The sequence below is a fragment of the Rhipicephalus microplus genome, chromosome 9 (genome assembly GCF_043290135.1).
Source record: "Rhipicephalus microplus isolate Deutch F79 chromosome 9, USDA_Rmic, whole genome shotgun sequence".
In the NCBI taxonomy this organism is placed as follows: domain Eukaryota; kingdom Metazoa; phylum Arthropoda; class Arachnida; order Ixodida; family Ixodidae; genus Rhipicephalus; species Rhipicephalus microplus.
Genome location: NC_134708.1, coordinates 98,375,073 through 98,513,322, shown reverse-complemented (window position 1 = coordinate 98,513,322; position 138,250 = coordinate 98,375,073). Strand labels below are relative to the sequence as shown.

The following is a 138,250-nucleotide window of genomic DNA, read 5'->3' as shown; positions in this document are numbered from 1 at the left end:
CACAGAACACCTACCAGTGCGCGCACCATACACGTACACACGCACCTAGGAGGATATATATAAAAAATTTTTTTATATATATCCTCCTAGACACGCACACACACATCACTGGATAGATGGATGGATGGATAGTTATGGCTGCACCCTTTAGATTGCGCGGTGGCTAGCGCCACCAAGTCGTAATACTTAATAAACCAAAAACTAGATTTATTTTTTTCTTTAAAAAGTGAGTTTGAGGATTCGTACTTTGCAGTGAAGAGTTTAATTTTCACTCATGCCTTGACTTTAGCCACCAATCAGATAACCTCCTTCTAGTTAAGTCTACCCGCCTGAAGTCTATTTTGCCCTCCCGGTCCCTAAACCCCAGTGCTTTGAAAAACTCTGCGCCATCATCCTGAACTCCGTGGTTTAATACATCCCTTAAACGCTTAAACAATAAGAAAAAGCGATTATTCCGGGCAGCTAAAAATTCTAACACGAATCAAGCCTGGCAAAAATATTACACCGCTGAAAACGATTACAAATCCTCAGCCGCCCACGCTAAACAAAGTTTTTTCTCTGTCACATTACCCTCCATACTACGCACTGATCCAAAGCGCTTCTGGAAAACGATTAATCCCAGTGCATCTAACTCTGTTTCCCTGTGTGATAGCTCTGAACTCCCTATTCCGGACCGTGAAGTACCAGATATATTAAACAGCGCATTTAGCGCTGCTTTTACACGTGAACCCTTGAATGACCTTCCTACTGTCCCTTCTTGTGATAACCCCCCCATGCCGAGTATTATGTTTGAACCACAAGGCATAGTGAAAGTAATTGACTTGCTTAAAAATTCATCATCTGTTGGTATTGATGGTATCAATGCTAAAGTGCTAAAAAACACCAAACGCATGAGCAGCCTGTTTCTCTCACTCATTCTTCAACAGTCTCTGAACACAGGATCGGTTCCCTGTGACTGGCGCATCGGCAAGGTCATACCAGTATTTAAAAAGGGGAATCGTTTGAGCCCCAATAATTACCGACCGATTTCAATTACCAGTGTCTGCTCTAAAATCATGGAACATGTATTGTATTCGCACATTGCCAAATTCTTGCATTCCGTTAATTTCTTCAATCCTAATCAGCATGGTTTCCGTAAAGATCATTCCTGTGACACTCAGCTTTCCATATTTCTTCATGACGTACATTCATGCCTAGACCGCAACATTCCAACTGATGCAATCTTTATTGATTTTGAAAAAGCATTTGATAAAGTCGCCCACAATCGCCTACTGCTAAAATTGTCTCGCCTTAATCTGGACCCATTTGTGTTGAACTGGATAAACGCATTTCCAAATGACCGCCAGCAATTTGTCCACGCCAATTCGCATACATCATCACTCACGCACGTGCTCTCCGGTGTTCCACAAGGAACCGTTCTGGGGCCACTTCTTTTTTTCATGTATATAAATGATCTCCCCACGAATCTTACATCGAACGTCCGTCTTTTCGCAGACGACTGCGCCATTTATCGCTCTATAAGTAGCACCTGTGACATATCCGCACTACAAGAAGACTTATTTCGCGTACAGGTTTGGTGCAATAACTGGCTGATGTCGTTAAATGTCCAAAATACTGTGCACGTTTCTTTCCACCGCCGCCACAATTTTGTGCAGCCTAAGTATACTATTAACAATATTGCTATTGATTCTGCCGACTCGGTTAAATACTTAGGTGTCCATATATCCCACGACTTAAACTGGTCTTGTCACATTAACCACATAACGAACTCAGCTAACCGTGCTCTTGGCTACCTGCGCCGTAATCTTGGCCTAACCCCTTCCTCAATAAAATTACTTGCATACGAAACTTTCGTGCGGCCCAAATTAGAATATGCAAGCGCTATCTTCGATCCTTACCAAACTTATTTGATCAACACCCTGGAATCTGTCCAAAATCGCGCGGCTCGATTTGTTTTGTCTGATTACTCTCATTATTCAAGTGTTTCAGCGTTAAAAGCAGACCTTAACCTTCCTTCGCTTCAATCTCGCCGCAAAATAGCTCGTCTGTGTCTTTACCACAAATTCTTCCACTCGCAACAACTCAGAAATCAGTACATCCGACTAGCCCACCGTATTTCCCGTACTAGCCATGCCAACGCAGTCTATCCGGAACGTGCCCATACTAATACATTCCAACAATCATTTTTCATACGCACATCCCGAGACTGGAATGACCTACCTGCTGAAGTTGCTACCATCATGGACCAATCTCGTTTCAAGCCCCGCCGCGGTGGTCTAGTGGCTAAGGTACTCGGCTGCTGACCCGCAGGTCGCGGGTTCAAATCCCGGCTGCGGCGGCTGCATTTCCGATGGAGGCGGAAATGTCGAGGCCCGTGTGCTCAGATTTGGGTGCACGTTAAAGAACCCCAGGTGGTCAAAATTTCCGGAGCCCTCCACTACGGCGTCTCTCATAATCATATGGTGGTTTTGGGACGTTAAACCCCACAAATCAATCAATCTCGTTTCAAGCACGCCATTGTAGTGCCCCCATAATTAATGTACCCATTCTGTTGCTGTCGCTACGATATTGTAACCCTCCTTTCTAGTATTGTGCCGCACCCCTTATATAGAAGTGCCGCCATAACTTCTGTACATAGTCTGTTGCCGTTACCATGTTGTTACCCTTCTTTCAAGTGCCGTGTTATGCCCACCCCTCATGTAATGTCCCTATGGGACCTTTGAGGAATAAATAAATAAATAAACTATAGGGTGAAGCCCTTTACAGAACATTATCAAGTGTCCGGCAGTTTCTTCTTTCTCTCCACACGCACTGCATACTATGTCTACCCCTTCGTATTTGGCCCGATATGTCTTGGTTCGCAGTACTCCCGTCCTGGCCTCAAACAGTAGAGAACTACCTGAGTATTATCATAGATCCTTTCCTTGGCAATTTCCTGAGCGCCGCCATAGTCCTCTTTGGGCTGCGCGAATTCGAGTGACCGCTCAAAAATGCCCTGACAACGCTGCGCCCTTTGCCTCTGTACTCCCGCGCGCAGCCCAACATGGCGGTTTTTTTTTTGTTTTTTCCCTGCTATGAAAAGGTGTATAGTACACTGTAACAATTGCGTGTACTATCCAGTAGTACCCATCATTCCCATGCTCGCTAAAGCGCCGCGCGTCAGCTCCCATAGGCACTAACGCCACAGTTTTCTGTAGTGTATACTAGGAAACTCTGTGCACACGCACTTCACGCGAGCACACATACACACGTCTTTAACTTCTCTGTTCAGAAGAAAAAAGAGTCTGGAAGTAAATCGCCAGTTTCGCCACCAAATAAAACGCGCCCCCGGCCAAGTCAAGCCAAGGCACGGAGAAAAGCCAAGGCTATCCAGTGGTGTCGGCGTCGTTAGAGTAGGTGTTCTGTGGTACTACCACATACCACAGAACACCTACCAGTTTGGTACTACCACAGCATTGAAGGACTCTGGTACTACTGTAGCGTCGTCGCTGCGCTAGAAGTAGGTGTTCTGTGGCTAGACCACAGAACACTTAGACTCTGTCGGGGTGTTCGTCCACCAGCCAGCACAGTCTGTCCCAGAGTTTTAGGCGTCGCTTGGCGCTCTCAGTGTGCTCGACTCGGAGGTCGACGGAATCGTCTGAAAGACCCAGATATTCCGCCAGGCTTAGCATGCGGTGCTTTCATGCTTCAAGTCGCGGGCAGTCAATTATGATATGTTAGATGGTTTCCTCCGTGGCACCGCGTAGGCGGCACGACGGGTCCGCGTCGAACAGTTCACAACGTCGCTGCCGCGTGGTCAGAGAGCCCGTCCTGGCTTGGAACAGAAGGGCGCTTTCCCGGTCGCCCCTGTAGAGTGGCTCACAGTCTGGAGCCAGCTTGTATTCGAGGTATAACTGCAGGCTTCGTTTCTTTTCCGCCGACGTGCGCCACCTCTCTGTGCTGGCTTCGGTGATAGTGCTTTTTGTTATTTGACGCCATTCTCGTTCTGATTTTACTTCTAGTTTCGTGTTATGGCCGAATTTATTTTCCAGGGAAGCCAGTCGTTTCATCCACTGTTTTATGCCGCTGTATCGAAGGTGCAGACCTTTTCAAAAACGCCTCACTGAGCGCCGCCATAGTCCTTTTTGGGCTGCGCAAATTGGCGTGACCCCTTAAAATTGCACTGACAAGGCTGCGCCCTTCGCCTTTGTAGTCTCGTGCGCAGCCCATCATGGCGGTGTTTTTTCCCTCCTGTGAAAAGGTGTATATGCGCTGGCTGTGATTTGTCTCTTGTAGGAACTTCAGCCGGCCCGCATACTGTATTTCTGACCTTGCTTTGCGTGCTTCGAAAGTTGATTAACTCCTCTGTTACTGCTGTGTTTGCTGTTGCAAAGCTGTCTCCCAGTAGCCAGTACCCCAGTTCACTTTGGTGGCGGTCCAAACATCTCACTGTTTGGATAGAGCACACCAGTGTGTCACCTGCGTAGGTTATTGCAGGAGGCACACCAAGGGTCTTTCAAAGCGTGCGTCCTGCCCTGTAGGGGTTGTAGGAATGCCGTGACAAGTGCCACACCCTACCTTTTAGGCGGTTGGATAGTTTTAGTAGCATTTCTTGGTGTTTGTTAAAGCAATTCTTTTTGGTCTGATATTGTTATGCCTAAGTATACGTATGTTGCTGTTTTCTTGATGGTGTTGCCTTGGGTGGTGAATGTTGTCTTTGTCATCAATGTTTATGCCCATCCATTGTGTTTTTGTCAGTGTTCAATCTAAGCCAATCATCGTGGGCTACTTGTCTCACAATGCCTCACAGAGGACGGCATATTATCTAGTGTTTGCTGTTTGCTTGATCAATGCCTCTGGAAAGGCATGATATGTTTTCCGCTAGATGGACATGTCCATTTTTTAGAGCTGTTTCAAAGCTCCTGTGTGTTTTTAGCGGCGATGGCTACACTATCACGGCCTTTTTTTTAACGTAGTTTGGTAGCCTCCCAAAAAAGCGCCCTTTTTTTTTCTTTGAATGCGCAACTTTTCAGTCTGATCGCGTGGGCATGAATGGATTGATATAGTAGTACCCTTTAGATCACACGGCGGCTAACGTCACCTAGCCGTAATAATTAGTGAACCAACAACTGGATTCTTTCTTTTTCCCTTTAAATAGTGAAGTTGAGGACTGGTACTTTGCACTGAAGGATTTAATTTTCAATTGGGCCTTGATTTCAGCCACCAATCAGATAACCTCTAATTATTCCTAGCCGCATAAAGTCTATTTTGCCTTCGTTGTCCCTGAACACCAGTGCTTTGAAAAACTCTGCGCCATCCTAAACTATAGGGTGAAGCCCTTCACAGAACATTATCAAGTGTTTCGCAGTTTCCTCCTCCTCTCCACGAGCACTGCATACAGTGTCTACTCCTTTGTATTCGACCCGATAAGTCTTGGTTCGCAATACTCCCGTCCTGGCCTCAAACAGTAGAAAACTACCCCGAATATTATCATAGATTCTTTCCTTGGCAATTTCCTGCTTAAAAGTTCGATAAATTTCTAGTGCGTTTCTTCTTAATCATGCCAATTCTTCACATATCGGTCTCTGTTTCCTTCATTTTCCTTCTTAACCGATAGTTCTTCTTGATTTGGCTCCCTGCACTTTTCTAGTTACTTACCCGTCAATTTTCCAGTTCACTTCCTCTATTTTGTATCGACATTCCTCATGTACAAGTAGCTGAAAACTTTTCTAGCCCAATGCTCCGCCCCCATTTCTATCAATCGATTCTCAAGTTTTATCTTGCTGCTAGCTTTCCTACCCTAAAAGGATGTTCATCCCATATCACCTTGTGCTCCCTGAATTGGTGTATTCCCGTGAGCTCCTAAAGCAAGCCTACCTATTCCACGTTTAATTTCTAATCTTGCTTGAACTTCTGATCTCATGCACAAGACCGCATTGCCGAACGTCAGCCCAGGAACCATGACCCCTTTCCATATTCCTCTCACAACATCATACCTATTGTGATTCCACGGTGCCCTATTTTTCATCACCGCTGCATTGCTGTTACCTTTAGTCGTTACGTATATTTCGTGTTCCCTTAGGTTCTTGATCTCATTGCTTATCCATACGCCCAGGTATTTGTATTTATCTGTTATCTCTAGCGTAACCTGTATCCTAAGCTCACTACCTTCATTATCATTTAAAATCATGACTGCTAATTCTTCCGTACTGAATCTAAAATCTAACCTATCTCCCTCATTACCGCAGATGTCCATAAATCCCTGCAAATCTTTCTTTTTGTCAGCCATTAGCACTATATCATCTGCGTACATCAATGCTGGTAGTGCCTGATCAATGAGTTTCTCTTGTTTGATGAAAGAGAGGTTGAAGCCAAGTCCAATTTCCTCTAATTTGGCCTCTAATCCTTGTAGGCACATCATGAATAACAAGGGTGACAGAGGACACCCCTGTCTAAGCCCCCATTTTACCTCTGTGGGCTTGGATACCTGTTTTTCCCACTTCATAACTACCTTGTTACTTTTATAGATATCCTTTAAAAGATTAGTGACTCCATCTTCCCCACCTAATGTGTCCAGTATTCCCCACAAGTCCTCTTGAACAACGCTATCGTACGCTCCCTTGATATCCAAAAATGCTAGCCTCAGGGGCCTGTGTTCCTTTTCTGCTATTTCAATGCACTGCGTCAGTGAGAACAGATTGTCTTCCAACCTCCTGTGTTTCCGAAACCAATTCTGGAGTTCCCGCGGCACCCCCTCATCCTCAATCCATGCCTGCAGTCTTTCCTTTATAATCTGCATCGCCAGCCTGTAGACCACTGATGTCACTGTTATAGGACGGTAGTTGTTTATGTCAGCTTTGTCACCCCTTCCTTTATAGATCTTGCTCATCCTGCTAAGTTTCCATCTCTCAGGCACTTCATCGATTATTGTTTTGCCCGCAGCCTCCCTCCAAGTCTGCTTAGACTTGGGTCCTAGTGCCTTTATCAGCCTAATTGGAATGCCATCTGGGCCTGTTGATGTATTACTAGGAACCCTCTTCTCAGCCCTTTCCTGCTCTCGTGAAAATGGAGCCACTGCCCCACTTGATCTATCTTTGTCTATTAAGGTGCATAGGGCACTTCTTTGTTGAAATTTTTGTCACCCTTGTTCTTATATATTCAATAACTTCATCCCCTTCTAGCCTAGCACCTTGAGCTGTAGTTATAAACCTCTGCTCTAGGCTTGTCTCATTTTTTAGAGAGTTTAGATGGTTGCAAAATTTTGCAGCTGCCTTTCTATCCCTTTTGTCTATTCACACGCGTGGGCAAGTAGTGGCCTCCAGCGGCGATCTCTGTAACTTGCTTTTATTTTTCGCTGACAACCATTGGCGCTGACGCCGTCGACGAGATTTCTGCGACACGGAGTCTCTAACGCTATCGCGTTAAATGTGCTGGAGGCAAAGCAAGGAGGGATGGCACGAGGAAAGAAAAATACAGCGAGTGCGCCTTGTGACCTTGAGCACTTTTTTCTCTTTTTTTTTTCGAATACACGGCTTTTCAGTTTGATCGAGCACATGTGCGTAGACATGTCGCAGCCCCCCGCAGCAGGTGCGCGCCGTGATATGATCAACCAACGGCTCATGTAATGGCTGTGACGAGTGTTATTTCAGCTCGTCTAATCAATTGTTGAGAGAAGAGAAAGGAACTTTCAGCTCACTTTGAGAATTTGTCGTGAATTTCAGGCCACTTGCTGCGGCATAATATTTGGCTCGTGCTTTCTTAGGATCTTCGACTACTGATTGGCAGCATTTTCTAACCATGCTCACAAAGTTTTGCAGAGCCCCTTTAAACACACTGCGATGCACAACACATTGCATCTTACATGCACCAAAGCACCGCAGTACCACTAAACAAGAGCTGCAGGTTCGCTCTATAGTCAGTTCTGGCCGTGTCTCACAGTTGATGTTTGGCAAAACGAAAGCCATCCCAACAAGCAGTTGTGCTGTCACAATCCTTTAACTAGCTGCTTTGGATATGCAATCGCTACGGGTCACAATCGTTAGTCTGCTGTATTTGAATCACGCTTTTGGCCAAACAAACCGAATGACCTGGCCGTCAGATCGCTATGTTAAAGGGCCTTACAGCGAATTCTTATAAGCGACCGACATTTATACTGCAGGTTCCAATCCTGCATATTTAGCTTAGGTACGTATAAAACCAATGTTGTGTTCCTACTAATTGGCATTAACTTGTACAAATAGTCTCATAACTAGGTTGCACATTGTAATTAAGTAATTTGGGTACACCGATATGTAACCTGTATTCCTTTATTAGCATTACTTCAGCTGGAGCCTATGCTCCTCTATAAGCATTACTTCGGTAGTAACAGCATAAACACACTTGTGTTGAAATAAGCAAAACTGAAATTATCCCTCATTCTAAGGTTAATGTCATTATAAGGATTCCACCTTCTAGTGCTGTCAAGAATGCAAGCTCTCGAGCATGTTGCAACTATTCTAAGGGCATCGTACTGCCGACTTCACATCATGATTTTTTTTCCATCCCACAGCTAAAACCCCAGCACATTGCTTCAACTGTTGCCTCACCTGCTTCAAAGTTTGAAGTTTATTTGGTCTTTTCTTTAGTACATGTATTTACACTTTTCGAGACCCAGCAAACTTCTTAAAGGGTCCTTAACGGCATTATAACAACAATAACAAAAAAACACTTAACAGCAATTGTCATTGGCAAGGCACTAAATACTAATTAATATAAGAACAACAAATAATAAAGTAACACATAATAGTTCTATAGCAGATGGTAATCATTATTAAACCATCAAAGCATAATTGATGCAGTAATTTGATGTAATGAGTACAAAAACATGCAAATATGTCATATGTTACGAGTGCAAATTCAAACATAAGTGAAAGTCAATACTATAAATCTCTGTAGTAGGACGGATTACTATGGATCGAATTTTTCAATTGTGCTAGGAGATAGGTGAGTGACGGGGCTGTTTTTAGAGTAGCAGTCAGGCTATTCCAAATGGCAGTTCCTCTGAATTCCAAAGTTTGATGACCATAATTAGTATTTACTTTTGGTAGTAGAAGTCGGGTGCGTGAAAAACACTCTGTAGCTCGAGGGGACGTGCAAAGGGACACCGACAATAAGTTGAAGCTACCGTGAAGTATTCTGTATATTAAAGATGACAAATTAACAAGATTCTTGTCAATATTACTGCGGTCCATTCCTGCGTTTTTTGTATAATTACTCCTCATGCAATGCACCCCACAAGGGATTCTTAGGGCAATAAGAATTGAATGAAATTATAACACTATGATGTTTACTCTCCAAAACTTAATTTACTGCCAATATTTCGATACCGATACACTCAAACCTTAGTATAAAAAACACAAACATAACCAATTATCAGTTATAACAAAGTAAACAAATAGTCTTGCAATACATACAGCATTAGATATATTCTTCATAACGAATGTTTTGATAAAACTAACTTATTTTCTCGTAAGGTGCAACTTTGTTATGAAGAGGTTTGAGTGCATTATCGAGAACGTAGTCAGCTCAATTGAAGGATCCAGACGAGGTGCAAGTAATGACTGCATGGAGTTGATGGATAGTGACAAATTTCGTACCAACATCATTCAGACATGCATATGGTAACTAAGAGTGTAAACTAGCAAGCGCTTCATTATTAATCTTTTAGGGGCGTAGGAGCTCTGAACTTTTACCCAAAAATTATGAATTGGATTGCATGGTTGTTCTACCTCTTACTGAGCTTGCATAATGCATGTGCAAACTCAAAATATTTCCGCACATGCACATTGGTATGGACTCGCTGTGTGTGAATAAAACGTGAACAGGCTTGTGTTTTGTTATAAACAAGCAGCGACATTTTGAAATTATCCATCACTGTAGTAGTGCTTAAAACAGTTGATTGAGAAAGGCTAGGCACAACTGTACTATGCAGCATTTACATGTTGCAGTAAACTTGCTCATGTAAAAGATGCTTAAAGAGTAGACTGGCCGGTTTGTACAAACGTAGAGTATGCGCTGTGAGTGACGCACTGACATGCAGTGTTAAACTTTCCACAAGCAAATGAGCATATAGATGGCTTGCACATGACATCATGGACGCAGCTCCTGAAAGAAACCGAAACTTCATGATGGTGGAGTCGGTTGGTTGGTGGATGGTGGAGTCCCCCCTGCGGCTTTGATGACAAACACGTTGCATCTATATCAGAATGATGCGACGTCTCTGTGCGTGAATAATGAAATAACCAGCATGTGATGTTTTGGTAACATTGATGTGACATCGGAATCATCGCGTCCCTACCTGCTGGTGCTCAAACACACCATTCAAGTGACACCAGCGCAAGCCATCCACAGCTGCACAATGGCCACAGCGCATACCTCTCTGCACAGAGCTTGCTATGAATGGTGTTGCCCCCTGCATTGTTGCAACACAAACGCTCTTTAAACACAAAGTGAAGCACGGGTTTAAAAGTTGTCTTTAAGGGGAGATGCGGGTCGAAGACACTTTTTTTTAAATATTCATTCGAGAGCAATGAAACTTGAGGTGCTTATAGAACTTTTTATGCTGATTTCGAATATATAATGAGTTGTCTTGCAAGTTGCATACTTTTAGTTTTGCAACATGACAAAGTGAAAAACTTAAGCCCTTTGCCCCCCCTCTTTTCATACCTAAACTTCATTAATTTTTTACAATTGATAGTTCATAATGTTTCAAATGAAGTGTGGAATGCAAACAACTAATTTGGAAGTCCATACAAAATATGTACTAGACGTGAAAAATTTTAACGTGGGAAGTTCATATTTCTCCTACCCTAGTAAAAGTTTACATAACTTTTTTTTTATTATATAAAAAGAATATTGAAACTTAAACAAGATAATTGCATTTCTCATACTTTGAAAAAAAATTTGGGAAAAATTTCATGCAGATCTGAGCACCAGAAGTACCCGAAAAAGGAGGGGCACATTGACAAAATTTGTGTTTTGAGAAAAAGAAGTTTTAAAGTCAAAATTGCATGTTTATTTATCAAAGATGTCATTGAATGCGACGAAATTTGTACACAAGAAAGAAAAATCCTCCTTGTAGTGGCCACTGCCATTAAAATCGGACTAGCTGCTCGTAGCCCATGCCTACAGAGCGCGCCGCCACAACAGCTTTCACGTTGACAGCGTAGCTATCGCGCGAGCTCCCGCTGTCGTATGTTATCCTCGCGGTCAGTCCGTCACCCGCCACGCTCACGCTGGCCTCCCCGCCTGAAGCTACTCGCCGCGAAGTATATGTCGCCGAAAGAATAATCTCGGGGCACTCACTGTTTGGGCAGTGGAGTTCGACGAACGACGCAAGTCCTTTCCGCTTGTCGGCCGGTTCCCAGACACGTAATCCCAAATGGCGACACGTCGGACACATTGCACCGCGCAAGCATGTTCAGTGCTGTCACATCAGCAATCAACGAAGACTCGTCGTCCTGTGATTTTTCTTCGTCTTCGAAGAGTCGATCTTTTTCTGGGAGGCACTCACATATTCGAATGCCGCGGCAAACTCGTCGGGCGCATCGGCGTCATTGCCACTACGTTTTGCGGCAGCAGACGATCTTTTCGTGGTTTGAGTGTTCGGCTTTGATTTACGCCGGCGTCCTCGAAATTTGTGCGCCGCGTGAAACTTCACAGGCCGGTGACCGCGCTTCCTACGGCTTTCTTCATTCATAACGAATAAGCACTCGAGAAAAGCGTTGTTTTCAGCTCTGCTGCTCGACGAGACACGGATCCTGCAAGTAGGCTTCACAGCACACACAGGCGCGCAGCGGCCAATGGCGGCACCCGATCCGTACCACGTGATTTAAAAGCCAGTCGCGGCGCTCGAAAAAGGCGGCAAAAGCGCGCTTCTCTTTATTATTTCTTGCGTTGCAGCAGCGCGGGAAACCGTCGCTATTTGAAGAGTGAGGCTCGGTTCTTCGCCTTATGCGGTCGACAATGGCGAGCAGCGGCGCATTATCAGCGGCAAGGCGCTCGAAGATGACACACTTTCGGCCTTTTGACAGCCACCTTGTGCTCTTCAGACGCAATTTTAAAGCATTTCCAGTTGATTCTCGACATAGATTTTTTTTTTCAGAATAGTAGAGGTACTAATCTTAACAAAACAGGTGAAAACAAAAAATCAATAATTTTTTAGAAAATTCTCGTTTTTCGACCCGCATCTCCCCTTAAGAGAACCATTAAATTAAGAACCCTGACACAACATTATTACATGAGTTGCCTGACGGTGCGTGAATGGTAGAGGAAATAAACAAAAAATAGTCTTGCACAACAAGTAGTGCTAACTTTAAATCAAGACAAACTAATAATTTTGATCATAGCACCCCAGTTTCATGGGCAGGTACATAACCAGAAGGGTTTTTTTTTTTTTTTAGGGTGGCGGCCCTGTTTTGATTTCAGGGGGGGGGGGGGGCAACCCCTTGAAGTGGTTATGTCTCACTTTCTAATCCATGGTGCAAAAAAAAAATCGGGAGGGGGGTACAGTGTGTCACTCTTTGGCTACGTCCCTGGCCATCGGTGCACTGCTAATCGCTATCAAGTGCGACAGGGATCCAATTTATCAAGAGCGATTGGCTCCTTTGCGTCAAGGTGCAATTCACGATGTAACACGCGATAGGTGCTCGGATACGCTGCATGGCCCACGGCCCTACTAACTATCACAGTTTCATTTTATCCGGATACATTTGATCACGCGTCGCTATCGTAAGCTGCTGCTGCCTAAATGGGTGACACCGGTGTAGGTCAACGCCGTGCTGCGATTCGCGATTGCTATCGCGAGTGTGTGAATATGAAAACAACCACGCATCTTACCATGTCATCGCTCTTGTCCAGGCTCACGGACGGCACGGCACCTGTATTTAGCCGATGACGAAGCCGTGTCTTCTTCGAATAATCAGACTGTAAAAAGTGCTTGGAGCAAACATACGATTTTTTCGGTAGTCTGAAGCCGACAGCGCTGTCCCATTGTCTTTTCCTGGAGAAGTTTACAGGAACTTTGTGAAACGAAACGCAGTCGTCGGACCACGCGCGACGTCGGCAGCTCTTGATGGCGCAAAAGCAATTCGGCATTTCGAATCACTTAGAGTCCTAACAGAAACTCAACTGAAGACCTGTTTGGTTAGCGCGCCCGCAATTTGACAAAGGCCAGCGAATCACGGAGCGGACAGACACCCCCCACAATGCACTGCGCCACGCGCCCTTACGAGCTACGTTACTTTAGTGCTGTCAAGTATGCAAGCTCTCAAGCACGTTGCAAATATTCTAAGAAATCGTACTGCAGACTTGACAACGGACTTACGGCCAACTTTATGGGTCTAGTAACGTTGCTTACGAGAACATCAGAAACTGCGCGCTCATTGGTTCGTACGTGATTTCGTCAGAAAACATGGCTGCGCGATCCACTGGACATACTTCACTAAAATGCGGTGGCGCTGTCGTCGGGCGTTTGGTCTAAAGGGTACAGCCATATCCATCCATGGTTTCGCATGGTAGGCAAAAGCAGCTGCGCCTACCAAGTGTATAGGTGTTCTGTGGCCTCCCGCAGTTGCTGCTGTTCTTTCGCTGGTGCGTGCGCTAATTGTGGTCGTGCAAAGAAAAAAAAATGGTGTACCGACAATCTTTCACAGTGATTTGCGCGAGAAGGCCCAAGAAACTTGGTCCAGGTCTTTTTTTTTTCTTTGCAGTTTTCTGTTGACGAAAACCATCGCAGATCAGCCACAGCGGTGAAACGCGAGCACTTCCCTTCGACGCCGCTTCATCGATTATGTTTTGGAGCGGCTTGAAAAAAACGACTATAGCTCTCTTAGGCGTTGGAATAAACCATGGAATTAAGCATTTTCATAAATAGGCCGTAGAGGCATATCGAGCACGTACGTTTACCTCAAAGCACGTTAATGTTCTGGATAGCATTGCCATATGCGAAGCATTTTTCACGGTTGCCTATGTTGATATAACTGCAAAAGTCTTCGACACATCAAAACGACATCGTCTTACTCCCGTGAACTAAAGTTTTCACTCGGTCATCGAGCCAACGATCGAGCACGCGTGTTTCTTCCTGCGTGGGTGTGGTTCATTAAAGTGGCAGCGAACGAAAGGATGACTTACTATATGCGGCTGCGATGACACAAGTGTATCAGGCAGGGCTGTTGTGGCTGTGGTGCGCTTCACGGCATTTTCAGGTCTCTGTGAAGTTACAGAAAAACATTACCCGGGAAACTTGCCGAGTTTGTTTATGGTCCGTACGCATTTCGCGGCGTCGGCTTCAGTGAACGAATGAAGCCGCGGACCTTACACGTACGTAACCGTATTGTCCACACCATGTTGTTCCAAGCATTATCGCAAGCGTATTGCGGATGAAAGTTTCGCAGAGGTCGCCCTAATCGTTTGCATGAATAACTTCTCCGGCACATTTGTTATATGCGAGCATTTACCGTAACGATTCGTCGCTACGTATTTTTCACCGCGCATTTGCATATTGTACCCTGTCCTTGCATTAGTACAAATTAAAATATTCATGTGTGACGTGGGCTGCTGCAACGACGATGTCATTTTGCAAATGAGCTACATTTCCACCGTTACCACATATATCTTGATGAGGTTCCCAAAGCTAGAGCTAGAAGTCCACATAGCTCATATATTCATTTTAGAACCCCTCTATAGCCACTGCAACTTCCTCTGTTGCGGCCGCCGCTTGTATACATGCGAGAGGCGTCCCGACGCGCTGTTGTCGAAAGCAGCTTGTGCATCTACTGCGTTCGTCAATGGAAGATGACGGTGTAAAAAGTTCATGTGCGGACTATATAACAATAATCGTAACTCGGCAAGCCTTTGTTGCGGCTCAAAGAGCCTGTGTCGGAGCCACTCGAGTGCCTACGTCGCGCACGTCACTCGATCGGCCACAAAATATAGGCTCAGCTTGCACTGGCATATCTTAGGCTACTCGCAGTGAATGCCACCGCTACTGATTACGATAGCGATGTGAAATGAGAAGCGGGAATATCCGTAGCAGCGCCTCGGTATACCTGCAAACGAATATCTTCACAGTGTTACTCTACAAACAAGCGAACCGATTCCGTTCACATAAGGAGCAAGAGGCCGCGCCATTACTAGAAGAGAAGAACGTAACAGCGTATTCTCTCTAGGCCAAATGCTCTTCGAAATCTTACGGTGTGCTCGGCATATAAAAAACCCGCCTTTAGCCGGCGTTTTTTTTCCCACTTCACCGCGATGCATACCTGTAGTGCGGTGAAGCGTTGACAGCACGAGCACTGTCATACCACAAAACGCGCGCAAGCAAGGGGTTTGCGAGTTGTGAATTTCTGAAGCGAGTTCAATACGAATACGATAGCGATATAACGAAATCGAATTCTTAAACGAACTAATACTCTTTTGATAGTTTTCAAATAGTAAAAACGAATTTAAAAATAATCCTAGAACTCCAAAACAGTTTACTTGAAACAAGTGTTCACGAACTGTCACCGAATAATACTACAATTATGAAAACTGTGATACGCTTGTATACAAAAGCCGCTACATTATTTAAGTTGAAACTCTGTTGTCAGCTTTTAAGTAAAGTTTCGGCATAAAATCTAAACATTTTTGAACCAAACGCTATGCACTCAGCTAAAGATTTATTGAAACAGGCAAAATTATCACAACATATACCTTGGCACGGAGAGCATGTAATAAACAAGTGTTGAAAGCTGTATCTGTTCGAACAATTTACGTGAACAAAAGACTTGCACGTGTTTTTATTTGTGACGCTGAATGCAGCCATAGTTCCTAACTGCAATGATGAAGGCAGTAAATGATTAATATGATGAAGCTCCACCACAGTAAAAGCAGTGAAACTGCAGTTTGCAGCAAAAGTGCTTTATCTAGTAGTGGTTATAGCAACAATAGTGCTGCCAATACTTGGGCTGCATTTATTGTAGTAATTCCGGGATTACAAGAAGAAAATAAGCTATCAGCTGGTCTCATGTTTTGCTGCTTCAGGGTTGTCCCATAGGGGCCAATTATTTTAAAATATTTGCTATTTTGTATATGTACTATTCAATTCGTCTTGCAAATTGAATAGAGTGCTATTAGATTCATTATTCAAATATTTGCACACCCCTAGTAATGTTGTGGCCACCAACGATCCACTATTTTTTTGTGTGTGAATGTGATCGGGCATTTGTAAACATCACGAGTGCTTTCTCTTTTCCCTCTTTTTTTCTGTACTGTATCACATCCCTCATTGAACACACCCTTACACAGTCCTCATGGTGCGTAAATGGAAAAAAGAAAACGTACCTGGCTACACGTGATGCCAATTCGTGACATGAAATGGGAGTGTGGTATAAAACGCTGCCCTGGAGAGTGTGCGTCATGCTTTGACGTAGAAAAATCGGTGTGCGGGGCCGATTTAGTATTTCAAAGTGCGCGGCAATCATTATGATGTTGATAGCGGCAAAACTATGAGCGCGCCTATGCGCGTGCTCGTGCGCGTTCCACGTGAAAAAGCTCCGGAGCCACGGGGACAGCTCGGCTGACCCCAGGGAGCAGAACGCAAGGAAAGGTTCGGGCCACGTCCCGGCTGCTCGTTCTGACCCTCCGTGTCCGGGCCTCGTCCCGGCGTTGAAGTCCTCAGGTGCGTCCTGGACTGGGCATCGCCCCACCTCGCCAGAGAGCAGAGAGCAAGGGCAGGTTCGGGCCACGCCCCGGCTGCTCGTTCCGACCCTCCGTATCCGGGCCTCGTCCCGGCGTTGAAGTCCTCGGCTGCGTCCTGGACTGGGCATCGCCCCACCTCGCCCTCACATTGGTCTGAAGCGGCGTTCGTCACGGCCAGCTGCTGTTCTGGTCTCGGAGCGAGACGCTGTCCCAGCTCTGTTCGCGGCAGTCGGCGGTACGCTGTTCTCGGTGGCAAGCCCAGGCGTTGACCACCGTACTGGGATGGCCCTGGCGGTTATCTTCTAGACCGAGCCCCGCCTCGGTAGGAACTCCGCAAGCACCAGGCATCGCGCCTCCTGACTACCAGAGAGCTCAAGGTGAAGAGCAACGTTCACGCCCCAAAAGTAGAATGTGAGTGAACGAACAAGAACAATAACTCTCTTCGCGTAGGACCGTTAGCGCGTGTATATCTGTGTGAGTTTATGTTGTGTGTATCCATTTGTCCGTCTTCGTGTGTATAAAAGTCTCTCGTTGTCCTCGAACGTCCTCTGTCCTCATCTGGCTAACCTGCGCCCGCAGTTGCCCACAAATTTTGGCGAGCCTTGCCAGGATATATCGGCCTTACCTTCTTGCCGAGAGCCAGATGGGCGGGACGAACCGATGGATTTAGAGAAATTGCACGCGATCGGAACGGACATGGGCCTTGCCAGGATCGGCACTCAACATCTTTCAGGCGAGAATTGGTCGCACACAGGATGCCTGTAAACGTGCAAAGACTGCTTTGTATTGGAGAGGAGGTCGGGTGGTCTTGCGCCGACTTAGAGCGAATGTTGCAAGAAGACTTTGATGAGGAACAAAAGAGAATTGATTTCGAACTACGGTACATGTGCAAAAATGACAATGAGCGTGTGCGTTTGCGACAGGAAGGAGAGAAGCTGTTGTCTGAGATCAGCACAGCTATTTTGGAAATCCGAGAGATTGCAAATAGGGTAGCGCTTAAGGAGGTTAATGAAGAGAACCAAGTCAATAATCTCAAGGATGAGATAGTTATCCATAATGTTGACACAAGTCTGTCAGACACACTCGAAAAAGTGTATGTCGGAGAACATGATGATGTAGCTCTGTGTACACGATCTGCAAGTGAATGTGTTAAGCATATACGTGATCGCATTGAAGGTGACAGAAGTATAGAGCAGCATGGCCTCTGCAGTGGTCAGCTGAAACCTCTCGGCCATACAAAGAGCACGTCATGCGCATCTGAGACTCTTGCTTCGGAGCCCAACGAAAAGCGAGTGACATTGAAAAACCCTAAAACAGAGCCAGAAGATGACCATAATTCGAGCAAGAGGGGCCGGAACTCCAAGAGTAGTAGTAGAGCTAGGAACGCTGTGAGCCCACAACATGGTACTTTGTACCGTGCGGAGGCACACCAACTTCAAGACAACCGAAAGATACGGCGTGCTTTAGACTGCGTACCTTGGCGCTCGGACCCAGATGTTTGGATTGAATACTCCTCCATCTATATGAACATCGAGAAGCCACCGCGGTACACAGAAGCACATAGGAAGGAAGAACTCTGGTTCTGCGCTAGTACGTGGAAGAAAAGGAGGAAGAGTACAAACCTGGTTGACCGATTCTGAACTGAACTGCGACACGACAATGGACTTCGAACTGCATGCGGAACCAATTCCCCACGCTGACATAATGTTTGCCCGACTTACTGGGCGTCGATGCTTCCAAGCTTGACTCGATGAATTCATCGTGCTGCCCGGCGCCTGTGTTCGCCGCAACGGCATGAGTGAGTGGTCGTTGGCCTAGGCATCGGGTCACGAGCGTGCGGTGCCGTGCATTCCGTGTGTGGACGCCCTTGGTACATCGTCAAAGACAAAACATTATAACGTTGAATGTGTTCAGTTTATGCGTATTGTGACAGTTGTCTACTCTATGAACATGTCGACCCTTCTTAATTTTATTTATTTATTTATTTATAGAATACTGCAGACAAAAAGTCCAAGCAGGGTGGGCATACATGAAACACACTAAATAACAGAGTGAAACAATGTTGCAAAGCGTTCTTACACAAGTCCTTTGCTATAAGACAGAGGGGTTATGGTTTAAAAAAAAAAAGTAACAGTTGAACAACAAGGTGCTAATACCATTCAAGAAAGTCATGGAAGATGGTGGTGGTGAAAAACATTTATTTACAAAAGAGAGGTGTAGGACCTCTGTAGAGGCCCCTACAGACTAGGTGGAGTCTCTATTCCGGGACCCCATTGGTTAAAGCCGCCGTCTTGGCTCTCTGGACCAAGGCCTGCTGGGCCTGAAGGTCTGAGCAGCCGAGCAGGGCCGCCTCCCAGTCCTCTCGCCTAGGGTTTGGGTTAGGAGTAATGGCTGCGTTAGCTTGGCAGGCCCACACCATGTGGTAGGTGTCTGCCACCTCCCCACAGTGCTGGCACTGTCCTGTGACCGTAGGGTCGAAATGTTTGACTATGGCAGGACATAGCAATGTATTCGTCTGGAGGCGAAGCAAAATGCGCTCCTCTGCTTTCTTCAACCCCCGTGCGGGGGGAGGGTAGCGGCGATGACTTTCCCGATAATAATAAAGAATTTCCTTATATCGGAGGAGAGGGTAACCCTCCTCATCGGTCTCCATCGGCATTGACGAAGGTAGCCCGGAAATGAGCGCTCGGGCAGCCGCATCTGCAGCCTCATTTCCCCGCAATCCCTGATGGCCCGGTGTCCATATAATGCGTTTCGGATGAGGGTCCGTGTCTCTTATGCAGTTGCGCAGTATTGTCTCGGCTAACGGTGATATGTACCCGGCTGTATAATTACGACACGCTCGGCGCGAATCCGTGATAATATACCGGGAATTACTGTGAGAGGCCGCAAGGGCAATGGCGACCTCCTCAGCCTGTGTTACAGAATACGCCCTAAAGGTTAGCCCATCCACCTGTGTGCCCTCGTGAATAGCAGCCGCCGTGTACCACCCCTTGGAGGTGGGGCCAGCAACGTCCACGTAGTACACACCTGGCTTCTGTCCAAATTGTCGTTCCAGCGCCCGAGCGCGTGCGTCACGTCGCGCTGTGTGTTCATCTCTGTCCATTTTAGTGGGTAGAGGTCGGACCAGAAGGGCTGTGCGCCACAGTTCTGGCACTTTGACCCGTTCCTGTTGTTCGAAATCATGTCTTATGTGCAGACGTGCAAGCAGGCGTTGGCCAGAGTTGGTTTGGGCTAGCCGTGTGTACTGGTTTAAAAGATGGGCTTCCTTCAGCTCTTGGTATGAATTAATCACACCCAATGCCTTGAGACGGCTGTTGGATGTAGAGATCGGAAGATCAAGAGCCCGCTTTATTGTCTTTTTAATGATTGCCTCGATTCGTTCTTCCTCATGTTTGCGGAGGGAGAGGTAAGGGACGGAGTACATGACCCTGCTGGTGACAAAAGCGTGCGCTAGCCGCAACGCATCTGTGCACCGAAGTCCCCCCCTCTTGTTGGAGACCCTGCGGATCATGCGACCCACCTGGTCTCCTATCTTCCTTAATTTCGTCAATGTTGTGTCAATCCGGAGCTGCTGGTGAATGTATAGGCCCAGGACCCTGATCTCCTCCGCTCGTCTGATTGGGCCCGCAGGAAGAGTGATGGAGATATCTGTGTTGTCTTTAGGCATGCCTCTAATGTGAAGGAATTCGGATTTGTTGGGTGCGCATTCGAGTCCGCAACGCGCCGCGTAGGTGTGTACAATTTCGGCAGCCTGTTGCAGACTGGTCTCAATGGCACCTAAGTTCCCTTGAGTTGCCCATACCGTAATGTCATCGGCATAGAGGGCATGATGAATGCCCTCTATGGCCGCCAGCTGACGTGGCAGGTGCATCATTGCGACGTTAAATAGAATGGGGGAGAGAACAGCCCCTTGCGGTGTCCCTCTGGTACCCATTTGATACGGCCCGAATTCGGAGTCTTCAATGCGGAGCAGGGCGGCTCTGTCCGATAAAAAGTCCTTGACGTAATTAAATGTGTTCTGACCACAGTTAGTGAGGCTTAGGTGTTCGAGTATGACGCTGTGTTTAACATTGTCAAAGGCCCCCTTCAGATCTAAGGCGAGGATGACCCTGTCGTTATGTTTCATCGCCACCGGTTGGATGACCTCTCGGTGTAGTTGCAGGAGTACATCCTGTGCCGATTTGTGAGGACGGAATCCGAACATGGTAGGGGCGAAAGCCCCTTTCTGTTCAAGATATTCCGAAAGTCTGTCCCGCACCATCGTCTCCATCAACTTGCCAACGCAAGACGTTAGAGAGATGGGGCGAAGGTTGTCTATGTTTACTGGCTTCCCCGGTTTGGGAATGAATGTGACCAGTGATGTCTTCCACTCTGAAGGGACCGATATCCGACCACTCCAGATGGCGTTGATGTATTCCAAGAGGTGTGCCAGCGCAGGATCGGCCAAATTTGCCAGCGTCTTGACCGTGATTTTATCCTTACCAGGGGCTGTTCCTCTACGCATTTTAGCCATTGCCGCCTTCATATCATGTAGAAGAAAAGGGGCATCTAGGGTCTCGTTTTCTTTTCCCGAATATATATACTCCGAACCTCTCGGATCGTGCACCTGGCAGAGATACCTGTCGCGAAGAGTTTCCGCGAGTTGCGTTGAAGTACCCTGAAATCCGTGAAGGGCTCTTCGCAGGTGTCGTTGTGTTTCTCCTCGCGTTTGCGTGGGGTCAATGAGGCTGCGAAACAGCCCCCATGTGCTTTTGCTTGACATCTGATGAGCGATATCATTACATTTGTCTGTCCAGTTTGCATCTGCTAAGTGCGTAGCGTATTCAGCTGCCTGTGTAGTTAGCTCCTGAATACGTTTTCGAAGGGGTCTATTATGCTTCTGACGTTTCCAGCGTCGCGTGAGGCTCCGACGGGCCTCCCACAAGTGCAGAAGGTGGTTGTCAACGGCTGGGTGTTCATCCGATGTTCGCACTACGGTTTCGTATTTCTTCTGAGTAAGCATGATGTGTGCAGCCCAGTCTGCGTAATTGCCGGAACGGAGGATAGGCGGTATAGTTTCCGTGCGCATTTTGTCCCAGTTAACTAGTCGCGCTTGTGTGTCCTTCCGTTTGAAAGGATGTGTGGAGAGTGTGACGTTTAGGAGGCAGTGGTCACTGCCCAGGGTCTCCTCTAGGTTAGTCCATGTAACGTGTCGTGTGTTCTTAACCAAAGTGAGGTCAGGACAGGTGTCCCTGGTCACCGAGTTGCCAAGGCGCGTGGGGGTGGCCGGGTCGGTGAGAAGGGTGAGGCTTAAGGTGGAGATAAGCTCCGCAAGCCGCCTTCCCCTGGCCTCCTCGCGTGTGTACCCCCAGAGTCGGCAAGGGGCATTGAAGTCCCCAAGAATTATCAGAGGTGCTCTGTCGGCACATTTCAGTGCACGGCAGAAGATCTCTGCATAGGTGACGTGGAGTGTTTTAGGCGGAGTGTAAATGTTCAGTATATAAACCGCGTGATTTATCCTACGGAGAGGCAGTATCTGCACCATTGTGTAGGAATGCTCCGATTTAAGCTCGAGATCAATCTCCTGCGCAGTGTAAGATTTATGCACCAGAACACAGGTGGATGGGTCCCTTTGAAACGTGTTATAGCCTGAAAGTTTAGCCTGCAAACCTGGCTCTTGAAGGGCCAGCACTGCGGGCATCACGTCCAAATTTTGAATATAGAGGTGTAAATGAGACCTTTTGCGCCGGTCTCGGAAACCTCTGCAATTCCACTGTATTATCGAGAGCGATTCTCCTTTTATCCGTGCTCTGGAAGGAGTACCTGCCATATTTATTGTATTTGTTGAGGTGGGCTAGTGAGCGGTTCAGCGACGAGAGCTGCACCGCCACTTTGCGCATTCTCTATGGAGTCGGTAGATTCCTGCTGTTTTTCGCCCTCCGCTGCACGGAGGATTTTACTGGGGCGCCCTACCTCACGGATAGGCCCTGCACGCCGTGCAGATCTCGGGTTACTGCTGAGCCATGTCTGAATGGATTGCGTTACTTGCTGCGTTACGGTGGCTATAATGAGCTGCGTCTGCATCTGGATAGCCGTCTGCACAGCTTGACTAATCATATTCGGGAGCTGGGCCATCTGTTCAGGGAAATGTACTAGCTGTTCTTCGATATTAGAGACCCGGGACTCCAGATTTTCAATCAAGGCCGAGTGAGACGTTACTGTATTGCCCGAGCACACAGAGGCCGAGTCACACTCGTCATCCATGTGCGGTAGAGGTTTCTCCGCCCTAGCTTTTTCAAGTGCCTGAATTTTGGATGCAAGCTGCGCATTTTGCTTCTTTAAGGACTCCAACTGATTACTCATCTCGAGCGTGAGAGGGTTTGAGGAAGGAGATGACTGTGAGGCGGCCACTGCCCAGCCACTCACCTGTTGGTTTGGAGCACTGCTGAGTGGAGGGAAAACCCCGGCCGGGAGTGTCGGGGCCTGTTTCCCTATTCCTGGCTTGACTTCTTGAGACACGTGCTTGTTTCCGGCTTTCTGTTGCGGTGGTTGCCGCTGTTGCTGGCCTTGCTTCCCCTTCTTCGAAGGTCGGGGCGACCGCTTGTGCCGTGTTGTGGCGGGTCCTGCCTTGTTCGTTGCCTCCGGACGTTGCAGCTTACGGAACTTTCCAGTGCAGTCCGCGGACCCTGTGAGGTGGGCCCCATCGCAGATTATGCAGGAAGGCTGACACTCGTGTTCTCTTAGGCCGTCTGTAGTGGCCCCAACTTGTTTGCCGCAGTATCCGCAGCGCCCGTCTTCGGGGTGAGGGCAGTTGTCCACCCGGTGGCCAACCGTACCACATCTGTAGCACGCCGGGATTGTTTTCTTATAGGTGTGTACTGGGACACATTCATAGTTGTACTGAATGTAACGGGGAAGTCTTCGGCCCACGAAAGTCACCACCGCTATATTTGAGGAGCCAAGTTTTCGGATGAAAGCGATGTCGCCCTCCCTCCAGCGAAGTTTCGGCTTGAGTGAAGCAGAGGTTTCGTCCTCGCGGACACGGATGACCCCTTTGCAACAGTCGCCATTGAGTTTGAGATGGCCACGGAAGGGATATGTCTGTTCCCCAACCTTGAGGTCGAATTCCTTGATAAGCTTGTCCACCACGGATGGGGTCTGAGTGCCACAGACAATGACGTTCTGTTCCCAGACGGGCCAGACGCTGAGGTCGTCGGCTGCCAGGTCACCAACGTAGCGAGCTACTGCAGAACCCACTTCTCCGTGCTTGAAAACCATCTTCAAATCGAGGGTTCCTCGAGGTTTCAGGACCACGATGAGGTCTTCCGAGCGTAAGCGTGGCGTCTGTTTCGGGCGCCACTGCTGTGCTGTCTTCTTACTTCCTTTTGGCGAAGCAGCGCGAGCACCGCCGGGAGTCACTGAGCGGGGAATCCCCGCCTGGGTCAGCGACGCTGTGCTGGCGTCTCCCTTGGTTGTCGGATTTGCCTGTGTCCTGCGTTGCCGTAGACGCATCAGGGCTTGCAAACACTCATCTTCGGTGGGTGGAACATCTTCATCTTCATCTCGTTTTGTGGCGTCGATTTCAGTCCATTGCATGGTTACCGGGTCATACCCGGTGATCTTAGTTGCCGCCATACCCGGGAATCCGAGACGCCAGCTGCGTCGAGCCTAGCCCTTGAAAGGGCCAGCTCAACCGCGGCGTTGCAGGACGCGGTCGGCGTGAAAGTCTCGAAAATTGGCCCACCTGTGGAGAATCGGTGTCCACAGACTCCTTGTGGTGTTAGGCGTCCAATGGCATCAGTTTCGTTGAGGTTCAGCTTAGAAACCGACGGTTCCAGCCGAAAAACGACGGAGCCGATGCGCTGCACGTCCGATCACTTCGCGCGCTTGCAGCGCCCCCCTCATGGAAGAAGAGTATATACAAAATGGTCAAGCGCGTTGAGGAAATGCTTCGGTTAGTTTATTCCAATCATCTATTGTTTGTGGGAAGAAGGAGTACCGGAAAGTATTAGTCCTTGCGAAGATTGGCGTTAGGGAATGAGGATAGTGGTGTCGAGTGGGTCTGCTTAACAAGGGGGATACGTATACTGCGGTGTCTAAGGGTAGCCTGTGGTTCACTATGTCTGAAAGAAATTGTAGCCGACTTTTTGTTCTTCGAATTTGTAATAGTTCTATACCATTTGCTGTTAGTAATGCAGTGGGGGAGTCGGTTGACATAAATTTACTATATATGAATCGTACTGCTTTTCTTTGAATTCTTTCTAGGTTTTGGACGTTAATTTTTGTGTGGGGATCCCAAACTATGGAGGCGTACTCAAGTATAGGCCTAATTAGGGAAAAGTAGGAGAGGAGTTTAACACTAGGCGGAGCAGTCTTGAGCTTGTGGCGGAGAAGGCATAATTTACGGAAAGCGGCAGAGCAGATGTTATTTATGTGCAAATTCCAGGATAAGGTACTTGTTAACGTTAAGCCTAAGTATTTATAGGAGGCTACTTTAAGTAAAGGTGCTTCAGCTAAATTGTATGTGTAGTTTAATGGGACTTTTTTGCGCGTTATGGGGAGATACACACATTTGTTTGCATTAAGAAGCATTCCCCATTGCCCAGCGTTTCGCTGTTCTTGAACTGGGGGGAAGATGTGGTATAAAACGCTGCCCTGGAGAGTGTGCGTCATGCTTTGACGTAGAAAAATCGGTGTGCGGGGCCGATTTAGTATTTCAAAGTGCGCGGGAATCATTATGATGGTGATAGCGGCAAAACTATGAGCGCGCCTATGCGCGTGCTCGTGCGCGTTCCACGTGAAAAAGCTCCGGAGCCACGGGGACAGCTCGGCTGACCCCAGAGAGCAGAACGCAAGGAAAGGTTCGGGCCACGTCCCGGCTGCTCGTTCTGACCCTCCGTGTCCGGGCCTCGTCCCGGCGTTGAAGTCCTCAGGTGCGTCCTGGACTGGGCATCGCCCCACCTCGCCAGAGAGCAGAGAGCAAGGGCAGGTTCGGGCCACGCCCCGGCTGCTCGTTCCGACCCTCCGTGTCCGGGCCTCGTCCCGGCGTTGAAGTCCTCGGCTGCGTCCTGGACTGGGCATCGCCCCACCTCGCCCTCACATTGGTCTGAAGCGGCGTTCGTCACGGCCAGCTGCTGTTCTGGTCTCGGAGCGAGACGCTGTCCCAGCTCTGTTCGCGGCAGTCGGCGGTACGCTGTTCTCAGTGGCAAGCCCAGGCGTTGACCACCGTACTGGGATGGCCCTGGCGGTTATCTTCTAGACCGAGCCCCGCCTCGGTAGGAACTCCGCAAGCACCAGGCATCGCGCCTCCTGACTACCAGAGAGCTCAAGGTGAAGAGCAACGTTCACGCCCCAAAAGTAGAATGTGAGTGAACGAACAAGAACAATAACTCTCTTCGCGTAGGACCGTTAGCGCGTGTATATCTGTGTGAGTTTATGTTGTGTGTATCCATTTGTCCGTCTTCGTGTGTATAAAAGTCTCTCGTTGTCCTCGAACGTCCTCTGTCCTCATCTGGCTAACCTGCGCCCGCAGTTGCCCACAGGGAGTAAAAACACAAGTGTACTTGGTGAAAATTGCTCTGAATCTTGTCGTACATTAGCAAGAAGGATTAGTTTATAGCACATATTTTGTACTATTAGCTTACATCAGTAAACTAAACATAAGCCTGTTCATAAGCACTTACTTGTATATTATTGCATTATTGGTGCAATAATTATAAAACACCAGGTCAGACAGTTCAATCGCTGTAGTACTGCTGAGATAGGAATGAAATTAGCACAGCAAAATTACAAAAAAGTACCTTTTAATAATCAGCACATGCCAGACAAAAACAGCAGTGAATGCCAATACATTGGGGCGTTTCTTGCCTAAATCACGAGTGGCAACTTGGCTAAATTATAACTGTTAATATCAATAAAATGTATTTTCTGAGATGCTTTGGAAGCATCCATTTTCCGACTCAAGGTGAGTCAAATGCTAACATAACCTGGGTGCTTTGTCAAAACAAAAAAGAAATGCAAAACCTCATGTTAATATTTAAATGTTGTGCTGAAACAAACAAAGAAGAAAATTCAATATATTAATTGTTTTTGCCAGAGAATTCCGGGTATGAGATGGATAAATAAGGCTGTCACAAGATGTATTAAAAATGAAAAAAATTACTTGCCATGGCAATATGCTTGAATGTGAAGTCCACATTATCGCTACTACAGTTATGTGAATTGCTATATATATTTATCCAGGCAATAATACATGCAGCACAACACACCATGTTCAAACGTCTTTTGGCGATAAAGATATCTTATTACTTGGGATAAATTTAGCATATAAATGACAAGCCTGACAACTAAATACATGCATATTACCACGTGTGTTTTAGTTAGATGAAGCCTGGTTTCGCTCACAAAGACTTTAAGCAAAACTCGGTACAGATGGTGCAGCAGTGTTTGAGAAGCTCCGCGATAACTTGGAGATCACACTGCTAAGTTTGTGGACAGGACGTGAATAGTCTAGTGCTTACGCAGCCACCGGCAATAACCCTGGAATTTTAAATGCGAAGCATTTCTTAGCGAACTTCGGCGACATTGAGCCTGCCTGCCTCTGCCTGCCCGCCCGCCTGTCTGTCTATCTATCGCGCCGCCAACGAACTTTAGCTCTCCTGGCCGTTTCGATAATGGTATCAATACCAAACTTGGTATGGCCTAACATGACTGTATGAAAAACATATTTGACTAGTCATAACATGAAAATCATGACATTTATGTCATGATTTACATTTCATGATCCTTTAGCTCTTGCGGTGGTTTCGTTCACATGGCATGTTGAAAAATTGGTATGGTATGGCATGATTGCATGGCAAACGCAAGCGACAGACCCCAAACATGAAAATAATGACATTCCTGTCATGTAACAACATGACTACATGTCACGCTCATGATGTGCTCGCGGCCATTTCGCTAGCGTGGCATATACCAAATTTGGTATTACAGTACGTCAATGAACGACGAAGGTATGATACTGGTGCAAACATGATAAACATCAGATGCGTGTCATGTAAGAACATGACTACATGCCACGCTCATGATGAGCTTGCGGCCGTTTCACTAGCTTCACTTATACCGAATTTGGTATTACGGGACATGAATGGATTACGAAGGTATGATACTGGTGCAAAAATGAGAAACATGAGATGCGTGTCATGTAACAGCATGACTACATGCCACGCTCATGATGCGCTCGCGGCGGTTTCGCTAGCTTTACATGTACCAGACTCGGTATTACGCGACGCCAATGAATGACGAAGGTATGTGACTGTTGCAAACATGATAATCATGAGATGCGTGTGAATGTGACTACATACGTTTCGACGTGTCGCGGTGCACGTGCTCGCCGGCATTCATTTCGTCGTGTCACTCTGGCGTTGCCACGCCAGGCGCCAGTCCTACCATATACTCGCAGGCGCGCGCTGCGTTGCTTTGACGCATGCGTGTTTTAGCGCGTCCGGCGACCATCCGTCGCGAAAAGAGGGAGACGCAGTGTTATCTGGGTAAAACATCAGCGCGAAATGCAGCATTGCGCACCGGTTGCCGTCGGGCCGTGCCGACGGACGCTGGTCGCGCCTGGTGTCAGACTATAGAGTGCTCGCGTTTTGCTAACGTAGCGTCACTGTGCCCAGCGTGCAGGTGCGGCAATGCTACATTGGAGTATATTGGGCTCTTCATGATGTGCTCGCGGTCGTTTTGCTAGCTCCGCATATACTAAATTTGGTGTTATGCGACATCAATGGATGATAAAATATTTTACTGGTACAAACATGATAATCCTGACACGCGTGTCACGTAGGATCATGACAACATACCAAGCTCATAGCGTGCTTGCAGCCATTTCGTTAGCTCCACATATACTAAATTTGATATCATGCGACGTGAATAGATGACGAAGGTAAACGACACATCCAATCATGATAATTGTGACACGGAAGTCATGTACGGCATCATTTACCTCCGTCTAGAAATGTTGTGCTGATTTTAAAGTGACATATCAACATTTCTAATTGGTGCTTCGCATATCATCGATTCCCACTTTACGTGAGATCTGCCAATTTTTCAATAGCACATGTATAAAAGCAGATGCGCTGTACTGCTTGTCAGAATATTGATGGCCGACGCAATGTTTACCGCTATCAGGGCAGACTATGTATTGCTTGTAAGTTGACTTTCCGTTCTTCAGGCAAAGGTTCGCAGAAATATAAACTTTGATAGCAATCCCCCTGACTACTGCAGTCTTCAACATCATGACAATATTAGTTTTTATGTCTCCCGATGAGATGTTTACATCTATAAATCCAGCAAGTAGAAATTCCTTCTATTAGAAATGTGCAGATGTACAACTGCAAAATTGTGAAATGTAATACTAACAGCTATCTTTTTTTTTGTTTTAATGTGAATCCATTAGGTGAAGCAGAGCAGTATACAAGTGCCACTGTATGGAGACTATGTGACAAAGCTCATTGATCCTTAAAGCAGCTTGCATTCCTAGCTGTCTAGCATGGTGTAAAAGTGAAGGTTTCGAAACAAATGCCAAAATGAAGCAATGACGTGCTGCTCGCAATAGCCTACTTGTGGCCCCCCATATTCTCCGATTAACAATGTGATGTAAAGAGCTCTTATAATTGCACGACAGAAGTTCTTGGACACCATTACTGTTAAAGTGCTAGAGCACAGCTAATGGTTTAAAAATTAACTCAAGTAAAACACAGTTTATTGTCTTCCATTCTAGTCATAATCCTTTTTCACCTACCCCAGCTAACACTAACAACGGCCACAGATATATTTGTACCACTATGTTCACATTCTTGGTAGTAGTCCTAGATGCTCATGTAAAGTACCATCACATTTCACTAATAATGGTATAATGGCATCACTTATAATGGTATCAGAACATTAATTGAAGCATGACCATTCTTGAACTTTGCTTAAACTATACTACACCTTTATTCACAGTCATATTATGTACTGCATCACATCATGGGCAAGCACCTATCTATCTCATATCCTCCCACTTCAACGTTTCCAAAAGCAAGCCATTCGCATTCTAACATTCAGTACTCCAAACACCAGCAAGTCCCCACTTTTTCAGCAACATAGTGTACTAACACTGTGTAATTTATTTAAATATAAACTGGTAATTATTGTATTCAAGTGGCTTAACGGTTCTCTAACAGCCAATGTCTTGCAGAAATTTCAATTGGTAAATGCTAATCCCACCAGGCTTAACAAGAATTTTTTACTATCACATACATGCACTAACTACAGCAAACACACTACCATACTTGCTGCCATACATTTTTCGAATGCAATACCACTATGCACTAAATAATTGTCATTCGACACTTTTAAAAAAGAACTTCCTTATCTCATTTCACAATCATTACTAATTCATGTTTTCCATATATATTCTCTTATATTTAAAGCTATTACTGAACGAGTTATTTTCACATTATTTACTCATGTGGATTTGAGTTGTCTGGTGTATCATTAAAGTTCCTTTTGTTCAAGGCTCTACTGCTACTTTTTTTCACAGCCATGTATAATTACTAAACATTGTTTTATTACCATGTCTGCTGGAATTTATATTACAAGTTTTTCCTGTCTTTATTCTTATCATAATGACTTGCCACTTTTTAGTTGCCATTTTGTTATACTTGCCAACATGTATATTTTTCACAGGAGGTCCCCTTTCAGCCTTGTGCTATGGGACCTCCTTCCGTATATACTAACCCCAATGTGTTTATATATTTTGCAACAAATGAACATTTTTTACTTATTGACCTATATCGCCATAACACAGCAGATAAATTGACAGGACAGGCCAAATGGCTTACCCTATGAAATTTCCATATTTTAAGATATGTTATCATTAGCAAAAAGCATTTCAATTCAAGAATCATGAACGTGCTAGAAATTAGAGTTATTGCACAGTAGAAAGTACACCCAGAACTCAACAAGTTGAGGTGCGTTCGACTTTGTTTTCATTTCTTATGACAGACAGTACTGCGGTGTAACTGTGCTTGCAGATGACTTAACAGGACAGATTTTGCTTGTTTTAGGATAAGTGAAAGCAAAAACATCCAGCACCACAAACTTTATTTGCATTTTTTTATTGAATGTAAATATGAAGTCTCAATGGGAGCAGGTCCGCTAAGGCAATTAATGGGTTCATTTCACATTTTCAAGTGTTAGCAAAGGTTATGTTGCACAACAGTTTCTTGTCAAGCAGAATGAAAAATTATGTGCACTAAATGCCGTCAGGAAAAGTTCACAAAGCCAGATGCCGTCCTTATTTGCAGTACTTGTCCACACTGAGCCGAGCAGCAGTACCCAGCAGCATTCCAGCTCTGGTCCCTGATCCGCATTGCTTTGGGGGCCAGCTTGAAGTGGGGAAGGAGAGAACAAAATGGTTTTAAATTCCGAGTTCCGCAACCTGCTGTCTAGCGACATTTTTACTTGTTTTCAGAACAGTTGCATTCAAAGAAGACTGAACTTTTAGGTGTGTCAACACCACAGAGAGAGTCACAGAGATAGCATAACATCGAGTACAATAACCAACCGCTGCAAAAGCAGCTAAATTATAGACTGAACTAAAGGAATGGAAGCATAGGGAGGTTTGTGTTGTTAAAAAAATGATGTGACGTGATCCTGTACTTAATCTACTAGACTGCTCTACCATTCAAGCTGAATACAAATGAATCACAATAACGAAAAGGAGCGATACACTAATAGTGAGATGAAAGACTGCCAAATAGTTGCTAACTTTCTGTGGTTAGTTACTGCAGCTGCATGTTTAATGAAGTGGAAGTGAATTGAACGACAATAAAGAAGCACTGGCCATTCTAAAGGCACCCAGAAGCTTCAACAAAAGACGGTGATGCAGTATACATATTGGGGATCCCACTTGCTAATGTGTAAAACAGTAAATTCTGTCAAGCTTAGAGAAGAAACTGAAGCTCTAAAACTGACACAAGCATGAGTGATCGTAGTGCCACTCACACTAATTTAAAAAATATTCAATCTTTACCATAACCACTGTCATTTGGGTGGTCATGATGGCATTCGGTGGATGTACATGAAGCTAACCAAGCAGTTCACATGATACGGCATAAAAGAAGACACAATATAAGTACAATCATATCACGAGAGCCAGATTAATAAAGTAAAGTTTAGTAAATGGTACAATCAAAACACTTTTCTGCACCGTAGGAAGTCATTCACATGAACTTCAAAGAATATTGTAAAAAAAATATCCAAAGGTGATGGCTTGTAAAAGGATGGTGGCAGCGAAAGCAGAAAAGGCGATACCAACAGTCTGATCTCCTTCTAAACTAAAAGATGTCTGACAATAAGTCAGTATTAGTGAGAGACAGTGAACCATATTTACAGAGTCATCAACCAAGTAAATGGGCAAACCAACAGTAAATTGCACTCAAGTTTACTGCTCCATGTCATTCAGCAGTTATTGGGCTAGTGAAGCCAGCTAATTAAGACATATTGTAATACTTAAGCATGTGTCAACACTTCCCAGAAGGATAGAAGAGCTGCCTTTGAATGACGTAGCTCATCGTGCACAGCCCTGAAAAGCATCTCTGGGGTGCACACCACTTATGTATTTTTACATATTGCAGCCTCAATGGGGCTATTGCAGGAGTGGGAAAAAAACAACAAGAACAAATCAACATTCATGAACAGACTTTTCACTGCTCCAGCAAAGCAACATATATACCAGCCAACGTGACTGTGAGTTGAAGTGATGATCAGCCTGACAGAGCGAGAACTAAAAAAGGTTAAAGCTAAGTACAGAAAGAGAGTGAAAAGGAACTTCGACAATAACAGAACACAGCTGTACCAAGAATTGAGGTTCGGGACTTGGTGATGAAAGAATTACAAAACTCAGCAGTGAGTCAAAGAGGGCCATTCTCGTTTGTCAAAATGGCAAGCCCCAAGGACATTTAAAGACTTCCCGGTACGTTGGCCTCAATGGCACCTTCGAATTGGCCTTGACAGCCAGCATTCTAAATGAGTACGACACCATTTTTCAAAGGCGAGTTTACTCTGCCATACGAATCTCGTGGATGCAAAAATGACTCTGAGCAAGTGAAAAGCAAATAATATCGTGATAAGATATATTACCTGTATCTTATAATAAATTCAGGTTTCCCATGGCACATCAAGCAATTCTAGGGACTTCATGCTGCAACCTATCTTGTTTTGATGATATCAGGTACCAAAATGGCCACTCAGCATCACAAAAATTATCAAAATGACTGCTTGTGGGTCGGCAATGGAGCCACAGTGCGTAGCAACCAAGCGAGTTTCATGATTTATCACACAAGCACATGACCAGAAGCTCACATTGTGTTACAATGTCAGGACACTGTCGAAATGAAAACAAGCTTTTAAAAAGAATAGTGTAATTACTTTTTCAGAGTGCACTCGCACTTTGCAGTACATTTTTTAGATCATTGAAGGCTGGGCCTTTCATTTGACGCAATAAAATGAAAATTTAGCTGTCATTACCCCCTTATCATCCCAGGAGGTTTGAAAACAAGTGCTGTGAAAGTGAAGCAAGCTTAATCAGTTGCCAAAGACAAATGATTTATTGCATAGGGGACTGGGAGGACGGAGGTATTAAAATAAAGAAGTTAGAAATGATGACAAGAACAGTTCTGTGTCTTTATATTATGTACAGTCTCTTTACATACCACATACTAGCAACTTGTACGATATGCCAAAGTTAGCATGCCACCAAGATCACCAAAATTTTAGTATGTTTTTAAACAAAGCATAACAAATATGTGTCAACAGCATAGCATTGTGCCATTTTGTTAGTTACACTTTTGAGTATAATTATGGCATAAATGTCAGCATAATCCGCATATATCAAACATTACCTGTCAACCTGAGGTGTAATGATGTTTTTTATTCTTTTACATGAAGCCAGAATTAGAAGTGTTGCAAAAGGCCCATGTAATTTCTCAGCAAGGGGCTGCAAATCGATTATAAACTGTTCATAAACTGATCATTCACAATCCAACAGCTAGTGTAGCATTCCCTGTCACGTGCACTCGGCACACTACCATAATTACTTTGCCTGACGCGAACATGCATTGCCTTTAAAAACGAATGCCGATGAGGGTGCATTTTTGAACACTACGCACAACTTAGCTGCAGCTGGTTATTCTCTTCATTCACAGGACATTTGTAAATTAATTGACGTGTAAAGAATGCAAGCTCAAAGCACTAACGATTCAGGATTGCTGTTTTGAGGCACACGGCAGTCTTTCCTACACTGACTGTAGTCATTTGCAAGTTGATGCTTACTCTGAGCACTCGATCGTAATGATTCACACATGCCTTCACCAAAATACCTAGCAGTTGTGCAGTGAAGCTTCAATAAACGCTTGCGTGTTTTTTATTAATTTATAGCTTTCGACGAACACTCGAAGCTATGAGTTTCAGTTTACTTTTATTTATTTTTTGTTGTTTAATTTATTCCACTCAAGTCTATGCGCACTAAAGCACTGTGCAACAGCAGCAATAGTCATGCTCTCACTGAGTAGCGTAGTAACCGAAGCTGCGCCTGCACCAGCATCATTAGCGAAGTTGACTGCACCAACGGTCCCGTAAAGAAGCATTTTATGGCTCTGTTCGGAACTACAAAGAAAAAAAAAAAAGAACTTACCGAGACCAGCATCTCGACGTCTTCTGGAAACGACTGTCCGCTTCTTAGTGTCTCCTGCAGTCGATGAAAACGGACTAACACTGCTGGCGCCAGTGAGGTGCAGCGTCGACAGAGGCATGCTCACGTCGTTTTTCGGCACACTGGAAGTTTTTCCGCGTGCCTGCAAATGATGGGAAGGCTTTTTTCACGATCAAGATTGCCTCAGCGAACACAGCCTAGCAGCATCGTCATGGGCGCAGCCATATTGGTTGACGACATTTTGCATGAACCAATGAGCACGCAGCTTCCGAGAGCCTCGTAAAGGCGCTTGGCACAGTGCATTGTGGGTAGGTCTATTTATAGAGTTTCCTAAAATTAGATATCATTATAGGTCTATCCGCTTGCCTTTGCAAACTCATGCCCTGCGCATGCCTAGAGATGCACATGCCCGAGCTGATTATTGATGATGATAAGTAGTTGTTTTGGATTGGCGCCCAGATGCTGCTCAGTGAGTTTCCATGGTGAGTTTACTGTGAGTTTTTTATCTCTCCTCATGCCCTTGCTATGCCACTCTTGTGAATATAGGTATAAAAAGAATTCGTGTAATAAACAGTTGTTAATCTGCACTCTGTTTTTGTGGTGTTTTTTGTAAGTAAGAAGCGCGATTACTCAAGAACTTCTAACCGGCGCGCGTTTCCAGTTTCGGCCGGGACGCGCCGCAGCAGTCGCCAGCGCGGACGGCGCCTTCGCGCACAAAAACTCTCCCGCGACAATGACCGCGCGTGTTTTGAACGAAATATTTTTTAAAAACTTCGTGTACGTGTGTTCTGTGTCGACTCCAGAGGACAAGAGGGGACCCAGGTTTACGAAGCTCGACGTTTTCTTCACTGTCCTGTCGGTCGTAACGTTTTTCTCGGACATCGCTACCGGTACGTTAAACACCGCACGCTCCGCCCAAGAGATCGTTGTGGAACTTCCGCGTAACTTTGATTTGAAACTTGCGTTAGCGACAGTCTTTACTGCCGCGGGAAACCATCTCGTTTCACATCTAAAACTGAAAAAAAATATAATCGTTTAATACGCGTGACACTGTCGTCGTATAGGAATTGTATAGAGTCGCTTGTAGCACGGTTTGCCGTTTATCAGCCTCGCAGTAAACACACACACAAAACATTCTTGTAAACACGCTGCTTGCTGTATTGTTTAACCAAATACGAACAAGTTGCTTATCTTGCATTACTTTATGAACACGTCGCCACAACTAGATGCTCAAGCGAGCTTGTATCGCAGCTGTGAAAGGCAAACAGCCAGCGCGACGTTTATAAACAAGACGAAACACTTTAGAAACACACACACATCAGCGCCGTGTGTGTGTGTTTTCTTAAAAGGTGAAGTTTTTTTTTGCGTTGGCAAAGATATCTCAAACACGAACCAACTCGCCCAAGCAGCAACTTTAGCAGCGCAGTACGCCTTTACTGCGCCTGTGCTGTTGAGCGCTGTTTATGGTTGCGGTTGCTCGCTGGGCCAGTCGCTGCACGTTTGCAATGAGGTTTTCAGCACGTAAAGACGCGATCAGATAGAAAAATCATAAACGCTCAAGGCAACGCAGCCCGCCATTGAGCGTTTATGTTTCTACGTGTTTGCGACCTTACCTGTTGAAACCCTCACCGTAAAGTGGTTTATGGCGTCAAGTGCAACCTCGAGCTATTTGTTTTCAATCCTCTCGTTTTCCGCGCTTCAGATGTGATCGTGGTCACACAGTACGCCATTTACCAGCTATGGGCGTACGCCGGCATGACCCTGTTCTTCGTGCTGATGCCATCGGTGGTGGTCAACGTGTGCAGCCTGAGGTGGCACATTCACGATAAGCGTGTCTCGAAGCTCGTTTGGATCGCCAGCGCGCTCCAGTTTGGCGTTCTGCACAGGTAAGTCGTGCAGTTCGGCGATCCTTGTTGAATCACTGCCGTGCGTGTACTGCTCTTTCTTCGTCGGAATGTCAAACACGAATCGCGTAACGTGTTATCGCTGTATGGGGTAGGTGCCCCCGCCGGTGCAGCGGCGCTCCCTGTAGATAAGAACTGATAAGATAAACCGTGTTTGTTCGTGAGTCACAATACACGAAACAGGGAGGTGCACAGACCAAGAGTTGGAGAGCGAAAAAAAGAAAGAAATTGCTCTTACAGTGTCAGTTCTTATAGTGTTTGGCAGTTTTCTATGCAGCACTTTACATTTAGTTATTTATTTGACACTACTGTTTACTTCTAGGGGAGTTGTAGCAGTGGATTACAATGGTGAATAAAACTTATGAAGCAAGAACAGTAGTAGCATAACATGTTTGCAAACCAAATAAAACAAGGAACATAAACACGATCCCCTTATGGAAAAGAAGGTGAAGGTCGTAAATACAAAAGCAGGCAACTTTAGATAATCAACTGGCAAGCAGTTATTCAGGTGATTTCAGTGGTGGATGCATCCAAGGCATTCCACTTTACAATTATTTGTGCAAAGGATACTTAGAAACATTGTTAGCTGGCTTATATGGAGTGAATGAAAGACTATGTCGTCTAGACCTGTTGAAAGATGTACATGTCTCTTAACTCTTCAAACATCAAGTATTGATGCAATTTCATCCTTCATTGAGGTGTGCTTCAGGTGAGCTTTTGCCACCAAAGCCAAGACAAAAACCTTGTCACAGCAATTAAAGTTGAATCTTATTCTTTTGCTTTGAACATTTTCTAACTTATTAATAATACTGCGAGTTAAGGGGCCTAAAACTATATTATCAATGTCAAGAATAGGTAGGACAAAGGTTTAATATGCTGAAAGCCATGTGTCACATGAGGAATGGCGAAGAGAACTCATGCACACGATGTCAATGAAACATACGAAATGCCTAAGCATGTTACAAATAGATTGCTCAGTATTGATGTCGTTATGGTGTTCCTGCTGGTAATGATTGAGCTAATTAGCGACAAAGGGCAGCTGTAGTTATCAAATAAAAAGTTGTACGTCAAGTTTGTCCCATAGGTTGATCGTGCCTCTTGTTACAAGCTAGACATAGTGCCAGCGTCAGTTTGTCACAGCTGTTGCCTCACTTCGAACACCTGGGAAATGAGCGAGATCGTTGCTGGGGAAAATACTAATGAATTATTTTTAGTGCATGACAGTGCCATACTCAACATTCCCCATGGACTGTAGTCAAATGCGTGTGACGGCACTAAGTAATGTTTAATGTGATGACATGAAAGTATGTTTGTACAGACGTTACCAGTTTTCTGTAACAAGAACACTGTGCTGCTACTGCACGTGTAACTGCAAATGTCCAGTTAATGGACGTGTAGGTCAGCGGCAGGTCAGATCACAAATATTGCAATGGTAACATTGTGTTATAGGTCTCTATTGAGCCCTGCCTCTCTTTATTTGGTGAGCATTAAAGAAAAAAGGGGGAAGAGAAGACGGACGGAATAAGTCGGTTAAATCCGCCTTTGTTGTCTTCACAAAGGGGAGTATCTTAGCATAAAGGAACCAACATGATATTGAGGCATCACAAAAGGGAAAATTTTTGCTTCCCTGTCTGTCTCGGTAGATCAGTGGCTATAGGGTGCGCGGCTGCCGACCCGAAGGCAGCGTGCTCGATCCCGGCCGGAGCAGTCACATTTTGATGGAGCCGAAATGGTAGAGGCTCGTGTGCTGTGTGATGTCAGAACGCCTGGTCGTAAAATTTCCGGAGCCCCTTTGCTACGCCGTCTCGTAATTGGATCGTGTTTTTGGGACGTAAAACCCCACGTGTTATATATATTTTTTTCTGGCATGTAATGTTAACATACTGCACGTACAGGAACCAGGAAACTCTTATAGGTGACTTATTGAAGTGTACTTTAAAGTTTTCGTCACCCAGCATCTACGAGACAACCCCACTGCTATGGACCTAATCATGGCAAGTCAACACGGTTAGGCAGATTTACGAACTCTGCATCCCAGACACAGCCAAAACTGCTGTTGGAGTTTCTAAATGCCTATTCACTCTTTGTTTTTCACGTACAAGGCGTTCACACAAGAATTCCAGAGGCTGCTGTCTCCATGTGTTTTAGACCTACATCATACTGCATTTACACGTCATTGCGATACCACCCCCTGATTTTAAAGCCGAAAGTGTTTTTTTTTAAGAAAAAGGTATTAAAAATATATTGAATGCATTGCGAGCAACCACAATTCACATTTTAGTGTTCTTGAAACCAGTACTTAATTACTATTAAGAGTAACAATGCGAAAATTTCTAAAATTTGTTTCAGTGCTCCTTTTCAACTAAAGATTATTACAGAATACATATAAACAGATTGATTTTGATGATTGGTGAGTATAGAATTCTTTCATTAGGCTGAATTTCACCACTACATCTAATTTAATTAATCTATAAGGAAGGAGGTGAGGTGGCCTTGAAATGTCATGCTTATCTATCCTACTTTTAGGCTTAAGGTCTAGTAGCCATCATGGTATTCCTTGGCCATCCTCTATATATGGCATGCTTAGGTGTGGGTGCATGATGTTCATTCAGTGAGTTTAACGTACATACAGCACGGAATGAAAGACAAGGAAGACATGTCTTGCTCCTAGCTTTGGGCTGGATGGTTTCCAGGTCTTTAGCTCACCGATCCGTGCACTGTTATAATGGGCCCATTCCCAGTCGCAGTAAGAAACATTAATAGCTTTTCTGTTGGCCCTGACAGACAGGTGATTCATCCAAATATTTCTCTTCTCAGAGTGGCTGACTAGGTTAGTAAGTGACAGACCACAACATCAGCTTAGCTTGTATTAGTACCTACCTTTCTCTACGTCTGTGTGATCTTTCCTTCTTATACCATCATCATCATCAGCCTGACTATGTCCACCGTAGGACAAAGGCCTCTCCCATGTTCCGCCAGTCCACTCGGTCCTGTGCTTGTTGCTGCCATTTTATACTCGCACACTTTTTGATCGCATCTGTCCACCTAATTTTCTGTCTTCTGTCTCCCCCTAATCCGCTTGCCTTCTCTGGGAATCTAGTTTGTTACCCTAATGACCAGCGGTTATCCTCTCTATGCGCTACATGCCCGGCCCATGTCCATTTTCTCTTCTTGATTTCAACATGATATCCTTAACCCCGGTTTGTCCCCTGATCTATTCTGCTCTCTTCTTATCTCTTAAGGTTAAACCCATCATTTTCCTTTCCATCGCTTGCTGCATCGTCCTCAATTTAAGCTGGACCCTCTTTGTAAGTCTCCAGGTGTCTGCTCCGTAGGTAAGTACCTTCATATATGTACCGCAGTACTACAAACTAAGTTCGTGGACGACCAACTCACCCAAGGTGCAACACTTCTGAGACCACAACAGTCCATATGTTGCGTCTGATGATAGCCTATTTTCTATTCTTTTCTCTCTCTCTCTCTATTTTTGGCACTTTGGACCGCACTGGATTTCCATGATGTTTTTAGTACCCCTAAAAACACAGTCGACTAGACACAGACACAGCTTTTCTCTTATGCCAATATTTCCCAAAACCAAATCTCACATGAACAGTTTTTTCTCACACACCATAACAGAATGGAACTCTCTACCTGTTCACATAATACAATCGAGGAACTTTAGAAAAGAATGAGAAAACCATTTCGCTTAGAATAGGGTATAAATATGAGCAGTGTTTAAACTTTTTTTGCAAATGAATCCCATGCTGTGTGCAGTGCCTTGGTATTGTCTTAACGCTCTTTTTTTTTAGATAGCACAGGTTTTATTCTTTTCATGCACAGTTTGTTTTTTTCTTCTTCTTGCATTTTTAGTCTTTTGTGAATGCTTTGTCACTGTATTATTGTATTTGACCCTCCTGCGTGGGCCAGCATATTGGCCTGCAGTATCGATAAATAAATAAATTAAAAGAATGGCGGTACTTTTGTGTGACTCACGCGCTGCCTTTCTATACGTTTGTTGTGTCTTGCAGGTTTTTGGTTTCGTTAAATTCAGAGTGAAGGGTGGACTGTAGACTTTTTTTGCACGTCTCGATACCAGGTACTGGCTGTGCTTGCGTGCTGGGCTGAGGGCTGAACGGACGCGAGATGTCGAGGACTTCCACGAGCTGTATCAGCACCAGAGCGATCTCTGCATGCTGCGCCTGTTCGACTCTTTCCTGGAGTCGGCACCCCAGCTTGTGCTGCAGCTCTACATCATGGTCAATCACGAAGACTGGAATCCCTGGACCGGTTCGTTTCTTTTTATTTAAGGGCGAAGCTCCTTAGGGTGTGGGTCTGTACATCCCATGGTGTTTGTTGTTATTGGTGTACGTAGCCACCGATGGCAGTACTTGTATGTGGAACTAGATGTCGGTAGTTGTAGTTGATGCTTGTATGTGATAAAATTTTAGCATAGTACAAGAACGTACCGTTCATACTCGGTGATTTCAACGTTGATATCGCAGACACAACCAATAATTGGCTTATCCAACATGTGGCTTCTGGATATGCACTCAGATGTATATCATATGGCCATATGAAACCAAACACGATCTGAGGAACATACATTGACCTAGTATTTGCAAATTTTACACTGCAACCTATACAGGAACTGGTCACCCTTCATTTCAGGCACCATATGCCATCATAATGAAGGGACATCGCAAGCCATTTGTCATCTCTAAGTACAAATAAAAGTTGATTTCTATATATACACACATAGTGTTTCTCATGATGTCTTTAGATCATGATCGACCGGGCGAATTACACACGGAAGATTTGCGGTTTTACTGATGATTTCCTCCGCAGTTTCGCCCACTCGTCATAATTCACCCCATGAATATGCTGTGATTTTCACACAATTTGCGTCTGAAGTGAACATATTTTTTAGAGACGAAGCTCCTTACGCTGTGCGTCGTATGTCCCGTGTCGTCATAATCATTGTAGTAGCCAGTTGAATTGCATTGCATGCCAATGAAAACGATGTCATAGCATATCCACGGAGTGAACTGATGATAATGAGTAGGGTGAAGCGTTCCTAAGTCCATCCATCCGTTTGTACGTTCGTCCACTTGTGCGTCCATCCGTTCGACCTTTTGTGCGTTCGTCCGTCCGTACGCTTTGCCCCACTCGTTGTTCACCTCGCTACAGTGGCTAGAATAGGAAAGTGTGATGAGCGGCAAGCGGCGCCTACGGAGCACACTGAAGCCTCTGCGGAGGAGCCGCATGGGGGCGTGCACAGTCGTTTATATGTTGTTTGCACGTGTCCGACAGTTTCGTAGAGCACGCTCGTCCGCTCTTATTTTTGTGCAGTGACCCTCTGACAGCAATGCTTCTGTATGCACTCCCATGGCTCGAAAACAAAGTCAATGCTTCGTCCCATGGTGCACCACAGACTACAAGTCAGCTAAAAAGAAGCATGCGTTGTTTGGTGTTCCAAAGGACGAAGCTCTGTTTGTGCAGTGGCGGAGAGCGATGCCGCGGGCTGACAAGCTGCTTCGAAAAAACTCGGCTGTGTGTGAGGTGCACACTTCGACTAGAGGTACGGCGCTTCGAGCACACTGTGAACGACGAAATTGCCTGCATTGAAAAGGAAAGGGATAGGTGTGCGCAGGATTCCTGTTCAGTGGAGGAGGGGGGGTGGCAAAGGTTCATTGCAGCGCTCCCCTCCCTATTAAATCAGTGTATGAAGCAGATTTCGCACCCACCTTTTAGGTGAATAAAAGAGTGCCCCGCCCCCTACTCAATGTATAGAGCAGATTTAGCGCCCCCCTTCCAGCTGGGTGACTAGGAGGGGCTCCCGCAACCTCTTCCCCCCTCGTGCGAATTCCTATGGGTCGGCCTTTCGGAGAAGCTCTTCCCATTTGTAGACGCCCTTTAAATCACTTTTTCAAAATGGTTCAGCTACAACAAGCTTCACAGTGACAGTTGGAAAAGCTAATTGTTTCCTGCTTGAAAAAAAAAATAAAAAATGTCACACTGGGCTGCGCAGAACATAGTCTCACCTCACCAATCGAGTGACCAAGTTTTTTCTGCTTCCCATTTGCGTTTTTAGACAAAAGCACTTCACAAGGAGCCAGCATCTTCCCGTGAAAAGAGAAAGTACCTGACGCCTAGGCACGTCACCTAGCCAAGGGAAACAATGTTCTGTGGTGCGCTTGTGAACTATAAAACTTCTTTCTTTGTGTGGATAAGCTGTACGACTAATTATTAAGAATGCAAATAGAAGATAGTGAGTCACTACTCAGAAATGCGTTGTTTGACTAGTGTGCACAAAATAAAATGTTTTCATCTAGGTACCGCTCGTGATTCTCGTCTATGAGTTTGAATATGCATTAGCCATAGGTGTGATTGTATAAAACTGTATGGCTTTAGCAGCAGTAGCTATAGCGAGCCATGCATGTTACGAATAATGGGGCTTTATTTACAGATTAGTGCATGAGGAAATGATGGTTCGCTGTGAAAGGTGTTACAAGCAATGACTCACAACTGAGTTCATCGTTCCTCTATTCTACCACTTCATATCGATAAAATGTGTCATGCCGTCACGCGCTCACTTTTCGCACCCTGTCGATATTTCAGTTCAGTCGCAAACCTGCGTAGGCATCCTGTAATTCCAGAAGCTAATTAACATATCAGCTTGGTCGCCATTTAAGGCCATGCACGAGGAGCAACAAAATATATTTTAAATGCTTCACATTGCCCACTCGCGTGGTTGATTCCCGTCTCTGCACAGCACATCGCCGTCTTGGGTAGCGTGCAAACGTGTACCAGCGCCACCTGGCGGTTTCCTCTCAAGGCGTTACGCGCTAGCTGGTGCGTTCATCACACTTCCATATTCTAGCCACTGTAACCTCGTGGATATGTTGTGATTTTTTTTTTTTGAATGCAGGATACAGCTGCAGCAGAAATAAATATATTAGCACAAGTGACTGATGAGTGCAGTAGTGAAATCGTGACACTTGGTGCTCTTGGCAGACCAAAACGAAAACAGAAGACGTGGTCAGTATTCGAAAGTAGGAGTCCCTGACAAGATACATGCTAGTCTACAACTTTGTTGCTAATCAAGTTTGTTTGCTTCTGTCGTCAGCCTTATGTTCTAACCTGACTGTGTGCCAGTTGTAGATTGAAACAACGAAAGTACACTGATACCTCATTATAAGAGAGTTCCATCTTACACGAAAATAAGTTTGTTATGTCTGAAAATTTGTTATGCAGCTTTATTCATAACACTATCAGTTGCAAGACTATATATCACTCACTTTGTTATAAGCGATATTTCGTTATATGCAGGTACGTTATGTCGAGCTTTAAGCGTAATATAAAAAAAACCTTTGCAATGGATTGCAGGTATCTCGGCGTTGCTCTCTCTGCTGTCCCTCGGCTGGGGCATCGCAGCCTATGGCAAAGCTATGCGACTGTATCGGTCCGAAAAACAGCAGCTCTCCTGGACTGGTCTGATTCTACAGACATTGTGGAGGTTCGGAACCATGACGTCGCGCGTGACCTCCATGGTTCTGCTCGCGTGCGTCTGCGGTGTGTGGACCCTACTTGTCGTTGGTGAGTGCCATTTAAATCAAGGCAGGAAAATAAGATATACACTCAAGCCTCAATATGACGGATTCGGATATAACGAATTATTGGTTATCATAAAGTGTGTGCCCAATGATTTTGCCATGGATACAGTGTTGCAAATAATCGTTTTCAATGAATATTAGGATATAACAAAGTATGTTGGGGGCAGATGTAACTTCGTTGTAACGAGGCTTGAGAGTGAGTGTTTTTTTCAATCATTAATCATTATATTTAAAGAAGTATCCAACTCCAAATATACGTGAACTGATAACTCATTCCACTATCCTACCACCAGATACAGGACTAAAATTCAATCACGTTTGAGCTTTCCCTTCAAGAGTAGATCGCAGTCCTGTAATCTGGCCTCGTGTGCACCTGAACTGCTAGCCTAATTAGATTCTTGGTAAATGCCTCAGTTGTGGCATAAGAAAAGAAATGACTTTGCAATGAGCCTGGGCCATTTCTAAGCATCATTGAATGCCTATTACAAGCACAGTTGTTAAGTGCCCACTACGCCATAATTTTTCTATTAATCTATCAGCAAATGACCCGTTATGTGTCCGTAGGGCGACACACAAACCTACGCAACTGTTCACTTTGTGGATGGTTCTTCTGCTACTGGTGCTGATTATGTCTGTGCGCTCTGTAATGGGTGGGCCTTCAAAACACCCGCTCATTGCCCAATTCACATGTTTTTGCCTGCTGTGATTCTACGCTTCTGCCATGCAGTTGATGGTGAAGGAGACACCTTCTGCTACACGACATTAATGTATGGTAGTGCTCGTGTCGAAAGCAGTTTCACCAAACCTGGTGGCTTTGTGGTGAAATGCCTTTTTTCCACACAGGTGGCACTTACTTCAGTCCTCACTCGCACCCAGAAATTTCTACTATTTATTTTATTTGCATCTTTCTTGATTTTTCGGTCACACACAAGATGAATATTTTTTTTTCACTCGCAACCGACGTTGACGCTGGAATTTTTGCAAAACGAGCTCTTTAAGGCTATTGAAATAAATGTTCTTCATTGGAGAGACATGCACATGCTAGCCAATATACACGCTAGCCACAAATAAGCTGTGGTTGGTCAAGTGGGAGCCTATGACTTCCTCTGCAAGCAGCTGTTCGCAACTGTTGTTCTTGATCTTCATGTTGCCCACGCATGGGCTTGCAACTCTATCGTGTTGGCGACCCTCTGAAGGCGTGCGCGCAATGCATGGTACATACCGGCACGATTCATATAAGAACGGGTCGGCACGGCAGCTGCGGTTCGCCAACAAACATGCAGTTGAGTCTTAGTCGACGAAGGGACGGAGTCGTGGCAATCGGTAGTTGATGGTGCTTCAAGCAGCGCATCAGCGATGATGTATGCCACACGATATTGGGAGGGACATGGAAGGGGGCGCTTGGGGAGAGGGAAAAAAAGCGGGTTTGAGAGAGAATACCATGCAGGGTAGTGCAGGAGAGAGTGAAAGGAGGGACTGTTGCAGTTTCGACAATCAAGCGCGTCTTTGCTATTATCGCACCGTTTAAAAAAATTCTCATGACTTCGTTTTCGTCGGTACACTCGTGCACAATTCCCCCACCGCAAGTGAATTCAGACCTCTGGGTGGCTTACGGACCCTCTAAACGAGAGCCTCGCAGGCCACATGAGGGCTGTGTATTTGATACCCCTGGTCTAGAATGCCCTTCGGCATAACAGAATGCCTTTTATGCTGGACTGCTTTTGCATTTTATGCTGGACTGCTTTTAAATTGCCATCAGCCATCTTCTTGGACATAGAAAAATGATGCAAATGAATTATTTTTTTATAATCCACTTTTTGTGCAGGCACTCACTGGATGCTCATGACAGCATGGCTGGTGTGGCAGAAGACAGACTTCTGTCCGTCGCGCTGGGAAGAGCTCGTGTACAACGCTGTTGTGGGCGCCATCTACACATTCTGCTTCTTCAACGTGCGTGACGGCCGTTCACGGAGCCGTGTCATTTTTTTCTATGCGCTCATAGGCCTGCAGAATGTTGCATTTCTCATTGTCTACTGTGTCACGAGGGGCGAAGGCGATGACCTGCATGTCATCACTTCGGCAGCTGTAGTGCTGGGAAGCTTTGGAATAGGTAAGTACATTTCCGGAATAGTGTTCTGAACAGTTAGAGAGGTAGTATTCAATAAACACTTGATGCCATAATCTCAGATTATCTGTTTTATATTCCATTCTATTTTGCCCCCGCCACTGGCTCAAATAATGTCGATAATTTACATTCCAAAACCGCGCTATGATTTTGAGAGACGTCATAGTGGAGGGCTCCGAAATATACACCACTTGAATTTCTTTCACATGCCCCTAAATCTATGCACATGCCCCCTATCGTTTTGCCTCCATTGAAATGCGACCATGGCAACCAAGATTGAGGTTAAATAATTTTATAATGAGCCAATGATTAACAATAAAAAGAATACAAAATAACGACAATTATCAAATGTAGACACAGGGGTATGCTGGGGCCCACAACACTGCAGGGTTAGATGATCGAGGAGGAGGAAATAACTTTATTAAAGAAAAAAACGGCAAGATGTGGAAGAATTGTCACCTTTCCCTAGGTGGCAGCCATGAGTCCTTGCACTCTGGCAGCATCCTCGGCTTGCCGAATCACGTCAAGTTGCACTTCTGGGCCTGCGCTTAGCAGTGCGGTCTCCCACTGCTCTCCATTGCTGTATTTTTTATATTGTCCTGTCACTGAGGGGCAAGCCCACAGTATATGATTGAGATCCGCCCTTTTATTGCAGAACTTTTACACAAATCTGTGTATATGTCTGGGTAGATGTAGTGAGAAGTTACCGGGTTCGGGAAAGTGTTGGTTTGTAAGAGGCGCCATGCCGTTGCCTGCTGCTTGTTGAGCGAGGTATTTGCCGGAGGGGGAATCGGATCTTTCCTATCCTGTAGCGTTTTGTGATCTCTTCATAACTAATCATGTGGTTCCTCTCCGTCTCCGGACTTCGCGCTGTGCCTGTTTGGCCGGCCAGTTCTCGAGCCAGGCCATGCGCGATTTTGTTCCCTGGGAGGGAGGAGTGAGCAGGTGCGCATATAATATGAACTACCCGCTCGTTGCAAAAGTTAGCCAGAATTCTTAACGCTTCCCGTGAGATCCCTTTCTTGGCATAATTTTTAAAAGCAGTTTTGGAATCGCTGATCATGACTTCGGCTTTTGTGGAAGCTAGTGCTAGTGCTATAGGCGCCTCCTCCGCCATTTCTGCCCTATCTGTATGTACACTGCCGCTGACGTTGGAATCCCTTTGAATATTCGTAGCTCCGATTACCATGTTTCGGCCATTCTCGTATTCTGCTGCATCTACATAGACCACGTCCCGGGCGTTGCTGAACTTTTTATGTAGGTTTTTCGCCCATTCTACTCTTCTAGCGTGGTGATGCTCCGGATGCATGTTTCTAGGTAATGGAGGCACCACGATATGCCCCCTTGCCTTCCGGGGAATGTCTTTTTTTACCATATGTTGCACGTTGCACGTGACGCCAATTGTGTTCCAAATATGCCTGCCCATAGAACTCTGGGTTTAATTGATCATACTGTGCCATTGTGTGGGCCTCTATTAGCTTTGCGAGCATGTTATGTAGCCCTAGAGCCAAGAACTTGTCGTTCGACATATTTAACAGTAGACCTATTGCTTGTTTAAATGCTTTCCTAATGATGCTATCTATTTTTCTCTGTTCAGCTGCGTGTAGTTTAATATATGGGGCAACATACACGATGCAGCTGACTACAAAAGCCTGGACTGAATGAACTAAGTTGTGCTCCTTCATACCATAGTTTTTGTTGGTTATTCGTTTGATAAGCCTGCTTGTTTGGTGGACGCTGTTCTCTAACAGCCTAATAGTTTCTCCGTTGTGCCCATTCTCAGATATACGGAGGCCGAGAACTTGTAGGTTTGCTACCACGGGTATTTTACTTCCCCCTGCAAAAATCGTGATGTCTGGCCTTTCCTGTATGCTTTTGCGTCCAATACATGTGGGCCTATAAATTAGCAGTTCTGACTTTTCGGGAGAACATTTCAGCCCCTTACCTTCTACATATCTCTCTACAGTGTCAACAGCCTTTTGTAATATGTTTTCAATGTTGCCGTCACATTCACCCATAGGGTGGTGTCGTCTGCGTATATGCTATGTCTGAGGCCTTCAATCTGGTCAAGTTTTGCGGGTAGGCCAATCATCGCCACATTAAATACCAGGGGAGACAGCACCAAACCCTGTGGTGTCCCCCCTCTGCCTAATTCAATCTTTTCAGACCTTGCCTCTTCGACCGCAATTCTTGCAGTACGGTTGGATAGGAAGTCTCTCACATATGCGTAGGTGCACTGTCCTGTCCCCAGTCACTGAAGATTCTCTAATATGGCTCTGTGTGTGATAGTATCGAAGGCCTTAGTGAGATCAAGGCCAAGGATAGCCTTAGAGTCTAAAGATCTGGTCCCCACGTCGATTACTTGATACTTAATCTGTAGCATGATGTCCTGCGTTGATAATTTAGGTCTGAAACCGATCATGGTATGTGTGAAGAGTCTGTTCTCCTCCATGTAGTTAGTGAGACGTGCAAGGATGACGTGCTCCATGAATTTGCCTATACATGAAGTCAGTGAAATTGGTCTAAGGTTATCTAACTGTGATTTCTAATTGTATTTTCCAGCGCTTTTGGATGCTAGTCCTTGCCTCCCACAGATGCAACAGTTTGCTGTCCATCTCCGCCATGGCCGCTTCTTCGGGAACAGCTTTACTGGCTTTCTTGACACTCTGTTGGAGCTTCTCTACCCATTTTTCTATATCTACTATGGTATCATCCGAATTCTCCTCTCGAATCTCGCGGAAATAGTCCCATTCTACAAGTGCCAGTTTTCTGCCTTTCTTTTTTTGAGGGCCTGCATGCATCGTTGTAACTAGTACAATATAATGATTGCTGCCAAAATTCTGCTGCGTGTTTACCCATCGCGAGTCTGCTACGTTCTTCATAAAAGTTAGGTCCGGCGTGTCATTACTAACACTGTTGCCTATTCTTGTGGGCTCCTCAGGATTCGTTATCAGCGTAAGGCCCTGCAGCTGAGCGTCTGCCTATAAGTTGCGTCCCTTTATATTCTCGTCAGTGTATCCTGAAGCCATGTGCAGTGCGTTAATGTAGCCGACTATGACGAGAGCCTGTCTCTCCGCTATGCTCAAGGCTTTGCAGGAAAGTGGACCAAACTTGGGCTTCTGTCGGGGTGGGCTATAAATGTTAAGCACGAGTAGGCTTCCCTCTTTCTTACGGGAGGGTATTATTTCTGTAAGGACGTAGTCTATGCTGTGCATTCCGGTATCATGCTCTACAGCCGTGGGGTCTCTATGTACCAGAGTTGTGACAGTCGCCTTCTCACCAGAAGTACTATACGACTTGTACCCCGATAACTTTGCCGTCCCCCCGGTCTTGCAGGGCAATGACATCTGGCGGCTCCCTGTTTATCAGGAATTGCTGCAGGTTCCCTCGTTTTTTATGGTACCCGCGACAATTCCACTGCCAAATAATGTACTGGTTACGTGGCGCTATGATTACTTATGGGATCCTCTCCGGTGACCTTGCTGGTTTCTACTGTGGGTGTTCTGGTATACGGTTGTGCTTTAACTGGACCCGCACCAGATGACCTAACGTCCTTCGGCGTGCTCTCTCTCGCTAATACGCTGTGCTCCAGTCCATCAGATTGTTGCTTTATTTCGACGTACATGCATGTAATTTGGTTTTGTAGTGCATCAAACATTTATTTAAACAATCCCTTAAACTCGCTAATCGAAAAGTTACCAGCTTTTTCTGCTTCTTCCTGCGCCCTCCTTTTGAGTGGCGGTGACTTCTCGCTCATTTGCGAGGGAACAGATGTTAGGGCTCGATTAAGCGTTGGTGTTTTACTAACAAAGGTGGTGTTAGGTGTCGTATCCGCGTTCCTCACCCCCTGAAGCTTCGCATTTTCTTCTTGCAGTTGCTTAATCTCTTCTTTAAGCATTAAGTTCTCTCTAGTTATCTGTCCTAACATTTTTTAAATCTGCATCATTTCCTTTTCTAAGGCGGACCCTATAACAGTACTAGGAAAGGCAGTGCCGGAGACCACACTTGCAAAGCTCACCTGCGTGCTGCCGCTCCCTCGAGTGGCGCTTGAGTGGGGCCTTGGCCTTGATCTCGTTTTGGAGCAGGATTTGGACTGTTTTCGGCACTTTGCCCCAGTAAGCTCTGAGGATGCGGAGTGGTCTGGTACGAGGCCGTTCTCACTGCTTTGCCTGTTAGTGTCCTTGTTCGACTGCTGGCTGGTTGTTGTGTTGGGGTCGTTGTGATGGCATACGCCGACTTCCTTGTACTGGTAGCAGGCTTTAGCGCATGATGCCTGTGCTTCTTGCTCATCTCGCCTTGTCCATTCCCAGCGACGTCTCCTAACCAAGTACAGTATCTCGTATCTTGCCTTACATCTCTTGTCTCCAGTGGGGTGATCTTTGCCACATAACTTGCATTCCATTTCACAACTGTGATCTTGCTCTGTATTCTCGCTTCCGCATCCCCTACACACCTTGTCGTTGGGGTAGGGACACACATCTGCTCTATGTCAAAGTCTCCCACAACCGTAGCAGACATCATTGTCTGTGTTTCCCTTTCTTTTCGCATTGGGGTTCCTGGGTTACGTGGAGTGACCAAGTTGCTAAGTATGTCTTCTGGGATCTCTTCCTTGGACACCCCTCGTATCAGTCCCCTTGACGTGTTCTTCGGGGCTGTCCTGTACGCACAGGTCTCGAATTCCTGCTGATCTATTCGTAATTAGGTAATGGGGCTCCATACTGTCGGGCTCGATCCTCGAATGGTGTACTGATGATGAGTATGTTTTGTGTGTTGTTGATGCCCTTACTGTCTTCCACAGCTGCCTCCCGGCCGACCCCCGCAGCGTTGCGCAGGCAGTAATATATGTGATCCATCCTGTATTCTGAAACCTTAAGCCCACCACGCGGATGCGCAATGACCTTATAATCTTCCCTCGGCAGATTGGGCACTCTACTCGCCTTTGATGATTTGTCGAGCTTTCCGCTCATTCTTCCATTTGTTTTCTGGCGCCTTTTCTACAAAGAGCGTCTCTTGCTGCGTATTTCCCGCCGAGCCGCGCTCTCGGTCGACCTCCGTCTTGGCGCTTTTTCGCACTTCGCACCAGCCTGACCGTTTTTTAAACTCTTCCAGTGATAAGTCTTCTCCATCCACAGTTACGACCTGCATTTCGGCATCAATCGGGCCTTCGAAGAGGAATAGGGGGCCCCGAACAGCTCGGACGGCGCGTTCGGCCGAGCTCTTCACACCGCCGCGGAGGTGGAGACACTAGCGTCCAGTTCGCATTCGCTGAGCTTAGCTGCCGCGTTGATGTGGCAACCCAGAAAACATGATTGTTGCACCAAAAAGATGCAGCCCACCTGTGAAAACGTGGCGTCCAGAAGATCTCCAAAACATCCGTCGTCCACTGGTGTGAAAAATGGCGCTAGGAACTTCGATACTGTGGCGATAATCATAGAAAAACTGCGGAGCCAGTACGACGTGCGTCCGCACTCCGTGGCCCCCAAGCGGCAATCTTCAGATGATCGAGGAAACATTTTTTAAAGTGCATTAAAAATTCGGTGGCTGCTTGGTAGCCATTTAGAAATCCAAGAGCTGGATCATGGTTGTCTGGTACATGCTCGATATGCGTGTAATGGCTAGAAAAACGCAGTTCATTGCAGTACTTTGTGACGTGCTGCTGAGGTATGGATGGCTACGCTGTGTTCCTCGCATGATATGTTACTTCGATCGTTGATGGTCACAACTCAGCGACAAAATATGATCAGTGCCTCTGTCAACATTTAGCACAGGAACAACCGAGATTAGAGGGACATTGAAAAGAAACAATGACTTCATTTAGATTGATAAACTGCAGTCTGAGAACTCAAATGCCATAAGTTTTACTGTCACCAGTTCATTATCAGTGGAGAAATTCTAGGTTGAAGCTTCAGTTTTGAACTTGATGCCAAAATCATTGTGCGTGATGGAACCAATTTCAGAATGTATTTTTCGTAATTTCACTACGTTGGCTCGATGAAATTCACCAAGATCTCATATGCTGTGTCCATGGCCCCCGCAGATACTGATGTACTTTATTTTTATCAAGTAGCAGCTATGTAGGACCCTGTAGAGATGCTTTTAAAATTTACTACGTCATGATGTTCGGTGCGGGAATCTCGCGATGGCGTCTCCACCAACTGCGTTTTCGTTGGGCGCATTTTCTTGCTTACCAAGTATCATGTCATTGTAAGAGTGGCGTTTTCGGGGTTGTGAAATAGTACTTTACTAATATGCAAAAAGGTTGCTTAGCTCTTTAGCGTCTTCTAAAAAAGGAAAAGATAAAACACAGTGCAGTTTTTTTGTTTTTGCTTTTTTGTCTGTATTTCTGTGCAGCTCGTAAAAAAAAAATGTTTCATTAACTGAACCAGCAAACGTACCTCCTGAAGCACCTAGAGAAACAGTTGTTAGTTCTTATTTGACTTTGGCCTCCATGCTTTTTCAGAGTGCATTTTTGTAAAATGTCTATGGGCTCGTAATAATGCTTTTCTGATATTTCATTGTTGACAGGCATGTACTGCATGGCACTGTACTACCGCTTCTTCCATCCCAGTGGGCCCATCTATCTTTGCAGTGACAAAACTGCTCATGAACAGAATGTGGAAATGCAGGTGAGGCCTAGTGACTGTGCATAAACAGTACAGCGGAACCCCTATCACGAGACTTTCAGGGATTTATCCAAAACCGTCATATGATCCGGGCATCGTATAATGGAAAAAACTATGATTATAGGCAGTGACACTCAGCCTTGCCAAGAACACGGGTACAGGCTGCCCGAATAAGCCCACAGCACGACAATGTGCCTCTGCAAGGAAGGTAGATTGTTATTCTTGCCAGTGGCAGCTAATGTAAGCGTTGCATAAGTTGGAGGAGGTGCGAGCGAAACAGTCCGAAAAATTGCTTGCGCAAGAAAACTAAACCGAAACCGCGTTGCCAACAGCCTCCCGTCAGAAGAGTCAGGCACAGTGTCATCGCCATCTCACAAAGGGGACAGACCATGAGTTTGCATAGAATGCCTTTTGTGCAACTGAGCTGTGCGTTTTGTAATATGTTGGCTTGTGAAGTGTAGCTTTAGGTCCTGCTGTTATTACGAACGTTGATTTTGAGTGAAAGTAGTCTTGCACGATGAAAACAGCTGCGTCGTGCTCTTACACATGCATAAGCCTTTGACTGCAAAGAGACAAAGGCTGGAGATCAGCTGTATGTCGATCAGAAAAAGTTTCCACGGACCAAAAACGTGAAATATCAACTTTTCAGTCAGCTCAAGCTGCTGTGTGTGGATAGAGCTTGACTAGTTAATGACTCCAGATATGTGCGCACGAAATCAAGGCGTAAGTAGAAACGCACGAACTTCGGCAAGGTTCTGTCTGGCAACTGTGATGTGCAACGCCAAACAGAACCTTGCCTGAGATTCTCGGAGAATAAATTTTCCATTCTGAGAAGACGTCCTCTCTCACTCTCCACTTTTCTAATCGTCAAATCAGGAAACTGAAGCTCATATTTCATGAATAATTAGTCATGAATAATGAAACGTTTGATCCGAGAAAAAATTTTTTTTTGACGGAATCTGGAAGTAGTCGTAAGATGCAACGTCGACGTAAAACTGCGTCGTGTAACTGAAATTTTTAATGCATTATTTCTATGGGAATTTCGCCCTGACCAAACCGATTCATCGTAAAATGCAGGTCGTCGCAAAGCAGGGGGATGTATAATCGAAGTTCAACTGTATTGTTGTATGATGGTGATGATGAAAACTTTATTTGAGTCCAGAGAAGCCGCAGGGGAGACACCACGCATGTCTGAACAACATACTTTCTTTCAGTTAGGCCCTCATTTTCTCTGCATTGTCTTTAGGTGTTGGACAAGGGAAGGCGAATCACTGTACGAAGCTAAGGAATGCTAAGCCATGAAAACATTCATTGGAAATCTGCGTTGCCATGAAACACCCCTTCATGGTTGAATGAACATAGCCCTGCATTGATTCATAATTTTTGACGTTTGCAAGCTTCTTATACCGGTTTATATGCTCTAAGTATAGTAAATGTTAAAGCATAGCATATTTTACAGTTTATCATTTGCATTTTACCAAAAGTCAAATCCTGCTAGTATTTAATGTTGTTTCCACTTTCTTTGAACCAAAGAAAAGGCATTCTCACAGGCCTTGTTTTAATTTAACACACACACATGCATGCACGCACACACACACACACACACACACACACACACACACACACACACACACACACACACACACAAACACATATATTGTATACGAGGGACTATTGGTCAGCTGCCAGCTCGTAATAAGTTCACATGCTACGTGATGCCAAACAGGCTCATAAAGAGTGTGCCACACTCCCCGCCATGGCTACAGGTGGCGCTGACTGACACTCCCACGTTTAAATTCACGTATAAACCCAATAAAGTGGTTGGGGGGATAGCCGCCGTGGCAGCTCAGTGGTAGAGCATCGAATGCGTTATTCGAAGGTCGCAGGTTCGGTTCCTGCCCACGGCAAGTTATCTTTTCACCCACTTTTCTTTCTTCACATTTACATTACAATTTGGTCTAATAACTTCCCTATACTTTCCTTGCCATTGCTGTCTGTTAGACCTCATTAATAATGTGTCAGAACACGTAAAAAACTAGCCCTTAAGTATACACTTCTTTCCCTTATATAGATATATGTGTGTGTGTGTTAAATTGTTATATATTATATGTGTGTGTGTGTGTGTATTGTGCAGGCTAGGTAGGCTTTACACCGAGTGCTTTACACATCACCCCTCAACACCCAGTTCGCGCGAAAAACGAAATTGAAACTGTAGAAAAACACCCTGTAGCAGTTTGCTAGCTGACGCAATCCAGTCCGAAACCTCCACTTACCATCATTCCTGTGGTGGTTTATCGATCGCAGTGCCAAATTTCCCTGAAGCTTTATAGTATGAAACTCTGTGTTGCTTTGATAGCTTTGCAAGAGTGTGGAGACCATTACTTTATTAAACTGTTATAATGTCCTTTTTATTTTGCAGTGTGGTTCATATAACTCGAGGAAAGCTAGATTAAGAAGCAAGGCAAGGAGATCATAGGAGACCAACGTTGTTTTGTTATTCATCTACCTTGCGATTACTGGCAACTTTTCAGTTGGCATTGATTACATCATTAGCAAAAGTGAATGAGCAAAATTTCTTGCATAATCATCAAAACTCAGTAGTTAAATTGCACATCACGTTTGAAAAGATGCTCAATGCTTGCTACGTCAATCTTATTTAGCTGTCTTTTGTTTCAAAAGTTGGGCCCACTTTTTTTTCCTCTGCAACAGTATTCTTCATGAAAGGCATTCTAGGTAAACTAATTCTACTCAGTGGCTTGCTTGATAATTGTGAGAAAGTGTCAGTGAGGCAGTTCAGCTGCTGGCTGCTGTCGTAAGCAAACAAGCACTTGATACTTCGGATTCCACCACTCGCCTCACCTTGGAGCAGTGATAAATGCTTTGAGACTCCTTTTTAGAGTGCTACTGTCGCAAAAGAGATGCAGGCATTGTTATATTCTGCAGTTTCGGTTTCAGTGTTTAGGTTGGCAACACTGTGTCCTTGTGCTTGTATATAATTGTGGAACGTCTAATAAAACGGAGTATGCATGCAGCCGCTACCCGGGGCGTGTCGGTCACATTACTCCTTTACTACAATGGCGACAAGTGTTTGAAATTCGTCTGATACCCCCTCCAGATGGCTTTCGCTGGCATCGCCTCACAGAATACGTTTCTTCCGACACCGGGTTGCCCCGTGCAGCCATGGTCCCGATGGCATGACATGTTCAAGGTTTACCTGCTGGCTTCCAGTGCTTCAGAATTCTTCATAGAGCGACGCAAGGCTATTCTACTACATTCCTTGGAACCCAAAGGCCAACGTATTTTTAATACCCTGTCTGTTTTGCAGGCGCCCAAAAAGACGGAGGAGAAAGAAGGGACCGGAGCTACGCCCAACGTGTACGACTTCGCGGTAGCGGCACTGGCTAAGCGCTTCGATACCACCTGCAACCTGGTTGTCAAGCGCCACCGATTCCACGGTCTAATTCAGTCCCCATGCGAGTCTATTCAAGAATACATGACCGCGCTAACAGAGCTTGCCGCGATGTGCTTATTTACATCTTAAGAAGAGTCATTACATGACCAGTTTGTTGCCGGTGTGTCCTCGAATTGTATTCAGGAACGTTTTCTGTTAGAAGGTTCTTCGCCTTCGTTCAGTGAGGCAGTTGCTCTTGCGAGTCAAATCGAGCAGGCTGCAGTCGAAATGAAGGAATTTTTCATTTCTGTGCAACCAGTATCGGCGCAATCGTGCTCAAAAGGCGGTTTATCGTCGCAGTCATCGAAGTCACGGCCACGTGCTCGCACTTTCAGTCAACGCGATAAGGCACCTACGTTTGGGAACCACCCCCCGTTTCAGCAGCGCTGTCCATCGAATTCGCCGCAACATGTGAATTCTTCGCATTGCGGTTCTAAGCAGCATCGTACTTCTTGGAAATGCTGCCCAGCTAAAGAAAAAAGATGCTTCTTTTGTGACCGTATTGGTCTTTGCGAAAATGTTTGCAACCAGAAGCGGTCGCAGGCACCTGTCCACGAAGTTTCAGTAGATAGCCCGTTGCAGGATGAAACTGTTGAGGTCCTTGTGGTTCAACAGCCGTTTACATCTGAAATTCACATTAACATTCAAGTCGGGCAGGTCACTATGAAGCTTACTAGCGTTGAGATGCGGCACTCGGCAGAGCTGCGCAAGTGAACAATTCGCATCCCAAACAACAACTGACTTTTATTATCACCCTTCGTCTCAAAAATAACTTTCTCGTGCGAGCGCATGCGCTCTTTGCCCCGCACACAGAAGCGCCGCTTTGAGTCGCCACAGGACTCCCCCCTAGTGAGTGTGCCACAACCGCTGCACTCGGACGACCCACTGCGGTTCAAAAGTTCATGTGCACCTTGGGTCTCGTACACCGTCCACTCCGTGTGAACCGTTTGAGGACTTGTTGGGGCTGTGCTACGTGGTCTGCCGGGGGTGCATGCGAAGATGGAGCTCGAGGTGGTGCAGGTGCTTTGCTGTCGGAGTCCACGTGTGCTGGTTTTACACGGTCTAGAGACACCACGTCGTGACGACCACCTCTGCCGATCGTAATGTGCTTGCCTGCCTGTCGCAGCACCTTGAAAGGCCCGTCGTATGGGGCCGGAGTGGACGCTGTACGGCGTCATGCCCCACAAACACGTCAGGGTAGGAGGAGAGTTCCCGGTCCATGTAGACTGGCCGGGCTGCGGGCGGACGCGGAGGAGCAGTGCGTAGCTTGCTCATGATGTCTCACAGTCGCACGGCGTAGTCCGCGTTTGCATACACGTTCTCGTCCTTATGGTGGCGAAAAACTCTCCTGGGAGGCGAAGCATTGTTCCGTACACCAGTTCAGCAGAGCAGCATCCAATATCTGCTTTCAGAGCCGTTGTAACGCCCAACAGAACAAACAACAGTGCCTCTACCCAACTGTGACTCGCAGTAGCCAACTGTGACTCGCAGTAGCCGTCAAGCTCGTCTTCAGATGACGATGGAACCTTTCCACTATACCGCTGCTTATCGGATGGGAGGCAGTTGATCTGATGCGGGAAGTACCCAAGAGCTGGGTGACGCTTGCGAATAGGGCGGACTCAAACTGTGTTCCGCGATCCGTAGTCACAGTTGCCGGCACTCTGAAGCGGGCCACCCAGTGGAAAATAAATGCGCGGGCGACGGTATCAGCAGTCATGTCTGGAACGGACACGACCTCCGGCCATCGGGTAAAGCGATCAATGCAGGTTAGCAAGTAGTTTTGCCCCTGACACAACGGCAGTGGCCCCACAATGTCAACATTCACATTGGAAAAATCGACAGTCCTGTAGAGGGAAGAATCCCAAGGGGGTCACAGGATGACGCTGAACTTTGGAGCGCTGGCATGCGAGGCACTCTCGTGTCCAGTGTCGGACATCCCGGTTTATTCCTGGCCACACGAACCTCGCTGTGCATAGCTGTTGCGTGGCTCAAATCCTGGGGTGCGCCAGGCTGTGCAGCAAGTAAAAAATGCTGCGATGGAGGTTTGAGGGGACGAACGGTCGAGCGCTGCCTGTAGACATGTTGCAGCATACAGATTCTGTGGGTTCTGCCAACCATTGCAGCTTCAAGGTGCTGGTTGAAGACGTCAGTAGGCGCTTCAATTCTCCATCACAGCGTTGAGCCGTCGTAAGTGTGGTGAAGTCCATGCCGTTCGGCAGGCTGATGGCATTTACTGGACGGTGCGAAAGAGCGTTGGCAGCAGCATTATCCGTGCCACTAACATGGTGTATATTTGTCGTGAATTCTGCGATGTACGACATTTGGCGGAGCTCCAGTGCCATGTGCACACACGAATCGGAGTTCGCGTGCAATGCGTAGGTGAGTGGCTTGTGATCCGTGAGCACAAAAAGCTCTTGTCCTTCCACATAATGTCGGAAATGCCGGATAGCCGCGTATATGGCCAGGAGTTCCCTACCAAAGGTGCTGTACCTTCGTTCGGACGGGCTCAGTTTTCTGGAGAAGGAAATTGGTCACTACACTCTGCTCACCCTCTGCTGCAACACGTCTCCAATCGCTGCATCGGAGGCGTCCGCCATGATGCATTGAGGAACACCCGGCTGCGGGTACGTGAGCATGGTAGCATTTGCGAGAGCTTCCTTCGTCATCTGGACTGCTTGTGTGGATTGGTCGTTCCACTGAATGGCAGTTGCCTTAGATCCAGATGTCGCAAGTAGGCTGGGGAGAGGGTGAAGGATGTTGCGCATCACGGGATAAACCTTCGGTAGAAATTCACGAGTCCTAGAAACTCTTCAAGCTGGCGGAGGTTTTTCGGCTGTGGAAACTGCTGTACTGCTTCCACCTTGTCCTTCTGGGGCTGTACTCTGGCACTTGAAATGCTGTGGCCCAAAAATGATAGTGTCGGTAACCCAAGCGTGCACTTTGCCGTATTCATAACGATGCCGTTCTCTGACAGTCGCTGAAGTACGCAGCACAGATGCCGCTCGTGCTCTTCAAGAGTGCTGCTAGCATTCAGAAAATCATTGAGGTATACCTTGCAAAAGTTGAGGCCACGGACAACACCATCCATAAACCGTTGAAAAGTTTGGCCAGCGTTGCGTAAGCCGAAAGGCATGCGTAGGAACTCAAACATTCCTAACGGCGTTGTTATTGTGGTCTTGGGAATATCCTCCGGTGCTACGGGTTTCTGATGATATGCTGGCACTACATCTATATTAGAGGAAATGGTAGCACAATGCAAGAAGGAGGTCATGTCATGAATGTGCGGGATTGGGTAACGGTCTGGCAAGCAAAGCCGGGCTGATAGGAGGGTGCCAACACGGCGTGCCTTGTACCGCTCCCCGAGAAACAAGATCTTGAAGCCGTTTGTTGCAGACGTCGACCAACAGACTGAAGAATTGGAGAAAGTCTGCACCTAGTATGGCGAACTTGACATCAGAGGCTATGAACACTCAGCTAAATGTTCTGCCGAAACCGAAGTTCAGCGACTGTGAACGATGGCCATATGTTGTTATCACCGTGTTATTGACAGCTTGCAAGGGTGATGCAGTGGGTTTCTTTCTTTCAGCTTGTGACGCCGGTATAATGCTCACCTCGGCGCCTGTGTCAACTAAGAAACATATTCCGTTGTTGCGGTCGGTAATAAAGAATACCGAGGGACGACTTGGCGGTAGCGTAGTAGCACTGGCCGCCCTCAGTGTCTGCCGTGGCTGTTTCCCGAGTGCACGCACGGTGGGACACATTTACGTGCACTACTTCCGAATCTCCGATAATACCAACAGATATGCTCGTGCTGCTTTTGCGATAGCCGCGTGTTAGGCTCGGTTATCGTTTGCGCCCTCCTGCTTGTGTTCAAAGCTGATACTGTTTCGGCAAGTCCAGAAATCTTCTCACGCATCTCTTGAAGTTTGTTTCGAGGCTGTTGCGCTTGCGTGGCAGCCATAGGTGTGGGCGGGGTCATTGCTACCAGTTTGTCAGCAAGTTCTGCAGCTGCAGTGAAATGCTTGGTCTCTGAGGCCGCAACGACCATGCGGACGCCTGAAGGCAACTTTTGCAAAAAAAGTTCTCGGAGCAATGCTCCATCTGTCGTGGTTGATGTCTCGCCGAGCAACTGTTGCATGTGCCGCAAAAGCTGGCTAGGCGTACGGTCGCTGAGTTCCGTGCCGCAAAGCAATTGCTGCAGTTGTGGTTTGGAGGGCATAACTCGGCAAAGAAGGGTTTCTTTTAGCGTTGCATATGCGTTTTCAACAGGTGGTGCGAGCAACAGGTCCCTGATTTCACTGGCTATGGCAGGTGGCAGACTGCTGACTACGTAGTGGTATTTCATAAGGTCTGTGGTGATTAGTCTGGCTGCGAACTGAGATTCCACTTGTATGAATAAAAGTGCGGGGTCCACAGTCCAAAAAGGGGGCAGCTTACTGTCGACTGAGGAGACTGTCGGAGGGGCGTCGGTCGTGGATGTTGAATCCATATTGCGGCTGGTTCGACACTCCAATCGCTGTGTCTGTATTCCGGGTCACCAATGTAGAGACGCGGTGCTCGGCAGAGCTGCACAAGTGAACAACTCGTGTCCCAAACAACAACTGACTATTATTATCACCCTTCGTTTCGAAGATAACTTTCTCGTGCGGGCTCATGCGCTCTCTGCCCCGCACAGAGAAGCGCCGCTTTGCGTCGTCACAGTAGATTCTGGCTCTTCCGTTTTCATTCGTTCAGGCAAGGTGTTTTACCAACATTTCTTTGGTGTGCCGCTTTTTCCCGTTCCGCGTGTGACGCTTCTGGATTATTCCAAAAGGCCAATTTCGGTTCGAGGCTGCTTATTTTCTGAGGTCTTTTTCGAAAATCGCAGCGCACCACTTTTGTTTTATGTCATCGAACAGGGTACTTGTCTCGTTGGCCTGGATGGTATTAAGGCTTTGAAGCTGCGCATTGAAAGGTCTGAGCTGCAGTGTTTTCAAACCAGCATGGTACCCAACGCTGAAGTATCTCGGACATGTTCGATAGATTCATCCATACAGCTGCCATCAGCACTTCAGCAAAGGTTTTGCTCTCTGTTCACAAATGAGTTCGGTCTGTCAAGAGGTTTTGTTCACAAGATTAAGACTCATGCGGGAGTTCAGCCAGTAGCATCAAAACTTCGCCAGCTTCCTTTAATGTTACGACCTTGCATGTCTTCCAAACTGCAGCGCTCGGAAAGTTTGGACATCATAGAACGTACGTATTGATGCGTCAGAATGGGTGTCCCCTATTGTAATCATTTGTAAGAAAGATGGAAGTATTTGGCTCTGGTGTAGATTTATGTGAGCCTAACAAGAGCCATCGTTCCGGACAGCTTTCCGCTGCCTCACATCGATGAGTTGCTTCATGCCCTGGTGGGTGCCCCGCACTTTCGAAACTTGACTTAGCGTATGCCTACCACCACGTTCTTCTGGATTATGAGAGTAGGGACTTGACAGCTTTTTTTACACATGAAGAGTTCTACCGCTTACACATGAAGAGTTCTACAATTGTGCGGGTGTCCTCTTTTGCATCGACGATGTCATTATTTTTGGCACATCGGCTGAGAAGCACCTAAAGAACTTGGAGGCAGTTTTACAGCATATCAAAAATGCAGGTCTGAAGCTCAACAGTAAATGCGTGTTTGGAGTTCAGAAGCTCGAATTCTTAAGCCACAAGGTATTTCACCTTGTGGCCTAAGCCACAAGGTGAAATGCCTTGTGGCTTAAATTTCACCTTGTGGTTTAAAGTTTCACCTTGTGGCTTAAAAAAATTTCACCTTGTGGCTTAAATTTCACCTTGTGGCTTAAAATTTCACCTTGTGGCCTAAAGACCTTGCGGTATTTCGCCACTTCCAGGGAAAGTGGACGCAATTGTGAAAAACCTAGTTCTAACAAATGTCGATGAACTTCGTTCCTTTCTTGGGTTGGTGGAATACTACGCCAAGTTTGTGCCACACTTGGCTGAGATGGTAGAACCAATGAGGGCTCTTTTTGGGAAAGGAGAAACCTTCACCTGGTCTGTTGAGGTGGCAACAGTTCCTGCGCGGTAAAGGCAGTATTATCATCAGATCTTGTCTTGCACATGTTTGATCCTGCGCTTCCAGTTACCATCTCAACTGATGCAACCGAATGTGGTCCAGGAGCAGTCCTCCAGCAGTACGCCAGTGATAATCTTTGTACTGTTGCTTTTACATCACGTACATTATCTCCGGCTGAAAGAAAGTGTGCAGTTGGTGAGAAGGAAGCACTTGAATGCATTTGGGCATGCGAGCATTGGCATACATACCTGTGGGGACGGATCTTCAATCTCCAAACAGACCATCAAGCACTCGTTTCACTTTTGTCTTCACAAGGCTCAGGCCGATGCCCACTTAGAATTGCACGTTGGTGCGCAAGGCTACTACGGTACAATTTCACGATGGAGTACCAGAAACGCTCGTCCAACAGAGTAGCTGATGCTCTGTCATGGTTACCTGTTCATATGGCAGATAGCTGAATTTTGAGGAAAAGATTGATTTCATGGTTAAACCAACTTGCATGACAAAAGAGCAGTTTGAACAAGCAGTTTTGGCTGATTCCACTCTTCAAAAGGTGAAGCTGTTTGTAAATGGGTCTTGGCCATCACACAGAGACTTGCTGCGAGATCTGCAATCATACTTCAGAGCTCGAGAGGAATTGTCAGTAGTGGGTGAATTGCTGATGCATACAAAGAGGAGGCTTGTAGTTCCTCCTTCATCTCTCGTGGCTCAACTTGTGGCAACAGCACACGAAATGCACCAGGGTATTGCACGCACCAAGGCCTGACTTAGGGAACAATTTTGGTGGTCTCGTATGGAGGACATTCACGTGAAAGAAGCAGTCAACAATTGCAGCATCTGTCAAGCAGCAGATAAATCGGCAAAGACGTCACCTGCTCCGCTGCAACCTGTTGAGTTACCGGAGAGACCATGGCAGAAACTTGCAGTTGATATTGTTGGTCCCCTGGAGAGGGCGCCTCCAGGTTGCAGATTTGTCCTGACACTAGCGGACTACTTCTCGAAATGGCCAGAAGTACAGTTTTCAAGCAAAATTTCTACAAGCACCCTGACCGAATTTCTGCTCAATGTATTTGCACGGGAAAGATATTCTGAAGAGATAGTTTGTGATAATGGGCCCCAGTTCACATCAAAGGAATTTGTCAACTTCTTACAAGAATGAGTGATCCGTCTGTTGCATTCATCTGTTTATTACCCGCAGGCAAACGGATAGATCGAGCTGTTCAACCGCACGTTCAAGGCTTACCTTCAATTGGCCCGTCTAGAACAACGTCCGCTGCGAACGGCTGTACGGGATTATATTGCTGCATACAGGTGTACGCCACATGCCACAACAGGAGTGGCCCCTGCGGTGCCTTGTGCAGACTACGATTTCGGGTCGCCAACGAGATCAGCTGCCGGACAGACTTCTGCTTCAGAAAGTGTCTCACAACTGCCCGTCAACTCTGCAGAAGAACCTGTGGCGTTGTGCCCAACTGGTCGTCACATTCAGCCGCACCGCAAGAGATGGCCCCTGAACCGATATGGTTACTAACTGTGAATGGATAAATAGTTCGAAGTTGGTGTACCTGTATACCTAATGTATTCAATATTTGTGCATGTATATAGATAATTTGGTGTGTATATATTGAGTGTATCTGGTGTGTATATATTAGTGTGTGTACATTGGTGTGTATATATATTGGTGTGTATGTGGTTGCTATGAACCTATACTAATATATACTAACGTACTAACGCCTTCACAAAACCTAAAATAAATGTGGGAGGGAAAGTGTTGTATCCTGCTGTTTCGGTTTCAGTGTTTAGGTTGGCAACACTGTGTCCTTGTGCTTGTATATATTTGTGAAACGTCTAATAAAACGGAGTATGAATGCAGCCGCTACCCGGAGCGTGTCGTTCACATTACTCCAGGCATGTGATCGCTTTTGTGTTTTGCGTGGCAGCTTTTAAATGCAGCAAAAATAACTAGAAATGATGCAGCAAACTTTAAACAGCCAGGCACAACTTGTTTATGTGATGTATGATCTGCCATGCAAACTTTAGCCATTAAGAAAGTATTTCCTGTTACACCACTGTTGCCAGCAAAATTTAAATTGATGTTCAGAGGTGTTACAGACGTTTATTGATGGATTCTGCTGCTGTGTGCACCAAAATAGCTTGTACAGCAATTCTAAGCTGCTTGACTTTTGTACTTTCCTTCAGGAACGCAGCGTCACCTCTGGGGATGTGTCTACGCCACCGACAAAACCAGCACCATCGTCAGCCGCAGTCAGCACATCACACTCGTTTCGAACCCTCAAATATGCAAGCTACGCACATCATATGGCATCTACACCCCGCCAGGAAGATCTGGACAGGGCATCCTCTTTGAGTGGCGACAGCACCATTTCGCCTTGCAGCGAGGACACGCCGAAAAGCGCAGGGATCTTTGCTGAAACGACAGCTCAAGAGATGCAGATAGGCAGAATGGAGGATAGAAACATGTACTGCGTCAAGACTAGTCTGTCGGGTGATGTGGCAAGCCCACCCCAATCTCGTCGAGTGCAGTTTGACCTGAAGGACTGTTCGCTCAATGAGAGCCATCGGTGTCATTCGGAGGACTGCAGCTTTGCTGACGTGGGATCGGACGCGGACAAGGTTGTAGTCCTCGGCTCCATGAAAGATCGTCTTGCCAGCCACCACCACGTCGTCAACTACAACTTTCGCCCTTTCGTAGGTGAAGGCGCTCGCGGGCATCTGTTCAAGAGACACTGTTCTTGTCTGGTGCTGTTCGAATGCCCTCCGGACCTCGGCTTTGAGTCGTTCCTTTCGTCAACATACAGCAAAGGCTCGTCGAAGAAAGCGCTACTCAACGTGATGTCGACCCCAAACGTGAGACTGCAGCAAGTGAACGACGAGAGTGGCGGCAATTCAGCAGAATCTTGGTCGATGCAGAACTTTCTTGCGGCAGATCGGTGTGTCGGAGGTCACTTGGAGAGTGTGGGCAGTGATCTTGCCAGCGGGTCAACAGTGTTTCTCGTCTGAACTGCTCAGTCTTGAATGAAAGCTCTAGTAGCAGTATTGTGTGACGCAGGTTTTGCATCAAGACTTATACGGTCATTGCTTGGTGCTGCCATTCATCCAAGCAACATCACCACCTACATTTGGGCACTTCTCGTGCACTGCAGAAGGGTATCAAGGGACCAACACTCAAATGCCAGAAACACTTCTGCACAAGGTGGGACCGCAAGCATCAGCACATGGTGCAAGTATCTTCTACAGCCATATCGAGATTTCAGTTACGCGATTATTCGCTGGCTGAGTGCTTGTGTAGATGTAGGCGTATGTGTAACATCTCATCCCAAAATAAGAGCGACAAACTTTAAACATGCATTCTAACAGCATGCTTTTCTCAGTACTCATTTTTTGTAAGTGCAGCATTGATGATAAATATGTTAAGCTTCATCCGTAGGCACTAGACATGCAAGCTGTAAAAAGTGGCACCAAGTTCACGCAGAAAGTCATGTTGACATATTTATATCTCATTGGTACAGAGGTTAACGCATGTCAATAACAGTGGAACGGCCCATTCCAGCACTGATACCGTGCCTTGATTGATTGATATGTGGGGTTTAACGTCCCAAAACCGCCATATGATTATGAAAGACGTCGTAGTGGAGGGCTCCAATAATTTAGACCACCTGGGGTTCTTTAACATGCACCGAAATCTGAGCACATGGGCTTACAACATTTCCACCTCCATCGGAAATGCAGCCGCCGCAGCCGGGATTCGATGCCCCTACCTGCGGGTCAGCAGCCGAGTACCTTAGCCACTAGACTACCGCGGCGGGGCGCTACCGTGCCATGTATGCAAATAATAGGTAATTTGAGATAACCCACACTTGAGCATGCATCCTGAGCAGCCATACAGGCTAAAATTTGGGCTCTTTGTAATCAGGTGTAATTTGCCAATATAGTCAGTGCAGCCTACAGCACGCAGTTGCAGTGTTCTAGACATGTGTGGTGACCTGTGTACTTGTGTTTAAATATCTGCAATCATAAGTCTGCTCTCTGCAGTAGCTATGCAATGGTGGTACAATGAAATTTGAGCTGATGGCAAGGAAAAACAAAAATATAAGATAGGAACAGATTTGTAGCTTGCGAAGGTTGACGACTGGGCATGTGGATTGTATGACTGTAGATTGTGTAGCGCGTGAAATCAACCGGACCGTCGATTTCGTGCGCTGTCGATCCCATCGGTTTCATGCGCTATACAGTCAACAGATTCGTGCGGGATTTCTATTTCTTTCATTAAGTGAATGAAGAGTCATCAGAAAAACCTACTCATTTTGTATGCAATGAGCTCCAGTGATAACGCATTGTTGGTGCATCATTGAAAGTGTAGCAGGCACTTCATCACAGTGGTTAGAGTTTAGTAACGGTGATTTCTAGAACACTTCAAGTTTGGTACTTACTTGTAAGCACATTTTATGTAACATCTCCGAGTTGTAGCTTTTATGCAATGTGCACTATAGCCTTTGTGATCCATAACATTCATTAAGAGGATTCGAAATTGTAAAGAATACAATTTAAGCTTGATTGATAAAGTAATTTACCGTCTCTCCTAATGGGAGCAAAGCATTAGTGAGTATTAAGCAAGATGATGTAGAAATAAAGTGTTGGTTTTTGGTTTTAATTTTAGCTCTCCATAATCCTGCCAAATTTCTATCAGTGGTTGATAGACTAAAAATATTACAGTAAATTCAGGAGTGAACCATTCAATATTTTAACTTTGGGAACTTGTTCCAAAGGACAACTGCGACATTTTAAGATACGTCGAAATTCATAATGCTGTACAGAATATCAGTATCATGGTTCAGGCGCAGAGCATGAAAGTTAAACTTTTCTATTCAATTATATAATGAAAAAGTTACACATAATAATACTAAACAAATCTTGACTGCTGCTTGTAAAAACATTTAATCAAACTGACCTATCCCTGGTATGTTTTCTGGTGTCGCCAAACTACCGTTGGACCCCTTTATAAGAGGCATGCTCCAGGCGAGGTACCCTGCTCCAAGCAGGGTACCTCGTCTGCATTTTCTTAAGAACACATATTTTACTGTGGGCACAGTGGTGTCTCCTATACTCATCTGTATCTTATATCAGTGCCTCTTATAAATGGGTTTGACTTATTAACAAAGTAGTATGTATGCAATCTGCATGTCAAAGACTGTTAAGTTCCATGTTTCATTTTGCTAATGCAACTGCTGCCAACATTGGCTACCAGCTAGAGCGCAAAGCTCTGTTTGCTCAGCATAGGCTGAACTTTTTCTTTGCAATCTGTATTTTAAAATATGAGACTACCATTATTGAATTTGTAAGTGAACCCATGACATAATTGCTTAAAACACGCATGCTAACTACAAAATACAATATGCATTTAAAGAAACAAAAGTTGCTCGCGAAAACATATGGTGGAAACTCCCGTCAGGCAGCTTAATGGTCGTTTACCTTTTAAACCTCCAGACTCTGGTATCACACATGGTCAGTGACTGCACTTTCATAAAACCGCACCGTGATCATTCCTGAACTGATGAACATTAGTGCCATGAATAGGAAGTATTATGATGAAAACTCGTTGCCTGAATGACTTTCTAGTTGTTTCCAACCACTTTTGCAATTCGGATGTCATTTGTAGCTAGCGAAAAGACATCACAGGAAATGGCAAGTCGCTGGTTCTATTCTGGCCGTGGCAGACGTGTCTCAATGGAAATGAAATGCTAGAGGCCAGTGTGCAATGTCAGTGCACGTTAGAGAACGTCAGATGGTGAAACATTTCTGAGGCCCCCCTACAGTGCTACTCGTAATCGTAGAAATTTTGGCATGTATGGCCCCAAATATTAAGAGAAGCTTCTATGGGTTACAGACTTCAGGGACGGCAGCATAAGTTGTGAAAAACCTAGTGCCCGCGAGCGTACGAAAATGGCTTACGCAAAGAGGCTTCCGAAGATACTCTGGTCATATTCGTATTTCTACGTGCAGGTTTCCAGTATATCGTGCTCTCCCGCCCCTAGTTGGCCATCAGGTGTTAGTGATCTGAAAATATGATCTTTTATCGAGGTTGCCTGCCTTTTCACCAGAGCTGTGCAAATGTAAATATTTTTGGTGCGAAATGGATTCGAATATTGAACTGCAAGTGCAAATCAAATAAAATATTTTCAGAATATTTTTTCAATACTTCGAAGCGATACTGCAAAAATAAAGTTAGAAGAGAATCCTAAGCACATCTTTATGAGACAGCAACATGAATAAGCTTCTGTTGGTCGAGCGGCTGAGGTATTCGGCTGCTGACCCGCGCGTCGTGGGACAAAATGCCGGCTGCGGCAGCTGCATTTTCGGTGGTAGCAAAAGTGCTGTAGGCCCGCGTGCTCAAATTTAAGTGCATGTTAAAGAACCTCAAGTGGTCGAAATTTTCGGAGCCCTCCACTACAGTGCCTCTCGTAATCATACCATGATTTTTGGACGTTGAACCCCACGTATCAATCAATCCATCTTTTGGCCAGGTAGATAAAGTGCTGGCTGGGTGGTGTTTAATAGTTTTCTTATCAAAAATGGGGCAATGCATACGCCCCATTGGATTCGCGTACATTACCCAGTGCAATAGAAGTGTTGCCGCGGACACTTTACATGTGAAATGCAAAAAAGCTATTCCGCCCACAACTTCTCCTCTTTCAATTTCTGTGGAAGGCCAACTGGTCTTGTGCACAACAGTGTGTTCCCTTCGAGTCTGGAGCTCCAAATCTGCTTTGTAGACGTCAATATATACATGTACATCGGAAATTTCAGACGCTAAGTACATTTGGCGTCTGACTTTTCAGATTTCCTGCCCGAATTTTATTCTCAAAAGAGCATTAATTGAACCCCTACCCCTGCAACATCTACCATCTCTATGTTGAAACCAGCGCTTTCTTTTTGAGTCAACGCATTTGCAGTTGTAGCAGTCTGTGGTAACAGAATCTGACAGGCGGCTTTGCCACAATACGAGAGAGTAATGGGGTGAAGCAGAATAAAAAAAAATTTGCAGGCATCACAGTCAGTTGGACGTTGACTGTATCTGTCTTTGGAAAGTTCAAATTCTTAGAATAGTAAAATTTCAGTGCAAATTGAATTGAATAGCACTATTAAAAAAATACTCAAAATTTAGAATATTTGTGCACCCCTACTTTTCATTTTGCCTTTTCTTGTTGCATTTCATAGTTTAACGGCTGACTGTCATTGTTGCCTGTAGCAGCGGAAGTGTTGCACTGCTAAGCATGTGGGCAAAGGTCCAATTCCTGGCATGGACGAAGGAAAGGGCTAGATGGGAGTATTGTGCATCGCAATACTCCCATCTCACGCATGCTAAACTTCATTTTTCTTGTCCCCCTTTGCCTGATAGAGAAAGGGCATCTAATTTTTATATCAAAAAGGCAATCTCAACAAGGGTTGAAGTAGGACTGCATACTCTGAAAAATTTTTAAACTGAGAGCTCACTTAAGCATACTGAACACCTTCTCACTTTCATGTAAGCGCAGAAGTTCGCCAAGCCTTCCCCTGTTGTGTGCATTGATATAGCTACGATGCCACATTCCAGATCTAATTGTTCACTCGAAGTGTTAAGGAGTGCTGACAAGACACACTAAACTGTTGCTTTTATTTTGCAAGCTTTCGACAGCGGCGTTCAGTTTTAACACATAAAGACAAAAACTGCTATGCCAAAGCACATAATTTTGGCAGAGACTGCTACACCACGCGGTGCACAAGCAAATTTTACACGGAACACAGATTACGCTATGCACGCGTTAGTTCACGGCTTCATGATCCTTTTGAATTCAGCCAATCACCAAGTGACTTTCTGTACGCTTCCCCATAAGTTGCGCTGGCCGCACTTGCTGTTAGTGTTTCAGTATGCAAGCTTTGTTCTGCTCCATAATCGCAAGCCTCGAACATCAGGTTCAGGGCAAGAGTTAGGAAAGAAAATTAGTGCTACGTTAAGCAACACAGAAACATGAGCATTGGCAGGATTTTCTACATACCCCTGTACATGCACACAAATGACTGTTCAGTGCTTTCATACAAAGTGATCTAATAGTGTGCTGCCTGCGACACAAATTTTTCATCATCATCGATGTTATCTTTTCATGGCATTGGCATGGCATCCTTGGATAAAAATTTCAACACCTGTTGTGCCCATCTTCGTAAAATTTTAACGTACACTCAAACTTTGACTTTTGCATTTCATGACCTTCGTGTTTGAACTGTCCCCCTTTTTTTTCATTTCCTTATTATGGAATGCTTTCTACGCAGCTATTTATATATTTATATATTTTATTATTTACGGTAGTGTCAGCTGCCAGTTTTTCTGGCTCTGTTGCAGCAACATTTTATAGCAAGCATCTATATATAGTTGTACACATGCGTAACTTAGACATAGTTTAGCAGTGCATTTATCAGCAGGCTTGAAGCTTTTTTAAGCATGAATAATACTGTGTTGCCTGCAGTGACAGTTGTCTCCTTGCTGCGTTTCATTGTACAAACTTCTGCATTACAGTTTTGTATGTACTTTGATGTGTGATAGGTGTAAAAATTCTGACAATAAACGACCTATTACAACCACTATGCAGAATCTTCAGACAAGTGTCGTCTCTTTTGTGCCAGGAGCAAATCACCGTATTGTAAGGTCACACAGCTTATGGGCAGTGAAAAATACATTTAACATATTACAGTGTGTGCTCGTTGCGACTCGGGAGCCGACCAAAATATAGACATAAGTTTAGTTATTTTTCTTCCTTGTCTGTATACAATAACCATAGGTGGGCAAAACCTGTGGAGCTCACTCAGACTCACTAGAGTATTATATTTTGGGCTTCGGACTCAGACTCGCTTAATTTTCCTGGGATAAACTCACTCGTACTCACAGTCGCGAAAATTTCCTTCAACCGGACTCACTCAGACTTGCGGCTTCCGGGATTGAGTCGACAGATGAGCTAGTTTACAGACTTATGCAATGAACCCAAGGTGTCATAATATGCATACACTGTAAAATTCTGAGCAAGTGCACCCCCTATACTGAAAGGTCCGAAAAGATTTGGAGGGGGGAGGGGGGCTTCGCTCGGTCGCTGATCAAAATTCCAAATGGTGGCCAAAGAGCTGCTTAGAATAAAGAATGCACACTTGTGCTTCTCACGAAATGCTTGATTGAATATTCATTCAATAAATGATTGCGTTCACTCTCGACGGACTAATAAACCCAGTGAAAGTGGCCAGACGGGAACGGGGGGGGGGGGGGGCACTGTCGTGTTCTTTGGCTCGTATTTCAAGTCACCCCAAAAAGTGAAGAGTGCTTGCTCGGGTTTTTATAATGTACAGGCTTTGTCAGTGTGAGACTGTGTGAGGCTTTGACAGTGTGAGTGTAATAAAATTAAATTTTTGATTCATGCAATGCATATAATTTAAATTCTTCAGAATGTGCTCGTTGGTTGATGCACCGCTGTCGACGATATTTCTCCAGGAAAGGCTTCTCGAGAGTGGGCTGCTGCGACCTCTTTTTAGAGATTGTAACAGCCACCATCGAAATAGATCTTGTCTGAGCTGTGCGAACAGGAAGTCCATCAGGCTTGCATTGGTACAGTGTCAGGGCAGCACCAGACAGACGAGAGTCCCGGCTGTCAAATAGTCTCTGAAAGAGGTCATGGGAGCACGATTTCGGGGAGCCCGTGAAACGTGGGAATCGCGTTGACATTGGTGTATCGGCGCCGAAGGATTCTTTCAAATAATTTTGATATGTACCGACTGGATTAATAAACATTTTACCAGACCTATTCCCATTACTTCATGGATGAATTCTGTATGTACTATATACACCTGCCACCAAAAGTTCACGAAATGTTGACTCCTCTAAAAATATTAATTTATGCTGTGTTAATGCATGGCATTTATAACATATTGCGTAACTGTACAAGTCACAGGCACTACTGTAGACTAGAATGTTTATTTAGAGGCTATGTTCTTGAACAAAGTGGAAATGTTGCTTTCTCAGAAGTTTTATGTTTCGCAAGCTTTTGTTTACGTACGTGTGCGTTATCTGAAAATATAAGGCATTGTCAGCAAGTTCACGCTTGTTACGTTGTTAAACACTCCGGGTAAATTTAGGTTTGTTGCAGAGTGTGGTATCTTTTGCAGTTTCTGAAGCTGACACTTTTTTATGAATGACCGATAAGAACAGCTGAACCTTGAGAACATAAATGTAATGCATTTAACTGCCGGTTGTCTATTGTAGATACCAAAATGCGCTAAGCGTATGTTTGTAAAGCTCGTTACATGTCCGACAAAAAGAAGTATCTTCGTACAAGATGAAACTATTTTAACGGGAGTCCACATGAACATCACCGAAGGGGTCCTGTAACACTTTTCAACATGATGGGAAAATGCCAAGTGGTAGTCGAGGCACCCAAAAACATGCAAAGCAAATATCATTGAATCGCACGCAGCAACAAATTTACAATTAAGCTTCTAAGACGGCTCCAAATCGCTCTCTCGGCAAATTTCATGACAAACTGGCCTGATTGTGCCACTTGCAAGGACCTATGGCTTTTGGTCGATTCGAGTATTTGGTACTTCACTGTTACTGCAGCCTCCACAGGCTGCTGCCGAGTGTCCAGGCTGTGCTATATAGCGCTACATTACAGAATTGCACTACTGTGCTTATGATGCCACTAAAGGAGAGCTGACGTGTTCAAAGAAAAAAAAAAATGTATGGCAGCTCCATTACTGGTAAACCTGAGGAAATGCGTTGCACGGGCACCCACCTATTCCCGTCCCCACACTCTGCGAAACACCCTCTCTTGCACTCTGCTGGGGTCGGCCCCTTGTTTACAAAACATTTTATCAATTGTATGTAAATTAAAACAAATTACTTCACGCTGTATATATTAATTGCAATATCATTCTGGACCTCGTTAGCCCTTTTATGCTTTATATTGAGCACTTTACTGTGAGCGTGATAAAGCCACACGAGATCGACGAATGACAAGCCAGACCACTAAAGTGCTTGATGCTCAAGCCCAAGATGCGTACCGACTAGGCTTGTGCGAATAATCAAACACTTTGAATACAGATATTAATGCATTTAACTTGGCTTTGATTCCAACGTACATCATAGGAAATTTCAAAGTATTCAAAATGAACGAACAGTTAAATGATATCCGCATGTAACCGCTGTATAAGTGGCTTCACTGCAATGAAGAAGTGCTATACCGTGAATACACGTATGTAGAAAAAATACACCGCCGCGAAGCCCTACTTTGCATCGATTCTTATTTTAAATTTAAAAGCTTGTTATGCTTGCTTATATGCTCTAATAAAAGGCAACATATTTTGCAGGTTATCACATGCACTCTACCGAAAGTCATATCTTGCCACTATTCAACGTTTTTTCCTGTTCCTTTGGCCCAAAAATAAAATTAACATTTGCACACACCTTGTTTCAAGTAAAAATTTATGTATATAGCACAGATTGGTTAGGTTATGAAAATTATGCTGATTTTTCTTTATAATGTGCGATACGAAAAATCGGGGGACCTTTTAAACTCTTAAAGCTTTGCCTTTAAGAGTTGAATGCGATAGCGTAATCCAGTCCCTAGTGTGCCCTTCAACCACTCAGTGCATACTTATTAATATGTTTTGTTACACTCACACAAACATGTGCGTGCACAAGCGCATCATAAATATAATAATGGTACAGGTTTTCGATCTATTTAACAGCAACTTTATAACAACTTCATAAAAATATTTTACAGTGATATAGTCACATGGTCCTCTATTATGAACTACGCTTAGGTGTGACACTTGTATTCGTAAATGGTCACATTCAGTCGTGCGTCTTGCGTTAGTTATCTGGCAATTATTCGACTTGTTCTTCTGGAGACCTCTTCCGACCAATCACAACAAGCATCGCCTTACGGTCAGTGAAATGGCAACTGCAGTACTTATTTGATGGTGTTGCAAGAATGAAAAGCTAAATCTATCCAAGTGTTGTGGTTTGTTGAAATGGCATTTCCTTGAAGGAGCACAAAGAGTCTCACAATGCCTCACATATGGCAGCACATTATCTAGCGTTTGCTGTTTGCATGATCAATGCCTGTGGAAAGGCATGATATGTTTTCCTCTAGATGGACACAGTTGTTCATTTTTAGAGCTGTTTGAAAGTTCTTGTGTGTATTTAGCGGCGATGGCTGCGCTATCCTGGCCTTTTTCGAAGTAGTTTGATGGCCTCCCAAATGCGCCTACAAATCGCCGAACGGGCTTGTTTTCATCGCGACACCTGTAGAAAAATATGCGTTAAGGAGACTCCTTCCACTACATGGCATTTATGTAGTGTTTTTTCCCGAAGCAGCTGCAAGTTTACATCGTGGCTTTATGAAAGGACACCTGCTTGCAAAACGAATGGCGCGGTTTCGATCCTCAATGGGACTGAAAACTTTATTCTTTTATTTGCTTCTTTTTCGATTTTTCGCTCACAGATGATTTTTTTCTTACAACCAACAGTGCTGACGCCAATGGCGGAATCTTGGCGTCACGAGCTCTCTAACGCTATCGTGTTAAAACTAACATACTATCTATATTTGATTAGAAATTATTCGAACCAAATCAATGTTCTCTTCGAGCCTAAAATTTACGATTCAACAAGTCTAGTGCTGACGTAGCTCCTCGTCCGTTTATCACACCTAGTGTAGCTTTTGGCACACTCATTGGGACAAAAAAAAAAAAAGAGGTAAAACTATTCATGAGAAAAAAAAAATCTAGCAGTGGCATGGCTAGGCTATGCCAGGATATGTGTAGCATGAGCTAAAGGGGCGCTGCTAAACTCCATTACAAGCATGGCACTAATTACCGACGTCAAGTCTTTCATGTGCCACAACACACGTTGCACACATCTCAAATAGACTGATTAGAAAGTCCGTCTCGAAGGTCCGCGTCGCACTGGCGCTTTCGCCAAGTTTCACCGCATAGTCCGTCAATCGGCCCCTTGGCGACGCCACTTAGCTAGACATTTCTCCCTTTGCTCTGGTGTCTCCGCAGCACGTTAGGCTTTCTTCTGTTCGTTTTTCCTATGCCCAACTGCTAAATGCCAGGCAAGTACTTCATGATTGACGAGGTGAGCTTCTCAACTCTTCTGCACAGCAACTTTGCTCTCCTTCTACATGGCTATACCAAAATATCAAATGGCCCGCTCTATGTGTGTACCAGCGGGACAGGCATGACGAAAGAGAGCAGCGTGCGCAAGGTGCACGAGCCACAGGGTACGACCGTAATGCGGCTATGATGTCACTTCTCTGGAATGCACAGATCATTGAGGCGCGTGCAGTCACTTCTCCACAAGGCTTTCGCTTGTGCACGGGAAACCACTTTTGCTCGGCCAGCGTAGCTAACGCTACAAAACCCATGCAACTCTTCTTGTTTTCAAAAAATTTAAAAAGAAAAGATTCAAAAAATTTCTGCAGCTGTACATGCACTATGCTATATGTACACTCCAAAAGTGAGATCATTTGATTACTTGGAAACGTGTTGCATAGTCACTAAAGGAAGTCAAACTGCAAAAAGTTTTTCGGAAGTTCAACTTTATTTAAACACTTGCAAAGATTTTTTTATTTACTCCCTTCCACCCCAGTTTCTGGAGGTATGAGCAAAAAAAAAAAAGCACACATCATGCCTCGTACCCGTCAACCTCAACTCTCCCACCCCACCCCAGTCGCTCTCCTTTTGGTGATAAAAGACGAAGAAAAAGATATGCCACGCCACTAGCAAACAATACTGGCTGGCAGACAGTCGGTGAAGATATGGTACAATTTTTTTCTTTCTTCGACGCTCCCATCCGCTCTCCTTGCACTCTTCACGTCAACTTTGCATTAAATAACCGAGCCTCCTGGGTAGACGCGCGTGTGTGTACATTTCCGGGCGTTTGCATCTCGTCTTCCGAGTCTCTGCTTGAACGCTCTGCACTCTCAGTCATTCCCACTTTTCCCAGTCATCGTCAGCCTGCCAAAAACAAACAGAACAGCAGAAGAAATCCTTTCTTCACGTGGCATCGGCGACACTGCACAATTTCAGAGACTCGGCCACATTAGCACAATGAAGACTCCTTATAAATGTACTCGGCCATCCTGCATGTAAGGCAACAGCGGCATTGGGAACTGAATTATAAAGGTATTGCAGGTCTTTCGGCAAGCTCTACTTGGTTAAGTGCCTGAAGAGTTCTCGGTAACATCCTTGAAACTCTTAGAGTCTGGATCTCTATTGGCTAACGAAAGCCATTCGAACTGTAGTTGGAAATGCTTACACAGTTGAACCCTTTTATGAGAGACACTGATGTAAGAGACCAATGGGTATTACCACTAAACTGTTAACTGAAAGAGCAGGGTGACAGTGATGATAGAGCTCCCAGTGCCTGCAAGAGAGTTTGGCACCTTCAGCACAGCAAAGGTTAGATTTTGAGATAAGAAGGTGAAATTTGGAAGCAGCAGTGGGAGCTGTGTCATGGCAAAATTTATGAGAGGATGGCATTAAAACGGAATCCAACGAGTATGGAAACAGCACATCCCTATCATTTTTTTTTTAATAATGGCTGCTGCGTGTGACTCCGAAATTGAGTTTTCAATACCTAGCATGCTCCAACATCTGGTACTGCTAACAACAGGTGATAAATTTAATGACACCTTAACAGGAACCTAGCTAGCGAGTTCCAATATGAAATGCTGTTTTCTATCTTATAAGTAAGTGAACAGGTCTTTTTTTGTTTAGACGCACTCCTCCTTTGACATTTGCGCTGGACCTCTCAGCTACTAAGGTACTCCCACAGATGTCAAAACAGATTTCAGCATAACGGTCTACAGGCCGACACCACAATTTGGTGCCTTCGTAACAAAACATGTCAGTACTAGCATGGCTGTGAAGTAAAAGATGCACATAAACATCAATGGGAACTAGAAATTTGTACATTTTGCTTGCGAGAATGTGGCGCTCAATGATATCGTTCATATTGTATCGCAAGCTCTCCAATGCCACTCTGAAAGAAACGCCCACAACGAGAAACCACGCCACAGCTGATGGCACATAAGGAATCCTATAATGATGCGGCAGATACGCAGAGCACTAACTTAGGTATCGCATGCAACATGGGAGTGGACGAGTTGTGGTGGTTGCTATTTGATAAGCAAGAAGCAAGACTGTTGCAGTGTAAGCCTTGCATGCAGCTCGAGCTCGGCTGTTTGGTGGCAGCTTCGGTAACAGTTCGTTCATACTGTCGCCAGGTCAGCAGGTGTGGCAAGCGTGAGCCAGTTCACAGAAAAAGAAAGGAATGAATTGTTTAGAATTCAGCACTTAGTTATGGTAAGTTCTTTTGCCATCCTCGCCTAATGTTTTTTTTTTTTTTTTTGACACAGCATTTCGTATCATTTCATAATACTTTCTGTAGCTCCTGACAAACTGGCAGAGGTACTGGGTCCGACACACAGCTTTTGTTTCCGAACTGTATGGCACATGATGCAATGTTCGTGACGTCTATCGACTTCCCGGGGGTGCAGCAGATGGAGGGTTCGGAAGAATGCTACACAGCCTAAGTCCTGGCACGTTACATGAAGCCAGGGATCAATTGACTCCACCTTGCAGAAAATAAATATGTGCTCTGAGAAATGAAATCTGTATCACATCTGCATATTTTCTGAAGTTTCGCGACAAAAGCTGGAAAGCCAAGTATTGGTATTCTCAGAATATGGGACACTGCTGCGTCACGATACACAATGCACCGTGCAGTGCTTGACTTTTAAATGTGCCTAGCCCGTCATTCATTTTACCTCAGAGGCAGAGTGGGATGCCGGTTTCGCAATGGAAGCGGCGGGGGCAGCGTCCGTGTCCGCCAACTCAAGCTCAAACTCCTCCCAGTCGCTAAGGTCTGGACGGAGAGGGGTGGTTGGGTATGGGGGGATTGACAGTTGGAAGAAGAGGTGACGGGGGCAATGAAGAGAACAAAAACAGAGCAACATGACAATTATGATGAGATCAAGAGTTGGGTGTTGAGATGGTTATGTAAACAGAGCACGTCACAGAAAGGCAAGCCTGCTCACGGTTCTCGCAAGGAAAAGGGCACCCATCCAAGATGCAACAGACACAAGGTCGCAAGGGAAACGCCTCCATCAATCTAGACTGGTACACTGCCTTTTTGGAATGCTTGAGATCTTTTATGAGAGATGACAGAATAGCAGATGTAGCTTGCAACCACGGCCCCCTCAAGACAACTAAAGCTTATCTCTTTTCTAAAGTACTGCTTTCACAGAGGCTGCAACCCTGCCATGACCAATATAGTACCACGAACACCATGCACGTATTGGACTATGGTACCTGAACCCAGAAATTCCCTTTAAAACACCAGAATCGTTATGGCAACGACGTACTATATTGCGAGAAAGCAGCACCAATATTGCGATGTCAGATTGTAATACGATTTCATTTGCAGTCCTATTCTATATTGAAACAAAAGTAAACAAGAGTTGTTTCGTCTTGGTTGCTGGGGTTTATCTCATTTAAAGAAATACTCATTTTTCTTCCTCTATGTCGATAACTAGATCATGACAGAAATGCAACAATTCAATATGTCAGCACAGCTGCCTCAAGAACTAGTATCCCTCAAGACGTGGTGGCAACTATGAATCCGAGCGAGAATCACGGATAAGGCTCAAAACTTTATGTGAATTCAGCCTGCAGCCTTTCTCAGTTTTGACATGCCGTAGCTACAACTTCAAGAATGCTCAAGTCGGTATTGAGCTCCGACACCTATCATCTTGAAAGCCAGTGGTCTAGACTTCAAAACATCTACATGCAAAGCACCAAGGAAAGTCGCAAGAATTTTGGTCTAATAGTTGTCACGAGTGATAGCAATGGTGAGTTACATGCCTTAAGTATAGCGGGGCTCACACTATTTACATTAAAGTTTTCCAGATTACTGTTAAAACTTTATTCTTTGTGAAACTAGTGAATCGCCTACGAAATACCGAACTGGTCTCTACAAAGGAACGGGCTTTATTTTTGCTTTTAGTGTTCTTGTAATCAGTTTGGTACATTGTTCTTGGAGCTCAAAAGAGGTAACGCACCTGTTACTCCAAAATTGTATCTACCAGTCAAGTTTGAAAAGGGCATTCTCCTGCAGTGGCTTTGGCAACTGATTAGGGTTGGGAGGATCACTACAACTAATGGAGCAGAAAACAGGCAACAATTAGCCCTACAACAGGTACAGATTCAGAGAAGTGAAACTCCAGGGAATCAATATCGCATGACTGGAGAGGCAAGTTGCTAGGAAGTTGCAAGCATAGACGTGCACACAGGGGGCCCGCCCCCACCCCTAGTTACTCAAGAGGGGGGGTGGAACGAAGTCAGCCCCAAACATAGGCATAATGGGGGGGGGGGGGGGAGGGGTGATGAACCTTTGATGAATTCAGCAAAACATATGGACAAATGGCATGATATGTATGATGGAATCAGCAATAAAATCGACATAACATTAGCGTCAAACTAAACGTGAACAGCTAAAAGGATTTACAATGGCATTGTGAATAGCATCAGCATGGACAGGCACGGATATGTGCAGATGTGCGCACCTGTCCGTGTTGATGACGGGAAGGCACGCGTTATATCATAGTGAATGTCTGCTGCTGTTTGAGTTTCATTTGAAGCCAACACTAATACAAGTATCTACTAAGACTTTTGACTGAAAAGATGCGCAGCCGGCATTATCAACAAGGTGAAATGATACTAATAATGATGATAATTACAAAATTTAGAGAAAATGCACGAAAAAGCACTCAAGGTACGGAAAGTATTTGGCACAAAAGGAGGAGCTGAAGTGGGAAATAAGGAGTGAAGTGCTTAAGCAATGACCAACCTCGTATGTAGCCAAGGAGTAGTTTACAGAGGAAGCAATCAATGAAAGATTCACACGATGCAGCGAGAGATGACAATTGAACAGTTATTTAGTCTAAACTCAAACACAAAACAGGCAGCAGTGACGTGCTGTAGACAAAGCACACATGCCACAAGCAACTCACGAGGAACAGTTAAACAGAAGACGTAACAACAACATTGGGCTGTGGTCATAATCCCATAAGGCAGTGCTGAAGTTGTAAGAATTTGCAAAGTGTGTCAAGTAATGAAAAGGTACTAACAAAGCAAATCAAGCCGTTCAGTGACAACGCGATGACCTGACGAATAACGCCCGATAAGAGAGAAGTTATAATGAACACAGTCGCAAAAAACAGTAAATCTAAAAGGTGTCTTTAAAAAGAAAAAAAGAAAGATGATAGAACATTTACATAATTAATCTGTCGAGTTTGTATGAAAAGTCATAACTTGTGTGCACTGTTATAGAGAGGAGTGTGCCCGCTACAATGAAAACATTAATTGTGGCAAAGGACTGGACACTGCCTTAGCACGAGTTTGATGGTTTTCTTTTCCGATCGATAATTGTCTGAACACTAGCTAGAGATCTCAGAAAATTCACAAAAAGAGTAAATTTTGCAGGAAAAAAAAAAACCTTTCCCTCCTGCGCCTCCCCTTAGTTTACCCACAGAGCCACTGGTCCAAGACAAACTCGATTCCTCTTGCAATCAGATTCAGGTAGAAACGGTGTCCTCTTGGCCAACAACACCTACACTTATATCAAAGCATGTTGTGAGACCATTATACCAATGATTACTCTTCGGGGCAAGCCCCAAAAGCTTCAAAGATCTTTTTCGGAGTGTAGTCGAACTATCAGTACGCCTGGTTCCCTTCAGCAATGTTCATTAGAAACTCTAAGGGCGCAGAAATACCCCCCTGCCTTTCCTTGCATGTTCCTCTCTCTCTATCGATAGATGCAGAACAGGTAGTGTTAAAAGGTAACGTGGAGACGGAAGGATTTCAGCGATAGATAGAACCGAGGTAGAAGCTGTGCGATTTGGTATATGCAAACACCACCACCGGGGGAGAGTAGCATGCAGAGATCTCCTTGAAGGAACAGAGTGCCAAAGAGACAGAAAAAACCCGGGTGTGCAGGCACGGCCGCTGCAACTCGTACACGCACCGCTCAGCTGCTTATTGTAGCAACTTGATCAGTAGGCTAACATTAAGGGTCATATTTTTTTTCTATAATTACATCATCGAATACAAGTCAATACAGTAACCAATCATTTATTAAATGTAACTGAAGGCACAGTTAGGCCCAAAAGTGACGATCACAAAGGCACCACCACCGCCACGTGGTGGTGCCTCAAGGGGCATTCAGAGCAATAATGCGCATAGAAAATGCGCTATATCCTGCCCAAAAATGCCGACTTCTCAAGTGCTTTCATTGAGAAATGTACGTGGACGTGAGGCAGGGTTGGGGGGAGACGAGGAGGAAGGAGAGGTTAGAAATAAAGAAGATGGCTGACACCCCAGCCTAGTACTGTGTATTATTACAAATTGGCGCAGCCACGTATACTTTCTGTGCGGACATTCAAGATGTGGGTGGACTTCACCATTGGAGCAAATCAACGCGGTGGCATCCGGATCTTGACCGCAATGCTTCAAGATGAAGAGGAACTAGCTCTTCCGGAAGCAGTGAGCACTGACGCATTTGTTTCCTATATAAGCACTAAAATGAAGATAGCCCCAGACCATTTACTTGCTAAAAGAACGGTGAGGATCAACATGAAACTTCAGGATTATGAGAATTTCGTGCTGACTCCAGTAAGAAACGACGCGAAGCCTGCTACCGCTGCTTCGCCTGACAGTTCCATCGAGCTGATCAACAAGTTTCTTGAACTGCACCAAGAACAGAATAGGCAGCAAAATGATTTAATGCGCTTGCTTGTAAACACGACGGAAAGATTAAGCAGACCGAGTCGCGAACCAGTGAAGCCAGACATGTTTGACGGAGAGTCTAGTAGCCCCGAGTCCTGGTTCACGTTTTACGAGTATGCATGCAATGAAAACTACTGGTACAGCGACGAAGATAAAGTGAAAAACATGCGACTATTCCTATCGGGCATAGCAAAGAGTTGGTACAAATGGCGTCTCAACGCTCACAGCAACAAACCATGGACAGAGTGGAAAGCAAGCTTTCTGAGCTCCTTCAGCGAGAACAAGGTGTTGCTATGGGACAAAGCAATCACGTTCAAATACAGGTCTGGATCTGCACTCAGCTATTTTTATGAGAAAAGGCGCTTGCTACAGCTGGCGGACTCATCTTTGCCTGAGACGTCTGTGGTTCCGCTTATCATTCATGGTTTAAGTCCGGACCTCCAGAAGCAAATACAAATGCGAGGACCCAAGACGGTCGAAGAACTTCTGCAGGGAATGCGAAACCTCTACCTCCAGGACCTAGGAACCCAACGTCCACTCATGACACCTGCTGTAAGGAATACTGAGGCCACACGAGCTGAGGAACGACGCCCGCTTGCAAGCTGGAGACCTACTGCAACACCCGTATCCTTTGTCAACGCAACATTGTTGTTGGAGGGAACTGAAGAACTTAAGTTCCATAACGGAAAGTTCACAGTCCCAGAAACAATGGTGCCTCGAATTTTGGAGCTCTATCACGACTCCCCGCACTCAGGTGCACATGACGGCTTTTGGAGGACATATCAGAAGATTCGTCAGCGTTTCCAGTGGAAACACATGAAAGAGGACGTTCAAAGGTACGCTCAGTCTTGTCATCAATGTCAAGTTAACAAAGCCAAGTACCTTCAGAGAACAGACGAGATGGTTTTGCCTCAACATTCCAACGTACCATTTGAAGTCATTCATCTGGATTTCGCAGAGCTCAAGAAGAAGGCTGCTGGAGTAAGAAGAACGCAGTCTTTCCTAGTGGCAATAGACCAGTGCACAAGAATAGTGGCTGCACGGCCGGGAAGGGAAGACGCAAATAGTGTGATCGCTCTTTTGAGTCGGGAGATGTTCAAGAATACGAAGATAGTGATATCAGACAACGGGCCAGCGTTTCTCGGTCAGCGTTTGCAAGATTGGGCGAAGGAACGAGGAGTTGTATTGCGACGCTGCGCTCCGTACCATCCTGCAGGAAATGGCATGGCTGAAAGAATCATTCGGGATTTGAAGCAGTTCATCTCAATGTATCCCGGTTTTCAGGGTGGATGGAAGTGCTGCTTGGAGGCAGCTGTCGCTCATCACAATCGGTCGCACACTGCGAGCATCGGCTGTAGTCCATATTTTGCAGCTTTCGGAAAGGTACCAGTGCTTCCTGCTGATCAAGAACTTTGCATTGCAGACCGCCTGCAATTGTGCGAAAAACGAAAACCTTCGGAAGCCTACCAGCGATACCGGGAAAGTATGAAGAGGAACTTTGACTGTCGCCACAACACGTGGATACCTCAGATACAACTGAACGATCTGGTGCTTGTCAGAAAAGGCCTTCCCGGCACAAAGCAGGTGTACATGGGACCTTATCGCGTGGTGCAGATTGCAGTGCAACATGGAATTCTCAAAAGGGTCGGTTACACCAACAATGATGGTGTGCTGGAGTTTGCGACCATTGGAAACGTTTTCAAGTATCACCCCAGGAGGGATGAGTCTTCAAAGAGGGGGAGTGTACGTGGACGTGAGGCAGGGTTGGGGGGAGACGAGGAGGAAGGAGAGGTTAGAAATAAAGAAGATGGCTGACACCCCAGCCTAGTACTGTGTACTATTACAAGAAATAAAGCTGAAAATTTCTCAAATGCCAACTACAGAGCAACCGAAAATGCTGTTGCGTGCTATTTGACAGGTGACAATATTATGTGCTCCATTATACCATTACACTTGTTTTGCAGGTGCCAAGGATATGTTCAGGTATACAGTCGAACCCAGCTAAATGAAACTGATAGAGCACGGAAACAATTTCAATGAAGCGAAAATTTTGTTGTAGTGAAATCGAAAAATATATAGCTGATCTGAGCTAGCAAAACAAAGGAACGTTTATTCTCAAAATTCAAAAAATGTCTGCTGCTTCCTATTGTTTCCCAGCAACGTCGCGATGTGATTATCACCAATTCATAGCAACGCTACGGTGAAAAGCACACTGAAACAATGCCTAGAATTGCCTTCGTTAGCGAACCAAACAGTTGCATTAACACGTTAACACCGGCAGCTGTCCGCCGTCAAAAGTATGCGATAACGCCAAAATGGAGGCAGGGTATCGTGGAGCGGCGACTTTTGCATTATTCTATGCCATTCTTATTATCCATCACACGTGGTTAGCTGATTTTGTTGATAATGCGGACAAACCGACGCTGTGATTAGTTAACGCACTGGCAAAGTGTGAACATAATGATAAGCATAGGAATTGAAAAAAGGCATCGTTCTGCAGTTGCACCCAGCAGCTGCGTGGCGGAAACCATAAATTGAGCGACTGAGCTTCAGCTTCGTATCGCCTGTGGCTCAAAGCAAGCCAGTGGCAAAAGCAGGGCAGTCTCATTGTCGTCGCTATCGAGCAATGGCGGCGTCCATGCTTGCTGAACAGCAAAGGTGTAGCGGCAATTTTCGGTGGTGCCAACGCGTGTTTTAGACTTCGTTGACACATTTTCAGGCTTTGAAAATGCATCGAAATGTTAAAGATTGGATTTACTGCATAAAAATAAGTGTCTGAGCCTGGAATTAATTGCATCGTAAAATTTCGTTGAAGCGGGATGACTGAAGAAAAAGTGTTTGTTGTGGCGACAATATTTGTGCATTGACTTCTATGAGCTGCTGACAAGGAATCATGACTTTTTCGTTGTAGCGGGAATTTCGTTGAAGCGGCATTCGTTGTAGCGGAGTTCGACTGTATGGGCATATCGTACGACACGCTATCCATGCACATTTTAATGTAAAGACGCAACTGACGCTAGTTAGATAACTGGTGGTGTGGGAGTACTTAAATACAATCATATCCCACTGCAACGAAATTGACAGCACGCTTGACAATTTTGGTTTCTGGAAGTTTTACATAACACTGTCTGTTTTCTTAATACACTATGGACTCTGAAACCACTAGAAAACCTGCATACTAAACACAAAAAGGCAACTTTTTTTCTTTACTGCTCACAAAGGTTCAGATCACCACAGCCATATCTTTAGATAGCTCTGAAGTTATATTAACTGCATTGGGAATCTATTGGGAATCTCAGCGCCTGTACATCAGCAAAAGAGAATCAGTGTATTTGCATGTATTTAACATGCAACCTTTTGGCACTTATAGAGACCATGACATTATTAAAGAAACAACAAATGCACACTTTCTCACTATGCTTAAGTAGAGTGCATCAGCCATGTGCGAGTCAGGCCTAGAGCACTGCGCGAGTACGTGTGTGTCACGTGTGAAATAAGACACCTAAATGATTTTCTTACACATAACCTACCACTGCATATACCAACGACCCCACACACAAGGCACAGAAAGGTATATATAAAAACATGAAACCTCATGTATTGTTGCAAAGCTGCCTCCCTTGTGTTTCCATAAAACAGTGCAGTGAAGCAAACTTAACACCATAATTCACCTATAATTCTACATCTCAACTTAGCCACGAATTTTCTCTATATTTTATGCGTGTCACACGTTAGAAAATATGGTACGTATTAGTATAGGCGCAAAGGCCCTCCTTACCTTTCCCACTCGATGACTCTGAACCAGGACCAGGAGCCCTTGCACTCGCATCGGTTGGTGCAGCGGATGTTGCATCTCGTTTTGTAGCTTCTGCTGTTGTTGGAACCCTCTGGGCAACTTGTTTTTCGGCACCAACTGCCGACTCACTGGCGTCCGCTACTGCACCCGTCTCTTGCTCAGATGCGTCATCCGCCTCAGTCGTTGCCTCGACTTGCAACGAAAGCCTGGCTGCCAGCACCTCAGCAGCCGAAATGGGATGAGGGTCCAGCACGCCGGCTTCGAGCGCTTGCTGAAGGGCAAATAAAGACACTGACAACCAATTTTACGGTGCCCGTTTTCTTTGCAGCAACGAAAAGCATACCGGTCGGAGTATCATGGTAACGTGAACAATGCCGTGAAACATGTGGTCACCTATGTGAAAGATGCAATCACTTCTGCGAACTTACTGGTCTGCGCAAACACACACTGAAGGGTCTATGATGCACTTCAGCTAGTGTGCATCAAAGCATAATACAGAACACCTCGCAATAACAAAGTCGCACAAGGCACGACAATGGCTCCATTGTATTCAGCAATTCGTTGTAAACTTATATTTGCAGCACTGCAAGAATGGGAACGCGGTTGCTAATTACTTCACTATATAATCGCCAATGTATTCTTCGGGATTTGAAAATTCGGACTTGTTCGATATGTCGGACTTCACAAATTCACCGTTAAGGTTCCCATTGCACTAATGCATTTTCGCGACTGATTTTTCGCACGAATTTATGTTCCTATGTTCAATTTTCCAGACTAAATCGTTTGTTTTGAGCTGTGCCGCTCAATTCTGAAAGTCGCCATGTCGGATTTTTTGCTGGCTTGGTCGAGTTTCACTTGCGGTGGTTAGTTGTGTGGCCTCCTAGAATGGAAGCGCGCACAATCTTCCAGTTTTTGAGGCCATGTTTGATCTTCCTTGGCTAGCAAAACTTTTTTTCAATCAGCCTTATCATCATCCTTAATATGCCGGTAGGTTGTTTTTATTTTCTGGGCATTTGATTTTATGGTCATTGCGGATGCGGCCATGTTAGCGGTGTGCCAAGTGTATTTGAGCCGTCGTGCGCATCACATGCTCACTGCTGTTCGGGATTGCTCAGTATCACTCTGTGGTCACGGCGCTTGGCTTCCGACATGGAACACGCAAGTTCAACAAAGGCCGTGATGGTAGCATTTTGATGGTGGCGAAATGCTGGAGGCTCACGTACTGTGCGGTGTTGGTGCAGGTAAAAGAAGCTCAGCCCAGACCCTGTTGTTAAATCCCACTGAACAGGTGAGATGTTGCACACATCTTTTTGCGACCGGCATCAAGTTGCTTTGCTCGGTTCCACGGGGCCACCAACTCTGCCGCCCGCAACGGTCGGCAGTAGCAATTGCCAACGCTCTTGCCAACAATGTTACCGTAGCCCAAACAGAACCAAAATTACCCGTCCCCTAAAACAGCAAGAAGCATGGCATTATTGGGGATTTTTTTTTTGGCTTTTCTAATCCAAATAAACTTCATTTTGATGACGTGACCATTTTTTTTAATTGTTCGATTTTTCAAAATATTTCGCAGTACCCGCCAGGTCCGAAAAATTGGTTGGCGACTGCAACTGTAAATTCGTTACATCCGTATTCTTTATGTCGAGCTACGACTACACGATTTCAAACATCTGGTCCAAGTCAAACATGGCCACTTGGTGTGGCTTGTGTTTCCATGCCTTTTTAGCAACAAAGTAGCTACTGCATCTAACTGCAGTGTGGATAGCACGGTTTTTCCAATGTCTGCCGCCGAACTTCATTGCCTATAAAGGCAAACATATTTGACAAGCGATCGGTCAAGGTTGGGGAATAAAATTACACGAATGAAAAGACTCTAGAGTCATGTCTACTCTTTATTTAATAGTACAGTCGAATCCCACTACAAGGAAATTGATGGGGGCGGACGAAAAATTTTGTTGATGCAGAAATTCGTTGTTGCGATATGGTAAAATACCTACGCGACACTCGACTCGCTTACTCAAAAACAAGCTTTAATTCCAAAGCTTGGTCAACTTTGCCTGTTTTCGCTTCTTGCCAAGCGACGGCACTACACGAATTTCGCACGCCCCCAACAGAGCCATTGCTTCGTCATCGTCCTGTGCCCCGATGCAACGCCTGATGATGTCGAATGTATCGAGCATCAACGAAGTCGATGGTATCATGGAATCGCATTGCGTGGTTATCTTATCTTCGTCTGACAAAGCACTCTCTTCCTGAACCCACTTTATGATATCTTCCTCAGTGATTTCCTCGCACACCACCAAGTCCGAGTCGGCTTGGAGGAACTCGTTAAGATCCACATCGGCAGGCACATCACTTTCTTGCAGGTCTGCCCATGCGACTGCGATTTCTTCGACAGGCAATTCGTCCTCATCGCAAGCTTCAATCGCAGAACCCTAAGTCTCGGCCCTTTCCACAGTGAACCCAGCATGGCGAAAGCGGTTCGCAATTATAGCGCTCCCCGTCTTGCATCACGAAGCAGCAATCGTTCGTCTCGCACTCAAGCCGAGTGTTCAAAATCAGCCTCTGAATTAGACGCTTGAGGTAATAGCTCTTCACACTTTGGATGACTCTTTGGTCAGGCGGGTGAACAATGGACGTGCAGTTCGGGGGCAGGAACTCAAGATGCACATTTTTGAGCTCCACGTCCTCAATGGCATGCGGGGAACAATTGTCTAAAAGCAGACACACCTTTCAGCTTTGCCTGCACATGTCCCGGTTGAATTCTCTGGCCCAGTCGCCGAAATTTTCACGGGTCATCCACGCCTGGCTGTTGGCCACGTACCTCACTGGAAGGCGCCGATTTCCCTTGAAACAGCGTAGTTTCGTGCTTTTCCCAATAACCAAAAGAGGCAGCTTATCTGAGCCATCCATATAGGCGCACAGAAGCACGGTTATCCTTTTTTTTGCTGTGCTTACCTCCGTGACAGCGTTGCCCATTGAAATCCAAAGTCTTGTTAGGAAGCATCTCGTAAAAGAGGCCTGTGTCGTCGACATTTTATATATTCGACGGTGCGTAGTCCGTCAGGATGCTGCCAAGGCTGATCGACATTCACGCGGCTGCACCATCTGTATCCGCCGAAACAGCTTCACCGCACAAAACTTTGCCGATAATATAGTGGCAGGCTTTGAAACGGTTCAGCCTACCTGCACTGGCTTTAATATCGTTGATGCCGAGCACGCAGGCAAAATTCAGCGCTTTCTGTCACACAATATTGCCGCTAAGGGCAATTTTCTTGGCTTGCGTCTCAATAAACTAGGTGTAGACAGCCTTGTCTAAGGCTTCACGCGTTCACTGTGTCAACTTCTTGAAGAAAGAGCTTTGATTATGGCGTCCTTGCTCTCAAATATAGTTGAAACACAGCTCGCCACAATCCCCAACTCTTTAACAATTCGAAACTTCTTTCTCCCAGCGTCAGGCTCGGCGATAACGCAAGCCTTGTCTTCGAGCGACAAGAACTTGTGTGCTTCTTTGCCTGCCGAGACATGGCTGATTCGCGACAACAAACCTTTGCGAAACAATGACCGAAAGACCTGCGACACGATGCAACACGTTTCCTTTTATTTTCCTATGTTGCGTCCCCATCACTGATCATCATATACCGTGGCATGTTGTTTTATTTACATTGCACAAGTCTACTTCGCGTGCGGTACGTTTGCTCCGAGCAGCTTCTCATGTGCTTTTATTTTTATGTTATTGAGGAGAGACATGGCGTTGGTATCACGAAAAATGCCCCAAAAATTGATTTTTTGAAAATCAAATTTTCTGTTTCTGGAACCCTTTTTCTATCTGTCTATCTGATTCCAAAACATCTACACTGTAAACCGCGCAGAAGTGCTTGGGAAAATTCATTTCACCATCATAGGTAGCGAAACTTTTTTTTCTGGAAATCACGAGAAAACAGCAATTTTCAAAAAATTATGGCTTCGCGATGGCGGGCCAGGAGCCGGCTTGGGCTCAACGGAAAAAGCATTTCTTTGTGTTTAAATTCCACCCTCAGCTGGCTCCTCCCTTTAAAACAAGTGCACAAAAAGCTAATGTTTGAAGGTCGTTTCGAGGCCCCTGATTGGCTGTGGTTGCCATGTTGCTATAGCTCGCCTCGCCATTGGCCCGATGCCGGCTCCGGGAGATCGTCGTCTGCCGCTTGTGCGTCGCGAGGACATGGCTCTCGAAAATTGCTACTTCGCGACATGTTCACGGCTCGACGATCACTTATGATATAATTACAATTCAGTTAGGAGCCGCAAGCGGATACGTGATCAGGCTACTACGAGCGAGCGCAGCGCGTCATCGGAGTCGTCTTTAGCCCTAACTCCGCTGATAGCGAGACTGCAGACAGGAACGACACGCTTGCGCATTTGTGGCAACGTACTTCTTCGCAAGCAATGAAGCACATCACTCGCTAGCTCCTCAGAACTGCGCATGGGCATTTTATTCATTGGCAGCGGACCACACAGCTAACTCGTCACCCCCTCCCTCCCCTCACTGTCATGGATTGCTCGGAACAGTGGCTAGCAGTTTCGCGCATCATGACTCGAAAATGCGATACCAAGCGATACCAAGCGCGATTTTTTGTCATCGTAGCTACACATTTCACACACACACCGTCACCAAACGCCGCCGCCAAGTGCATCACGCGTTTGCTGCACTGTCCACGTGGCCCACGCACTTCACAATCGTATGGAGTGCTCTCAATAAGCTTTTGTGATGCGATTTAGACGTGCCTGGAGCTGTGCTTGGTATCGCCACGAGCGTCTATGAATGTTCTGATACAATGAAAGCCTTGAAGATTAGCGTTTCCGCAACCGGCCGTATAATGATGCGTTTCAAGGCTAGAGTGGCAAAAAATGTTAAATGAGGCAGTGGCACGAATATTTATATGGCCGTCTCCTGCCCATAACTGTTATTTGAAAAGAAGGCATAGGCTGTCATGGTGTGAGCCATTTTTTTTAATGCAATAAACCTCTCTGTATATAAAAAGAATGTTTAGTGATTATTTGTAATCAAGTACTTAATTACGTTAATAAAAAACACACTGGGCGGATAACATGCCTGAGAAGTCGAACATCACAAGACAAACCTGAGATCACAATTCTTAGGTGTTTTAGAGACGTCAAGAAAAGTTGAAACTTTAAATGCAGTTTTTTAAATACTGTCTTTTTGATATGACGCTGAGCCCCTCCATGAGGTTCAATAAAGAAATAATTTTTCTCTCATAAAGTATGTGTGGTATCGCCTCAAAATTTTTATGTAAGCACTGTGTGGTCATTCTTAGAGTCTGTGCCAATTTTCATCTACATCCAATGAGAAACAAGAAAGTTCATCGAAAAAATCCAGTTGAAAACTTCGACAGGTTTTTTCTCGCAAGTGTTTTTGGACATTGTGTACTGCTCGTGAAAAGTGTAGCACGGGAATGACTGGACGGATTTTGATGCAGTTTTTTTTTTTCTGAATCCCAAAACATTTCTTGAGGGTCTGACAATCTTATAATTCTTGTTTATGGTTCAGTGTTTTTTTTCTGGAAGATGACTTGTACATGACACTGCTTCTCACAACGTGTAGGGAGCCATGATGATCTCTATAAAACATAAGAGAAGTGATGAAAGAAATTCTGAGATTGTCATACCCAATAGTCTTCTTTTGAGTACAGATCAACACCATCTGCAGCTTCCTGGCATGTTTTGTTACAGCGCTAGGCTTTCCACGAGCAGACCGCACAAGTCAAACCACGTAGCATGATGAAACTTGAAAACTACTCAAGGTATCATGATGAAACTGCATATTTTGCTACCCAAGACACTTATGAGAATGCATGCCGAATTTCATTGCTCCAGGTCAACAAGCAAAAAGGTTTTTTTTCAATGCCACCTCCCCCCTTAAGGTCCGTGGTTTGGTAAGGCATTAAAAACACTTTCAAGATTTTTAAATAAGCTCTACTTCGAAAAATTTCGCCCGTGCTTGTTCCACAAAAACTTTGTTGAAGTGTAATCGCTGCCGTGAAGAAGTTCATACTGGAGGGAATTTCAAAGCATTATACCATATGGGACTTCGACGGGGATTCTAAAAATCTTCGTTGTGGCAAAAATTTCATTGAAGCGGACTTCGTCATGGCAGGATTCGACTGTAAAAACTGGACTTACGTTTCGAGACCCATTCTGTCCCTGTTTCAGAAAACAACTGTTCGGCCGGCTTTGAAGCTAGCATTTTTTTTTTTTAGTGGTGGTCTCCCTCTCCACCATTGTTTTCTCTATTAGTTCCGGAGACCGTGTGCATACAATGCCCAGCAAGGTTGACCAGTTATTGTTTCTAGGTGTTATAAATCAATCAATCATTTTATTTCTTACACTTACTTTAACAGCAACGCTGTTCATCCTTGAGGCTTTTATGTTCGGGGCAGTCATCATAGACTGTAGTGGGATTAACCCACTTTCTGTGGGTAAATCCCATGACGGATGTGTGCCGCTCCTGCCCCTACACCCACAACTTATTGCTACACCCATTACTGCTCCTCAAACTTCTTCAACCCTACTGCAAGCCACTACCTTCTCTATTTCCTAATTTAATCAAAAGAAAAGCAACGAACATCTGACCACACGTGCAACCTAGCCAATTACCTTCAAGGAACAGCTGGGTAACGTCCTTTCGATGTCCTGATCTTGCCCTCCCTCTTCCGGGGTCAATGTGCCCAGCACGTCGCATCCGGCGTCTCCGGCGGGGGAAGAGACTGCCTTTGCGGGCTGGGGTGAGTTGGAGCCACTCTGCTCAGCCGATGGAGCGTTGGGCGTATTGGGGGGCACCACCAAGGGCCGAGAGCCCAGAAACCGGCAGCCGGGCCCCACTAAGGTTTCCATCAGGTGGTCAGAATCCACTGGACAACACGATGCAAAGTGAGCTCAGGAAATGCAAATTTGTGCACAGAGAAAAAGACAAGAAGAAACAACAAAACATGGGCGACGGAAAAGCCCACCTAAATATGAAGCCTATCATATCTCTAAGTGCTGCGAATGGGACACGAGCATGGTACGGCTTGCTTCGATTGATTTGAGAGTCAATAAAACAAGACAGTGACATCAGTCAACGATTACCGAATTTACTCGCGCAATGAATGCACTCTCACAATAAACACACCCTAAAACTTCAGTCGTCAAAATTTGCTTTTTTTATCCTGCGTAATAAACGCACCCCCGATATTCATCCACTGCAGTTCAAGTAACCGACACCTGGCATGTCCCTTCTCATTGGATCTCTTCCGTTCTTCATTATAATGCCGACGCCCCTCAGCCACCTCGGCACGCTCCCTCCCACCATCTTCCCTCCCCCTCTTTTCTAATTGTGCGCGGCAAGCCCCCAAAATTTGTAATTATCTGTGCACCACAGCAGTGTTCACCAACAGCGCAAGTGTAGACATCGCAGCTGACAAGCACACAGCGAGCGAAGGTCCCGAAACTGCCCGCGCCAACCCACCGCCGCTTTCTGCAAATACGAAACTTCAAGGCCCAACCACATACATGCGATTTTCGAGCGACGACGGTAGGATTTCCTGTCGCCGCGCCTGTCACGAAAGGCCATTCGTCGCCATCGCGTTGCAGGGTTCTGGAAAACCCGAAAAAGATAGCTTGTTGGCCAGAAAAAAAAAAAAAAAGTGAAAATTTTTGCAACAAGGTAGCACCCCCAATATTCGCTTCCCTTGCAACTTGTTCTTCATTCTTTTTAACTGCGTGTACTCAAGGAATGAGAGATATAAGCTACCTTTTCTACAGTAACTTCTGATGTGGACAGCGAGGCGGTAGCCGTATTTTGTCACTGACCTTGTTATAGACGGTTTGTTTTGATGCTTCGGTGGTAGCTTGCAGCAATTTTGGTTACTTGTTGCAATGTCTGTGGTGGCCTCGCAGTCATTGTGCGAGGTTGCCACGAAGTTCGCAAAGTACGTTGTAGCGTTGCAGCTCACGCTTATGGGCGCCCCTCGAAATTACAACAGATACCATTGTTGTGGCTAAACAATTACAAGAAAAGAAAGCTGCGAAATGCTTTTATGAAGTGCATGGGTGGTGCAGGGGCAGTTTGCAGAAGATAGCACCTTCCACAACTGAAGATGAGAGATGTGCAACACAAAAGCCGTTTCCAAACAGTGTAAAATATGTCAATTACAAAAGGCTAAGCGAGTTAACTTTTCCTTTTTTTTTTTTTGCATTACACTTTTTTGCTCATACCAAAAAAATTTTCACAAGATTTGCCGGGCATAGTAAATGCACCCTCAACTTTGTTCTGATTTGCACAGAAAAAAAAAAAAGTACGTTCAAAGTACGTTCATTATGCGAGTAAAAACGGTACTTGGAAAAGTGGTTTGGGACCCAGTTAAAGACAACACTGACCACCACTGATGGAGAGGCGCTCACTGGATTCCTGGACGCTGTTGAGAAGCTCTTCTTCGGCCTGCCACAGCTGGAAAGCACGGAAGAAGTAGCGCTGCCAGAACTCCTCGTGCGGCACCGCCCCCGGCACCAGCTCATCGTATAGCCGCTGCACTTCACTATAGTTGAGCAGAATATCCGCTATTTCATCCTGAAAGGGAGAGAGGAAAGCGTGGTACAATCGGGGACAAAAGCCTGCAGAACATGAACAATGCAAGAGCAGGTCTCTCATTGAAACAACATGCGAAAATTATCTGTAACAAGCCTTGAAAGCTGAGCGAGTTGGTAAGGATAGCAAACTGCCCAAAGAGAGCAGGTACTAAATCCCACTTTCTGTAAATCCGGTGCAGGCCGAAGAATAATACAGGCTTTGCAAATCAGGATAAAGGCAGAAGGGTGTGTCACTGAACCTTCCACAAGTCTGTCAGATAAGGAGTGTGCATACTGTAGCTGCGGTCCACATGATACTGTTGACTTATGTGGCCTTACACATGCGACTGTTTTTTGTATGTTTTTCATTTATTGTGTGTGTGTGTGCATTTTTATATCACGCTGATAAACTGTGACTGCGACACATTGCCTTTTGCTTTGAACGCTTTGAACGACTCAGTTGCGAGTGTGCACTCGTCTGTCTCATTTGGTTCTTTCCTTGCGTCTTGTCTGGTGCGCAGTTTGCTCAAAGATGGGTGAACTCCCACATGCACTCAGCTTTTGTTTAGTTTTTGAATGTTCGCTGTCACACGAGTGGCCAGAGGCTAGCTGTCCAATATGGAAGCTGTCCGATAGTTGGCTTCCAGCCAAGTGTCAGAACTAACACATCAATTGACAGCCAAATGGAGACCACAAGCACAAGCTTCCCGGCATGCCACAATCATGTTACCATTATTACGATGATTTTGGAGAAGTTTTTGAGACAAACTTAGTAACCTCATTCATGCTTTCTACAGTAAATGGCCAGTAAAGAATCCTCGTTACTAGCTCACTTATTTTCTCATTTTGTATCGAAATGGCCACCAACCCTTTCTGTGACAACTGTGGTAGTGAAGAGACCATTACAGCATATCTTCTGCAACTTTCCTCGTTACAATGTGCAGAGAAAATCACTTGAAGCAGCGCTACCTTGGGTAGATTGCAGACCAATGAGGGTGGACACCATTCTGGAATGTCATCCAGAGAGGTCATGGCGAGCGCAGTCCTCAGCTTCTTCAAGGCAAGGGACTTGAACTGGCGGTTATAGACTAATAAAATTAGGATTACTGTGATGTGCGACTTTGAGTGCACGTGCTCTTCTATCTCCATTTCTCTCCATCTTTCGATCTCCCCCACCCATTTCGCCTGTGAAGGGTAGCATATCAGTCACTCTAGACTGGTTAAGGGGGGACGCGCCCTTTGAAAACCGAAAAATCGCGAAAAAGTCGATTTTTTGAAAACCACATACTCGGGCAGTATGACTCATAAACTGCCTCTACTGTAAATATCAATGTCTAATTCATCGCGAAAGTACGTCAAATAAATTTTATAACATGCCGCGGCAGCCGGCAAGCGGCGAGCGAGCGCCAAAAATACCCCAACTTCGCGCGCTCGCCATTTCCCAACCGCTCGGCCGATCGCCGCCATCTTGATGTTGTTTTGCTCGTGAATTCTTGCGCTTTTTTTTTTCGCCACCCGCGGCAGTGGCGGTGGCGCTCCGAGGCGGGAGTCGCTCACGATTGGGGGGCTCGCGGAAGCTTTCGAATGTCCCGCTGCCTGGATGCGAAGCCGCGATTGGACAAAGCGCGCGCCTCTCGAGGGAATGGGGGAACTCGCGGCTCCTATTGGCTGCTGCGCGCAATGACGTAGCTGCTTCTCCGGCATGCGCCGGCTCGTCGTCTGCACCGGCGCTTGCAATGCCGGCGTTCTTTGTGTGCCCCGTTTGCCATCATTCGGATCGGTCGTCACACGTGCTCCTCTATCTTTCACCGTCTTCATGAGACGATCTTCTACCGTCTTTACAAGACGATCACTACCGTCCTCACGAGACGGTCTTCCGCCGTGTTCACGGGACGCGGATTGTTGCGCTGACGGTCACGATGGGCATTTCGAAGTTCAAGACTCTGCACGCGTTCGGTTCAAGAAAGCGTCAGCTGAAGCTCGTACGCATGGCGAAGCTCACCTGCACGCCCACGCGCGGCGACAGTTGCACCGATGCTTCCGCTTCATCTTTTCAAGACGATTGCGTCGACGCTTCTAGCGACGAGACTTCTACACCATCGGCACAAGGATCCATCGTGACGAGTGAGGCTGGTGTTTCGTGCTCAAGTGCGCCTGGTGTGTCGCGCTCGCCAACCGCATTGATTCCGGCCCCGAACAGTGAGACCGCGTCGTCGACTGTGCACTTCTAAACACGTTTTCGGACGTGCGAGGAGTTGGCGACGGCGGAGAGAGAACGTGCTGCTGTGCAACGAAAGCTTGGCGCTATGCCAGCGACCGAGAGGAAGTTTCAAGCGATGATGCCTGAACCCGAAGCTGCCACCGCTACGACCGAAGGCGAGAGATATTTCCTCGTGCAAGGGGATGCCCTTAGCGACATGCTGTCCAAGACCCCGTGCCCGCGCTGCCTCGCGACCGGGATGAAAGTTCAAGGAGGCACCCAGCTTGGACTTGCCACGAAGCTTGAGCTGGTATGTCCACATTGTGGAATAGTTTCAAGTTCGTGGAGCTCTGCTCGTCAGAACGAGTCAAGGGCCTTCGACGTGAATATAAGAGCCATTACGGCCATGAAACAAATAGGGAAGGGACAGACAGCCCTCAACGACTTTTGGCCAACTATGAATGTTTCCCACCGTGGCCTGCACCACAGAACTTTCCAGAGGCACCTGAAGCAATTCAGAGAACCACAGCAACAGACCCTGGATAAATTCTATGAAGAATCGGCTTCTGCTGTGAAAAAGGTGTACAAGGAGATGGACCCATTTTTCTGCAAGGACATTACAGTGAACTATGATGGCACGTGGCACAAGCGCGGACATACATCTCACATTGGAGTTGGTGCAATCATCGAGTATCACACAGGCCTCATCTTGGATGCTGTAGTTTTATCGAATCTGTGTCTCGGCTGCCAGGTAGGACCGAAGCCTGAAGACGAGGGCTATGCAAGCTGGTTGAAGCACCATGTGTGCCAAAAAACACTGATGCCAAGTCTGGGAGGATGGAGGTTGAAGCAGCTGTAACTCTGTTCTCACGTTCACTGTCCAAGCATAACCTCCGGTATACAACCATTGTATCGATGGGGACAGTGCCACATTCTCTGCCCTTCAACAAGACAATGTTTATGGGCTAGTCCCTATTGTGAAAGAAGAATGCTTGAACCATGTCCGGAAGAGGATGGGCACAGCCCTACGTAATCTTGTGCAGAAAAGCGAACAGGCTCTGGGAGGGAAGGGCAGATTGACAAAAGCCCTTATTGATAAACTCACAGACTATTATGGCTGGGCACTGCGGAACAATTCAAACAATGTGGCTGCAATGCAGCGTGCAGTGATGGCGTCATATTATCACGTCACCTCAACTGACGAGGATCCTCACCATGACTTGTGCCCGGAAGGTGCAGACTCGTGGTGCCGTCATAATGCCTGCAAGGGGAATGGCGTGCCACCTCCAAAGCACAAATACAATCTTCCGGGCTACGTTGCAGAAGCGCTGCTGCCAGTCTACCAGCGCCTTTCGCAGGCTTCTCTACTGCAACGCTGCCTGGGAGCAAAGACGCAAAATGCATCGGAGTCATTCCATTCTGTCCTATGGTCCTTGATGCCCAAGGAGCAACATGCATCATTGATTGCTGTCGAGACAGCACTGCATGACGCAGTTTTGCGGTATAATGCCGGCTGCTACAGGGCCACCCAAGAGTTGTCGTCATCAGTGGGACTCACACCTGGCCACCTAACCATTCAACGAGCTGCGGAGAAAGACTCTCTGCGTCTGAGAAAGGCTCAGAAACGGATGAATGAGAAGCAGGAAAAGCGGCAAAGAAAAAGAGAGCCTAAGGACACATCTAGCTACTCTGCAGGGTCATTCTAGACCATAATAAATGTTTGAAACTTTCGAAGTCAATTTTCTCAGAATGACTTTTTTGGCCAGTGAGGCTGCTTAGTCAGGTGATCTCTCTGGAACTGCTGGTCTGATTTCTATCAGGTTTTTTTTATTATGCACCTTAATAAATTGCCCAGGGCAAGACAAGCCCGCTTTTTCAATTTATTGTGTCTGTAATTTGTAATAATTAACTAAAACTTCATTGATGAGAGCCAAATTGTGAACACTAAATTCAGTGCTCTGCTAACATTTTTTGGCAAGGAAATTTAAAAAAAGGGCTCTGTCTTGCCCTAAAGCACCTACCCAGGAATCATCATAGTGAATTTCACAGTGCTAGCACATTTTTCAAATTCTCCAGACCCTGACTAAGGGACCCATGTGGACTACCCGGATAAATGGCTGTAACTTGGGAACCAGTGAACATAACTGCATGAAACTTTGTGGTTATTCAAATGGCTTTGCTATTAGTGTACCCTGAAAATTTCATTAAGATATCTCAACAAACAAAAAAGTTGCCCTTCGTAGGTAGCCTCCCCCCTTAACATCGCTGCCTTTCCTTTCCCTCCCGTTCTCTGAGTATATTTAGAAGCGAAAAGTATTTAAGGCAAGTAATTGTTCTTGAAGTCTGTACTTATTAGCAAACAGACATTGCAAACGTGGGACAATCACTTATTCCTTAACTACTTTTGAACTCTGAGTGCTACATCTCAAAGTGCAGAGGTATAGCTCATATTCCTTCTTACAAAGAACTATCGATTTTGGCCGCAGCGTTGAAAATATTACACAATATCAGAGCTTGAAACGTTGAAGCTCAGTTTTGTATTTTAGTGCCAGCTTGCAGCACACAATGCATAGGCACTTTGCTGGCACTTTTTCCAGTTGGTGATGTCTTCATCATAATGATGCCTGCACTTGCTACATCATATGATGATCAGATGAGATCTCCTAAGATTTAACTATGAATGCATGCAACTTTCTTTCCGAAACCACGAGACTTTAGACTTGTGCAAATATTCAAATGCATCAGTTATTCGAATGAATATTACTGCATTCAAATTCCCTTCAATTCGAATTTAAATTTCGAAGCATTCAAAATGAACGAGTAAGTGTACAATAATACACTTCTAAGCTCAACCCCCCCCCCTTCCCCGTAAAAGTGGTTTCACTGCAGTAGTGGGGTGCTAAGCAGTGAAAATACCTATGCAATGCCTTGAAGAAGAATGGCGATTTGGGCTAGTTGGTTTGAATTCATGATAATAAGGGTTGCAGCGCAAGCACGAATGTGCTAGAAGAAACAGACGAAAGTCGAGGTATGGAAGGCAAAGAGGACAACATGAGCGCTGCTGCGCGAACTTCTTCCGGACATGTCCCTTGCCGAATATTCCACGACGCTGCACGTGAAACAGACTTTCATCTGTTTCTTCTAGCACATTCGTGCTCGCGCTGCAACTATTCAATGCCCATTAGCCTTCATGTAACTTTTTGTAAAGGTGGTTTAACTACTGTGAAGGGGTGCTAAAGGCTGGAAACGCCTATTTAAGAGAAATCTGCACTGCCGCGAAGCCCTACTTCCAAGGTTACATGAACCTATTACCATCACATTGATCATTCCATTTTCTTTTCTAAGTTGAAATGCTTGTTACACCGGCTTATATGTTTTAAGTATAGTAAATTTTAGAACTTTGCATATTTCACACATCATCACGTTCAAGTCAAATGCTGTTCAAAGTTGTTTCCACTTCTTTTGAACAAAAAAAAAAATATATATATATATAGCATTTGCACAGGCCTTGTTTGAATTAATATATATATTATATATATATTGACGCGTGTGTACTGGTGGACCAAAACGACGATAAGGGGATTTGGCGGACACCAGGTAGTGGAGCTCTGGCTGATCAAACATAAAGAAGGTGATCTTGCTGTTCGGCTGTTGAGAGTCGCTGTGTCAACGTTTATCTCCCTTTGGTTCGCGCTGTGCCGCGACACTGGTGGAAGTGCTGGACCGCAACCCTACCTAATGCTCCATACTCCCACTGGCAGCCGTTCATCTACCTCCGACGCATTGTCACCCATTGCAACTCCCGTGCACCGGTTCAGTCGGCGGCTCATAGGCCTCGCTCCTGAGTTCACTCCTTCCATGGAACCTCGCAGGCGCCGATTACCTCTCCAAATGGCCAACGCCAGTCCGCAACCGGCGCCCCAAGGCCCCCCCGCCGACACAGCCTTCACAGGTAACCATCTTTCAACCACTGGTTCTCGATCACTTTAGTGGCGGCGCCCATGAAGATGTTGATGACTGGCTTGAGCGCTATGAGCGTGTTGCCAAGATTAATCTATGGCCTGAACAAGAAAAGCTCTCACGCGTCTATTTCTACCTTGACGGCGGTGCAAAAATTTGATATGAGAACAGAGAAGCCAGTCTGTTAACTTGGGGCGACTTTCGACAACAGCTTGTCGACACGTTCGCCAATGTCAATCGACGCGACCGTGCGCAGCAGCTGCTGGAGCTACGGGTTCAAAAACCCAATGAAAGCGTTACTATGTTTGCTGAAGATATGACTCGTCTTTTTCGTCGAGCTCACCCGAACATGAGCGAAGATAGAAAGTTGAGCTACCTCATGAGCAGCGCGAAGGAGCAACTTTTCGCCGGGCTACTGCGCCACCCTCCAAGTACCGAAGTTGACTTTATCAAGGAGGTTACGGCTATTGAGCGAGCCCTCCATCAACGATGCAGGCAGTATCATCGAATGTCTAGCAGCGCCCCAATCAATGCAGCCGCCATACCTGAGAATCAAAGCTCCCTGCGAGACCTCATTAGGGAGATAGTTCACGAAGAACTGCAAAAGTTCACGACTCCGGTTGCTCAAACCCCCGTTGCGTCCATCGCTGACGTGGTACGCGACGAAATCTGCCACGCATTTTCTACCGCTGGTCCTGATGACGAGCACCGTCCCATGAGCTACGCCAACGCTCCGCGACATTCACCATCTGGTACATCGCCGCCATACCACGCAGTGCCGACAGTTCCTTGGTCAGCCCCGCAAGAGCAGACCCTAAGCCGACCGCAAAACCAACCGACGTACCACCAGCTGTCCACAGCAGCACCATGGGCATCGTCGCAAGAAGGGAGGCTCAGACGTCCACCGCTCCGAAGAACAGACGCATGGCGCACAATTGATCGACGTCCATTATGCTTTAACTGCGGAGGTGCAGGTCATATTGCCCGTCATTGCTGGTACTGCAGTGATTCGTTCCGCCCTCTTCGAACATGGTCTGACGATCGACATGCGAGCAAAGAATACATACCACGCCGTGAGGGCGCCTCTTTCCATGGAGCCCGTTCTCACTTTTATGACTACCGTACTTCTGACGAGGAGGCAATACCTACCCGCCAGCCAGGTTTGGGACGTCAATCCCGCTCTCCTTCTTCCGCTCATTCACCTTCGTCACACCCACGTACCTTCGCGGACCTTAACGCAAGAAGGTCACCCAGCCCGCGCCGGGGAAACTGAGGGCGGCGACCTCCGGTGGTAAGGTTGCAGGCCATGAAGATGACGATGAAAAGCCCCCATTACACGACGCTGTAAATCCGACAAGACGTGACAGCGACGACACTGTGACCGCCAACCTAAATGTTTTCTTGACTGCCAGAAAGTAACAGCCTTAGTCGACACCGGTGCCGACTTTTCTATTATCAGTCAGGACCTCGCCATCCGCCTCAAGAAAGTAAAGACGCCGTGGACAGGCCCTCAAATAAGGACGGCAGGTGGTCAGTTATTGATTCCCTCTAGAAGATGCACAGCGAGAATTGACATAGGAGGTTCTTCCTTCGTTTCGTCGTTCTCGCCGCATGCTGCAAGGATCTAATTAATGGTATGGACTTCTTACGAGAGTACAGCACCGTCATCAATATCCCAGACAGTTTGATTACGTTCCGCAACAGTTCGGGTGCACCTGATTGTACACAGGCGCGACCAAACCAATGGCGTCTAACTGATGACGATGTGGTTCTCCCTCTTCGATCATGCATGCTTGTTTCTGTGGCAGCCGCTGTCCAGTTTGACGGCGAAGGAGTAGCAGACCGAATAAGCTCGCTCCTCCACACACACGGCATTTCCGTCGCAAGAGGTATCGTCAGTGTCGCCGCTGGACGCACGAACTTGCTTTTGACAAACTTTAGTGAAGAGCGCCGGCTCCTTCCAAAAGGCATGGCCGTCGCTTACTTCGACGATATCACAGACGCAGAAGGCTGCTTGGCAGTAGTCGACGAGGCGCCAAAACTTGAATCAACACCAGTTCTCGACGTTAGCACTATTTTGCCTAAAAACGAGCGAAAGAGGCTGCTTGAGCTACTGGCCGAATTCAAAGACTGCTTTTCGACAACATCAAGAGTTGGCCGCAAGCCTCTAACCAAGCATCGGATAATTACCGAGGACATTGCGAGAACAATTCACCAAAACCCCTATCGCGTGGCTCCAAAGGAACGCGAAGTGATAGAAGAGGAAGTCGACAAAATGCTAGAAGATGACGTCATTCAGCCCTCAAAAAGCCCCTGGGCGTCACCTGTAGTCCTCGTTAAAAAAAAAAAAAGACGGCAGCCTGCACTTCTGTGTAGATTATCGAAAACTCAGTCAGGTGAAAAAGAGAGATGTGTATCCACTTCCTCGTATAGATGACTCTTTCGACAGACTTTGACATGCTCGTTACTTTTCATCGATAGACTTAAGGAGTGGGTATTGGCAAATCGAAGTAGACCCAAGAGACCTCGAGAAGACTGCTTTTGTGACACCAGATGGCTTATATGAATTTAAAGCCTTGCCCTTCGGTTTATGCTCAGCGCCTGCTACCTTTCAAAGACTCATGGATACCGTACTTTCTGGGTTGAAGTAGAAAACCTGCTTGGTCTACCTTGATGATGTCGTAGTTTTCGCCGCAACATTTGACCAGCACCTTAAAAGACTTGAGGCAGTTGTACAAGCCATACGGTCCGCGGGCTTGACGTTAAAGCCTGAAAAGTGCCACTTTTGCTATGAAGAGCTGCAATTTCTTGGCCACGTTGTCAGTCACGCAGGCGTTCGTTCTGATCCTGAAAAGATCGCAGCTGTTGCACAGTTCGCGGTGCCGACTGATAAAAAGGCTGTCTGACGATTCCTCGGACTACGTGCATATTATAGGCGATTCATCGCAGACTTCGCGCGCATCGCATCACCGTTAACCAGCCTCACGAGAGAAGATGTTGCCTTCCAATGGAGCAACGAAGAGCTTTTAAGAACCTCCGCCAGCGACTACAGACGCCTCCAGTGCTTGCCCACTTTGATCAGAAAGCCCCAACGATGCTACACACTGATTCCAGCAATGTTTGTTTGGGAGCTGTGCTTGTGCAGCTGCAAGAGGGCACAGAAAGAGTAATCGTCTATGGAAGCCGAACACTAACACGCGGCGAGACTAATTACTCCACAACTGAGAAGGAATGCCTCGCCGTGGTATGGGCGGTCACAAAATTTCGCCCGTATTTATACGGCCGCCCTTTCAAAGTCGTCAGCGACCACCATTCACTGTGTTGGTCGACAACTCAAAGATCCTACCAGGAAATTAGCACGTTGGAGTCTCAGGCTGCAGGAGTACGACATGACGGTCGTACACAATTCAGGGAACCGCCACATGGACGTCGACTGTTTATCCCGCTCACCCATTAAATTGGCAACTTTATCCGATGAGGACGAAACAGCATTTCTCGGTGTGCTTGACTCGACCGCTATTGCGCAGCAACAACATGACGACCCTGAGTTACTTGCCCTAATTAATTACCTGGACGGAAGATCTGAGAAGGCACCAACTGTTTTCGTAAGAGCGCTGTCATCATTTTGCTTACGGGCGAAGTACTATACAAAAGAAACTTCTCTTCGGCAGGATCTGCGTACTTGCTAGTCATCCCACCAGCCCTTCGCTCCGAAGTACTCAAAGCATGCCACAATGAGGTGACTTCAGGCCACTTAGGTTACACGAGAACGTTGGCCAGAGTACGGCAACGCTCCTTCTGGCCAAGACTGACCATCGCCGTAAAACACCATGTTCGTACTTGCCTCGACTGCCAGCAACGGAAGTCACTGCCGACTAAATCAGCTGGCCTCCTGCAGCCTGTGCAGGTCCCAAAAGACCATTCGACCAGATTGGCATGGATATTTTGGGCCCACTTCCTACTTCTACTGCTGGGAACCGCTGGGTTATCGTCACGACTGATTACCTTACCCGTTATGCGGAAACAAAGGCTATCAAGAGAGGTACAGCAGCGGAGGTGGCACAATTTTTCATCGAGAACGTTGTCCTGCAGTATGGTGCATCAAGCGTCGTAATCACAGACAGAGGAACCACATTTACGGCAGCTCTTTTGGATCAAGTCCTCATGCTGAGTGGAACAACCCATCGTAAGACCAGTGCCTACCACACGCAAATGAACGGGCTTACAGAGCGTCTGAACAAAACAATTGAAGACATGCTTTCAATGTACGTAAACGTCGAACACAAAAATTGGGCCGAAATCTTGCCATATATCGCGTTTGCATACAACACGGCCAAGCAAGAAACAACCCGGATGACCCCGTTCAGCCTAATTCACGGAAGAGAAGTACGAACCATGTTAGATGCGATGCTAGCGCACGAATGCGACGACATCGAACCGGACGCCAAGATGTTTACAGAACGAGCGGAAGAAGCAAGGCAACTAGCACGCTTGCGAATCCAGCAACAACAAGAGTAAGACGCCAGCCACTTCAATTCTCGCCGCAGAACAGTCGTTTACTAGATCGGCGACAGAATATGGGTTTGGACGCCCATACGGAAAGGAGGACTCTCTGAAAAGCTCCTAAGGAGATACTTTGGGCCATACCTAGTACTGCGACGACTGAGTGATGTTACTTACGAGGTCATCCCCGACAGTTCATGTAGTACGAGGCTTCGCCAGCACCGTCCTGAACTAGTTCACGTTGTGCGCATGAAGCCTTATGAAAGGTAGTGACTGCGCAAGACACTTCTTAAAAAAAAAAAAGAAACTGCACTACTGGTTTAGCATCGGGGCGATGCTCATAAGAGGGGGGCAAATGACGCGTGTGTACTGGTGGACCAAAACGACGATAAGGGGATTTAACAGACACCAGGTAGTGGAGCTCTGGCTGATCGAAGGTAAGGAAGGTGATCTTGCTGTTCGGCTGCTGAGAGTCGCTGTGTCAATGTTTATCTGGCTTTGGTTCGCGCTGTACCACGACAATATATATATATATATATATATATATATATATATATATATATATATATATATATATCTTTCCACCTTACTTTCCTTAGGTTTGTTATCACCCCTGTTACACTGCGCTCAGTGCGAACTACGCCTACAATGTTCTAGAAGCTCCTAGGCTTTAGTAGATTATTTTGTTAAGATTATACCCACTTCGGGAACGTCACAGAATATTCGAGAACCTACCTCACCGCTAGCGATAATGCTAGAATATTCGATGGAGGGTATAAATGCTGACACACTTCGCCCCTTGTCACTTGATCGACGGCCGATGCTCCGTTTGCCGCTATCAGTGCAAGACTGCTACTGTAATCCAACTTACTGTTTACTGGGCACAGGTTCGCCCAAATAAACAGTTTATTATTCGACTCGCAGTGTGCTCCATTCGTCCAGGTCACGACCTCATGAGAATATATTGTGCAGGTTAACTGCATCATGAAAAGTGTGCCAATCTTTCTGTATACTATGAAATATACAGTATTCGAACCTGATTTGAAATTCTTTGACCAAATTCACTACGTGCTTCGAATTCGCTTCAACCCTAAAATTCACTATTTGCAGAGGCCTACGGGTATCCTCTGTTGGGTAACGCACTGGAAACCCGTGCTTACCTTGTGGTCTTCCATGTTGAAGGTCTCCAGCCAGCTCTCGTAGACCTCTGGCGGGGAGTCTGGCTCATGGCAGTAGGTGTTGCGGTCAACCAGAATTGAGCGCAGGCAGGCCTGGAATAACAGCCGACCGGTGAACACCATCAATGAAATCTTCCCACTACACTCAAGCTTCATTATAACAGTCACACATGCCATGGAAATGCTTCATTATATCCAAAACTTTGTTATAAACGTATATTTGTTACGCTGTATTTATGACAAAGCTATTCTTCACTTACTTCATTGTAACCGATATTTTGTCATATCGAGGTGTCAGTGTACTTATCTTGCCACAAAGGCGAGCTTGATGTGAAACACTTTGACCTGCTTTGTACAAAATTGTTTACGCAGCCTGTTTTTGCTATCTGTGTTGACTAAAGGCTATGAAAAAACAAAATTTGAAGTTTGGATGATCTGAACCTTCCGCGTAATAAACAAGTCTTCACTTAGCTTGCAGAGTATTGCTGCATGCAATCTTTGTACTTAAGTCACCAACATGCCTGACATGTTGTAAGGCGTGCAACTTCTATGGCCCAAGTCGAAAATATATTTTCTTTGAAATGAATATAATACAAAATGTAATTGCGCAGTATCTTTAGCCAAAGGTTTTGTACCATTTACGTAAATATAGGGCAAAACTGACTTAAGAATACAGTCACTGACCGACTTTTCGAACGTGGCGGGGACCGAAAAGAAAAGTCCGAGAAATCTAACAGTCCGAAAAATTTGTTTTTGTCAAAAATATGAACTTTATTGCATCAGGCAGACTTAAAAAAAGTCCATGATTCTGCCTTGCCTCATACTACGCTTGGAAGTAATTTGGTTCGCCCGTATTTGCGCAAAGGTCACATCGTCACCGTAAATGCTCGACAATGTCACCGCGGTGGCGATCTCCGCCACCGACAGCTGCGAGCGATCATCGTTATCATTAGAGGCCGGATTTTTTGGCACTAAAAAAAGTGTGTTTTAGGCACCAAAGACAGGCAGGTAAAACACCATTTTAGACCCTCAAAATCATACTTATACGCAAAATAAATTTCTACAAAAATTCAAATATCCCAAAACAACGACGTCGGTGACTTGTATCTACGGCAAGAAGCAAGAAAGATATTTAGGATAGAATAAAGGTACCAAGGATTTAACATAGGCATGCATTTCCCGTGCGATTTGCAGTATGTGGTCTTTTGTTTTATTGTCTATCATTGTGGGTCAAGTGTCCACCATTCAATTAACACTCTCATGGGTCTCATTCGTTTCGTTGTGGCTGGGAAAGGCAGTGCAGGAGGGAGCAAATAACGAGACCACTGATACCCTAGAAGAGAGGGATGCTAGGTCTAATCGCGTAGGGCCGATTTTTTCCCTTTCGGTGAACACCTTAAAGGGCCCCTCACTTGGTTTGGGCATTTCGAGCTGACATGCGTAATGGTGCACTGGGTGCTCCCGATCATTCCTGTTAAGATTTGCAAGATTACATCTTGCGGAAAAACGCTCTAATTTCTAATGAATGCCACTTGCCCTTCTCGCGGGCGTGCACCCCAAGATCTAGGGAGTGACGTACAGCAAGGAATGGTCCTGTTTTTTCGTCGCTCCTTTACGTTGACATTGGTGAGCTGATGTCGCATTCTGTATGCTTTTCATCAGAACTTCGTTAAATGAATGCTAGCTGTATCTATAAAAAGAGACGAAAAATGTACCGTCTTCTGATTATATCCTGCATTTTAAACGGTACCTCATTAGGAGCGTTTCATGTGACATTACTTGGCATGTGCAGTTTGTGTGTTCTGTTGTGTAGGATGCCTGAGAAGTACTATGGTTTGGGCTAGCTGCTTCATATCATTTTGAAAGGGAAGCGCAAAAACAAACGGAAAAGAAAGACAGCGCTCTTTGTCTCTGTCTTTCTTTTCCCTGTGTCTTCGCGCTGCCATTTGAAAATCAGTATAATGAATGAATGCTGAGAAAAATAATGAAATATGCAAACGGAATCTCAGCTTCTTATTATTTTTATTTTTGTTTTGAATAGCCTCAAGATGCTATCAACTAATTGGCCCTCGTTTACCATCTGCCTCAGTGGACCAGTCGCTATAGGGTGCTCCGCTGCTGACCCGAATGCAGCGGGTTCGATTGTGGCCGCGGCGGTCACATCTAGATGGACGTGAGAAAGTATATGCCCGTGTACTGTAGAATGTCAGCGCACTAACGTTAAAGAACACCGGTTGGTCAACATTTGCGGAGACCTCCACTACGGCATCCCTCATATTCATAATGTGGTATTTTTTAACGTTAAACCACACATACTACCACTGCTGCTACTACTACTACTACTACTACTACTACTACTACTACTACTACTACTACTACTACTACTACTACTAGTACCCATTTCGCTCGCGTTCGTCTTCTCGTCATTCCTGCATCGTGCCTTCGCCAACCCTGACAACGCTTAGCTTGTGTTTGGTGCGTCGTCTCTGACCGCAGTTTCAGCGGAGCGACGGGGTGTACCGCAATAACAATACATGATCCTTGCCAGCGTCTACAAAAGTATGCGCACCGAGTGATCCATTCCTCAGAAATGAGTAATACACGAATGTGCACGGTGCGTATGCCTCATGTGATTTTCCAGCGCCGATACCGAAGAAAACAGGGAAGGAATGAGGCTCACGATGACTACATGGGGCTAGAGGCAAAGAATTCAAGCTTGCCCCTTCGCATCATGCTGTGGTGGCTCGTAGCGAACCAATTTGTAAAATCACCATGGTACAATGCTTTTCATTGAGCACACAAGAACTTCTAATGTCTAACTACAACTTATTGTGTCACCTAAAGAGAGACGCTTAAAAAGTAAATTACAAACAAAACGAAATCCGCCTGTACATCACATTTTTACTTGAAAGCGCTGCAGCAGATGGGTTAAAATGTCAGAGAAAACACGCCTTCATTGACACAACACACTTTGTTCTCTTTAAAAGCCATTCCATTCTGTCATGAATCAAATAAAAAATGAATTATTAGAAAAGATATATCTGATACGATATTCTAAAATGTTAATTACCATTGCACGAAGAGGACTGTTTGGGTACATTCATTTTCGAATGTGAGTTTAGCATGAAATGCTTGACACAGGAGCTTTAAATGCAGTTTAATTCAGTGCGATTATAGTAATTCCTATCCTGGTTAAATTTTATATTGTTACAGCTGTCATTTTTGAGTAATGGCTTTGGACAAACCTTGAAGCACTGTTCTGTATTTTTTTTTAGTTGGTCACTTAAAGACATATGACAAGGGATCTCATATGGAACAAGCATATTCAAGCATACAGTGAATGTATGCTAATTACACCGTTGATTGTGAACATGCCCGCCCCTGTCTCAGGCTTAGTAAAACGATTTGGCGACCTTTGCCACCACTGAATCAACAAGAACATTCCATGAGTGGTCCTCCATGGGTTTTCATTCGTTTTCCAGCTATCCACGGCTGCCCAGAAAAACCTGCTCTTCCTTTTCCCGCCGCAACACCCAGGTTCTCGGGGTGGTTCTTCAGTTCCTTCAGGGCACCGGACAGCCATTTGTAAAAGGTGGTCACCACATCCTTGGCCATAGACATCACATTTATTTTCTTACCGCATCTTTCATTCTCACTCCTCCTTCCCCTGCAGACGCTGAGACATTCTTTCACTCAGGGCTGCAGAAATAGGGTCTTTTGCACTTGTCACACTCATCCTCCAATTGCTCGCAGCATGTCAGCTTTGTCTTCGTTGAACCTTATAATGTTTGGAAATATTATAGCTGCCTTTTTCACATAAATAACGGTTTCACACCACGCTCAAAAACAAAGTTTGCGCTAGAATAGCGCTCACATACGCGCTCATTTGTAAAATAGGCATTTATAGGCACTTATAGGCATTTAGGTACAAACACCTAAAATAGGCATTTATAGGCACTACAAAAACACCATAAAATCCCTTCTTAACCTCGAATTCATGCTCATATATCAGAATTGCACAATAAAAACGCAAGAAACAAAATAGGCATTTGCGTATGATCCGGTCTCCAGTCATCATCATCCGAACTGCTCTCCAGCGGCGGCATAACCTGGCGAAGAATTTCTTCGTCTGTGGGCGCTGCGCACGAAATTGTCATCGTACGCACGAGCGAAAAATGTCATCGTGGCAGGCACATTCACTATTCTAGGAACCATACTACAACCATACATTCACTTCACCACTGCGCAGCTCTGCCTCCTCCCTGTACGGTGCGATGATGACAGTGTTGACCCCTATAGCTGACCGAAGACGGAAAAATGGTCCCGTGCCGCGTTTTCTAAAGCAGAGACACGCCTTCGAAACTTGAAATATGTCGTTCGCTTTCCAATTTTGGAGGCAAAAAAGCTCTTTTAAAATTAAGCCACTAAGCTTAGTCAAGCCGGCAAAAAATCCAACATGGCAACGTCCGTAATATTCCGTGGCGCAGCTTAAAACAAGCGATTTAGTCCGAAAAATTGGTCGAAAAAATGCATTGACCCTATGGGAACCCTGTCGGTGAACTTTTCAAGTCCGAAATATCAAACAAGTCCGAATTTTCGGAGTCCGAAAAATCCATCAGCTACTGTATATAGATAATTCATTACAACTTAATTACAAAAGAGTACTGAATGCCTTGAAATATTGTGTAAATCTGGGGCATTTATAGACGTTTTTGTAAAGGTCGCAAATGAGAGGGTTAGTGTTGAATACGGAGGAGCACAAAAGGCCGCAAAACCAGCACTAATGCACGCTACCCACTTATACGAAAAGCAACAGTGTACATTTAAGAAAAGCAATATTCCTTGGGTATTTCCATAACTGTAAGTTACCCAAGCAGGGTTCTTCAACAGGAGACCAATATAAATAGCAATGAAGGCACAACTTTATGCTTGTGTACAGATACATTGCCCATTCTGAATGGCTGCTAGTTCGACACATTTGTACATGTTCGTGATGGTAAAGTGTGGTTAAGAACACAAACTTTGGAATAACACAAGACATTCTAAGCAGTTCTTTACCACACAGTGCCCGCTTTCACACTGGCAAGTATCGCGAAGACTGTGGCCACACCTCGTGCATTTCAGAACATCTTCTCAGCCTCCTACCTGCCAGCGGTCGACGGGATGCACCTCATTGTCGTGGATGACGGACAGCTCGTCATCAGCAGGGTCCCAGGTGGGCGACAGGGCCTCGCTGATGCTCCCGATGAGGCTGGTGAGGCCCTCCTTGGCTTTGGACGTCACCGAGTTCTCCCCATCCAACTGGGGCAGAGACAGACAGAGAACTTTATTGAAGGGAGGGAGAGAACTTCAGATTGGCATCCGTGCAGAGAGCAGTAAAGGGAGGGCTAAACGCTCACTGCAGATGAATTCCAACATTATAGCCTTCAGCAAAAGCATTGTTTTTGTCTTTCTAGAGGTGTGAGAGCACCAACTTCTAAGACCAAGTTCAAAATAAAAGGATGGCGGAATCTGTAGTTGTATACAGCTTAAGGCAGGAGAGGCCCACTGTAGATGACCCCAGCACGTCAGCAGCCCATTTCCTCAGTAACTAAAAAATTAGTTGCGCACACGTACACAGCAATGTTACTTTATAACGAGGTCACTGACCAACCAATTTATGATGCAAGTCCAAAGCACGCTTATTAGAGCAGGCTTGTCTATTTTAAGGAAGACATATGCTGCTTTCAGAACTTGCACATGGCTACAGTTGAACCGTTGAATCGTTTTCAAACCATGAACCACAACTATAGCTCTTGATACAATCTCAAGATCTTCGTACATAAACTACTTTATAAAATCTCTACTGCTATTCGGCATGTTACGAAGCGACGCTCATCAAAAGCCAGCATGAAGCTTGGAGTGCGATCAAGCAGTTAGCTGGCAAACTCCACACTCACTGGCATATATAAATTTCACTTATTTTAATCACAAACATGTAGCTTTCCGAGTGGCATAGCATGGCATAAACAGTATCTTCATATATTTAATAAGCTACTCATATTCATTAACAAGCAGTGTTTGATAAGAAACTGTGGTTTCATTATTGGGTGATGTCCTGCCTATATAATAAGCTCAAATAACTTTGTTATTCATAATAAAGTTGTCTAAAATGTTTGAGATGACTGCACTGTCTGAATGTCTATCGTTGAAAATAAAAAAGAAGGAACCATCTTCATAAACATGCACACATAAGAGGACATCTTTCATGTCAATTATTCTTTGACATGTCACCACTTGTATACTGAACGAATGCTTCTGTCTCTATATCACCTTTCAATTTATAACCTTACTCAATGTACTTAGTGTCTATTATTGACAAATGAAAACCTTTATTATAGGAGTGAGGTACAAAACACTTCAGCCTCAATAACACAATGATTGAAACGATTACGCATGAATATCTGTGATATTGTTGTTTTCTACAGTATTTGAAGAAGTTATGCTATCCTCCACTTTGAGGCGACTTAAGTTTCCCGACCTTGAGCTTGTCTCGCACGAAGGCCGCCGTCGACGAGACCGCCTGCGCTGTGTCTTGCTGGACTGTGCTCGAGAACTCTGTCAGGTCTCGCTTGAAGAACTCGTAAGCCGTTGATGACTGCATCAGGGCAAGTTAAGTATCACGGTGACGTCTATTAAGGCTTTACCAGGGACATGACATTCCATAGTACGTGAATAAATGAACAAGAACAATACAGAAATAATCCTTTCATGAAGGCATGTCTTCATTTAGCCACACACTCCAACTATTCGAAAAGGCCAGTAAACAAGCTTCGACGTCTCCCACACAAGCTTGCCAATTTGTGCAGACAGCCACAGCGATCGCATTTTGTGAATAGCACCACACCATGTGCCATGCAGATGCTTTATTTTGTAGACCAATTTTAGCGCTCTTATCCCGAGTCAGTCCAAGCATATTTGTACGTGAAGTGACGTAATTTTGTCCGTGGACACCACTACTTTGCACCAACTTCATTGATTGGTACTCTACAAAACGGCATCTTGGTCCTACAGTGATGCAGTTTCGGCCACACATTCATTGGGCTTCTCTGCCGTGCTGCTATGACACAAGTGAAATGTGGAAGAAGCCTTGCTTGGTCGTTGGCCGTGTGCCGAGGCGATAAGGACCGACATTGTGTAACATTGCTGAAGTGGTATTTAATAAGGAAATAGGCCCTTGATCAATTCCTTTTCTTTCCTACTTTCAGGCAAAGGTTGCTCAAAGAGCTTATTAAAATACCATGCCCTATGACATGCCTGTCAGCAAAACAAAATGTGTTCTCCACTTACCAACATGGCTACAAGCTTCGTTTTTTTTTTTCAACTCCACAGAGTTGTGCCCTTATATGTAAATTACAAACCCCTAATACCAGCAATTAAAATCACTCAAAATGATGACCGTGGGCAACAACACATCACCACTCTTATGCACTATTAGTGAGAACAAACAGACAATGACTGCCAAAGAAAGTATAGGAGATGTTATTGGAAGTAACTGGAGTGCAAATTTGAGGAATGTGAACAAAATATAACTTGCCACCGGCAGGACAAGAACCTGCAACCTTTGAATAACATGCACGATGCTCTACCAATGAGCCACGGTGATGGTCATCCCTCTTGCCCACATTATAGGGTAATATGTGCAATTAAACGTGGGTCAGTCACAGCTGCCCATAGCCATCACGGCGAGGGTGGAACACTCTTTCTTGCCTGCTGACATGTAGATGAAACGATAACTTGCCACCAGGAGAATCTGAACCTGCAACTTTCAAATGACATGTTCGATGCTCTGGCACTGAACTTTCACATTTAAATGGGTATATATGTAAAGTTCCCATAATCTAAATGCCCCTATACACCCTATAAGAAGGGTGGGGGGATGACTGCCTCCATAGCTCAGAGGTAGAGCACTGAACACGTCATTCGAACGTCCCAGGGTTTGGATCCTGCAGATTGCAATATATCATTTCATCCACATTTTTTAAAACAATTACATTAGAATGACGTTCTAATAACATCCCCTATACTTTCTTTTGCATCATTGTCTATTAGTTCCCACTGCATGTGAGACACAGCATCGACAGAATGCCGACTTTCTTTGCGAGGTATCTAATGCCCTGTACTGATAAGCAGACCTAGGTGTCTACCAAGGTCGTGCAGTCGTCCTCTTGACAGGCGCTAGTCCATACCGCGGCCTGCATACCAAAACCACAGTATCGAAAGAAAAATGAACAAACTTCAGCCCCACAAGCGCACAGCTTATCTGAGGGTCACAAGTAAACACGCCGGTCGCGCGTGCGATATTCGTGAACCGATGCGATTGGCGAAGGAAATGGGAGAATGCGAACGCCACACGAAAACAAGCACAAGCGCGAACGCTGTCGGCACAGGTGGTTTGGCGCGTAAATGCCCAAACGCTTGCATTTGTTATACAGCGGTTGTGCTAGGCGATCCAGACACTCTGATGAGTAATCACTTGCGCGGGCTTCGCAACAATGCGTTCGGCGCAAAATGGTTCCAGCCACACGGCAACGACCCGACCTATCCACAGCTCCACGACAAAAAAAAAAAAAAAAAAAAAAGAAAAAAAAGAAAAAAAAAACACCTACTTCGGAGCATCAGCTCAGTTACACACCAAGGTGAAGTGAGGTCGTCAGCATGCGTCACGAATATGTGCAATCTCGCGTTGTGCAAATTTGTGCAAAGGAGCCCAAGCATGCCACAGCCGATTCGAAACGCACGACTCCAAAACTGAAACTTCCCGAGCGTAACTTTTTTTATGTCGACATCACCTATTTCAACTAGCTACACAAAGGCGCCTAGGTATCGAGAAAATTAACGTGCACATAAATCTAACTACAAGAATGTCTTCCCATTCCCAAGCACCAAAATGCGACCGCTATGGTCGAAAATCGCACCCACGTCCTGCGCAACTCAGAGGCGCTACACCGCTGGGATAGCAAGGCGTGTTAGGGTCACACGCGTTAGAACAACTTTATATTACAGAGGGACGGTGTTTCGCTGCATCGCACTTGCCGAGCAACTGAAGCCAGCTGAAGCGCGCACATGGTTTCTACAGCGCTGATCGCAGCTGTGCGGGCGAGTCATAACCGCCGCGGTGCGGTTTTCGCCAACGAGAGCTCGCGATAGGAATCACAGCTACAGTTTTCACGAATGTAGGCGGAGGAAAAAAAAAAGACCATGTGTAGTCAAGAGGACGCGCAGTACTGGATGTGAACTGCGTAACGGTGCCGTCGCAGGCTTGTTTCGGAAGCTCACAAAACGGCACAATCGAACGCCACTCGAGGCGAGGATAAACAAACCCTTTATTTCTGGTGCTAGTTGCGAGTAGCCGGCGTGTCAATGAGAGATAAAGCGACAGGCGTAGAGTGCGGATAGCAAGCGAAAAAAAAAAAAAAACTACACCGCCACGCAGGGGCAAAGCACTAAAAACAGTCGGCAACGTGATGCAAGAGGCCAATGCGCCGCGCCTTTTCCCTCGAACGGTGCGCTCTCCCGAGCGGCTCGGGACAACCCCGTCAACGCAAATCGTGTGCCGCTGACTGTAAACGCAATATCATTACAATGCAGCAAGCACGGAGGCCTAACAAAGCAACGAAAACACATAATTATGGCATCTCACCTTGTCTTTCGCTGTCTGCAACCAAGTATTCCACCACGGCGTTCCTTCGTCAGGATTCCTGCACACGCAAAAAATCGTTGTCGACAGCAAGTTAAGGCGCAGTGCAAGAACAACTGACGCTGCATCGGGCACAAACGATGTCGCTACGATAATATGTGATGCTCATTACGTGTTATACGCGCTGTAATTACGCTTAACGTGGTTATTTTAACGAAGCGGTTACTTACGTGCCCTCAGCCATCTTTACATCTTTGCGATGACAGCGACAGAAAGGGCTCGTGTGGCTAGAGTTTACAAACAGCAAACCGAAACTAGCACACACAAAAAGTATCCTTCAAAACATTTACTAACAAAAGTACAACTCAGAAAGCAAATACAATGTATAACAACTACAAGTGCTTTTATTACGCAACGTTACTATAATTTATAACAAGTATCTTAGCCACATTTTGGTTTCGGTTTCGGTATTAGTGTAGTGCAGTGATGGAGAGATGTGGTCTGCTTTGAAAGATCAATTAAAGTTGCGCGCGTCCGCAGTAGCTGCCATATCCGCAGGGTCGTAAAGGTCTCAATAAAAAGGCCTCGGGAAAGGCACGTTCTTCCAACTAACATCAAAATATTGCTTTTCAGACTCTTGTTTATGTCCCAAGAGAATTATTTCCAAGTTCTATGGCGCACCCCCAGTCAGAAAAAAAAAATAATGAAAAATTTTCCTGACCAGTCGGAAATTTACAATCGGATCACATTGAAACCGATTGGACATTTCCGATTCGACCAATTAAAAGTTTCCAATTGTGTTTTGGGATACCAATTGAAATATTCCAACGGGTTCAATTGGAAGTCCTAGCTGTTAGGTTTGAAGGGGGGCATAACCAACTCAAACACTGGGTAGCATAAAAAAAAAACCTAATATAAATGGGTTGACCAATTAGGTTCATTGGTCAGACCAATCTCGCCAATATAAAATACCACGAAGCTCTGAATTAAGAGTCTGATCTGTTAATCTCATTGGATATGCATCAAAAGTAAGAAACTATGTTGTTAGTGCTGTGTTGGGGGCTGGCTGGTCCCGACGAAGCAGAAGAAGACGGCCGACGGAGACGTACGCGGCCGGCGGGGACGCCGACCAGCCCGAACACGCGGGTTGGCGCGAAACGCCGAAGGAAAGAACAACAACCGCACTCCACGGTTGCTAAACATACACTGATTTTATTTTACAGTCGCCTTGAAACCCTGGATGCCAGAGCGGCGTCCCCTGGCATCCTCACATGTCATTCCGAAACCCAGAACACAACAGTTAGATTTCATGAACCTAGCATTTGTGAAAGCTACGGTGAAATGAAAAATTTCTACACACATGTAGTGTTCATATCTAAACATAATCTCACTCAACATGTCAGTAATTTCAGCCTGTAGTGAGTTGTGCCGGGACCCGAAAACACTAGGGAAATTTTCGCGGCAGACTGTAAAGTGAACAGATGAAATACATGACACACCTGGCACTTTATATTAAAACGTAAATATATTTTATTTCAGGAGTAATGTTGTAGTTGCAAACACATTTCTATGAACTATTTTCTTGTCTTATAGCTTTACTCATTACTGTGATGTCCAAATGAAACCAATTGACAATCAGTAAAGTTTAATTGGAATCAATTGGTGGAATTCCCATTAGAACCATATCTGGTGTAAATGGTCCATAGCCCATTCCCATTTATGAGTTTCACTATAAAAATATTGATTAATTATTAGATCAATCTTAACTCTGGTGCATTTCCCTCGACTGGATATTTAATATAAATAATATCGATTCAGTATACGTAATTATTCCTACCCGGAACTGCCCTATATAAAACACCAATTGGATGTGTAACAATATCCAATTGGTGCTACTACAAAAATGTCGATTCGAAGGCCTCTTATCACATGAACATGCATAATGATGATGTTCAAACATTCCGATCAGAATAACAATCTTCCAATATGGACTGACTTTGAATTGCACAAGCATTTGGGTTATCGAAAATTCTAATAGGATGGCGAAATGAAAAATTTACACCGATTGCCTTGGAACCATTATTTCAAATTGGGCTTTCCTAATGAAGTTCAAGGTCCCAATTTATTTTAGCCCATCCCACTGGGGGCCAATCGGTATGACCGATTGGACCAAGTGACTTTTTCTTGCTGTGTTGGGGGACCAATTAGAGAAGGGCCACTGATAGCATTTCGATTGGACACTTCAGAACATCCTATTGAAACCTATTGTATAATAGGTCACACCAACTGGGGGCAACTGAGGCTAATTGGATTTCCCAATTGGTGTTAATGTTTTTTTTTTTTTTACAGGGAAAGCTGTTATGAGATCACAACTCTGGTCACGCGCTGTTGTCCGCCGCCAGCGGTGTCCGTAATCACGTCAAATGAAGATAGAAAAAAACCTAGTACTAATGACACAGTGAAGCTCAAACTGACACGACACATAATGAGGTGTGACAGTGCAGCGATACCGGGCGGCGGTTCGTGCGACGGTGATGTGTGCGGCAGGGCTGGAGAATCTCATGGCGGGGTGACTGGTGCCGACGACAGCACCGCCCGCCAAGGATTGCCAGCGCAGATGGAGCGGTGCATACGCTCGGTGGACTGCCAATCTCAGAAATACATCCATCCAGCGGCTCGAGGGGGCCCAGGCCAGGCAGAGGAGAACAAGAATTCGTGCACCGCAAGCGCGGGGCGCGGAAACCCAAGTATCCTCTGTCAAGTCAGGTTCAACCCTCGAGTTCTTGGCCCAGTGTTTCTAAGACTGCATATACTAGAACATTAGAAGGGTAGACCGCGCCCTGCGAGGCCGGCACCTACCCCATTAATCCTGTGAATAAAGGCTTTTCTCTCTCTCTGGAACTCGAACCCGAGTCCGTTGGGTGCCGTATTCTACCACGGAGCCACACTGGTGTTTGGGACTTGTTGGCAAACTTGCCTTAGGCAGGCTTGATGTTGGGAAAGCAATCACGTTAATACGACTTATAAAGCGTTTTAAAACAGCGGAATAACAACCAGTCGTCGCGCATTGCGAATAGCATAATAGGGAGTTTTAGTGCTGGGTACCCAAGCGGCTTGCGTACGCATGACGTTGGGGCGGCGGTACTGCGCATGCGCGAAACCCCAAACAGATGCGTCGCAAGATCGCTGGGGCGATGGGGCCATGCGTCCGCGCGGTCCACCTTCGCAAGAACTCACGGTATTCGCACTGCGGATGCTCTAGCCGTCGAGTTAAAATAAGCCAAAGTGCGAGCACTTATAACGATTACACGGTTTCAGCCAGATTTCCAAAGCTAGAGTGGCCTGGAACATAGAAACTAAAACGCATATGCCAGTCCCCGACCAGCTGAATAGGTGACGCCATTTAGCGCGGCCATAGTGAAACAGACAACCACAACTTTGTTATTGCAGAAACATTGTGCGTTGTACATCTGGTGCAAAAACTGCGCAGCGACAATATTACAAATGAGTAACCTTTTTATTCATTTTCACTTCAAAAACATTACGCGTAAGCTAACTTGTTCATGACTGCGGTTGCACGAAGTGTCACAAGATGTCGACACTGTCGTTACAGTAACCTTGTATTTTTCACTTTTTTGCGTATACCAGATTACAGTACACAATAAAAAAAAGTGTCCTGATCACTATGTATGTTTAGTTTAACAATTTAATTCATAAAAAGACTTAAAAAATACTTACGCCACCAGACGCTGTGGCTCTGCGAGCGCGTGTGAACTTCGTGCGGCTTGCGTTTGCGCGCGAGCCACCGTGGCGCCAACTAAAAGGCATTCCGGTTGGGTATGGGTTGGGCGCGCAACGCCGCGCGCTCCCAAGCCCGCAACACCCCAAGAGAATGCGTACCCAGCACTAAAACTCCCTAATGAGTGGGCCGTCCAATGCTCCATCCCATTATGCTGATGCTGATGAACTCTGATGGATGGCGCTCACCCACAGAGGGGGATGGGCCAAGAACCGGGCAGCAGGATACTTAAATGAAACTAAAAATGAAAATAAAGCTAATCTGAAAAAAAGTATTTTAGAAATAATACTACCAATAAACAAAAATGTTTGCTGAGCAAGTGGTCAAACCATCTTTTGTTTTTAACAGACATAGCAACGAATTATAAACTAATGATCTGAAAAGGTTAGGGTTCACTAGCATGGTAATTTTTTAGTTGCGTTGATGTAATCAAATACAGTGGAGCATATATTCCTGTGGCAGTAACCAAATGAAGTTCCGCCAAGTGATAAAATTACTGATAGATTTACTTGTATTCCTAGCTTTTGTAATGGGGCTACTAAAAATCCTTTTCTCTGATAAGAATAACGATGACAGAATAAAAAGAAATGTTCGATTGTTTCAACTTCGTTGCACCAAACGCATAGCGGTGACGCCTTGAGTCAAGCTTTGTTAAGGTAATAATTTAGTTGTGGAACTGCGCAGCGCAATCTGGTATAAGTGACCTCCAATTACAAAAGCTTGTTCTTGTTCAGCTATTAACTGTGGCGCATACCCAATTCAGTCATAATTGCTCATCTTCGTGACCCGTCAGCCACTGCATGAACAATTGGCATGAAATTCTTTGCAAGTGTTCAGTAGATACTACGCTTCTCAGAAGAATGACGAAAAATAGCGTTGTGAATGCGGGCCAACTACCGTAAAATTTTTACTAACAATGGCGTAGTGGATACCGTGTGCTTGCAGCAGTTACCCAATGAGTGTTTAGAAAAGGCTCTGAAAGGCCGCTCTGCGAATTTTCGCTGCGACTGTGATGCACCTCCCGCGCAGGCCTGGCGTTTTTTATTTTATTTCTACTGGGCCTGTACAACGGTCTACAACATAAAGCTTCGCATCATTCGTAACTTCGCCAGAGATCATCATTCTGCGCAGCTCTTCCAACCTGCCGGTATCCCAACGGTATAACTTACGCATTTCTTCTAAATATAAATATGAAATAAAAAACAACATTGCACTGCTTGCAGATTTAGCAGAGTAAGCATAATACGTCTGTGTATGCCCTCAGTACGGCTCACGAAAATTTTCGAAACAAAAATACCGCGTACATCCAAACTAAGGGACCCAGATGCTAAGAATAACTTTGCCCACTGATATTTCTTGTTGCAGGCGCTTCATTCCTTTTTCGTGAGCTGGTATAAAATGTCAGTTTAAAACTTTATTTTTGATTTAGCGACATTATTTTCTTGCAATGTTTTTTTTTTTCGCTGAGTGGCGTGGATTTCATGTACATTCGGTGATCAAACGCAGGAGTATACTCCCTTTCTGCCTCTACACTGATGTACAAGAGTTTTTCTATGCCTACTTACTCACCTGTTGGTCTTATAAAAGTATTATAAAATGTATTATTAATATTAATATTATTGTCTATATATCTAGCCGCCTACCACTTTTAGATCTCCTGGCCGTTTCGATAATGGTATCGACACTAAACTTGGTGTGGCATAACATGACAGTATGAGGAACATAATTGACTAGTCATAATATGAAAATCATGACATGAATGTCATGATTTACATTTCATAGTCCTGCAGCTCTTGTGGTGGTTTCGTTCACATGGTATGGTGCAAAATGGTATGGTATGGCATGATTGCATGGCGAACACAAGCTGCAGACCCTCACATGAAAATTACGGCATGCGTGTCATTGAACAACATGACTACATGTCATGCTCATGATGCGCTCGCGGCCGTTTTGCTAGCGTCACATATACCAAATTTGGTATTACAGTACGTGAATAGATGACGAAGGTATGTGAATGGTGCAAACATGATAATCACGAGCAGCGTGTCATGTAACAACATGACTACATGTCACGCTCATGATGCGCTGGGGCAGTTTCGCTAGCTCCACTCATACCAAATTTGGTATTACGAGACATGAATGGATGAGGAAGGTATGATACTGGTGCAAACATGATAAACATGAGATACGTGTCATGTAACAACATGACTACATGTCACGCTCATGATGCGCTGGGGCAGTTTCGCTAGCTCCACTCATACCAAATTTGGTATTACGAGACATGAATGGATGAGGAAGGTATGATACTGGTGCAAACATGATAAACATGAGATGCGTGTCATGTAACAACATGACTACATGTACGCTCATGATGCACTCGCGGCCATTTCGCTAGCTTCACATGTACCGAATTCGGTATTACGCGACGCGAACGGACGACATAGGTAAATGACACATCCAAACATGATAATCACGACATGCGTGCCATGTAACAACATGACTAGGTTCCGCAATGAGGATGAGCCCGCGACCGTTTCGCCAGCTTCACATATGCCAGGTTTAGTATTACGTGACGCCAATGAATGGGGAAGGTATGTGACTGGTGCAAACATGATAATCATGAGATGCGTGTCATGAAAGAACATGACTACATGCCACAGTAAAGGCGTGACGCAATGCGCGTGCTCGCCAGAGTTCGTTTCGTCGCGTCACGCTGGTGTTGCCACGCTTGGCGGTGATCCTGCCATGGATGAATGGATGGATTGCTGTGGCTGTATCCTTTAGATCGGGGTGGCTAATGCCGCCAAGCCGTAATACTTAGTGAACCAAAAACTAGATTGATCTTTTTTTATACTTTAAATAGCGAGGTTGAGGACTGCTACTTTGTAGTGAAAGGTTTCATTTTCACTCGTGCGTTGACTTTAGCCACCAATAAGATAACCTCCTTCTAGTTAATTCTACCCGCTTAATGTCTATTTTGCCCTCCCTGTCCCTCAACCCCAGTGCTTTGAAAAACTTTGCGCCATCATGCTGAACTGTAGGGTGAAGCCCTTTACAGAAAATTATCAAGTGTTCGGCAGTTTACTCCTCCTCTCCACACGCACTGCATACCATGTCTAACCCTTCGTATTTGGCTCGATATGTCTTAGTTCGCAATACTCCCGTCCTCGCCTCAAACAGTATAGAGAACTACTCCTAGTATTATCATAGATCTTTATTTTGGCAGTTTCCTTCTTACAAGTTTGATAGATCTCTAGTGCGGACTTCTTTATCATGACAATTTACCACATATGGGTCTCAGCTTTCTTCGCCTTCTTCTTAACCGATAATTCTTTTTGGCTTGGCCCCCTGCTGTTTTCTAAGTATTTACCCGTCAATTTTCTGGTTCACTTCCTTCATAAGTACCTGAAAACCTTCCTAGCCCAACGCTCCTTCTCCATTTCTTTCAATCACTTTTCAGATTTTATCTTGCTGCTAGCTTCCCCTCAATCAAATGATGTCCATCCCATATCACCTTGTACTCCCTTATTTGGTGTATTCCCGTGAGCTCGTAAGGTAGGCCTACCTATTCCACGTTGCTTAATTTATAATCTTGCTTGAACATCTGATCTCATGCACAAGATTGCATTGCCGAACGTCAGACCAGGAACCATGACCCCTTTTCATATTCCTCTCACAACATCGTACCTATTGTAATTCCACAGTGCCCTATTTTTCATCACCGCTGCATTCCTGATACCTTTAGTCATCACGTATATTTCGTGTTCCCTTAGGTACTGGGTCCGATTGCTGATCCATACGCCCAGATATTATATTTGTATTTACCTGTTACCTCTAGCGTGACCTCCAGTATTCTAAGCTCACGACCTTCATTATCATTAAAAATGAAGACTCCTAGATTTTTCTTACTGAATCTGAAATCTAACCTATCTCTCTCACTACCGCAGATGTCCATCAATCTCTGCAAATCTTCCTTGTTGTCGGCCATTAGCACTATATCATCTGCGTACATCAATGCTGGTTGTGCTTCTTCAATGAGTTTCTCTTGTTTGACGAAAGACACGCTGAAGACAAGTCCACTCCCTTCTAATTTGGCATGTAACCCTTGTAGGTACATCATAAATAACAAGGGTGACAGAGGACATCCTGCCTACAGGCCCCCGTTTTACCTCTGTAGGCTTGGATACCTGTTTTTCCCTCTTTATAGCTACCTTGTTACCTTTATATAATTTGGCATGTAACCCTTGTAGGTACATCATAAATAACAAGGGTGACAGAGGACATCCTGCCTACAGGCTCCCGTTTTACCTCTGTAGGCTTGGATACCTATTTTTCCCTCTTTATAGCTACCTTGTTACCTTTATAGATATACTTTAAAGTATTAGTGACTCCATCCTCCACACCTAGTGTGTCCAGTATTCCCCACAAGTCCTCTTGAATCACGCTATCGTACGCTCCCCTGATATCCAAAAATGCTAGCCACAGGGGCATGTGTTCCTTTTCTGCTATTTCGACGCACTGCGTCAGTAAGAACAGATTGTATTCCAACCTCCCATGTTTCCGAAACCCATTCTGCAGTTCCCGCAGCACCCCCTCATCCTCAATCCATGCCTGCAGTCTTTACTTTATAATCTGCATCGCCAGCCTGTAGACCACTGATGTCACTGTTACAGGACGGTAGTTGTTTATGTCAGCTTTGTCCCCCTTTCCTTTATAGATCATGCTCATGCTGCTAAGTTTCCATCCATCGGGAACTTCACCATCAATTATTGTTTTGCTCACTGCCTCTCTCAAAGTCTGCTTAGACTTCGGACCCAATGTCTTTATCAGCATAATTGAAATGCCATCTTGGCCTGTTGATGTACTACTAGGAACCGTCTTCTCAGCCCTTTCCCACTCTCGTTGTAATAATGGAGCCATTGCGCCACTTGATTCATCCTTGTCTATTGTGGTGCACAAGGCATTTGTTTGTTGAAATTGCCATATACTCGCTGGAGGGCGCCGCACTGCGTTGCGTTGCGTTGACGCATGCGCGCTTCAGCGCATCAGGCGTCCCTCCGTCACGAAAAGAGGGAGACGCAGTGTTATCCGCAAAACGCGTCGGCGCGAAATGCAGTATGTCACATTTCGCGCCGGCTGCCGTCGGGGCGCGCCGACGGACGCTGGTCGCGGTCGCGCGTGGCGTCAGACTACAGGGTGCTCGCATTTTGCTCCGTAGCGTGCGCGCGCGTCAACGTTACATTGGAGTATATTGGGCCCTTCATGATGCGCTCGCGGCCGTTTTGCTAGCTCCACATATGCCAAATTTGTTGTTACGTGACGTCACTGGATGACAAAATATATGACTGGTGCAAACATGATAATTTTGACACGCGTGTCATGTAAGAACATGACAACATACCACGCTCATAGCATGCTCACGGCCATTTAGCTAGCTCCACATATACTAATTTTGGTATCACGTGACGTGAATAGATGACGAAGGTAAATGACACATCCAAACAGAATAATCATGACATGGAAGCCATGTACGACATCATTGACTTCCACCTCGTACTTTGCGCTGATTCTAAAGTGTCATTTACACATTTCTCATTCGTGCTTCACATATAATCGATTCCCACTGTACTTGGGATCTGCCATTTTTTTTTACCCAAAAGGCAGAATAAAGCTCTTAAGCATGTAAAACTTACCGCGAACAATTTATCTTTTAATGGGAGACGATTGATTGATTGATTGATTTGTGGGGTTTAACGTACCAAAACCACGATATGATTATGAGAGACGCCGTAGTGGAGGGCTCCGGAAATTTTGACCACCTGGGGTTCTTTAACGTGCACCCAAATCTGAGCACATGGGCCTACAACATTTCCGCCTCCATCGGAAAATGGGAGACGATTGTGGCAATGGATTTACAGACCTCTGTACGCGTGCTCGCTCGGGAAAAAACGAGTGACGTCACGTCGGCAGTGAGCAGACCTGATAATCTTTTCAGTAACATTGACTTATCTCCCAGGCGTATATTTTGCCCCGTGAATGGGGGGTGGGGTGGGGGTGGGGGCTCTTAAATGCATGTGCGCGCGCTTATTCTTCGGTGGGAAGAATCGTTTGTTTTAGGCTTTCACCGGAACGATTGCATTGGTTGCCGGGCCGACAAAGGTCACTTCGCTTACTGCAGAGGGCCCATTTGCGAAAAGAGCACGCTTTTCACATACAGCGCAGTAAAACAAGTGGGCGGCTTGTTAGTTTGAACTCATATTTGTACTTGTGATTACGTTCCGTGCATCGTTTTTGTTTAAACAGGGCGTTAAGTGTCGAGAGGTAAACGTTGTTGGTTCGCTCTTGTCTTGTGTATGTTGTTCTCGTGCGTCATTGTGCGTGAGCAGCGCGCTGCACGTGATGGTGAGTATGTACAGATGAAAAGATGGGACGCATAAATAATGCTCACACTTATTTTCCCCGCGCACTTGAGCGGCCGGCCTGACCGAGACTTAGGCGAGAAAGGTACGGCGAACGAAGGGTTTAAGACGTGAAACGTGGACTATCTCGGAGGCACGGTAACGACGGTCCGAGGAACCCTCGACGGGAGTGACAAGGTAATTGACAGGAGATGTTCGTTCACAAACAACGTACGGTTCCAGAAAGTGTGAGTGAAACGTTTCGCACAATCCGGGTGTACGAACAGGCGTCCAAAGTAGTCCAAACTTCATCTCCAGGGCGGAAGGTGACGTCTCGACGAAAGCTGTCATATCGTTGCTTGCGGTCTAGTTGACTGGCCTCTGTGTTGAGTTGAGCACGTTGCCGTGCGTCAGCGAGCCTAGAGACGAAATTTTCTGTCGTAGTCGTGGACGGTTTTGTCGTTACATTGAAGAAAGAGGCGTCAATAGTGAATGTCGGCGCACGACCATAAACGAGGAAGAAAGGTGAATACCCGGTGGTTCGTTGAACAGCAGTGTTGTGTGCAAACGTTACGAACGGCAAAATTTTGTCCCAGTTATCGTGGTTCGGTCCGATGTACATGGATATCATGTCGATTAGAGTCCGGTGGAATCACTCTGTCAGGCCATTGGCTGCGTGTGCTAAGCGGATGTGGTCTCATGAACTCTGCCACAAGTGTTTAGAATTTCGTCAAGAGTCGTGGACAGGAAACCCTTGCCTCGATCACTCAAAAACGCGCGAGGTGCACCCTGACGCAGCACAATGGCTTCTAAAAAGAAAGCGGCAACGTCTGAGGCAGAGCTAGTGCGTAGAGGAGTGGTCTCCGCGTATCGTGTGAGGTGATCAATGGCTGTGACGATCCAGCAGTGGCCCGTTGGAGTTACGGGAAGTGGTCCGACGAGGTCTATACCGACAGCGACAAAAGGTGTATCGGGACATGGAATGGGTTGTAGTAAGCCAGCAGGAGCTGAAGTTGGTCGTTTCCGGCGTTGACAAAGTGCGCAAGAAGCGACATAATTAGCCACAAAGGTAGAAAGGTCTGGCCAGAGAAACGGCTCCTAACGCGGTTGTAGGTCTTCTGAAATCCTAAGTGTCCAACTGATGGGTCGTCGTGCAATGCTTCAAGAACTTGTTTTCACAGCGAACGGGGAAGTACTGGCTCCCACCGATGCCCATCCGCATTGTAAGTATAGCGCTGCAGGACATTGTTCTCTAGCTTGAACTGCCGTAGCTGACGGCGTAGTCTGGCATTAGGTGGAGAAGGCGAGCCATTCAAGTATCCGATGATGCGGTTACAGTAGGCGTCGTCACGTTGGTACGCGGCAAACTGGGCGCTGCTGTTTAAAGATAGTGACCCAGCAACTGCCAGGAGTGATAACGTAAGTGAAGAAGAAGCCGCTTGATCACCTGAAGGGCATTGAGGATGCGTGGTTGAAGATGAAAGTGGCAGAAGGTAGCGAAAGAGAGCGTCGGCATCCTGATGCTGTTTGCCAGACCTGTACACAACGTCAAAAGTGTACTCTTGCAAACGGAGTATCCAGCGACCTAGGCGCCCAGACAAATTCTTCAGCGAGGACGACCAGCATAGGGTATGGTGGTCGGTAATCACAGCAAAGTGGCGTCCATACAGATAAGGTCGAAATTTCTAGATGGCCCAAACGACAGCGAGACATTCCTGCTCTGTTTGTTATCGATTAGTTCTGCTCCACAGGTGTTAGTGCGAGGCTGGCATACGCAACTACACGTTCACGTGAAACGTCGTCACGCAGGAGGAGGACGGCACCGATTCCGTGGCCGCTGGAATCTGTGTGCAGGAAAGTGGGTGCACTCTCATCGAAGTGACGGAGGACGGGGTTTGATATCAAAGCCCGCTTAAGGGCTTGGAAAGCACACTCGCACTCGTCAGTCCATGTGAAAGCCGTTCGGACGTCAGAAGCTTGTGCAACAGCCCCGCAATGGCAGCAAAGTGACTGATGAAGCGGCGGAAGTAAGACGCCAGGCCCAGGAAACTTCGCAATTGTTTTTGATTGCCCGGACGTGGAAAACTAATTACGGCAGCAACCTTGTCAGGGTCGGGCCGAACACAATCTTTGCTGACAAGTTGACCCAATACATTGATGCTTGTGCTGGCGAAGTGGCACTTCTTTGTATTGAGCTGTAGGCCAGCGTTCGAAATGCACGTTAGAACTTCGTTCAAACGCTTAAGCTGCCGAGGAAAAGTAGAAGAATAAATTACGATGTCGTCTAAATAACATAAACAGGTTTTAAACTTGAGACCACATAAGACTTTATCTATCATGCGCTCGAATGTTGCTGGAGCGTTGCGTAAGCCAAAGGGCATGACGTTAAACTCGTAAAGCCCGTCAGGCGTTGGAAATGCTGTTTTCTCCTTGTCTGCATCGCGCATAGGTATTTGCCAATACCCGGATTGGAGGTCGAGGCTGGAGAAATATTCTGCGCCTTGTAGGGAGTCAAGGCATCATCTATGCGTGTAAACGGATATACGTCTTTTTCCGTGATCTTATTGAGCGCTCTGTAATCAACACAAAAACGGACAGAGCCATCCTTTTTCCGGACCAACACCACAGGAGACGACCAAGAGCTGGATAAGGTCGAATAATATCCCGTTTGAGCATATCGGCGACGTTTTCCTCAATTATCTGCAGCCGTTCCGCCGAAGGCAGACGGTATGGGCGGCGGCGTACAATGTGGCTGCCTTCGGTTTCGATGCTGCGCTCTGCAACGGAGGTGCGGCCGAGAACTTTGGAATGTACGTCAAACGAAAGGCTGTGCTTTTGGAGAAGTTCTAAGAGGTCTCTCTTTTGCTGGGTAGTGAGGTGAGGACTTATGGTAGCATTTAAAGCAACATTAATAGCCTTGATATTAGTTGTAGCAGACAAAGGCGGTGATTCTGCATGAAGGGGAACCAGCGGAAAAGGCTCGCTGTCGGCGAAGCAGCTCACAGCAGTGCCCTGGGGCAGCACCACTTGCGAAGAAGTTTGGTTCAAGGCGGTGACCAATGCTACCATCGTTAAACCACACAAGGCCGGATGCAATGGTAAGCCCAGCAGGTTTGGAGTGAACTGACGGGGATATGAACACGTCACCGTTAATTATAGTATCCGAAGCGATCGTGAGAGTTTGTTCACCTCCTGGCGAAAGGAAACAACCAGTGGCAGCAACGAAACGGAAGCTGTATGGATTGACATCGGATGAACTCTCAGTAGCTGACATTTCAATTACTCGCTGACGACACGATATGAAAGCTGATGCCGAAGAAAGGAAGTCCCATCCTAAAATTACTGTGTGAGTGCACAAAGGAAGTACAAGAAACTGAATGTGGTGAAGGATGCCATCTATGAAAACGCGGACTGTGCAAATACTTGAAGGCTGAATAGGGACTCCATTTGCGCAACGAAGGGAAGGGCCATCGTATGGCATCCTTTTTTCAAATGGACTCAAATGTTTGCACGAATTACGGAAAGTGATGCACCTGTGTCTACCAGTGCCTCTGTATGTATACCTTCAATATACATCAATAAAATATCCGATGGGCGATCCGGAGGATTTTGACGCAGTTCGAAATATGCAGCTTTCCCTCCCGAAGCTGCACTGTTTAGTTTTCCAGTTAGCGGTCAGGAATTGAAGTAGAAGGTCGGAGAGGAGAAGAGGAACGCCACATCGGTGAAGGTGAGCGACGACGTGAGAAACGGGAACTGCCAACTGAGCCAAAGTTCTGCGGAGATGGCGACCGACGTGTGCTGTTCAGATAAAGTCGGCGATCGGTCCAGTGTAGTAGAAGTCTTCCCGGTCAAAGCTATTGTAGCTTCATCTTTCGTCTTGCTGATAGCGTCGGCAAAACCTAGAGATATGACCACGGATGCCGCAATAGAAGCAAGTTGGCCGCGAAGTGCGCCAGTTGTTGTAAGGCTGGGAAGATAGATGGTCACGGTGCAAGTGAGTTGAGCGAACCATGAACTTCGGGCGCTGGTAGCTGCATTGGGCTTTGCTGAGGTGCAGGTGTCCTAGCAGCAACCTGAGCATAAGTTGGCATGGTCACAGGATATGAGCTCGGGACAGGTGCGACAGTCATCGAGGCCAGGCTTTGGTGGGGCTCAGGTGTCGTTGCAGCAACGTGAGCATAACTTGGAATGGGCACGGTATGTGAACTCAGAACTGGTGTACCAGTTATTAAGGCCAGTTCCTCCCTCACGACGTCGCGTAAACTAGCAGCAGGTGGCGTCGTTCGAATATCAAGGTGGCGAGGTGAAGCCTGTGCATGAAGTTCCTCGCGCATGATAGAGCGCATTAATGAACGCAGCTCTGTTGTGTCATGACTCGAGCTGAGATCAGGCATATCAGGTTGCACCCGAGTGGTTTGAAGCTCCTCGAGACGCTGACAGGTAGCTACAACATCGGCGACGGTCTGGGGATTCTGCACCACAAGCACATTAAAAGCGACCATCGCAATCCCTTTTAGCAGGTGGTGCACACGGTCGTTTTCCGCCATATGGTTGTCGATGCGGCGGCAAAGGGCGAGAACATCTTCAATGTAAGAAGTGTAAGACTCGCCGGGGCGTTGAAAACGTGCACCAAGCCTTTTCTTGGCAATATCCGAGCGCAGTGACGGGTTGGCGAAAATCTGGCGCAGCTGACGTGTAAAGGCGGGCCATGTCGGAAAATCTGTGGCGTGGTTGACCACGTTTTTGCGACACCGCTTAAGTAGAATGCAACGTGGGTGAGTTTCGCAGGCTCATCTCAGTTGTTGATAACACTCACGCGGTCATACTCCTCGAGCCAGTCTTCAACATCCTCACCCGGAAGCCCTGCGAACAGCGGAGGATCTTTTTGAGGGCTGGTGACCAGGTGAGAAAGGTTGTTGTTGTTGTTGTTGTTTCCCTGTGGAAATGGCTCGTACCCAAAGAAGGGGATTGGCCGATTTTAAGGTGAATTTGCCCTAAACTTTCAGCATTGTGTCATTCCTACAATTTTTTTTGTAACTTAATTTTGATTTGAAATACCGATATCAAGTTTGCAGAAAAAAAATAAGAAAAATTTTGAGACAGCAATTTAGCAAGAAAATCGTTTAGTCGCAGTGATGTATTCTTGAACGGCGAATAAAACATCCCTGTGGCTGAAACCCAGTGTAGAGGCTCCAAATGAAAGAAGATCAGGCTGTGATAGTTGCAAGCCCAGTCTTTGAAGAGGTGGTGCTAGTATGCTTTGCCTGAATAAATCGAAACGGCGACAATGTAATAAAAAATGACTGATCGTTTCCTCTTGATTACAGTAAATGCACATAGGGGAATTCAATATGCCTGATCTATGCAAGTAAAAATTGAGGGAGGTAACGCGGCAACGAAATTTCGTGATGACAACTTCCATCATCCTTGATTTAGTCAGTTCACTGCGCCAGGGAAATAACAAGTGTTTGTACTCTGGAGAAGCCGTCAGTGCAGGGTCAGATAAATTTTGCCTGATTTTAAGTGTGCGAAATCGCGCCACCGTAATGTATACTGTATGGGGGAAAATAGGAATAATTGGTGTCGAAAGGGATGCCTTCGCAAGAGAATCAGCTATTTCGTTTAACAACAAACCTTTGTGCCCTGGTGTCCAGATTAAATGAATACTTCGGAGATGACAGGGGATCAACGATTTAAAAAGTTTCACTATAGGTGAGTGACCAGATGCGGACAGAGAAGAGCACACTGATAATGAATCAGTTATGACTGCTACAACTGGAATGGAAATATTTACATTTCGCAAAGCTAACATTATTGCCATGAATTCAGCCAGGAAGACAGGAAGAAAGTCCGGTAAGCGAAGTGAAAATGACCAATCAAGTACGGGGCAATATATTCCAACGCCTGATTTTTCATGTGATTGAGATGCGTCCGTTGCTATAATGACATTTGTTGGCAGAGTACTTAAATGGTCCTGCAATAAACCATTTAAAATGCCTGTAGGTAATAGCTTTGCGTGAGTTGGGAAGATATCATGGTAAACAATTTCTGGAGAATTTTGTTGCTCAGTTAAAGGAATCAGATCACGAACGTGTACATTTAGGGGCTCAAGTAACGATTGAACAAATACTATTTGTGGTTTGGTAAGTCTGGGCCAATGCACGGAGAAGAATAGGTCAGGATTGGAAATAAAAATAATTTGTTCAGGGTTAAACGGTGCTTCATATATTCGTAAAAAGGTCTGCACAGTAAGAATGTTAAAGCGACATAATAAGGTTGGTATTCGTGCTTCAAGGTATAACACTGCATTTGCAGTATACTTTGGAAGTTCTAAGCAGAGCCGTAAAGCCTCTCTTTCCAACAGAACGAGCGGCCGAAGTTTGTAGGCTGGCGCACCAGAAAAAAGAATGCAGCCAAACTCCAACACAGGTCGGACATACATTTTATATATAATCAAAAGTGCCTTTCTTCTCATACCTGATCTGCAATTGCTCAACCTCCGCAATACCCCCATCGCGCGTACTGCTTTTGTCGCGATGTATTCAATGTGAGGGCGCCAATTTAGATGCTCGTTATACATAACTCCAAGATATTTCAATGATTGTACTTGTGGGATATCTTGAAGCTTGTAATTAATAGATATGTGCACGGGATCTTTGATTGGAAAAACAAGAATAGCACATTTACCGGTATTGAGGTTCAACATCAATCCATCCAACCAATGTTCTATTTTATTAAGATATGTTTGCAAGATAGTGTAGAGACAGTGGAAGTCATGTGACATAGCAAAGAAAGCAATGTCATCGGCATAAACATAGGTTTTCACTTCTGGATGAACGGGGATGGTACTAAGCAATATGTTGAATAAAACCGGGGAAAGTACTGACCCCTGAGGTACACCTCGGGTTTGCTTGTGCTTACAGGAAGAGAAACCGCCTTGATAACAATAGAATTCTCTTCTACTTAAAAATTCCGTCACCCATGCTACTATATAAGGTGGAAGTCCATGACTCCATAACTGATTAGTCAAGATAGAATACTCTACACTATCATATGCTTTACATATGTCTAACGTTACTAAAGCCGCAAAGTGCTTTTTGTGACGGGCAATATGAATACGACTTTCCAGATCTACATGTGCATGCCATATGGAATATCCAGATCTAAAGCCAATTTGGGAAGAACTCAACAGTTGTTTCTCGTTAATAAACCTAATTATACGACCATGAAGTACCCTTTCAATAAGTTTTACGACATTAGATGTTAAGGCTATCGGTCGTATGTTGTCTAAATTATAGCCTGCCCCCTGTTTCTTAAGCAATGGTATAATTTTCGCAATCTTCCATTCAGAAGGGATCCATGCTCTTCTAAGGGAATAATTGACGAGACCTAACAGATCATTCGGATATTCCCTGTGAAGTATTTTTAGCATTGTATTTGTTATTCCATCGGGGCCTGGTGCTGCATTTGGCAATCTTTCCATAGCCTGATTTAATTCGGAAGTCGATATTTCTGTGTAGTCATAGATGGTTGTTGTGTAAGCCGAATTAGGAAGATGCGTTGAGAACCTGTTTTCTAATTCTTTAGCCAACTGATTCAAAGATTCCTGTAGTTCCTGTGAGGTGTAAACTACTGAGTCAACGTTTCCTGGTATAGGGGTCTTCTTCCTACTACGAAGGAAGTTGAATAAAGCACGTTTGTTATTTGATTTAGACAGGTACTCGAAATGTTCTTGGTCATATTGCTCTTTCGCTCGCGATACAGTGCGTTTAAATGTTGCCGCAATGAACTGATAATCCTTCCAATTTTTTGGACTCTGATTACATATAAGCCTTTCCCATGCGGCTTTTCTTCTTCTATAATCTCGTGTGCACTCATCATTCCACCATCTACTAGGTTGGGCACTTTTGGATGACGACGAAGCAATTACAAATTCTGAAGTGTTCTTGGAGATTTTTAAAGCAGAACAGAGATTTCTGCCGAGGTCTTCATTTTGACCACTGGACACTGCCCTAATGTTGGAACGCAAGCAGTCTTTAAATTTTTTGTAATTGATCAATGTTTTCTTTGTCCTTTCAATAAATTTCACAGCACATGAGATTTCAAAGTATACAGGAAGATGGTCACTGTTTGAAGAGAAATCAATTGTTTTCCAAGACTTTATTGAAACACTTGGGCTGCAAAACGTGAGATCTAATACCGATCGTGTTCGTCCGCAAATAAAAGTAGGCTGTCTATCATTTAGGCAGGTAAGATTTTTATTAATCATCCAATCCCACAGAAGAGTACCAGAATGGTCTGTTCGAAATCCCCATGAAACATGATGTGAGTTGAAATCACCAGTCAGAAGGAAATCATTCTTGCAATTAGCTAAGGCAGTATCTAATTGTTGAGTATTATGCAAACCCGTTGGAAAATATGCGTTTATAAGTGAAAAAGGGTGGTGCCCGGGCAGACAGAGGTCTATTGCCAAAATTTCACAGTCTGTGGACATAAGCTGAAAAGCTATGCTCGCTGTGCGGCAAAATTTATTCGAGACTAGTATAATTAGACCACCTCCTAGTGATGGACGGTCTAACCGAAATGCTCTAAAATTGTTTAAATGATAATTCTTAACAGGGTTAAGCCAGGTTTATTGTAATAAGATTATATCCGGATATAACTGATTAATTAAGCAAAGTAAGTCAGTAGAAGCAGAAATCAAAGACCTACAATTCCACTGTAGTACTTTCAAGGTATCTATGTTGACGAGCGAAACACTTCAGCAACGGCAGCTTCTAAAATACTCTCCTTAAAAAGTGCACTGGCATTTTCGCTGCCCTTTTTGGGTTTTGTGTTTGGGCAAGGAGATTTTAATGGAGATCCAGTGCGCTTCTGACGCCTGAAATCTTGGCATACGTCCATTTCATTCTGATCCTCCACGTGGGTCGACGTAGAAGTTACGGACGAAATTGGGGTTTTCTCCTCGCAGGATTGTCGCTGTGGGGCTAAATTCGGTATAACTTCCACTGCACAAGGTGCCGACTTGGCCATCGGTACTGCTATCGCAGAAGCCAGCTGTGTCATCTGTGAGCAAAACACTTGAGAGATGCACTCACTCACGCTCGTAACTATGTGTTCCAGCGCTTTCGACATCGCCTTTTCTACTGCAGCCTCAATAAGATTAAGAATCTTCGTCTCACTTAGTTGTTCGTGCCTCGACGCGACTCCGGCATATCCAAAGGCTCTATCCTTCACAACTGTTATTGCTTCTCGCCGCGAGCAACGACGTCTGTCCATGATTTCTAGAAGTTGCGTTTCATTAGACCTTGCGGTGCAGTTCAGATAATCGGCCGCGTGATTTCCTGCACAGAGGCAGCACTTTTCGATTTCGGCGATGCACTCCTTCGATGGGTGGGTATCGCCACAGATGCGGCAACGTGAATTTGATTTACAGCCCCCTGCACTGTGACCAAAACGCCAACAGTTTTGACATTGGAGAGGACGAGAAGCGAGACGTTCGACTCTGAAAATGAGCGGCCATATTTTCAACTCGGATGGACAGGAAGTGCCGGCAAAGGTAGCAATAACCGACTCAGTGGGGACTTTCTCACCGTTAACTAATCGGTTGCATCGGTACACAGCTATGGCCCCAGCATCAGACAGCTTTTCCAGAGTCTCAGCGGGCGTTAATGTAGAGTCAACTCCTCGTACAATTCCCTTAGTGCACGCTAAATGAGGCGGGATAAATGCACTTACCGGGACCGAAGCAAATGTCTTGCATTTTAGGATGTCAGAAACGCACGAAGGATCTGACGATCTGCATACCAAACCACCTCTTCCGAACTGACGAACATCACTTATCAGCTGAAAGTGCGGCGTCATGGCCTGCAACCCCAACTGGATCGCCTTCGGGTTGTTGAGCCTAATAAATCCACCACTCGAGGGCACCAGCGCAACAGGGATGCTTCCAACACCACTGCGGAAAAAATATTCCAATGGCAATTCATCATTAAGCAAGGAGGCTGACCAAGGGCTATGCCCTTGGCCAGGAGATGAATTAGACATTAGCACTAATTCGATTGCTTAAAGAAGTAATATGCCACGTCAGCTAGTTTCAACAGGTCAAATTCACCCAAAAACTCAGCCAAACCACCGTCCGAAAGAGTCCGAAGGGACGAGCCCGGTTCAGAACGAAGCCCGGTTCAGCGGAAGATCAGCGGTGATGGCGTCCGAACCACCTGGCCACGTCGATGCACGTCGGCAGCTTTCATTTGTCCGGAAACGGGCAGCACTCTCCACCACTTGTAAGATGGCGTCCAGTACACTCAAGACTCTCCTTTTATTGTCCCGAGTATGTGCCCCACAACCTAATCTTGACTGGTGATGGTGAGTACAGATGAAAAGGTGGGACGCATAAATAATACTCACTATATATATATATATATATATATATATATATATATATATATATATATATATATATATATATATATATATATATATATATATATATATATATATATATATATATATATATATATATATATATATATATATATATATATATATATATATACTGCTGGTTAGCGACAACCTGGAACTTCGCAGCCGGAAACTCATGCCAGCCTCTGCGATGGCGGATGAAGTACGAAATCAACCGCAGCAACAACCTGCTGTCCTGGTGCCCACATTGGTCTGCCCTGAACCATCGCGTCAAAGCGACTCACCAATCTTGAGCGGTACAGAAGAGGAGGATGTTGAAGACTGGCTCGCCGAATACGAACGGGTAAGCAACATTTTGTTAAGTTCAATACCACAGAGTGATAAGGTACACGTATATGTATATGCAGATAATATCGCGTTCTTTGCATCTGACAACGATATTTATTCACTACATTCGACTTTACAGTGTTATTTGGCAACATTGGAAACCTGGTTTCAGAAAATTCATATGAACCTGAACGTAACTAAAAGTGCTATAATAGTTTTTTCGTTGGACGCACCAGTTACTATTTCTCTTCAGTACCATCAAGAAATAATGCCCCAGGTTAATTGTATTAAATATCTGGGCGTACTGTACGATCAAGAACTGAGCTGGCGTGACCACATTGAATATATTAAAATTAAGGCTACACGCGCTGTTGGAATGATAAGTAGGCTTGGTCGCCTCCGTTCCGGTCTTCGCAGAGATACGATGATCATGATTTATCGCATGTACGTTCGTCCGATTCTTGAATTCGAATGTGTACTATTCTTTGGTAGACGAGCATACAAAATAAACCCCCTCATTCTCTTAGAGCGGGAAGCCCTACGCAGTTGTTTAGGTGTGCCAAAATTCACAGCTAACAATGTTTTGTATCAAGAAGCTCGGATACCCACCCTTGCTTGCAGATTTCGTATTTTAACAGTAAACACCTATTTGAAATTTTCTGAATCCACTTTAAGAAGGCGACAATTTGTATTCTTTGCCGAGCCTGGTGTCTTTTTCAATGAGCATTGGTCCCGTGTATATAAACCCCAAGTGCTATTTGTCCAAACACTTCTAGATGCTTTAAATGTTAATATTTTCGAGATCACACCATCTGTCAAACCAATCGGCCAAGTGCAAATAGAATTTGACGATATCTTCCCCATGAACGCTAAACACTTGCCCTCTAAATATTTGATTGGTTTATTAGAACAACACCTGTCTCAATTAGGTACTAATACAGTAATTGCAACGGATGCATCTATGAGTGGCGAGAAGGCAGGTGTGGGTATTTTTTCTCTCTCATTATTCTGGTCATTTTCATTACGCTCCCAGATTATACACCAATATTTGAAGCGGAATTAACGGCCGTTATACTAGCTATTCGTAAACTTCCTGCGACTCATTCGACAGCTGTGATAGTGACTGACTCGTATTCCGTGTGTTCATTCTTATCATCTTCGTCGACATCAGCAGTACTAGAGACTTTTAAATCATTAATCCCAGCAAACATTCGTCTAGTGCGAATGATATGGGGGCCAGGCCATCGTAGTATATTTATAAACGAGATGGCTGACAAACTTGCGCGAA

At 45.5% G+C, this 138,250-nt stretch overlaps 3 protein-coding genes, 2 long non-coding RNA genes and 1 pseudogene across 11 annotated transcripts in view; 3 read left to right on the top strand and 3 right to left on the bottom strand.

Moving 5' to 3' along the window:
- Nucleotides 1-109, bottom strand: part of LOC119163137 (uncharacterized) — a 31,016-nt gene extending 30,907 nt beyond the window's left edge. For 3 of the 4 annotated variants that reach the window (XM_037415080.2, XM_075874144.1, XM_075874145.1), the window contains exon 1: nt 1-62. This exon is cut by the window's left edge and continues 2,950 nt beyond it. Coding sequence is in view for 1 of the 4 variants with exons in the window: in XM_075874146.1 (XP_075730261.1) it covers nt 15-29 (15 nt within the window). In the remaining 3 variants the exon portion in view is untranslated. The other variant, XM_075874146.1, reaches the window with a different exon arrangement.
- Nucleotides 110-16,565: 16,456 nt separating this feature from the next.
- On the top strand, nt 16,566-26,172 carry LOC142772048 (uncharacterized). Its single transcript, XR_012886265.1, has 2 exons — nt 16,566-18,875; nt 24,591-26,172. It is a non-coding gene; the product is annotated as an uncharacterized LOC142772048 (long non-coding RNA).
- A 4,633-nt stretch (nt 26,173-30,805) lies between these two features.
- Nucleotides 30,806-35,156, bottom strand: LOC119165541 (uncharacterized). Its single transcript, XR_005108898.2, has 2 exons — nt 34,415-35,156; nt 30,806-31,106 (listed from the first exon to the last, which is right to left on the bottom strand). It is a non-coding gene; the product is annotated as an uncharacterized LOC119165541 (long non-coding RNA).
- LOC119165542 (XK-related protein 7) lies at nt 35,086-70,840 on the top strand. The gene is made up of 7 exons (XM_075874143.1): nt 35,086-35,322; nt 36,135-36,318; nt 40,433-40,623; nt 43,723-43,932; nt 45,775-46,059; nt 52,600-52,700; nt 64,403-70,840. The coding sequence occupies exons 1-7, from the start codon at nt 35,166-35,168 to the stop codon at nt 65,222-65,224; spliced, it is 1,950 nt and encodes a 649-aa protein (XP_075730258.1). The 5' UTR covers nt 35,086-35,165; the 3' UTR covers nt 65,225-70,840.
- Nucleotides 70,841-75,823: 4,983 nt separating this feature from the next.
- On the bottom strand, nt 75,824-116,315 carry LOC119163138 (BSD domain-containing protein 1). 4 transcript variants are annotated; one of them, XM_037415082.2, is made up of 10 exons: nt 116,241-116,315; nt 116,014-116,071; nt 112,852-112,968; nt 111,477-111,632; nt 106,314-106,424; nt 94,326-94,491; nt 92,541-92,794; nt 85,869-86,157; nt 78,073-78,170; nt 75,824-76,258 (listed from the first exon to the last, which is right to left on the bottom strand). In XM_037415082.2, the coding sequence occupies exons 1-10, from the start codon at nt 116,252-116,254 to the stop codon at nt 76,229-76,231; spliced, it is 1,293 nt and encodes a 430-aa protein (XP_037270979.2). In that variant the 5' UTR covers nt 116,255-116,315; the 3' UTR covers nt 75,824-76,228. The 4 variants fall into 4 exon arrangements, with proteins under 4 accessions (XP_037270979.2, XP_037270978.2, XP_037270980.2 ...); XM_037415081.2 differs by having other exon boundaries at nt 94,302-94,491; nt 116,241-116,314; XM_037415083.2 differs by lacking the exon at nt 78,073-78,170 and having other exon boundaries at nt 94,302-94,491; nt 116,241-116,314.
- Nucleotides 96,669-98,520, top strand: LOC142772047 (uncharacterized; annotated as a pseudogene).
- Nucleotides 116,316-138,250: the final 21,935 nt, after the last annotated feature.

What these genes read in the sequence shown, in the direction of transcription:
- LOC119165542 (XM_075874143.1), top strand. Translation starts at nt 35,166, where the DNA reads ATGACCGCGCGTGTTTTGAACGAAATATTTTTTAAAAACTTCGTGTAC. An exon ending in GTGGACCCTACTTGTCGTTG is followed by an intron (nt 43,933 to 45,774) that starts GTGAGTGCCATT and finishes CTTTTTGTGCAG; the next exon opens with GCACTCACTGGATGCTCATG. An exon ending in AACAGAATGTGGAAATGCAG is followed by an intron (nt 52,701 to 64,402) that starts GTGAGGCCTAGT and finishes ACTTTCCTTCAG; the next exon opens with GAACGCAGCGTCACCTCTGG.
- LOC119163138 (XM_037415081.2), bottom strand. An exon ending in TGCAGACAGCGAAAGACAAG is followed by an intron (nt 112,969 to 116,013) that starts GTGAGATGCCAT and finishes GCCCTGATGCAG; the next exon opens with TCATCAACGGCTTACGAGTT. An exon ending in AGAGTCATCGAGTGGGAAAG is followed by an intron (nt 78,171 to 85,868) that starts GTAAGGAGGGCC and finishes CTCTCCGTCCAG; the next exon opens with ACCTTAGCGACTGGGAGGAG.